Source organism: Hemitrygon akajei, chromosome 24 (genome assembly GCF_048418815.1).
Source record: "Hemitrygon akajei chromosome 24, sHemAka1.3, whole genome shotgun sequence".
NCBI lineage: Eukaryota > Metazoa > Chordata > Chondrichthyes > Myliobatiformes > Dasyatidae > Hemitrygon > Hemitrygon akajei.
The window spans coordinates 42,326-184,891 of record NC_133147.1 but is presented as its reverse complement, the minus strand read 5'-3'; the positions used below and the strand labels follow the sequence as shown (position 1 = coordinate 184,891).

At 42.9% G+C, this 142,566-nt stretch overlaps 2 protein-coding genes across 2 annotated transcripts; one reads left to right on the top strand and one right to left on the bottom strand.

Annotated features, from left to right (window-relative positions):
• Positions 1–30,463: 30,463 nt before the first annotated feature.
• On the bottom strand, positions 30,464–136,420 carry LOC140715535 (uncharacterized). Its single transcript, XM_073027888.1, has 5 exons — positions 135,955–136,420; positions 132,626–134,042; positions 51,076–51,167; positions 49,742–50,999; positions 30,464–34,953 (listed from the first exon to the last, which is right to left on the bottom strand). Exons 2-5 carry the CDS (start codon positions 133,634–133,636, stop codon positions 33,643–33,645), a joined length of 3,672 nt encoding a protein of 1,223 aa, XP_072883989.1. The 5' UTR covers positions 133,637–134,042; positions 135,955–136,420; the 3' UTR covers positions 30,464–33,642.
• Positions 83,344–100,848, top strand: LOC140715776 (uncharacterized). Its single transcript, XM_073028149.1, has 2 exons — positions 83,344–83,747; positions 98,347–100,848. Exon 2 carries the CDS (start codon positions 99,061–99,063, stop codon positions 99,964–99,966), a length of 906 nt encoding a protein of 301 aa, XP_072884250.1. The 5' UTR covers positions 83,344–83,747; positions 98,347–99,060; the 3' UTR covers positions 99,967–100,848.
• Positions 136,421–142,566: the final 6,146 nt, after the last annotated feature.

The window sequence follows — 142,566 nt, the reverse complement described above, 5'->3', positions numbered from 1 at the left end:
GATACATCTTTGTTTCACTCCCAGACGCTTCGACTCTTTCTCTGGTTTATTAATTAAATCCTGGAGAAATGAAGGTGCAAAAACTGCAGGTACTGGACTATGAGCCAAACCACAAATTGCTGGATGAAATCGGCAATCAGTCAGCATCAGTGGAGGGACATAGGCTATCAAAGCTTTGGTCTCAGAGAAACGAAAGCGGGAAAGCGGAGGATAGGGGTTGAGGAAGGCGATGAGCTACTTAGAACCAACAATGATAAGTGCACATTGTGAGTAACTTAGAAAAGCGTACGGAGATAGGAATGTGGGGAAATAATCATAAGGGAACAAAGTGACATTTTTTCCTTGCACCCAAAAGAAGTGGGTAAACTCTTATCAGATTATTTTTCATCTGTATTCACCAAGGAGAAAGATATTGAGGGTGGTAATTTCATGTAATTTGCTAAAGTTCTGGAGATGGACAAAGTCATAAGAAATAGGATAATTTAGTTCTTTCCATCTGTACTCATGAAGAAGCAAAACATTGTAGTTGAAGATTTCCAGGTGGCGTTTCAGAACATGGGAAGATGAAGAAGATGTTAAGTGTTTTGGTGGAGACAAAAGTAGATTAAAAACTCATGATATAAATTCCAGGCAGCAATGATAAAGATTAAAGGTTAGCTCTATTTGTCGCATTTACATCAAGACAGCAAAACAGAAGGCAAAATGCATCACTTGCATCAATGACCAATATAGTCTGAGGATGTGCTGGTGGCAGCCTGCAAGCGTCACCACGCACACAACCTTTCTTTGATAAGGGGCCCAAAACTGCTCACAATACTCCAAGTGAGGCTTCACTAATGTTTTGAAAGCTTTAGCATTACATCCTTTTATATTCCAGCCCTCTCAAAATGAATGTTAGCATCACATTTGCCTTCCTCACCACTGACTCAAGCTGCAATTTAACCTTCAGGGAATCCTGCATGAGAAATCCCTTTGCACCTCAGATTTTTGAATTTTTCCTCTCCATTTAGAAAATAGTCTATCCTTTTAGTTCTTCTACAAAGTGCATGACTATACACTTCCCAACATTGTATTCTATCTGGTACTTCCTTGCCCATTTTCCTAAACTGTCAAAGTAATTTTGTAGACTCTGATTCCTCAAAACTACCTGTCCCTCCACCCATCTTCGTATCATGCATAAACTTGACCAGAAGCCATCAATTATATTCAAGTATTGATCTATAATGTAAAATTAAGTGGTCCAAACACAGACCTCCGTGGAACACTAATCACCAGCAGCCAGCCTGAAAAGGTTTCCTTTATTCTCACTCTCTCTCCTGCCAATTGGCCACTGCTTTATCCATGCCAGTATCATTCCTTTCATACTATGGACTCATAAGTGTTGAGCAGCCTCATATGTAGTACCTTGTCAAAGGCCTTCTGAAAATCCAACTACACATCATCCACTGTCTCCTTTGTCTATCCTGCTTGTTATTTCTTTAAATAATTCCAACATATTTATCAGGCAAGATCTTCCCTTCAGGAAACTGTGCTGACTATGGCCTATTTAGCATGTTCCTCCAAGTACCCTGAAGCCATATCCTTAACAATTGGCTCCAACATCTCCCCAATGTTGAGCATCTCTCCACTAAGTCACACAAAACACAATACGAACACTAAGTGCATCTCTGTCAAACACCTTTATTATTTGCAAGTGGTAGTTCACCTCCACTCCTACCAGGGATGGTTGTATCTCATGGGAGTCAGCTGTAACGCTTGCCAATTTCACAAGGCAGAAGCCAAGTTAATCAACTCCTTTCAGTTAGTCCTGACGAAAGGTCTCGGCCCGAAACGTCGACAGAGCTTCTCCCTTTAGATGCTGTCTGGCCTGCTGTGTTCCATCAGCACTTTGTGTGTGTTGCTCGAATTTCCAGCATCTGCAGATTTCCTTGTGTTTCCTTTTTAAATTCACTAGTGTGAAGCCTCTGCCAGTGATGCCTACACTGAAGTTTAAATCTTCTCTTCGACGGCAGTTCAGTGAAACCCTCTCTCGCTGATCCCCATCTATAACTTCTTTGGCCCTTCAACTTTTCAATCATATTTTGACCCAGACCCACTATTACAGTCATATATCCTTCCTTGGAAGGTGTCTCCACCGCCAACTGACTCCAGTTGTCTTCAGGATCCATTTTCAAGCTTCTCAATTTGGACCTTCTGAGGATCCCAGGTACTCACATTTAATTGACTCTGCCTCCTGTTGTTTCTCCTGTCGAGCTCTGAGGTCGACACTCTCTGCCATGAGAAGGTACCTGGCGTCACTATCACAATCCCTTCCACGCCTCCGGGACACCTTTTTCTCAGTTTGAAACATAGAAACTTGGAAAATAGGTGCAGGAGTAAGCCATTCAGCCCTTCGAGCCTGCACCGCCATTCAGTGTGATCATGGCTGATCAAGAACCCTGTACCTGCTTTCTCTCCATACCCCCTGATCCCTTTAGCCACAAGGGCCATATCTAACTCCCTCTTAAATATAGCCAATGAACCAGCCTCAACTGTTTCCTGTGGCAGAGAATTCCACAGATTCCTCAGACAGGATGAAGAGGTCAATACTCCCCAATGCCATTAGGCTTTACAATTCAACTGCCAGGACTTAAGAACTTTTTTTTTTTAATGCTATTATTAATGCTTTTTGAGTTAGTGATTTAGATGCATATCATATTATTACTGAGTTAAGTATTGTATGTACAACAAATGTATGGGACATTGGAAAAAATGTTGAATTTCCCCATGGGGATGAATAAAGTATCTATCTATCATCTATCTATCTATCTAGATTCACCACTCCCTGTGTGAAGAAGTTTTTCCTCATCTAAAAGGCTTCCCTTTTATCCTTAAACTGTGACCCCTCATTCTGGACTTCCCCAACATCGGGAACAATCTTCCTGCATCTAGCCTGTCCAATCCCTTTAGAATTTTATATGTTTCAATAAGATCCCCCCTCAATCTTCTAAATTCCAGCGAGTATAAGCCTAGTCAATCCAGTCTTTCTTCATATGAAGTCCTGCCATCCCAGGAATCAATCTGGTGAACCTTCTTTGTACTCCCTCTATGGCAAGAATGTCTTTCCTCAGATTAGGGGATCAAAACTGCACACAATACTCCAGGTGTGGTTTCACCAAGGCCTTGTACAACTGCAGTAGAACCTCCCTGCTCCTGTACTCGAATCCTCTTGCTATGATTGCCAACATATCATTCGCCTTTTTCACCGCCTGCTGTACCTGCATGCCCACTTTCAATGACACCCAGGTCTCATTGCATCTGCCCTTTTCCTAATCGGCCACCATTCAGATAATAATCTGTTTTCCTGTTCTTGCCACCAAAGTGGATAACCTCACATTTATCCACATTAAATTGCATCCGCCATGAATTTGCCCACTCACCTAACCTATCCACATCACCCTGCATCCTCTTAGCATCCTCCTCACAGCTAACACAGCTGCCCAGTTTCGTGTCATCCGCAAACTTGGAGATGCTGCATTTAATTCCCTTGTCTAAATCATTAATATATATTGTAAACAACTGGGATCCCAGCACTGTGCCTTGCGGTACCCCACTAGTCACTGCCTGCCATTCTGAAAAGGTCCCATTTATTCCCACTGTTTGCTTCCTGTCTGCCAACCAATTCTCTATCCACATCAATACCATACCCCCAATACCATGTGCTTTAAGTTTGCACACTAATCTCCTGTGTGGGACCTCGTCAAAAACCTTTTGAAAATCCAAATATACCACATCCACTGGTTCTCCCCTATCCACTCTACAAGTTACATCCTCAAAAATTCTCTAAGATTCGTCAGACATGATTTTCCTTTCACAAATCCATGCTGACTTTGATGATTTCACCGCTTTCCAAATGTGCTGTTATCACATCTTTGATAACTGACTAGCATTTTCCCCACCACCGATGTCAGGCTAACCGGTCTATAATTCCCCAGTTTCTCTCTCCCTCCTTTTTTAAAAAGTGGGATTACATTAGCCACCTTCCAATCCTCAGGAACTAATCCAGAATCTAAAGGGTTTTGAAAAATTATCACTAATGCATCCACTATTTCTTGGGCTGCTTCCTAATGGACCTGTCTGTTATTTCATCCTCCATTGGATCCATGCATGCAATCGCTGTTTCTTTGACTTTATCTTGTCCTGCAAGGATCGCAAGATTTTCCATCTGCAGACCCCAGAGCCTGCTGGCTCCACCACTAGCAGGTATGGACTTCGTATTGTGGCCCCGGCCATCGATCTCAGCTGCCCCAGCAACCCAGGGCATATTCAAAACCTGGACTCCAGCACCATCATTGCATGTTCCAACGACCATGGACAGCTTCAAAGCGATTGTGCAACCACCGACTACAACTCCAGCCTTGAACTCCAGGCTGGGTCTTCACATACTGCAATTGTGACTCCCACCACTTCCCCCACCACCAGTCTGCAATCCCCTCTCCCTCAGATCCCATCGTCAGCTCCTGGGCCCTCAGATGCTCCATCTTCCTCTCACCCCAACCCTCCCCTCTCCATCGACACCACCAGTCTCCCTCCCCCCCACTGATCCCATCTCTCATCCGTGCCAGGTCTTTACCATTCCCTCCGACCTTCAACTCTGAGGCAGAGCGCTCCGTCCTCAGTAAGGGCCTCACCTTTATCCCCCTTTGCCCACACCTCAGCGAGTTCCACGTACGCCATGACGCTGAACTCCTCTTCCACCAGCTCCATCTCCAAGCTTACTTCTTTGGTAAGTACTCTCCTACCCCCACCGATGACCCCTTCTCCCATCTTCAACCATCCTCCTCTTCATGGACACCCCACTCTGGTCATCTGCCTGCTCTGGAACTCTTTATTGCTAATAGGACATTGTTACGAACCCCATAACTGGGTTACTTACCAGCAAAGATAGAGACATCTGTTGGAGTCTGATGATACTATTTTTAAATGGTATTTATTAATAAAAATACACAAAAATAATATCAATGCAAATATACAGATAATATACGTCATCAATACTAAACCTAAAAGTGCGGGTATAATAATAATAATCAATAAGAAATAAGCTCTATCGTTGTCTAGGGGATAATGAATTGTCCGATGGAAATCTAAAGCGTCGTTTGTTTGTCGCTGTGTTGCAATTGTTGGAGAGAGAGATAGAAGAATGGGAACAGTTACCGCTAAGTGTTTTGCCAACCTTCCTTTATGATTTTGATCCGTCGGTGTCTCATTGTTGTGGCCATTCAAGTATGACCTCTCCTTTAACTAAACCGTACTTCTGTGATGAGCCCACCACCCAGGCAAGGGAGGACGCACATGAGCTCCCACCGGCTTTCGCTATAAAACGCTGTCACTGGATTTCTAGCGTTTCTCCTGGTGCGTCTAAGGGGTGTTCCCCAGACCCGTCTTTTATCCTCACTCACAGGGTCTCAGATGTCAATTAGGTTGGGATGATGCAATCCCTCAACCAGACCACTCTGGTTGCCCCCCGAGGGGTTTCAATGAATAGTACAGTACTCAATACACAATTCCTTCTCCAAGAGACAATAGCAGTAATCAGTGGTTCCGTTCTGCTTATGTCAGGAGACATTCCACCTGGTTGTGTATTCTGCGTCTCTCTCTCTCTCTCATTTCCTGACATGCTGTGTATCTCTCTCATCTCCTGGGTCTCATACCCGAAATACTAGCGATCTTGCGATTCTCAAAAAGGAGGGGGGGGGCGACTTTGCGCCCTTCGGCCCCTCAGAGTTACTCCACATTCGTAACATCAACGATCTCGACTTCACCAGACCGTGTTCCAATTCCAACCTCACTCTGTCACAAAGGGGACATGGAGACTGGACCCAAATGCAGGACACAGACACTGAAGTACTAGGGGCAGGACAGGAACAACTAAAGGATAGAACAAGATGGGGAGACCATGGCATGCAACAGTGATCCTGGGGTTCAGAGAGTTCATGGCAAAGGCAAGACCCTGACTAGGCTAAAGGATGGGTCTATGGGACAAGGAATGCTGGGAGGATAGCCCCCTGGGCAGGCCACATTACTTCTGAGCAGGACCCAGCCTCCCAGGCAGGAACACAGGGGCCTGGGCAAGTCACAGGGCACCACCCATCAGGAGCAAGGGGTAGATAAGGGTCAGCATCCTCAGGGCAGGCCACATAGCTCCTGGGCAGGGCCACCTCCCAGGCAGGAACACAAGGGCATGGGCAAGACACAGAGCACCTAGGTAGGTTGTAGGGCACCACCCATCAGAAGAGAGGGGTAGGAAAGGGTCAGAGACCCCCACTGGGCAACAGCAGTCCAGCCTGCTTGCCCAACAGAGGCAAGGGATCAGAAGGAAGCTCAGTCCAGGGTGACTGCAAGTACAGACTTACAGAACTAAATGATTAACAGTAGGTACTCCAAGATGGAGTCAAAACAGGATAGCCAGGCAAACAGCACAAACAAGGCAAACCAGACAGAACAGCAGGTACAAGACAAACATAGAAACAAAACAGGTTCAGAGCAGGACACCAACTTGACTCAGTCCCAGAGCCCCTTATATCCACCTGCAAGCCAGTAAGTCTCAGGTGCACCTCCTTATGTCAAGATTATCCTATTTGGGCTTAAGGGTGAAAGGAGAGATGGCTACAAGACCTGGAGTCCAGAGTCCGCAGACCGGATCAAGACCCAGAATGCAGGCTCCGGACCGGACCATAACACACTCCTTCCAAACGTTCTGCTCTCTGCTCCCTCCACACCAATTCCAACCTCAATATAAAACCCGCTGATAAGGGGGGAGCTGTTGTAGTCTGGCGTACTGACCTCTACCTGGCCGAGGCACAACGACAACTCTCTGATACCTCCTCTTATTTACCCCTTGATCATGACCCCACTAAGGAGCACTAGGCCACTGTCTCCTATACCGTGGCCAACCTTATCAGCTCTGGGGATCTCCCATCCACTGCCACCAACCTCATAGTTCCCACACCCTGCACTTCCCATTTCTACCTCCTACTCAAGATCCACAAACCTGCCTGTCCAGGTAGACCCATTGTCTCAGCTTGCTCCTGCCCCACTGAACTCATTTCTGCATACCTTGACACTGTTTTATCCCCTCTTGTTCAATCCCTTCCCACCTATGTTCATGACACTTCTCACAGTTTGATTTTTTTCCAATGATTTTAAGTACCCTGGCCCTCATCACCTTATTTTCACCATGGACGTCCAGTCCCTATATACCTCCATCCCCCACCAGGAAGGTCTCGAAGCTCTTCGCTTCTTTTTGGATTCCAGACCTAACCAATTCCATTCTACCACCACTCTCCTTGGTCTAGTGGAATTAGTTCTTACTCTCAATAATTTCTCCTTTGGCTCCTCCCACTTCCTCCAAACCAAAGGTGTAGCTATGGGCACCCGCATGGGTCCCAGTCATGCCTGCCTTTTTGTTGGCTTTGTGGAACAGTCCATGTTCCAAGCCTATACGGGTATCTGTCCCCCTCTTTTCCTTCACTACATTGACGACTGCATTGGCGCTGCCTCCTGCACACATGCTGAGCTCGTTGACTTCATTAAACTTTGCCTCCAACTTTCACCCTGCCCTCAAATTTACCTGATCCATTTCCGACACCTCCCTCCCCTTTCTTGATCTTTCTGTCTCCATCTCTGGAGACGGCTTATGTACTGATATCTACTATAAGCCTACAGACTCTCACAGCTACCTGGACTATTCCTCTTCCCAACCTGTCTCTTGCAAAAATGCTACCCCCTTCTCGCAATTCCTCCGTCTCCACCGCATATGCTCTCAGGATGAGGCTCTTTATTCCAGGACGAAGGAGATGTCTTCCTTTTTAAAACAATGGGGCTTCCCTTCTTCTACCTCAACTCTGCTCTCAAATGCATCTCTCCTATTTCACGCACATCTGCCCTCATCCCACCCGCCCGCCACCCCACTCTGGATAGGGTTCCCCTTGTCCTCACCTACCACCTCACCAGCCTCCAGGCCCAACGTATAATTCTCCGTAACTTCCGTCACCTCCAAAGGGATCCCACTACCAAGCACACCTTTCCCTCCCCCACTTTCTGCTTTCCGCAGGGATCACTTCCTACACCACTCCCTTGTCCATTCATCTCCCCCATCCCTTCCCACCAATCTCCCTCCTGGCACTTATCTTTGTAAGCGGAACAAGTGCTACACCTGCCCTTACACTTCCTCCCTCACCACCATTCAGGGCCCCAGACAGTCCTTCCAGGTGAGGCAACACTTCACCTGTGAGTCGGCTAGTATATACTGCCTCTGGTGCTCCCGGTGAGGCCTTTTATATATTGGTGAGACCCGACGCAGACTGGGAGACTGTTTCACTGAACACCTACGCTCTGTCCGCCAGAGAAAGCAGGATCTCCCAGTGGCCATACATTTTAATTCCACGTCCTATTCCCATTCTGATATGTCTATCCATGGCCTCCTCTACTGTCAAGATGAAGCCACACTCAGATTGGAGGAACAACACCTTATATACCGGCTGGGTAGCCTCCAACCTGATGGCATGAACATTGACTTCTCTAACTTCCGTTAATGCCCCTCCTCCCCTTCTTACCCCATCCCTGATATATTTAGTTTTCTTCCCCCCTCTTTTTTCTCTCTCTCTGCCTGTTCTCCATCTCCCTCTGGTGCTCCCCTCCCCCTTTCTTTCTCCCTAGGCCTCCCGTCCCATGATCCTTTCCCTTCTCCAGCTCTGTATCACTTTTGCCAATCACCTTTCCAGCTTACAGCTTCACCCCACCCCCTCCGGTCTTCTCCTATCATTTTGCATTTCCCCCCTTCTACTTTCAAATCTCTTACTATCTTTCCTTTCAGTTAGTCCTGACAAAGGGTCTTGGCCCGAAACGTTGACAGTGCTTCTCCCTATAGATGCTGCCTGGCCTGCTGTGTTCCACCAGCATTTTGTGTGTGTTGCCTTAATCAACTCCTGACAGCTTTTCCCATCCTATATTGAGGGAACGTTATCATCCAGAACCTTCTTGCTTCAGTAATGTGCCATTTCCTCCTTTGTATATGATGCTATTTGTATCCTAAACCATACATATGATGCAAGAAGGGTACCACATACCCTGAATAACAGCAGCCCCTCCAACTCTAAGGGAGCCACAGATACGCTCGGTCATCACATATCCAGTATGTGTCATTTAATGCCCAAGGCACCCCTTGTCAAGTACTTTTACCAGCCATCCATTCAGTACTTTGGTTATCATGCACTGTTTCCCATTTTCCCTCTTACTGACTCCCATTTTCCCTCTTACACTAGCATTGATAAACTGGCTGCAGGATAATATGCAATTCAGGGGTCTTACTTTAGTCAGATTATATTTGGGGACCACCAACACTTGAAACATTTATTCCACGTAGAAATAGGCCCCTCAATATCATTCAGCAATCTGTTCACTTGGTTTAATTTCCCTCATTACCTCTTAAATAGTCTTTACAGCTCTCTGGTTATGGGAAGTTTTCAGATTATTAATGTATAGTTTGAAGTCTGACGTAAAAAATATAAATGAAGGTTTCTTATTGCTGTATTTGCATTTATGGATATAAAATCTGCTGTAAATTAAAAGATTTATGATAAAGAAATGATTCCTATGAGATTTGGTATTTTTAGTAAACCCAAATAAGACATTTTCAAAACAAAAAGTAAAATAATATATTGATCTATAAATTGACAAACACCAATCTAAAATGTTTTAACATATTCACTATCCCAAAACAGATGAAATAAATCCTCTGGATATAAACCACAAAAAGTACAGTTGGTTTCAATATCAGTCAACGTTAACAAATCTGTCAATGTTTCAGGTTATCTCTGTAAATGTTTCTGTTTTGTGACTCCTTTTAGAAATAGTAAGTTTATCTAAGTAAGTAGATATAGTATATAAGATTTGTATGGCCAGATTTGGGAACAGCTTCTTTCCAACTGTGATAAGACTGCTGAATGAATCCTGACCTGGATCTGGGCTGTACCTTCCAAATATCCAGACCTGACTTGCACTACCTTACTTTCCCTTTTCTATTTTCTAATTATGATTTATAATTTAAATTTTTATTATATTTACTTCGATATGTACTTCAGGGAACGCGAAGCGCAGAATCAAATATCGCTGTGATGATTGTATGCTCTAGTATCAATTGTTTGGTGACAATAAAGTAAAGTAGTTCCTTCTGTCCAACAGTATTTAGAGTGATTTTCTTGCTTATTTGTATATTTAAAGTTAATAGTTACATAGTTGTTGATGCTTCTGTGTGATTCCCTGGCTTTGTTAGTATATGCTTAGTGTTTCTGTTTTTGTTTGTGTTCAATAAAAATTTTTAAAAAGTTTTTAAAAAACACTTCACCTGCGGGAAAAATATCTCTTTAATAGTCTGTTGATATTTGGGGTCATCTGAACAATTCCACTGTTTTCCAAAGAATGAGGGGCCAAATGATGACAGCATTAGGGAATTATAAACTTCTGCTCTTCCTTATTAAGTGGTACCAGTAGAAGGGGTACACCTATCTCTGCATGTACTGGGACTGCCAGCAGCTTCATACATTAATTCTGATTGTATTGTCATGATCCAGTCCATGAAGTCCTCATTCCAGTTCATGGACCGGTCCATTGCTCCTTATTCCAGGTTTTCCAGTTTTTCCTTGTTTTGTTGGGTGAGGCACCTGATTCTCATTTTAGGCTGGCTACATAAATAGCCCATGGGTTCAGCTTCTTTTGCTGGAGTGTGGTTGGCTAAACAGCTAGATTGTGAATGGATGGAGGATGTGATGATTTGGTAAGTGAGATGGAGGTAGGTGGGAAAGAGGAATGGAGTGGGAAAGAGGAATGGAGTGGAAAAAGCAAGAAAAGAAGAGGTATGAGATGTCAAACTCTGAGGAGTTAGGATATGACTGAAGTAGGATAGCAAAACAATGGAAAGAAGATGAGATTAAAGCAATTATAAAACTGAGCAAAGATGGGGTGTCTTTTGATGATTGGAACCTGATTCATTTGATGTAGGTAATCAACAAACTTATAGGTGTAGTCAAAAAAGCAAAGGTATTATGAAATTGATTGCTATTAGTGATTTGTTGGGATAGTGCTTGGTGAAGTGATAAGATTAAATAAAATAGATGGAAGAAAAGTACAATGTTCAATACCCAACAATAGAAAGTGGACTAACTAGTGGGGGGGAGGATTCTAGAGAGCAAATAATTAAAAAGACAATGGAGAAGGTAATGGATGTAGGTAAAAGTGGAGGAATAAAAAGACAGTGTGTCAGGAGGGGAAAGAATGTATGGAGATAAGTGTAAAGTTGTACAAAAGGAAAAGGTAGGAAATAAGTGTCAAACATATTTGAAAGTCCTTTATTTGAATGCATGTAGTATTAGGAATAAAATTGATGAGTTGATGGTACAAATAATCACTTATGGTTATGATATTGTGGCAATTATGGAAACATGGCTGCAGGGTGACCAGGACTGGGAATTAAACATACAAGGGTATTTGACAATTAGGAGAGACAGGCAAGAAGGAAAAGGAGGTGGGGTGGCTATATTAATAAAGCAAGAAATCACTGCAATAAAGTGAAATGATATTGGCTCAAAGGATCAGGATAATGAAACAATTTGGGTAGAAATAAGAAATAGTAAAGGGAAAAAAGCAGTGGTGGGAGTAGTCTATAGGCCTCCAAACAGCTGTAACTCAGTTGGTTGGAGCATAAATCAGGAAATAGTTGGGGCTTGTAATAAGGGAACAGCTATAATTATGGGGGATTTTAACTTTCATATTGACTGGACTAATCAAGTCGGACACGGCAGCCTTGAAGAAGAGTTTATTGAGTGTATTCGGGATGGGTTCCTTGAACAATACATTACTGAGCTGACAAGGGGGCAAGCAGTCTTAGATCTGGTCCTGTGTAATGAGACAGGACTAATAAAAAATGTCCTAGTAAAGGATCCCCTTGGAATGAGTGACCATAACATGGTCGAATTCCATATTCAATTAGAGGATGAGAGGGTTGGATCTCAAACAAGTGTACTGAGCTTAAATAAAGGAGACTATGATGGTATGAGAGTGGAGTTGCTTAAGATGGATTGGGGAAAATAGATTAAAGGGTAGATCGGTACTTGATCAGTGGTGTATATTTAAGGAGTTATTTTACAACTATCAAGAAAAATATATTCCACTGAAGAAAAAAGGGTGTAAAAGAAAAAAGTTATCTGTGGCTAAGTAAAGAAATAAAGCAAAGTATACGACTAAAAAGAAAGTTATAAGGTAGCTAAATCTAGTGGGAAGATTGAAGATTGAGAAGCTTTTAAAGATCAGCAGCAAATAACAAAAAGATTGATTAAGAAGGGGAAGATAGATTATGAAAGTAAATTGGTGAAAAACATAAAAGCAGATAGTAAGAGTTTTTATAGTTACATAAAAAGAAAAAGGGTGGCTAAAGTAAATGTTGGTCCCCTAGAAGATGAGACTGGGAAATTAATGGTAGGGGACATGGAGATGGTGGAAATGCTGAACAAATATTTTGTATCAGTTTTTACAGTAGAGGACACAATATCCCAACACTGGATAAACAGGGGGCTCTAGGGGAGAGAAGCTAACTACGATTCAAATCACCAAGGAAATGGTACTTGATAAATTAATGGGACTGAAGGTGGATAAATCCCTTGGACCGGATGGCTTGCATCCTAGGGTCTTGAGGGAAGTGGTGGTCGGGATTGTGGCTGCATTAGTGATAATTTTTCAAAACTCGCTGGACTTGGCAATGGTCCTGGCAGATTGGAAAATTGCTAATGTAATTCCTTTATTTAAAAAGGGCAATAGACAGAAGGCTGGGAATTATAGGCCAGTTAGCCTAACATCTGTGGTTGGCAAAATGTTGGAATCAATAATTAAGGAAACAGTAACAGGGCATTTGGATAAACATAGCTTAATAGGACAAAGTCAGCATGGCTTTACAAAAGGAAAGTCATGTTTGACAAATTTGTTGGAGTTCTTTGAGGACATAACATATAGGGTAGATAAAGGGGAACCAGTGGATGTGGTGTATTTGGACTTGCAAAAGGCATTTGACAAGGTGCCACACCGAAGATTATTACTTAAAGTAAAAAATCATGGGATTGGGGATAATATTCTGGCATGGGTGGAGGATTGGCTTTCTAACAGAAAACAGAGTTGGGATAAATGGTTTATTCTCAGACTGGCAGTTGGTGACTAGTGGTGTTCCGCAGGGGTCGGTGTTGGGACCCCAACTCTATACAATCTATATTAATGATTTGGAGAAAGGGATTAAGTGCAACGTATCGAAGTTTGCTGATGACACAAAGATGGGAGGGAGTATAACGAGTGCGGAGGACATTGAAACCCTGCAGGGGGACATAGATAGGCTGAGTGATTGGGCAGACATTTGGCAGATGAAATATAATACTGACAAGTGTGAGGTCTTGCACTTTGGCAGGAAAAATAGAGCAAGTTATCTAAATGGAGAGAAACTGGAAAGTGCTTCTGTGCAAAGGGATCTGGGGGTCCTGGTGCAGGAAACACAAAGTTAGTATGCAAGTGTAGCAGGTGGTCAAGAAGGCCAATGGAATGCTGGCTTTTATTGCTAGGGGGATGGAGTATAAGAACAGGGAGGTCTTACTGCAGTTGTACCGGGTATTGGTGAGACCACACCTGGAGTACTGAGTGCAATTCTGGTGTCCATATTTAAGAAAGGACATACTGGCTCTCAAGGCAGTGCAGAGAAGGTTCACTAGGTTAATTCCGGGTACGGGTGGGTTGATGTATGATGAGAGGTTGAGTAGATTGGGACTCTACTCATTGGAGTTCCAAAGAATGAGAGGCGATCTTATTGAAACATATAAGATTGTGAAGGGGCTTGATCGGGTGGATGCGGGGAGAATGTTCTCAATGATGGGTGAAACTAGGACTAGGGGGCATAATCTTAAAATAAGGGGATGCCGTTCCAGGACTGAGATGCGGAGAAATTTCTTCACTCAGAGGGTAGTGGGGCCGTGGAATTTACTGCCCCAGAGAGCTGTGGAAGCTACTACACTCAATAAATTCAAAACGGAGAAAGACATTTTCCTGGATAAAAATGGCATTGGGGGATACGGTGAGCGAGCAGGTAAGTGGACATGAGGCTAGGTTTAGATCAGCCATGTGATCTCCTGGACCAGTTTTCAATAGCCTGGATGGGTCGGAGAGGAATTTTCCAGATTTTTTTCTCCTCAATTGGCAACTCAGTTTTTTTTCCCCCGGGTGATCACATGGGTTTGGGCGGGATGAATAATAAAATAAAATGGATGGCATGGTGCCCTGTTGGTTGGCACTGTTGCCTTGTGGGATTCAGTGAAAACTAGAGTTAAGATTGGATCAGCCATGATCTTGTTGAATGGCAGAGCAGGCTTGAGGGGCCGATTGGCCTACGCCTGCTCCTATCTCTTATGTTCTTGTGTTATGTTCTTATGACTAGTTATTTTGGGAATACTAATGAAAGTTACTATGGATGAGATTAAACAGAACATAAAAGGAGCAAAAATTGAGGCCAAATGTTTGAAAGTTACAAGAAATGGAAAAAGATGTGATAGTTTATTGGTTATGATTAACTTTGATGAAGAAAGATTGCTGACTAAAGTTTATTTAGGGTATATGTGTTATGAGGTCAGTGTGTATATATACACCACTGCCTTTAAGATGCTTTAAATGTCAGAAATTTGGGCATATTGTGGTGGTCTGCAGAGGGAAACAAAGATGTGGGAGATGTGCTGGGGAGTATGAATATGGGAAATGTGAGGTGGGTGCTAGGCTGAAATGCTGCAATTGTGGTGGGGAACACAGTGCAGCTTATTGATGGTGCATTAATAGCAAGAAGGCAGCTGAGATACAATATTTTACAGTAACTCAAGGGATTAGCTATGCAGAGGCAGTGAAAGGAATTGCTGAAAAGGAGAAGGCTATCAAGTGAACAAATATAGGGAATAATAAACCAGTGAACTGAGGGCTGTAATATGATAAATAAGGATACACCAATAATGAGTAGAAAGGACTTTATACTGTTTATGGTAGATGGAATTGTTCAGCAGAAACAGATGAGAGAAGTGAGAAAATTAAAATTATAGTCGAGTCTGCAGAAAAATATCTTGGTATTACAGAGCTTAGGTGGGAAGTAGTTAAAGAAATGTTGAATGGAGGATCAAACAGTTCACAGGCAGGGGAGGTGGGATCTTAATAGCAGTATACATTTTACAATGGAATACAAGGAGTCTTATTGCAAATGGTCACGAATTTAAGAAATATGTATCAGAACTTAAGGAAAAACATCAGATTTTATGTATACAGGAAACGTGGTTGAAACCACAATTAGACTTTGTTTTACAAGGATATACAGCTATTAGGAAGGATAGAAATGATGGCAATGGTGGAGTAGCAATATTTATAATCAGTGGGATGAGGTATAATATATCAACATAGGGCAGAAATATGAATCAATAACAATCAAAATTTGGATAGGCAGAGAAAGCTTGGTAATAATAAATTGTTATCTTCCATGTACTTGTAGAAGATTAAGCAGAGATACATTAAACACAGTGGGTGGTGGGATGAAAGGAAAAATAATATGGTGTGGGGATTTCAATGGACACAGTACACTATAGGGATGTAAAAATACTGATAAAAATGGATTAGTGATAGAAGAATTTATAGATGATGAAAAACTGGTATGTATAAATAATGGATAAGGTACAAGATATAACATTTCCCAGAACACAGAATCCGCAATGGACTTAACATTTGTAAGTAGAGAATTGGCAGGCATCAGTACTTGTAACATATTAAAACAAACTAGTGGGAAGTGATCACTATCCCATACTCACAAGGATTCAGATTAAACTGGAACAAAATAAAGGACCTAGAGTGTCAAGGTGGAAACTAAATAAGGCAGATTGGGAGATTTCAAAGAAGTGAAGCAAGATGCATAAAGATTTTAGATGAAAATATATTGGATATAGAAGAAATGAATGATAAACTAGTCACAGCAATTATAAATTTGGCAGAAGAAACAATTCTGAAAAGTAAGAGGAAAGAGGAAGTGTTCCATGGTGGAATTGTGAATGTAGTAGAAGTATAAAAGTAAGAAGTAAAGCATTTAAAGTGTTAAAGACAACATTCGGTAGAAACATTAATACAATATAAAAGAGCACAAGCAGTAGGTACTGGAGACAATATTGTAACAAAATTGGAAAAGAAACTCAACTGACTGAACTATGGGGCATGATTAGGAAAATGAATGGTACAAGAAGTAGCAAAGAGATTCTTGTGCTTAAAGTAAGGACAAAATGGCAATTAACAATGTAGAAAAAGCAGAAATATTGGCAAAAATGTTTGTTAACATACATAGCTCAGAAAATTTGACAGTTGAGGCTAGATGGCAAAGGGAGGAGAGCTTAAGCAAAATCTGGGAATTACGGACAAAAGAGCAAAATCAGAAGTGCTGGATACACCTATTAGTATAATAGAAATAGAAAGAGCCGTTATGAATGCGTGGCCAACTTCTCCTGGGAAGGACCAAGTATGGAGTATAATGCTGAAGCACTTATTGGGAAGTGTGCTTCTAGTTCTACAGAGACTGTTTAATGATATCTGGGCAATAGGTAAAATACCATCTGCATGGAAACATTCTGTTATTGTTCCAATACTAAAACCTGGTAAAGACACATCAGACCCAACAAACTGTAGACCAATTGCATTAACTTCACAGCTAGATAAACTTATGGAATAAATAATAACTGATAGGCTTACATACTTTCTAGAAAAAAAGCCTTGTTTCTCCCTACCCAAGTGGTTTTTGTAAAGGAAGAACTACAGTAGATTCAATACTTGGCTTGGAATCTGAAATTAGGAAGGCTCAGACAAATAAAGAAATGGTCCTGGCGGTATTCTTTGACATAGAAAAGGCGTATGATATGCTCTGGAAAGAGGGAGTGTTAATTAAATTGAAAGAATTGGGGGTGGAAGGAAAATTATATAACTGGGTTCTAGACTTTCTTTTTGATCAAACAATTCAAGTCAAGGTGGAAGAAGAGTACTCCAGAGCATATTTGGTTGAAAACGGAACACCACAAGGTAGTGTCTGCAGTCCATTACTGTTTACCATAATGATAAATGACATATTTGAGCAAGTCGAACATAGTGTGGGGAAATCCTTATATGCAGATAATGGGGCTTTATGGGTGAGGGGGAGAAATCTAATTTATATACAAAGGAAAATGCAAAATGCAATTAATAGTGGAGGAGTGGGCAAATAAATAGGGTTTCAAATTGTCTGTAAGTAAGTTGCAAGTGATATGTTTCTCAAGAAATCATAAACCAGTTTCCATAAAATTACATGAACAAAAATTAGAGCAGGTAAAGGTAATTCGGTTCCTCGGTTTGTTATTTGATGAGAAACTTACATGAGAAAATCACAAACAAATGTAAAAAAAACAACTTATTGAGGTGTCTTACTGGACAGGATTGGGGTGCGAGTAGGTTATCGCTATTAAGTATTTATCAGGCTCTAATGAAGGATTATAGATGTGTAGCATACATGTCAGCTGCAGAAAGTAATTTTAAAATGCTGGATGTTTAGCAAGCTCAGGCCCTCAGGATATGTAGTAGTGCATTCAGAACATCACCTGTATCAGCTCTTCAAGTCAAAACGGGAAATGCCATTAAGACTTAGAAGAATAAAGCTAATGCTACATTACTGGGTTAACATCACGGGGTATAACTATTCACATCCAGTTAAAGCTATACTAAGACTGCTGGGAACATAATAATTCAAATTATAATAGCTTTGGATGGATCGGGGATGCAGTAGCACAAAAATATGGTCTATATGAGATGGAATATCACCCAACAGTTCCATTATCTGATGTTTCTCTGTGGCTCTTTACAATAGTTAGTGGATATAAACCTGCAAAAACTTTTTTTAAAAGTCTAACTGTGCAATCAAATTGATAGTACAAGAATATATAGACCTGCATTTTAGAAACAATAGTAATATTTACAGATGGATCAAAAGACCCTAGCTTTGGCCACACAGGTATTGCAGACTACATTCCTCAGTGCAAAACTAGCATTAGGAAAAGAACATCAAACCATTTATCTGTGTATGCAACAGAATTAATGGCAATATTGAGTGCATTATCTTGGATAGAAGAAAATAATGTCAAAAAGGCTGTAATTTGTTCAGACAGTTTGTCTGCATTAATCTCCATCAAATCAAGAAAATCAAAGTAGACAGTATATTTTGGAGATTCTATGCAAGTTGTATATACTGACTGAAAATGGGGTAGAAGTAAGCTTCCTTTGGGTTCCTGCTCATTGTGGTGTGGAGGGTAATGAAAAAGTGGACATTATAGCTAAACAGTCACTCAAATCGTCTATAATAGAGGTCCAGATCCCTCTAAGCAAAGCAGAAGTCAAAAGTATTATAAAAACACGTATTGAGGAGACATGGCAGAAGCACTGGGATGAGTGAAATGGGAAGATGACTGTACAAAATACAAAGGCAAGTCAGATACCAAAGAATATCAGGTGGGCATAGAAAGATAAAAGTGATCATCAATCCTTTCAGAATTGGTCACACAAGTCTTAATTACACATTACATAAAATAGGGAAACGTCCAACTGGGTTTTGAGTACTGTAATCAACCAGAAACAGTTTAACATGTATTGATAAAATGTAAGAAATATGAAAGTGAAGATGATAGGAGCACTTAAGATAAACAAACTGCTGAGGGTATAGAAGACATTTTAAGTGGGAGTTCAAGTGAAATATGGACATATATCATGAAGTATCTGAAAGACTCTGGTTTATTATATAGAATTTAGGGAATGCAATTATTTTCATTCCTCCTGTTTATCAAACGATCCACACTCCAGTTTAGTAGGTGGCGGTAATGCACCTTAAAGCTGGTTTGCCAACTGCCATAAAACAACACAAGAAGATGAAGAAGCTTCTTTTGCTGGAACAATAAATCCTGAAGATGGCAGTAATGCAACAGTGGATGCCAATTACCGTAAACAAAGAAGCTGCTTTTGCTGGCCAGAGTTAAAGGTGAGAAACATCTTCAAGGAAGAAGTAGGGTTGTTGTGGAACAGAACGGAACTGCTGAGTGGTTGAGCAAGATGTCGGCTTCATTGGAGCGCCGGTTGGAAGAACTGCTGAGTCGGTCGTGGGTCGGAGATGAACTAGATGGTGGAAGTGAGTTAGAGATGGAGGGCAGCGGTAAAGAGGAATAGTGGAAAGAGTAAGAAAAGAAAACGGGTATCAGATGTCGAACTGAGGAATCAGGATGATCAAAAAAGGACAGCAAAACAATGGAAAAATGAGATTAAAGCGATTATAAAATTAAGGAAGAATTAAGTCTTTTGGTGATTGGAACCAGATTCGTTTGAAGAAGATAATCAACAAACTTATCAGCGAGGTTAAAAGAGCGAAGATTTTGCGAAATGGATCTATATTAGTGATTTGTCGGGATAGTGCTCGGCAAGGCAAAGTGATAAGATTGAATAAAACAGACGGCAAAAAAGTACAATGCTCAATACCCAACAATAGAAAATGGACTAAAGGAGTTATTTCGGGGATACCAACGAAAGTTACTATGGATGAGATTAAACAGAACATAAAAGGAGCAAATATTATTGAGACCAAACGTTTGAAAGTTAAAAGAAACAGGAAAAAGTGTGATAGTTTATCGGTTATGATTAACTTTGATGAAGAAAAATTGCCGACTAAAGTTTATCTAAGGTTATGAGGTCAGAATATATATTCCACGCCTTTAAGATGCTTTAAATGTCAGAGATTCGGGCATATTGCAGGAGATGCGCTGGAGAACATGAATACGGAAAATGTGAGGCGGGTGCTTGGCTGAAGTGCTGCAATTGTGGCGAGGGAACATAGCGCGGCTTATCGAGGGTGCATTAATAGCAAGAAGGCAGCTGAGATACAATATGTAAAAGTAACTCAAGGGATCAGTTACGCGGAGGCAGTGAAAGGATTTGCCGAAAAAGAGAAGGCTATCAAGCAAACAAGTACAGGGAATAATAAACCGGTGAATTGTGAGGGCTGTAAGATATAAATAAGGATACACTTGTAATGAGTAGAAAGGATTTCGAACTGTTTTTGGTAGATGCAATTAATTGTTCAGCGCAAACAAAAGAACCGAAAAAATTAAAATTATAGCCAAGTCTGCCGAAAAAAATATCATGACATTACAGGACTTGGGTGGGAAGTAGTCGAAGAAACGGCAGAGGAGTCGGGATATTAATGGCAGTATATATTATACAATGGAATGCAAGGTATTATCGCAAATGGTCAAGAATTTAAGAAATGTGTATCAGAACTTAAGGAAAACCTCAGTTTTATGTATACAAGAAACGTGGTTGAAACTCAGGGCAACTGTGCAAAACTCCAACAACAAATAGAAGTACTCAATAAGAACAGCTGTGAGTTGGAAAAGAGATTGGAAAATGGAGGAACTTATTACAAAGTTACAAAACGAAAAGGAATTGTTGCAAAGTGAATTATCTACACAGATTATAAAATGAAAATGTGGAAACAATTGAACTTCGCGCTCTCAGTAAACAACTACAGGCTATGATTCAAGAAAAGGAAAACTTAGAAAAGGCATACTAGAAAAACGGCAATTATTAAAAGTTAAGCATGCGGTAATTTGTATTAAACAAGATTTCAGTCTTACACATGATGCAGATGTAATCAATGTAATTAAGAATGCAATTACTTGGAAACCATGTGACAAAATTAGAGAAGAAAAGCAGTGTGTGACACTGTTAGCTAATGAGATTAATTAATACGCCTAGATACATATAAACTGCCGGAAATAGGAGAAGCAGCTTCTTTTGCTAGCCCTACAGGTAGAAATGGGAGTAATGCCATTGGAACTAAGAAGGATACAATTGATGGCAAACTACTGGGCTAATTTGCAGGGGCACAATGATTCTGAGCCTGCTAAAGGAGAGTTGCAGGAGTCCTGGGAAAATGGGATAACTTTAGTTGGATAGGGAATGATATTGCTAAAGAACGTGGAGTGTTTGATCTACTGAAGTCCTTCAGTAGTTTATCCGGTTGTAGCTCCATGGAAGCTTGTATGGCCTGACATAGACTGGCATTTGTTAGAGGTAAAAAAGAAACAAAAATATAAAACTGATTTGGTAAGTGCATTTAACTGTCATGTGATGGAAAAGTATAGTGATTATACGGATGGTACTAACGAACCTGAAACAGGAGTGACTGGGTTTGGGGTGGCTATACCAGCAAAAGAAATTGGAATCAGCAGAACATTTAATAAGTTAGGGGTGTATACAGTGGAGATGCTGGCAGTGTTGGTTGTGTTGCGACGGGTGGAAAAAAACTAGACTAGTCAAAATGTTGATGTGCTCAGATTCATCCTCAGTTCTAGCAAGTTTAAGGTCTTTTCACTCAAACAGCCGGCAAGATTTACTTTATGACGTCCTTCAGTCAGTCACAAAAATTGCAAATCAGGGAGGTCAGGCAAAATTTCTATGGGTTCCAGCACATGTAGGGGTGAAGGTGAATGAGAGGGTGGATGAGTTGGCAAAGAGGGTGTTAAAGAAAGAAAATATAGATATGCACATTAGTATCAGTAAAGCAGAGATTAAATATGTAATCTGGGGGGGGGGGGGGATCAACAAAATGTGACAAAGATGGGACAGGGAGGAGAAAGGCAGGCGTTTATATCAAATACAAAAAAAGTGTTGCAGATACTAGGGTAGGTAGTGGACACAGAATAGAGGAAACTGTGGACTAGGTTAAGACTGGGGCACTGTGCACAAAACAAAACACCAAAAGTGATAGGGAAACACCAGACAGGATTGTGTGAGGAATGTCAGGAAGAGGAGTCAGTAGAACATGTTGTTCTGAGTTGCAGGAAGTATGGGATACAGAGACAATGAGAATTAATCTAAGGGAATTGGGGGTGCAAAAATTCACATTAAAAGGGTTGCTGGGCATGGGTGATAGAACACAGGTGTTAGGGTATTTTTAGCTTGAGGAGTACAGGGTTTTTTATAGGATATGACAGATAAACAGGAATAGGGTACTAGGATGACCAAAGATGTGAGGTGTGTTTGTGTGCGCGTGTACGCACACTGGAGCAAAAGGTGGTGGTAATGCACCATTAATTTGGGTGCCAACTGCTGTAAAATGAGAGAGAGCTTATTTTGCTGGACTGTTCCCTTCACATTCCTCCTGAAGCCTTTGCCTGCAACCTTGCCTGTATCGCTGTCAAGTTCTACTGCCGGAGCAAGACCGGAGTCTTGCTGTGTCTAGATAAGGAACTGTCTATCATTGTTTGGAACTGTCTGTGTCCACGCCTTCGCTAGGTAGGTCTGGCCATTTGCCACTACCTTGTGTTGGGAACTGTCTCTGTGTTCTGTGTATGAGTTCCGGCCCTATGTCCTACTCCCTAGGAGGGCTCCTGACTCTGTAGAGCTCCCCCCAAGTTCTTGTTCCTAAGGAGGGGTCCTGGCTATGTGTTCCATGTCCCTGTGTTCCTGTCTCTCTCAAGACCAAGGCTCCATGTTCAGGTGTCCCAAGATCGAGTCAAGGCTTTGGGTTTTTGTCCTGTCCATGTGCCTCTTCCTGTGCAGGAGTTCCACGTCTAGTCCGGCAGCCAAGCCTCGAAGAACCCAAGCCAAGCTATGTCCAGTCCTGTAGCCACGTCGTGTCCTCACCTAGTTCTGGGGTCCAAGCCCGAGTCAAGACCCAGGTTCTGGGTCCTTGTCCAGTCTCTGGCTTGGAGTCCAAGCCCAGGCTCCTAGTTCCTTGTCCTGGTCCCGCTTTCCTAGCAAAAGGCCTAGCCCAAGTCTGTGTTCCTGTCCCAGCTCCTAGTCTGTGTCCTGTCCCGTCTTAACTCCAGTCCAGTTCCTAGTACTTCAGTGTATGTGTCTTGCATTTGGGTCTGCTCCCAGCACCCCTGTTATGACAGGTATATTCCTATGCCATGCACAATGGTATTCTGGGTGTATCCCTCTGTCAGGTAGCGGTAACTACCTTCGCCAATAATGTAGTTAACTACCTCATTGTGATGTTACATCATCAGGCACCTCACAATGAGAGGCATAGATCCAGTTCAGTCAGTCAGACAGGATGTCCTCCACATAAAGTATTAGAGTCGGGCCCTAGGGAAATTCCTTCCCATATGCAGTGTGTGTGTGCATGCCCTGAACTCCTGGTGGAGTCATTGGGCCACTGTTATGACAAGCTTTTTGCACTGATCTTTTTGGTGATTGCTCATCATACGGTGTGTGTCTTGGGCATCTGAAACCTGGCAGAACCCATCCCTCTGCAAATCACGCAATTTGCATGATAAAACACTGATTGCATCAAAACTATTTTCCAAGGAATCTCGAACTCAAAATCAATATGTCAAAGGTCTTGGGCAACAAATTTTGTTCTATAAAATAAATCAGTCTTGTTAGTAAAACAACTTTTAAAATTGTTCTCAAAAATATTTGAACCTTTCAAATTCCCAATGTAATTATCTACAAATGAGCAATTTCCCCCAATTGCCCATTTCCCTCAGAAATGTGGGCATATCATATCTGGAATATGATAGGATGCAAAACTGGGCTGAGAAGTAGCAGATGTTCAACCCAGATAAGTGTGAAGTGGTTCATTTTGGTAGGTCAAATATGATGGCAAAATATAGTATTAATGGTAAGACCCTTGGAAATGTGGAGGATCAGAGGGATCTTGGGGTTCAAGTCCATAGGGGACACAAAGCAGCTATGCAAGTTGACTCTGGTTAAGAAGGTGTATGGTGTATTGGCATTCATCAATCATGGAATTGAAATTAGGAGCCAAGAGGTAATGTTGCAGCTATATAGGACCCTGGTCAGACCCAACTTGGAATACTGTGCTCAGTTCTGACTGCCTCACCACAGGAAGGATGTGGAAGCCATAGAAAAGGTGTAGAGGAGATTTACAAGGATGTTGTCTGGATTGGGGAGCATGCCTTATGAGAATAGGTTGAGTGAACTCGGCCTTTTCGCCTTGGAGCGACGGAGGATGACAGGTGACCCGATAGAGGTGAATAAGGTGATGAGAGGCATTAGTCGTTGGATAGTCAGAGGCTTTTTCCCAGGGCTGAAATGGTTGCCACAAGAGGACACAGGTTTAAGGTGCTGGGGAGTAGATACAGAGGAGATGTCAGGGGTAAGTGTTTTTTTAAACTCAGAGTAGTGAGTGCGTGGAATGGGCTGCTGACAACGGTGGTGGAGGCGGATATGATGGGGTTTTCTAAGAGACTTTTGGATAGATACATGGAGCTTAGGAAAATAGAGGGCTATAGGTAAGCCTAGTCATTTCCAAGGTAGGGACATGTTTGGCACAACTTTGTAGGCTGAAGGGTCTGAACTGTGCTATATGAATATATTTTTTTTCATTAGTGGTATTGTTTTGCTTATTTTACTAAAACACTTTTGAATATAGTACCACCAGACTCCAACGGATTCTTCTTTCTCTGTTGGTCAAACACCCAGTTACAGGGTACGTAACAGTGTTGTGCAATGAACTGGATTTGATCAGGGACCTCGATGTAAAGGAACCATTAGGAGGTAGTGACCATAATATGATATGTTTTAACCTACAATTTGAGAAGGGAAAATCGGATGTGTCAGTATTACAGTTGAACAAAGGGAACTATGGAGCTATGAGGGAGGAGCTGGCCAAAGTTCAATGGAACAATACCCTAGCAGGGAAGGCAGTGGAACAACAATGGCAGGTATTTCTAGGAATAATGCAGAAGGTGCAGGATCGGTTCATTCCAAAGAGGAAGAAAGATCCTAAGGGGAGTAAGGGGTGGCTGTGGCTGACGAGGGAAGTAAAGGGCAGTACAAAAATAAAAGAGAAGTATAACATAGCAAAGATGAGTGGGAAACTAGAGGACTGGGAAGCTTTTAAAGAGCAACAGAAGATAACAAAAAAGGCAATATACCAAGTAAGAGGTACAAAGGTAAACTAGCCAAGAATATAAAGCTTCTTTAGGTATGTGAATAGCAAAAAAAAGTTAAGACCAAAATTGGGCCACTGAAGACAGAAACGGCTGAATTTATTATGGGGAACAAGGAAATGGCAGATGAGTTGAACAGGTACTTTGGATCTGTCTTCACTAGGGAAGACACAAACAATCTCCCAGATGTAATAGTGGCCAAAGGAACTAGGGTAAAGGATGAACTGAGGGAAATTTATATTAGGCAAGAAACGATGTTGGATAGACTGTTGAGTCTGAATAGATAATGGACGCAGAAGTAGACCATTCGTCCCTTTGAGCCTGCACCACCATTCTGAGATCATGGCTGATCATCTACTATCAATACCTGGTTCCTGCCTTGTCCCCATATCCCTTGATTCCCCTATCCATAAGATACCTATCTAGCTCCTCCTTGAAAGCATCCAGAGAATTGGTCTCCACTGCCTTCTGAGGCAGTGCATTCCACACCCCCACAGCTCTCTGGGAGAAGAAGTTTTTCCTTAACTCTGTCCTAAATGACCTACCCCTTATTCTCAAACCATGCCCTGTGGTACTGGGCTCTCCCAGCATCTGGAACATATTTCCTGCCTCTATCTTGTCCAATCCCTTAATAATCTTGTATGTTTCAATCAGATCTCCACTCAGTCTCCTTAATTCCAGCGTGTACAAGCCCAATCTCTCTAACCTCTGCGTAAGACAGTCCGGACATCCCAGGAATTAACCTCGTGAATCTACGCTGCACTTCCTCTACAGCCAGGATGTCCTTCCTTAACCCTGGAGACCAAAACTGCACACAATACTCCAGGTGTGGTCTCACCAGGGCCCTGTACAAATGCAAAAGGATTTCCTTGCTCTTGTACTCAATTCCCTTTGTAATAAAGGCCAACGTTCCATTAGCCTTCTTCACTGCCTGCTGCACTTGCTCATTCACCTTCAGTGACTGATGAACAAGGACTCCTAGATCTTTGTATTTCTCCCTTCAGATAATAATCTGCCTTCCTGTTCTTACTCCCAAAGTGGATAACCTCTCACTTATTCACATTAAACGCCATCTGCCAAGTATCTGCCCACTCACCCAGCCTATCCAAGTCACCCTGAATTCTCCTAACATCCTCATCACATGTCACACTGCCACCCAGCTTAGTATCATCAGCAAGCTTGCTGATGTTATTCTCAATGCCTTCATCTAAATCGTTGATATAAATCATAAACAGTTGTGGTCCCAATACCGAGCCCTGTGGCACCACACTCGTCTCCACCTGCCATTCTGAGAAACACCCATTCACCGCTACCCTTTGCTTTCTATCTGCCAACCAGTTTTCTATCCATGTCAATATCTTCTCCCCCAATGCCATGAGCTCTGATTTTACCCACCAATCTCCTGTGTGGGACCTTATCAAATGCCTTCTGAAAATCAAGGTACACTACATCCACTGGATCTCCCTTGTCTAACTTCCTGGTTACATCCTCGAAAAACTCCAATAGATTAGTCAAGCATGATTTGCCCTTGGTAAATCCATGCTGGCTCGGCCCAATCCTATCACTGCTATCTAGATATGCCACTATTTCATCTTTAATAATGGACTCTAGCATCTTCCCCACTACTGATGTTAGGATGACAGGATGATAGTTCTGTTTTCTCCCTCCCTCCTTTCTTAAAGTGGGATAACATTAGCCATTCTTCAATCCTTAGGAACTGATCCTGAATCTAAGGAACATCGGAAAATGATTACCAATGCATCCGCAATTTCCAGGGCCACCTCCTTTAGTACCCTAGGATGCAGACCATCTGGACCTGGGGATTTGTTAGCCTTCAGTCCCATCAGTCTACTCATCACCGTTTCCTTCCGAATGTCAATCTGTTTCATTTCCTCTGTTACCCTATGTCCTTGGCCCATCCATACATCTGGGAGATTGCTTGTTTTCCCTAGTGAAGACAGATCTAAAGTACTTATTAAATTCTTCTGCCATTTTCTGTTTCCCATAACAATTTCACCCAAATCATTCTTCAAGGGCCCAACATTGTTCTTAACTATCTTCTTTCTCTTCACATACCAAAAAAAACCTTTTGCTATTTTCCTTTATATTCCTGGCTAGTTTGCATTCGTACCTCATTTTTTCTCCCCGTATTGCCTTTTTAGTTAAGTTCTGTTGTTCCTTAAATTTCCCAATCATTTGTCTTCCCACTCACCTTAGCTCTGTCATACTACTTTTTTTTTTAATGCTATGCAATCTGACTTCCTTTGTCAACCACTGTGGCCCCTTCTCTTCCCCCCCCCCCCCTTTGAATCCTTCTCTGGGAGATGAACTGATTTTGCACCTTGTGCATTATTCCCAAGAATACCTGCCATTGCTGTTCCACTGTCTTTTCTGCTAGGATATCCATCCATTTAACTTTGGCCAGTTCCTCCCTCATGGCTCCATAGTCTCCTTTATTCAACTGCAACACTGACACCTCTGATCTGCCCTTATCCTTCTCAAATTGCAGATAAAAACTTATCATATTATGGTCACTACCTCCTAATGGCTCCTTTACTTCAAGATCGCTTATCAAATCCCGAAGGCTGATAAGTCCCCGGGACCTGATGGTCTGCATCCCAAGGTACTTAAAGAGGTGGCTCTAGAAATCGTGGACGCATTGGTAATCATTTTCCAATGTTCTATAGATTCAGGAACAGTTCCTGCTGATTGGAGGGTGGCTAATGTTGTCCCACTTTTCAAGAAAGGAGGGAGAAAAAACAGGAATTATAGACCAGTTAGCCTGATGTCAGTGGTGGGAAAGATGCTGGAGTCAATTATAAAAGAGGAAATTACAACACATTTGGATAGCAGTAGAAGGATCAGTCCGAGTCAGCATGGATTTATGAAGGGAAAATCATGCTTGACTAATCTTCTGGAGTTTTTTGAGGATGTAACTGTGAAAATGGACAAGGGAGAGCCAGTGGATGTAGTGTACCTGGACTTCCAGAAAGCTTTTGATAAAGTCCCACATAGGAGATTAGTGGGCAAAATTAGGGCACATGGTGTTGGGGGCAGAATACTGACATGGATTGAAAATTGGCTGGCTGACAGGAAACAGTAGTGATTAACGGGTCCCTTTCAGAATGGCAGGCTGTGACCAGTGGGGTACCGCAAGGTTCAGTGGTGGGACCACAGCTGTTTACAATATACATTAATGATTTAGATGAAGGGATTAAAAGTAACATTAGCAAATTTGCTGATGACACAAAGCTGGGTGCCAGTGTGAAATGTCAGGAGGATGTTATGAGAATGCAGGGTGACTTGGACAGGTTGGGTGAGTGGGCAGATGCATGGCAGATGCAGTCTAATGTGGATAAATGTGAGGTTATCCACTTTGGTGGCAAGAACAGGAAGGCAGATTATTATCTAAATGGAGTCAAGTTAGGAAAAGGGGAAGTACAATGAGATCTAGGTGTTCTTGTACATCAGTCAATGAAAGCAAGCATGCAGGTACAGCAGGCAGTGAAGAAAGCTAATGGTATGCTGGCCTTTATAACAAGAGGAATTGAGTAAAGGTCCTTCTGCAGCTGTACAGGGCCCTGGTGAGACCCCACCTGAGTATTGTGTACAGTTTTGGTCTCCAAATTTGAGGAAGGACATTCTTGCTATCGAGGGAGTGCAGTATAGGTTCACAAGGTTAATTCCCGGAATGGCGGGACTGTCATATGTTGAAAGATTGGAGCGACTGGGCTTGTATACATTGGAATTTAGAAGGATGAGAGGGGATCTGATTGAAACATATAAGATTATTAAGGGATTGGACACACTGGAGGCAGGAAGCATGTTCCCACTGATGGGTGAGTCCAGAACTAGAGGCCACAGTTTAAGAATAAGGGGTAGGCCATTTAGAACAGATGCGGAAAAACTTTTTCACCCAGAGAGTGGTGGATATGTGGAATGCTCTGCCCCAGAAGGCAGTGGACGCCAAGTCTCTGGATGCATTCGAGAGTTAGATAGAGCTCTTACAGATAGCGGGGTCAAGGGATATGGGGAGAGGGTAGGAACGGGGTACTGATTGTGTATGATCAGCCATGATCACAGTGAATGGCAGTGCTGGCTAGAAGGCCCGAATGGCCTACTCCTGCACCTACTGTCTATTGTCTATTAACAACCTGCTGCATTTGTGTTCTGTCTGTGGATGGTGTTTCAAGGGGTGTATGGATTAACATTAGATTGCAATCATTTAGAGCCAGAACTCTCAAATAGATGGTTAAGAACATTAGTGTCTCATAGCAGCGACAAATCTGGAAAGATGTTAGAACTGTTTGATCTTCGTGACCCTACACATACTGAGGCATGGATACTTGGGGAAAATGATTAGACCATAAAATATAGGAGCAAAAGCAGGCCATTCAGCCCATCAAGTCTGTTCTGCCATTCAATCATGGGCTGATCCAATTCTTCCAGTCATCCCCACTCCTCTGTCTTCACCCCATACCCTTTGATGCCATGTCCAATCAAGAACTTGTCAATCTCTGCCTTAAATACACCTAGTGAACTGGCCTCCACAGCTGCATGTGGCAACAAATTCCACAAATTCACCACTATTTGGCTCAAGAAATGTCTCCGCATCGCTGTTTTGAAAGGGCACCTCACTATCCTGAGGCTCATTTCAATCCATGTTCATTCTCTTTGCCTCTTTCAGATCCAAAAGCACATTATTCTCTCTGTGCAGCAAGTTGTCTCTGCAGCTTTTCTATATGATTTCAACACATTGTATGATTTCCAGTGTTACTTTTCTTTACATGTGGTGATTTCTCTTTCTGGATCAGGGAAAGACGCATCCTGCTCTGTCTTTATTTTTATTCTTGTTTTGTTCTATTTACATTTACTAACGTTCTATCAACCTACCAGTTTTCACTCCAGCATCCTGTAGGTTTAATTGGCCACGCTATTACCTTACCTGTTTCTTTAGTCTAATTTCCCGTTTTAACTATCAGAATTTTATGCGCCCAGATGTAGGGCCGACCTATAAGTGTCACTTACTTCATTAGTACATACATGGTTCCCTGAACCCTAGCTTCCTAGACGCTGGTCCGATCCTTTTCAGGTGTTCTGGCTCTTGCACCTTATCAGTCTGTTCCAGTCGGCACTCTGAAAGCGTCAGAACGCCAAGGAAACAATCTGACTCAATATCAATTGCAGTGCATAGGACGGCAGCAAAACAGAAACCTCAAGTCTGACTCCAGGAGGGAATGTCCAAAGGAGCAAGAAACTTACTTTATGCCAATTGCTACTCCCAGGGAATTTCCATATAGCAGTTCAGTCACGTGGAATTCCAAACCTCGCTACCGCACCTCGGCAAAACCTCAGAAATCTATTCTCTCTCTATTAAGTTTCACAAAACACAATACCAATTCAGTGAATCTTTATCAAGCGCCTTTATTCCTTGCAAGAGGAAGTTTACATTCACTCTCGTCAGAGATGGTAGGAGACATCCAATACAGTACACTGTTTACAAAGACAGCATCTGTCTGGCCTGCTGAGTTCTGCCAGCATTTTGTGTTCTTTATTTCCAGCATCTGCAGATTCACTCGTGTTTACTGTTTACAAAGCGTTCTTTTTGTACATAAAGAACAGGGCGAGTTCACCATTTCCGGCGAACTCAGTCCTTCCAATCATCAACCGACACATTCGTTGCAGTCTGTGATCGACTCATCTCCGCTACTTCGTTATTCTTGTACTGTACAATGTTCATTACAACGGTTGCTGAGTCACATTCCTTTGGTAAGCACATTCTTGTAGCTTCTTGATAGTTTAGTCAGATATATATTTTGCAACATCGAGGAAATCTGCAGATGCTGGAAATTCAAACAAAACACATTTTGTGTGTGATATTTTGCAACTTATTAGTTTAGCACTCTGGGACTATACAACCACAATTTGTCACTTCTGGGGTGCCAAATTAAGGATGAACTCAAAGTGGCAGCTGGATGGATACGATTAAATATTCCTGTTTCAGCTGCAGTTGAGAACCACAACTGCATCTAATGTCTGTACAGTCAGTAACAATGTTTTAATGTGATTACACTATCACTGCTTAAAACCGATTGTTGCCCATAGGCTATCCCCTTAAGTGGTAATGAGGTTGTCATGCTAGGCTAATAGTGCATTTAAAAAAAAAACTAGGTTTTCGACTCCCGGTACCAACTACCTTACTGGTAAATGTACATTCTCTGGTAAATAAAACTTAAGATCTCAGAGCTGGAGTGTTGTGCCAGAGGGGCATTAAAAGCGGTTGCATCCTTTATATCACGGAATCTTGGTTAACCCCTTCAAGTCCCGACTGCAGTGATTCAGATTAACGGGTTCACAATACACCACCAAGATAGGACCACTGAGACTTTTAAAGCCAAAGGTGGGGGGGGGGGGGGGGGGTTGCTTCATGATCAACTCCTCGTGGTGTACACATGAGTCGATGATGTCTCAAACCTATTCACCTGATCTGGCACACTTCGCTAAAAAGTTTTGTCCATTTTATCTGCCACGGGAGATTTCAGCGATCATTTTGGTAATGTGTACAATCCACCTCAGGCCAATGTCAAACAGGATTTAGACAAACTGAGCGATGTGATCAACAGGCATGAAACAACACATCCTGATGTCTCCCCCTTCATTTTGGGAAATTTTAACCAGGCCAGATTGAAAAAGAAATCATTATCTCCAACGAATCACTTGTAGTACCAGAGGAAACAACATACTGAACCACTTACAACACCAACAAGAATGCTTACGTGCTGTTCCACACCCTCACTATGGAAAGTCTGATCACCTGGCTGTACTTTCACTCCCTGATTAAAGGCAGAGAATGAAAGCTGCAGCACCATTAGTGACGACCAAGAAGGCATGGACAAAGGAAGCACAGGGGTGCTTTCTGGACTGCTTCAAATTGGTAGACTGTATTCAAGGTCTGAGTACGTTGCAGTTGTCACCATCTTCATTAAAACCTGTGTGGATGAGTGTTTCCAACAAAAACTTACTGTATATTACAAAACCAAAAGTCATGGATGAACGAGGAGGTTCGTTGTCTGCTGAGAGCTAGATCTGTGGCATTTAAGTCTGGTGACCCAAATCTGTACAAGAAAACCAAGTTTGACTTGCGGAGGGCTACTTCAAGAGCTAAGAAACAATTCAGAGCAAGGTTTGAGGCAACATCAGATGCAGAACAACTCTGGCAGGGTATGTAGGCCATTAGTTCCTACAATGCAAAGCCCAACATCATGAATGGCAGTAATACTTCATTACCAGATGAGCTCAACACCTTCTATGTCTGCTTTGAGAGAGAGAATACAACTATGGCTGTGAGGATCCCTGCTGGATACAGAGACCCTGTGATCTTTGTCTCAGAGGCATTCTTTCAGGAGGGTGAACCCTTACAGGCCCAGATGGAGCACCCGGCAAGGCTCTGAAACTTGTATCAACCAACTGGAGACTATTCAAAGATATTTTCAACCCCTCACTTCTACAGTCAGAAGGGGCAACAATTATACCAGTGCTCAAGAATAGTGTGAGCTGCCTTAATAACTATCATCCAGTAGCACTTACATATATGGTGATGAAATGCTTTGACAGGTTGGTCATGGCTAGAATCACCGGTCATGCCCTCTGCACCAGTTCCTCAGCCACTTATTCAACTACCAAATCATCTTATTATTCTTAATAATGCAACAGAAGCTCTCACAAGCAATATGTTAGCAGTCAAGATCAAACTTTTTTTCTGTCTATCAGCTTTTTTCTGTCAATTGCTACTCTGAGACTCGTTACCCCATCCCCTGTTGTTTCCCTGCTCATCATTGTCTGTTCTTACTCCTACCTCCGTGCAGTGAGCCAAACTCTGCCCTGTGCTGACCTGTCTCTGGTTTCTGACTCTGCTCCATTGAACATCCAAATTGTTTTTCATTCTGCTTTCATACTTTAGATGACAGTGGTGTATTCTATCAATCCAGCTAGAGGGCTATGTTGACTCTACTGTACACTGTGTATTATAGATTCACTAAACATCTAAGACAGAGTTTAAAATATAACCGATTTATTAGTCACAGATCCAGAATATTAAACTCGCATTAAAGGTGAACATCAGAAGAAACTCCTTCCATGCCCAGTGACCAGGGTGCAGAACTGGGTCTGATGAAAAGCAGCAATAATTGCAGAGTTCGATACCAACAGTCACTTTTGAACTTAACTCTGGATTCAGCAACTGTGATGGTTAAATATCCAACATGCATCTTATTTAAACTTTTTGCTAGTGTGAACTCGGTAGTTTCACAAAGTGGGATGAGTGAATGAATCCCTTCCTACATTCTGAACAGGTGAATGGTCTCTCCCCAGTGTAAACTCACTGGTGTAGCTTCAGTTCAAATGACTGAGTGAATCCTTTTTGACAAACAGGGCAGGTGAACAGCCTTTCCCCAGTATTAACTTACTAGTGTCTCTGTAGGTTGAATCCCTTCCCACAGTTTGAGCAGGTGAACAGACATTCCCCAGTGTGAATTCATTGATGTGTCTGTAGTTGAGATGACTGAGTAAATCCTTTCCCTCAGTCAAAGCTGGTAAATGGCCTCTCCCCAGAGTGCACTGACTGGTGTCTTTGTAGACTGGATGACTGAGTGAATCCCTTCCCACACATGGAACAGGTGAATGGCCGCTCCCCAGTGTGAACTCGCTTGTGTCTTTGTATGGTGGATAATTGTGTGAATCCCTTTCCACAGTCTGAGCAGGTGAAAGGCTTCTCCCCAGTGTGAATTCGCTGATGTACCTTCAGTTGAGATGACTGAGTGAATCCCTTCCCACAGTCTGAACACGTGAATGGCCTCTCCCCAGTGTGAACTGACTGGTGTGCCAGTAGTTGAGATGACTGAATAAATCCCTTCCCACAGTCTGGGCAGGTGAATGGCCTCTCCCCAGTGTGAACTCGTTGGTGTCTGTGTAGGTTGGATAACTGAGTGAATCCCTTCCCACATTGTGAACAGATAAATGGTCTCTCCCCAGTGTGAACTCGCTGGTGTGCCAACAGGTCAGATGAATGAATGAATCCTTTCCCACAGTCTGAGCAGATGAACGGCTTCTCACCAGTGTGAATTCGCTGATGTGCTTTCAGTAGAGATGACCAAGTGAATCCCTTTCCACAGTCTGAACAGGTAAAAGGCCTTTCCCCAGTGTGAACTCGCTGGTGTGTCTGTAGGCTGGACGAATGAGTGAATCCCTTCCCACAATCTGAGCAGGTGAATGGCCTCTCTCCAGTGTGAACTCTCTGGTGTCTCTGTAGGCTGGATGAGTGAGTAAATCCCTTCCCACATTCAGAGCAAGTGAATGGCCTCTCTCCAGTGTGAACCCGCTGGTGTGCCAGGAGGTCAGATGTCTGAGTGAATCCCTTCCTACAGTCTGAGCAGGTGAATGGTCTCTTCCCAGTGTGAGCTGACCGGTGTCTCTGTAGTTGGGATGACTGAGTGAATCCCTTCCCACATTCTGAGCAGGTGAATGGCTTCTCCCCAGTGTGAATTCGCTGATGTACCTTCAGTAGAAATGACCGAGTGAATCCCTTCCCACAGTCTGAACAGGTGAACAGAGTCTCGCCATTGTGAACTGACTGGTGAGCTAGTAGTTGAGATGACTGAGTGAATCCCTTCCCACAGTCTGAGCAGGTGAATGGCCTCTCCCCAGTGTGCACTCGTTGATGTACCTTCAGTTGGGACAACCGAGTGAATCCCTTCCCACAGTCTGAACAGGTGAATGGCCTCTCCCCAGTGTGAACTGACTGGTGCGCCAGTAGCTGGGATGAGTGAGTGAATCCCTTCCCACACACAGAACAGGTGAATGGCCTCTCCCCAGTGTGAACTTGTTGGTGTCTCTGTACTTTGGATGACTGAGTGAATCCCATCCCACAATCAGAACAGATGAAAGGCCTCTCCTCAGTGTGATCTTGCTGGTGTGTTTGCAGGTGGAATGAGTGAGTGAATCCTTTCTCACAGTTCTCTATCAATTCATCGTCAGACGTCAGATATAGTGAATCCCTCACACAATCAATGCAGTTGAAGAACTGATCTCCGGTGAACAAATGCTGGTGTGTTCTCAGCACCTCAGTTCCAGTGGATTTCTCTGAATTACAACAGAAAACTTCATTTCAGGGACACAGCCCGTTTCCGGCTGGGATGAGATACTTCCTCATCTCCAAGGATCAACAACTGATATATTGGTGTCACAAAGGAAATATCTGGTCACTCCTCAAGTATCTGGACAGAGGTAGCAAAACTGATGAGTGACCTCTGACATCACACTGTTACAGCAAGGTTCAATTCAAGTTGGGGGAAGAAGTCATCTTCTGAGCACAAATCAGGCATCTGGACTGACCATCAAATGCTCTGACAGTCTTCCTGTCTGTATCACAACAGACAACTTCAGCCTATCTTCAATCTGTGACTTGGCCCAATTTGACTCTCTCCATTAGTATTATACACTGTTTCCTCTTAGCTGCATGGGTGTGAGGCCACACAGTAACTGAAATGTTCCCGTGCACATAGGTTTTGTTGCCGTGAGCTGGATTTAAAAAAATATAATGTTAATTTAAATTGCTGCACAGTTTTCAGGCTGTGTAAAAAAAATTTCCTGCTCAGCCCAATAGTTGGTCCGTGCCACTCTGAAAAATATAGAGAAAACAGTGGTATTATTTTAAATTCTGGTCGTGTTCCACAGCGCTACAAAGAGCTCTTGATATTGCATGGCTGATCCTAGACACTAATTCCTCTGACCACTCCCCTACCCCCAGTGATTGATGGTGGGGAACTCACTAATGGCAATGTCAATGAATGTGAAGGGGAGGACAGAAGTCTTTCTCATTGGAATGTGGCACTTTTGTGCTTGAAATCTACAGGTTACTTGTTACCCAGGACAACTGTTTGATATGTTTATGTAACCATATAACTATATTACAATTACAGCACAGAAACAGGCCATCTCAGCCCTTCTAGTCCGTGCTGAACACTTACTCCCACCTAGTCCCACCGACCTGCACTCAGCCCATAACCCTCCATTCCTTTCCTGTCCACATACCTATCCAATTTTTTTTAAATGACAATATCGAACTTGCCTCTGCCACTTCTACTGGAAGGTCGTTCCACACGGCTACCACTCTCTGAGTAAAGAAGTTCCCCCTTGTGTTACCCCTAAACTTTTGCCCCTTAACTCTGTCCTCTTGTTTGAATGGAAAAAGCCTATCCACGTCAACTCTATCTATCCCCCTCATAATTTTAAATACCTCTAACAAGTTCCCCCTCAACCTTCTATGCTCCAAAGAATAAAGAACTAACTTGTTCAACCTTTCTCTGTAACTTAGGTGCTGAAACCCAGGTAACATTCTAGTAAATCTTCTCTGTACTCTCTCTATTTTGTTGACATCTTTCCTATAATTCAGTGACCAGAACTGTACACAATACTCCAAATTTGGCCTCACCAATGCCTTGTACAATTTTAACATTACATCCCAACTCCTATACTCAATGCTCTGATTTATAAAGGCCAGCATACCAAAAGCTTTCTTCACCACCCTATCCACATGAGATTCCACCTTCAGGGAACTATGCACCATTATTCCTAGATCACTCTGTTCTACTGCATTCCTCAATGTCCTACCATTTACCATGTATGTCCTATTTTGATTAGTCCTACCAAAATGTAGCACCTCACACTTATCAGCATGAAACTCCATCTGCCATCTTTCAGCCCACTCTTCTAACTGGCCTAAGCTTTGAAAACCTAATTCATTATCCACAACGCCACCTATTTTAGTATCATCTGCATACTTACTAATCCAATTTACCACCCCATCATCCAGATCATTAATGTATATGCCAAACAACATTGGACCCAGTACAGATCCCTGAGGCACACCGCTAGTCACCGGCCTCCAACCTGACAAACAGTTATCCACCACCACTACTCTCTGGCATCTCCCATCCAGCCACTGTTGAATCCATTTTACTACTTCAATATTAATACCTAACGATTGAACCTTCCTAATCAACCTTCTGTGTGGAACCTTGTCAATGGCCTTACTGAAGTCCATATAGACAACATCCACTGCTTTACCCTCGTCAACTTTCCTAGTAACCTCTTCAAAAAATTCAATAAGATTTGTCAAACATGACCTTCCACGCACCAGAGAGAATGGTACAAAATAATAACGGGGAACAAGGAGGTGGCAGATGAACTAAATGAGTACTTTGCATCAGTCTTCAATGTGGAAGACACTAGTAATGCACCAGATGTTGTAGTGTGGAAGGAAGAGAAATGAGTTCAGTTACTATTACAAGGGAGAAGGTGCTCAAAAAGCTATAAGACCCAAGGATGCATAAGTCACCCAGATCAGATGAACTTCACCCCAGTTTCTGAAAAAGGTAGCGTTAGAGATTGTGCATGCATTAGCAATTATATTTCAAAAATCATTGAACTCTGGCATGGTGCCAGAGGACTACAAAATTGCAAATGTCACTCCACTCTTTAAGAAAGGAGGAAGGCAGCAGAAGCGAAACTATAGACCAGTTAGCCTGACCTCAGTAGTTGGGAAGATGTTGAAGTCAATTGTTAAGGATGAGGTTATGGAATTCTTGGTGACACAGGACAAAATAGGAGAAAGTCAGCAGAGTTTCCTTAAAGGAAAATCTTGCCTGACAAACCAGTTGGAATTCTTTGAGATTACAAGTAAGAAAGATAAAGGGGATGCAGTGGATGTTGTATATTCTGACTTTCAGAAGGCCTTTGACAAGGTGCCAAACAAGAGGCTGCTTACCAAGAGCCCAAGGTATTACAGGAAATTTACTAACAAGGTTAGAGCACTGGCTGATTGGTAGGAGGCAGCGAGTGGGAATAAAAGGATCATTGTCTGGTTGGCTGCCAGTGAATAGTGGTGTTCCACAGGGGTAGGTGTTGAGACTGCTTTTTATGATGTATATCAATGATTTAGATGATGGAATAGATGGCTTTGTTGCCAAGTTTGCAGATGATATGAAAATTGGTGGGGGGGGAGGGGAGCTAGTGTTGAGGAAACAGGAAGGCTGCAGAAAGACTTAAGTCAGATTAAAAGAATGGGCAAGAATATGGCAAATAAAATACAATGCTGGAAAGTGCTTGGTCATGTACTTTGGTAGTAGAAATAAATGTGCAAACTATTTTCTAAACGGGGAGAAAATCCAAAAATCTGAGATACAAAGGGACTTGGAATTTCTTGTGCAGAACACCCTAAAGGTTAACTTGCAGGTTGAGTCAGTGGTGGGGAAAGCAAATCCAATGTAGCATTCATTTCAAGAGGTCTAGAATATAAGAGCAGGGATGTGACGCTGAGGCTTTATAAGGCACTGGTGAGACCTCACATTGAGTATTGTGAACAGTTTGGGCTCCTTATCTAAGAAAAGACATGCTGGCATTGGAGAAGGTCCAGAGGCAATTCATAAGGATGATTCCAGAAATGAAAGGGTTATCATAAGAGAAATGTTTGATGGCTCTGGGTCTGTACTCACTGGAATTTAGAAAAGAAGATTGAGGGTGGGATCTCAATGAAACCTTTTGAATGTTGAAAGCCCTAGACAGAGTAGATGTGAAAAGGATGTTTTCCCATGGTGGGAGCGTCTAGGACAAGAGGCCACAGTCTTGGGACAGAGGTGCATCTATTTAAAACTGAGATGCAGAGAAATTTATTTAGCCAGAGGGTGATGAATTTGTGGAATTTGTTACCACAGGCAGCTGTGAAGGCCAGGTTGTTGGGTGTCTTTAAGGCAGAGATTGAAATGTTCTTGATTGGACATGGCATCAAAGGTTATGGGGAAAAGGCCGGGGAATGGGGTTGATGAAGGTAAAAAGGGATTAGCCATGATTGAATGGCAGAACAGACCCGATGAGCCAATTGGCTTAATTCTGCTCTTGTGTCTTATGGTCTAAGACACTTTCTCATGAGTAGAAAGGTCCCAAACAAGAGGAGATAGAACAGAGTGATTTTCTTAAGAATTAAAGCTGATGGAAGGATTTTGTTCTTCTTTTCCATCCAGCACTAAGCGACATTTTCATCAACTGGAAGGTACTCTTCATCCGAGATGAACTCGGAACTATATTTTTGGATTAAGATAGTTGGAGCACGACAGCATCTGGGAGATTCATACGATCTGATTCCCTCCGTCTGCGATTCCAAAACATGCCCTGTGGACCAGTGGGGCAAATGATGAAAATGTCACCCATGGCTGCCTCTTTACCCAGAAACCCCATGCGATTCAGAGACCTGTGCACCACGGTCCCAACGAAGCGCATGCGCCACAGAAATGGCGGCAGTACATTCGCTCATCAGCAGAAAGCTCCCCGGGGCCCAGATACAAATCATGGGGCTGACGGAGGGAATAGATCAGTACTATCCGGTTTTGCGAGCCCACGGTGTGTCCGGGCTCACAGTAATTGTCCCTCTGTCGAGTTGCGAACGCGGGTACTGATGAAACGCCCACCTAGAGACCTACCTGTTACCGGTTCTCCCCAGCCTTTCGCCCATGGAACGCATGCGCGATGTTAGGAACGATCTGCGACCCTTACGCCTGCGCATTTGATCTAAGAAATATTTAACTTGGTTAGGACTTTATTCCTTGGAACGTAGAATATTGAGGGGAGATTTGATTGAGGTGTACATAATTATGAGGGATATAGATAGGGTAAATTGGGTGAGGCTACAGAGGTCATGGGTTAACGGTGAAAGGTGAAATGTTAACCCCCCACACACTTTCAGTTTCGATGAGTCTTAAAATTGGTCATTCTAGTAGTTGGTCAGATTGGCTGTTAGAACTCATCATATTTGTAGTATTGGTTTGTATAACTGCTTCGTATGGGTCCCTGCACAAAAAGGTGTTGATGGGAATGAGCAGAAGCTAAGAGGTTTACAGGGTTTAGAATTGGGGACTTATGGCAAGGTTTGTGGGATAATGGGCATAAGGGGAGACAGCTTTATAAAATACATAAAGCTGCTGAGGTTATGAGAGAAGGGTAAAACAAGAAGGGAAGGAATTATATTGACACGACCTAGAATTGGGCATACTATGCTTAATTATTCCTTATGTATTGTTGGAAAACATTATTCTGGATTGAGTAGGTTTGTCATCATTATGAAACAGTTGAGCATATACTGTTACAGTGTGAAGCATACTAGTTGGAAAAAATCAAATGCAGGCTTCATTACAATCGTTGGGGTTGATAGTTTTCTTTTTAAAACTTAATTAAGTGACAGGAGTGACGTTAATTTAATTTACAGTGTTGTCTTAAATTACTTTAGGACTTTGGGGTACAGTAATTTAACTTTAATTTGGAAAAAAGTAGTCATACAGGTTTTAGTTCCCAAATCTCTACGCCACACTCTAATCCAGTTGGTGGCGGTAATACACCTTTAAGTTGGACTGCCAACCACTATTAAAAGTCAATAAGAAGAACTTATTCAATCAGAGGGTGGGGAGAATGTGGAACAGTCAGCAGGAGTGGTGGATGCAAGCTCAATCACAATGTTTTAAGAGAAGTTTGGATAGGTGCATAGTTGGTAGGGATATGAATGGCTACGGTCCATGTGCAGATTGATGGGTCTATTCATTTTAAATGGCTTGGCACAGACTAGATATTCCTCTTTCTGTGCTGTACTTTTCTATGACTCTAGCAACCACTTTGTGTGTCAAATGTCAAAGTCCAACCCATTTAAAAATAGAGATATAAAACACAAGTGATACGGCAGATGCTGGAAATATAGAGCAACAGACACAAAGTGCTGGAGGAACTCAGGAGGTCAGGCAGCATCTAACCAGAGGAATAAACAGACTGGAAAAGGTATGTGAACCCTTATATTTAATAACTGGTAGAACCTCCTTTAGCAGCAATATTCTCCATCAAACATTTCCTGTAGCTGCTGATCAGATGACCTGTAAAGTTGAAGTTGTATAAGACTTTGGAGTATTGTATGCAGTTTTAGTCACCTACCTACTGGAAAGATGTAAACAAGTTTTGAAGAGTGCAGAGAAAATTTACAAGGGTGTTGCTGGGTCTGGTGGATCTGAGTTAAAAGGAAAGATTGAATAGGTTGGGATTGTATTCTTTAGAATGTGGAAGATTGTGAGAAGATTCGATAGAAGCATACAAAATTATGAGTATAGATAGAGTAAATGCAAGCATTCCACTCCCTCATATTCATAGGACATAGGGGAAGAATTAGGCTATTCAGCTCATTGAGTCTGCTCTACCATTCCATCATGGCTGATCCCAGATCCCACTCAACCCCATACACCTGTTTTCTAGCCATATCCTTCGATGCCCTGATCAACTTCCGCTTTCCGGGAATGCTAACATTGCATTTCTCTTCCTCAACACAGACTCAACATGCAAAATTAACCTTTAGGAAATTCTGCACAAGGACTACCAAGTACCTTTGCATCTCACTTTTTTGTATTTTCTTTCTATTTAGAAAACAGTCAACCCCTTCATTTCTTCTACCACATGGCCATACACACTTCCCAACACTGTATTCCATCTGCCATTTATTTGTCCATTCTCTAAATCTATCTAAGTCCTTCTGTAGCCTCTACTTCAAAACTACCTGCCCATCCACCTATCTTCATATTGTCAGCAAACCTTTCAACAAGACCATCAATTCCATCATCCAAATAAATTGACATATAACATAAAAAGAATAGAGCCCAACGCAGACCCCTGTGGAACACCACTATCATCAGCAGCCAACCAGAAAAGGTTCCCTTTATTCACACTCTGCCTCCTGTCAATCAGCCACTGCTTTATCTATGCTAGAATCTTTACTGTAATACCATGGGCTTGTAGCACCTTATTAAAGGCCTTCCAAATATCTAAGTACACAACATCAACTGATTCTCCTTTGTCTATCCTGCCTGTTATTTCCTCAAAGAATTCCAACAGATTTGTCAGGCAAGATTTTCCCTTGAGGAAATCATGCTGACTACATCCTATTTTATCATGCACCTCCAAGTACCCTGAGACCTCATCCTTAATAATCAACTTCAACATCTTCCCAACCATTGAGGTCAGATTTACTGGCCTATAGTTTCCTTTCTGCCTCTCTCTCTCTTCTTGAACAGTGAAGAGATATTTGCAATTCCCAGTCTTCCAGAACCTAGTGATTGTGAAAGATCATTACTAGTGCCTCCATGATCTCTTCGGCCACCTCTTTCAGAACTCTTGGGTGTACATCATCTAGTCTACCTTCAGACCATTCAGTTTCCCAAGAACCTCCTTTCTAGTTATGGTAACTTCACACAGTTCATTCCCTCTGACGTCACACTGCTAGTGTTTTCCACAGAGAAGACTGATGCAAAATGCTTATTTAGTTCATCCACTATTTTGTTGCTCCCCCATTGCTACCTCTGCAGCATTGGTTTCCAGCGGTCTTGTCCACTCTTGCCTCTCTTTTACACTTTATGAATCTGAAGAAATTTTTGATATCTTCTAATATTATTGACAGGCTTACTCTCGTATTCCATCTTTACCTTCTAAATTGCTTTTTCAAATAGCCTTATGTTGGTTTTTAAAAGCTTCCCAACCCTCAAACTTCCCACTAATTCTTGCGATATTAAATGCCCTCTCTTTGTCTTTTACATTGGCTTTGACTTCTTTTGTTAGCCACAGTTGTGTCATCTTTCCTTTAGAACACTTCCTCCACTTTTGGATGTATATATCCTGTGCCTTCCAAATTGCTTCCAGAAATTCCAATCATTGCTGCTCTGCCATCATCCCTGCCAGTGTTCTTTTCCAATCAATAATGGCTAACTACTCTCACATGCATCTGTAATTCCTTTTACCAGACTGTAATACTGATACATCTGACTTAGCTTCTCCTTTTCAAATTTCAGGATGAATTTGATCATATTATGGTAACTTTCCCCTAAGGGTTCTTTTACCTTAATTTCTAATCAGTTCTGGTTCATTGCACGGCATGTAACCCAGAATAGCTGGTCCTCTAGTGGGCTCATCCACAAGCTGCTCTAAAAAGCCATTGCATAGGCATTCTAGAAATTCCCCTTCCTGTAATCCAGCAGTAACCTGATTTTCCCAATCTACTTGCATTATGAAGGCCCCCATGACTATAGTAACATTGCATTGCATTTTCTATCTCGCGTTGTAATTTGTAGTCCACATCCTTATTACTGTTTTTGGGGGGGGGGGGTCTTTTTACCCTTGCAGTTCCTTCACACCATCCATAATGATTCAACACCTTCTAACCCCATGTCACCTCCTTCTAATTATTTAATTTGTTTTTAACCAACAGAGCAATTCCACCCCTCTTACTTTTTGTCTGTCTATTCAATATGTGACTTTGGACATTAAACCCAACTATAATCTTTCATCCATGATTCAGTGATGCCTACAGCATTATATCTGCCAGTTTGCAACTGTGCTGCAAGTTCATCTACCTTATTCTGTATTCTGCACACATTCAGTCCTGTATTCACCCTTTTCGATTTTGTCTGCCTTTTACATTGCAACTCGTCCTGTTGTCTGCACTTTTGTCCTACCATCAGCCTCTCCTGACTACACATTGCCTCTGTTTGTAAACCAGCTACCTCATCTTCAGCACTATTATCCACCTTTCCTCTGATGCTTCTTGCATTGAAATAGAGGCAGTTCCAGACTTTAGTCACACCATGTTCAACCTTTTGATTCATAACTTTGTCTGAAGTCTTAGCAACATCTGCCTCCATAACCTCTTCACTAACAGTTTTGGCACTCTGGTTCCCATTCCCCTGCATCTCAAGTTTAACACCCACCGTGCAGAATTGTCAAGTCTTCCTGCTAGGATATTGGTCTCTCCCTAGTTCAGGTGTAAACCATCCCTTCTGTACAGGTCTCACCTTCCATGGAAGAGAGCCCCATGATCCAAAAATCTTATGCCCTCCCTCCCATACCAACTCTTTGGCCACATACCAAACTGTATAATCTTCCTAGTTCTAGCTTCACTAGCATGTGGCACAGGTAGCAATCCTGAGATAACAACCCTGGAGGTCCTGCCCTTTAATTTAGCACCTAATTCCCTAAACTTCCTTAACAGAACATGGTAACTCATCACACCCATGTCACTGGTACCTAGATGGACTGCGACTTCTGGCTGTTCACCCTCCCAGTGCTGAGGACTTGATACAAGATATCCTGGACCCTGGCACCTGGGAATCTCGTTCTCACCCACAGAACCACCTGTCCATTCCCCGAACTAATGAATCCCCTCTCAACACAGCGTGCCTCTTTTTTCCCCTCCCCTTCCCTTCGCAGAGTCAGCCTCAGTGCCAGAGACTTGCCCACTGCATCTTTCCTCTGTAAGGTCATCCTCCCCAACAGTGATGTGCCTGTTGTTGAGGAGGAAGGCCACAGAGGGTGCTCTGCACTAGCTCCTTAATCCCTTTCCCCTTCCTGTCACCCATTTTCTTGTGTTCTGCACCTTGGGTGTAACTACCTCTCTATACATATGTCCTATTTATCACCTCTCTTAGCCTCCCAAATGATCCGGAGTTCATTCAAACTTGTTCTTCTTCCTCTCCTCCCTCCATCTTCCACCCTGACTTCTAATCTCTTCCCGAAATGTTGGCTGTTTACTCTTTTCCATAGCTACTGCCTGACCTGCTGAGTTCTTCCAGCATTTGCATTACTTGATTTCCAGAATCTGCAGATTTTCTCTTATCCTGTATTCATCGCCCTTTTTTGAGGGGGGGGGGGGGCTGGGACCCTCTGACCCAACATTACAGCACATTTTATATGTTAGAGAACAAAGGTAACAGGGTAACTTCTATAGTTACAACGTCCTCATAATGCTTCTTTTGAGGTACATGTAATTTCAAATGCCTGGATCTTCTCACCAACACACCCAAAATAAGTGTTAATTGCATGAAAACGGCAGTAATGGGGTGTCAATTGCACTCATGCATACGCAAACGTATATCAATGAAGTAAACACAAAGTACACTGCCGATGCTGTGGTCAAAGCAACACGTTCAACTGGCTGGAGGAACTCAGCAGGTCGGGCAGCATCCGTGGAAATGAACAGTCAACGTCTCGGCACTCTTCATCAGGACTGAAGAGGGGTCCTATAAAGAAGGTGGAGGGAGGGTAGGAAGGAGAAGGCTGGTAGATGCCAGGTGAAAAACTAATAAGAGGGAAGATCAAGGGGTGGGGGAGGGGAAAGGCAGGAAAGTTGAAGAAGGGATGTAAGGGAAAAGCACTATGTGTAGTAGAAGGCAGAATCATGAGAGAGGTGATGTATCAATGAAGTGGCTGTTTCTGGGTCTGCAATTTACTCTGAGTGCTGTTATCTATGTCCTATTCATGCAATTTACTGGTCCGAGATGTATTTTAAATTCAGTCTACAATCCCATATTCAGATCTGAAGGTTGGTTGCTTAAGTTATTGTTGGCTATATACACTAATTCCAGAATATGCCCTAACAGTCCCTCCTCTTGGCAATCCTGAACATAAAAATACTGTTTTTTCCTGGAAAGGCCAAACATAAAGGAGGATCTAATCAAATAGGTAGGCAGAGGGTGTGGTGTGGCTCTGCTGGTTAAAAAAAAGGTATCAAATCATTAGAAAGATGTGACATAAGATCAGAAGATGGGTGAATCCTTGTGGGTTGAGTTGAGAAACCGCAAGGATAAAAGGACCCTGACTGCAGTTATATACAGGCCTCCAAACAGAAACTGGGATGTGGACTGCAGTTTACAACGGGAAATATAAAAGATAGAACCATAGTACACTACAGCACAGAAAACAGGCTATTCAGCCCTTCTAGTCTTCACTGAAAATTATTCCACTAGTCCCATTGACCTGCATCCAGTCCGTAACCCTCCAGACCTCTTCCATCCATATTTATTCTTAAAACTTAAGAGTGAGCCTGCATTTATCAAGTCAGATGGCAGCTCGTTCCACACTCCCACCACTCTTTGAGTGAAGAAGTTCCCCCTAAACCTTCCCCTTTTCACCATAAAGCCATGTCCTCTTGTATTTATCTCTCCTAATGTGGAAAGAGCCTACTCGCATTTACTCTGTCTATACCCCTCATAATTTTGTAAACCTCTATCAAATCCCCCCTCATTCTACTATGTTCCAAGTAATAACCTATATAACCATATAACAATCACAGCACGGAAACAGGCCATTCCGGCCCTCCTAGTCCGTGCCAAACTCTTAATCTCACCTAGTCCCACCTACCCGCACTCAGCCCATAACCCTCCACTCCTTTCCTATCCATATACCTATCCAATTTTACCTTAAATGACACAACTGATCTGGCCTCTACTACTTCTACAGGAAGCTCATTCCACACAGCTATCACTCTCTGAGTAAAGAAATACCCCCTCGTGTTTCCCTTAAACTTTTGCCCCCTAACTCTTAAATCATGTCCTCTCGTTTGAATCTCCCCTACTCTCAATGGAAACAGCCTATTCACGTCAACTCTATCTATCCCTCTCAACATTTTAAATACCTCGATCAAATCCCCCCTCAACCTTCTACGCTCCAATGAATAGAGACCTAACTTGTTCAACCTTTCTCTGTAACTTAAGTGCTGAAACCCTGGTAACATCCTAGTAAATCGTCTCTGCACTCTCTCTAATTTATTGATATCTTTCCTATAATTCGGTGACCAGAACTGTACACAATATTCCAAATTTGGCCTTACCAATGCCTTGTACAATTTTAACATTACAACATTTAAACATAACATTTTAACATAACATTACGTTACTGTTGAATCTTTCCCTGTAACTCAATTACTGAAGACCCAGCTACATCCCAGTAAATCTTCTTTGCACTCTTTCAATCTTACTGATATCCTTCCTATAGTTCGGTGACCAGAACTGCACACAATTCTCCAAATTTGGCCTCACCAATGTCTTAAACAACCTCACCATAACATCCCAACTCCTATACTCAATACTTTGATTTATGAATGCCAGGATGCCAAGGGCCTTCTTTACAACCCTGTCTACCTTGGTGCACTTTCAGGGAATTATGTATCTGAACTCCCAGATCCTTTTGTTCCTCCGCACTCCTCAGTGCCCTACCATTTACTGTGTATGTCCTACCTTGATTTGTCCTTCCAAAATGCAACACTTCACACTTGTCTGCATTAAAATCCATCTGCCATTTTCTGGCCCATTTTTCCGGTTGGTTCAGATCCTTCTGCAAGCTTTGAAAGCCTTCCTCGTTGTCCACAATGCCTCCAATCTTAGTGTCATCAGCAAACTTGCTGATCCAATTTACCACATTATCAGGGGTGTCAAACTCATTTTAGGTCACGGGCCGGATTGAGCAAAATGCAGCTTCATGCGGGCCGGATCAGTCGGAAGCGTGCGAACGCAGCTTTCGTTGCCTCCGTTTTTTCAGCCTGCTCTCATGTGTCTCAGTCTCTGCTATAACTACAAAGTGTTTCACTTTACAAATTCCGTTTCTTATGAAGAAGACTGCCGAATAAACACTAAAAACCCTGAAAACCTGGTACCTGAATAAACTCAGCATTAGCCATATCATACGCCATAGGCGCTTCGATTACTGGGGCCAGCTTTAACAGTAATTAGATATTATCTCGCAGGCCAAAGATAATTCCACCGTGGGCCGGATTTGGCCCGCGGGCCTTGAGTTTGACATATATGATCTAGATCATTGATATAGACAACAAACAACAATGGTCCTAGCACAGATCCCTGAGGCACACTACTAGTCACAGGCCTCCAGTCTGAGAAGCAATCATCCACTACCACTCTCTGTCTTCTCTCACTCAGCCAATTTTGAATCCAGTTTACAATCTCTCCATGGATACCTAGTGCCTGAACCTTCTGAACTAACCTCCCATGTGGGACCTTGTCAAAGGCCTTACTAAAATCCATGTAGACAACATCCACAGCCTTTCCTTCATCTACTTTCTTGGTAACCTCCTTGAAAAACTCTACAAGATTTGTTAAACAGGATCTACCATACACACAGCCATGCTGACTATCCTTAATCAGCCCTTGGCTGTCCAAATACTTGTATAGCCGATCTTGCAGAACACCTTGCAGTAATTTACCTACTACTGATGTTAAGCTCACCGGCCTGTAATTACCTGGTTTACTTTAGGAGCCTTTTTTAAACAACGGAACAACATGAGCTACCCTCCAATCCTCGAGCACCGCACCCGTGGCTAAGGGCATTTTAAATATTTCTGCCAGGGCCCCTGCAATTTCTACACTAGTCTCCCTCAAGATCCGAGGAACTCATCATGTCAGACCCAGGGGATTTATCTACCTTTATTTGCTGTAAGGCAGCAAGCACCTCCTCCTCTTTAATCTCTATATGTTCCATGACACTACTGCTTGTTTCCCTTCCTTCCATATATGCTATGCCAGTTTCCTGAGTAAATACTGATGCAAAAAAACTGCTTAAGATCTCCCCCATCTCCTGAGGCTCCACACATAAGACAACCACTGATCTTCTAGGGGACAAATTTTGTCCCTTACTCTTAATATACTTGTAGAAACCCTTCGGGTTTACTTTCACGTTATCTGCCAAAGCAACCTCATGTCTTTTTGCCTTCCTGATTTCCTTCCTTAGTATTTTCTTACATTTTCTATACTCTTCAAGTACTTCATTTGTTCCTTGTTGCCTATACCTGCTATACACCTCTCTCTTTCTCTTAACTACATCGCCAATATGCCTTGAAAACCAAGGTTCCCTATGCCTGTTAACTTTGCCTTAAATCCTGGCAGGAACATGCAAACTCTGCACTCTCAAAATTTTGCCTTTGAAGGCCTTCCACTTACTGAAAACATCCTTGCCAGAAAACAACTTATCCCAATCCACTCTTACTAGATCCTTTCTCATTTCCACAAAATTGGCAAAGATGTGTCAAAAGGGCAATGTTATGATAGTCATGGGAGATTTTTACATGCAATTGGATTGGAAAAATCAGGTTGGCAATGGATCTCAAGAGAGTGAATTAGTTCTATGCCTATGAGATGACTTTCTAGAGCAGTTTGTCATTGAGCCTACGAGGGGATCAGCTATACTGGATCGGGTGTTATGTAATGAACTGGAGGCGATTAGGAAGCTTAAAGTAAAGATCACTTAGGAGGCAGTGATCGCAATATGGTTGCATCACTTCAGTCCACAGAAAGACATGCAGTAAATTCAAAGGGAAACTCTTCACCCACATTGTAGTGAATGTTTGTAATCTATCACTGCAGAGAGTGTGATCGATCAACAGCAAGGATGGATTTAAAAGGATAGTTGTGGAATAGAAAAACTGGCAGGAACCAGGGGGACTGAGAGGACTTTTTCCTGTACACTGGGTGTGTGTTGTAAATTCACCAAGTACCCAAAACAGTTTAAAATAGAACTGATTTATTAGTCACAGATCCAGAATATTAAACTCCGGTCCCATTAAAGGTGAACAGCAGCAGAAGAAACTCCTCCCATGCCCAGTGACCAGGGTGCAGAACTGGGTTTGAAGAACAGCAGCAATAATTGCAGTTTTCAACACCAACAGTTACTTTGGAGCTTAATTCTGGATTCAGCAAATGTGATGGTTAAATATCCATCATGCAGCTTATTTAAATTTTCTTCCTAGTGTGAAACCGGAAGTGCGCCAAAAGGTTGGATGCCTGACTGAATCTTTTCCCACAGTCTGAGCAAATGAACGGCCTCTCCCCAGTGTGAACTTGCTGGTGTCGCTGTAGGGTAGATGACTGAGTGAATCTCTTCCCACATTCAGAGCAGGAAAATGGCCTCTCCCCAGTGTGAACCTGCTGGTGAGTCTGTAGGCTGGATGTGTGAATGAATCCCTTCCCACAGTCTGAGCATGTGAATGGCCTCTCCCCAGTGTGAATTCGCTGATGAGCCTTCAGTTCAAATGACCGAGTAAACCCCTTCTCACAGTATGAGCAGGTAAATGGCCTCTCCCCAGTGTGAACTCGCTGATGTATCTTCAGTTCAGATGACCGAGTAAACCCCTTCCCACAGTCTGAGCAGGTGAATGGCCATTCCCCAGTGTGAACTGGCTGGTGTGTCAGTAGGTCAGATGACTGACTGAACCCTTTCCCACAGTCTGAACAGGTGAACGGCCACTCCCTAGTGTGAATTCGCTGATGTAAATTCAGTTCAAATGACAAAGTGAATCCCTTTCCACAGTGTGAGCAGGTGAATGGCCTCTCCCCAGCATGAACTCGTTGGTGTTTCCGTAGGTTGGATGACTGACTGAATCCTTTCCCACAGTCTGAGCAGGTGAATGGTCTCTCCCCAGTGTGAACTCGTTGGTGTGCCATTAGTTCAGATGACCGAGTAAATCCCTTCCCACAGTATGAGCAGGTAAACGGCCTCTCCCCAGTGTGAATTCGCTTATGTACCTTCAGTTCAGCTGACCGAGTAAACCCCTTCCCACAATCTGAGCAGGTGAATAGTCTCTCCCCAGTGTGAATTCGCTGATGTACCTTCAGTTCAGATGACCAAGTAAACCCCTTCCCACAGTCTGAGCAGGTGAACGGCCACTCCCCAGTGTGAACATATTGGTGGCTCCGTAAGTATGATGACCGAGTGAATCCCTTCCCACAATCAGAGCATGAAAATGGCCTCACCCCAGTGTGAACTGACTGGTGTGTCAGTAGGCTGGATGACTGAGTGAATCCTTTCCCACAGTCTGAACAGATGAATGGCCTCTCCCCAGTGTGAACTCGTTGGTGTCTCCGTAGGTGGCATGAGTGGGTGAATCCCTTCCCACAATCAGAGCAGGTAAATGGCATCTCCCCAGTGTGAACTCGCTGGTGTACCTTCAATTCGGATGACCAAACAAACCTCAGAGTAGTCTGAGCAAGTAAGTGGCCTCTCCCCAGTGTGAATTTGCTGATATACCTTCAGTTCACATGACCGAGTGAATTTCTTCCTACAATCTCAGCAGGTGAGCAGCATTTCTCTGGTGTGAACTGACTGATATGTCTGTTGGCTGAATGAACGAGTGAATACCTTCCCATAGTCTGAGCAGGTGAATAGCATCTCCACAGGGTTGGCTTGCTGTTGTGACTACAGAGGAGATGAGTAAGTGAATCCCTTCCCACAGTTCTCTATCAATTCTCTGTCAATTCATCAAGTCAGATGGCAGACGTAGTGAATCCCTCACATAATCAATGCAGTTGAAGAACTGATCTCCAGTGAACAAACGCTGGTGTGTTCTCAGCACCCCGGTTCCAGTGAATTTCACAGAGTTACTACAGAAAACTTCATTTCAGAGACAAAGCGTGTTTCCAGCTGGGATGAGATACTTCTTCATTGCCAAGGATCAACAACTGACATTGGTGTTATAAAGGAAATACCTGGTCACTCCTTAAATGTCTGGACAGAGGCAGCAAAACTGATGTGCTATTGTATTTGAGATTCCCATACACAAATGCTTTGCTGTTTCTAACCTGTAAAAAGATTTACAAAAGACATCAATGACAGCATTTCAGGAAATGTATGATCATGAACTTTGGTAGAAGAAGTAAAAGCATAGACTATTTTCTATATGGAGAGAAAATTCAAAGATCTGAGGTGCAAAGAGACTTGGGAGTCTTCGTAGGATTTTCTAAAGGTTAATTTGAAGCTTGAGGCAGTGATGAGGAAGCTAAAGGCAATATTAGTATTCAATCTGAGAGGACTAAAATAAAAAATAAAGTGATGTATTGTTGAGGTCTGACTGGGAGTATTGTGAGCAGTTTTGGGCCCTTATCTTAAGAAAGGAGGTGCTGACACCGAAGAAGGTTCAAAGGAGGTTCACAAAAATGATTCCGGGATGCAAAGGCTTGTCATATGTGGAGTGTTTGATGGCTCTGGGTCTCTACTCACTTGAATTCAGAAGAATGAGAGGGAACCTTATTGAAACCTGTCAAATGTTGCAAGGTCTCAGTACAGTGGATGTTTCCTGTGGTGGGGCAGTCTAAGATCAGGGGACACAGCCTCAAAATAGAGGGATGTCCTTTTAGAATGGAGATGAGGAGGAATTTCCTTAGCCAGAGAGTGGTGAATCTGCGTAATTTATTGCCACAGGTGGTTGTGGAGGCCAAGTATTGGGATATTTAAGTCAGAGGTTAATGGATACTTTATCAATCAGGGTATGAGGGGACATGGGGAGAAGGCAGGAGATAAACCATGAAATTATAGGCTGGTGAGTCTGACATCCATTGTGGGAAGGCTATTGGAAGATATTTTTAGGGACTGGACATATAACTGTCTGCATAGACATGGCTTTGTGTGTGGTAGGTCATGTTTAACCAATCTTATAGCGTTCTTTGAAGAAGTTGCCAGGAAAGTTGATGAAGCTTTCAATGAAAGTCAATGTTGTCTACATGAACATTAGTAAGACATTCGACAATGTCCTGCATAGGAGGCTGGCCAAGAAGCTTTAGTTGCTCGGCATTCAGGATAAGATTGGATGTTGGGTTTGTGGGAAAAGCCAGAGAAGGCAGTAGAGGTTTGCCTATTTGAATGGAGGCCTTTCACTAGTGATGTGCCGCAGGGATCGGTGCTGGGCCCTTTGTCATCTATGTCAATAATCTGGATGATAACGTGGTTCACTGGATCAGCAAATTTGCCGATCACCAAGATGAGGTTGTAGTGGATAGTGAGGAAGGCTATCATGGCTCTGCATCGGCTGAAAAATGGCAGATTGAATTTAATGCAGACAAGTGCAAATTTTTTGCACCGGTAGGACCAATTAAAGTAGGTCTTACACAAGGAGATAAGGTCATTAAGAAAGCTTTTGGCAGATTGCCCTTCATAAGTCAATGTATTGAGTGCAGGAGATGGGTTGTTATATTGAAGTTCTAAACATTGGTGAGGCCTAATTTGGTGTATAGTGTGCAGTTTTGATCACCGACCTACAGGAAAGATGTAAACAAAGTTGAAAAAGTACAGAGAAAATTTACAAGGATGTTGCCAGGTCAGGAGGACCTGAGTTATAAGGAAAGATTGAATAGGTTATGACTGTATTTTTTAGAATATAGAAGACTGAGAGGAGATTTGAAAGAGGTGTGTAACACCCTGGTTAAGATTTTTACTGCTATACTGTAGGTATTTCATTTTAGCAGTTCTCTGAGAGCAGTCTGTTCTGCTTTCAGCCTGTTTGGGTTTGATCTGAAATAAGCGGCTGTTTTTCAACTTGGGAATGTGGTGTCAGCCAATCGCTATGGTGGAATTGGAAGAAGGTGCTGGAGTGCACTGAGTAGAGAAGTTTTTGTGAGGGAGACTGATCTAGGTCAAGGTCTCTTTTAGAAGAAGCTGTAGGAAGACAGGAGAGAAGATGGTTGAGGATGCCATCACTGATGCACAAGGTGCTTGGTACAGGTGAATGTCTTCAAGGAGGAAGGACCAATACTCCTGTGGGAGACCTGTTTGTTCAAAATGGATTTCGATCAACATTTGGAAGATGGTGTGGGCTTTCATGCAGACTTACGGTCCAGCATGTGAGTGACAGACAGGTTCAAGACGAGGTCCAACTTAAGTGCACATTTGACTGTTTAAGAATAATAGGCCCTTTTTTTTCCTTCCTTTCCTTTAATGACTGTTTGCTTAAGTTAACATTCTTAAGCATACTTCTTTATAATTGTGTGCAGTGTACAATCTGTTATGTATGCAGTGCAGATGTGTGATTGCTGGGGGGTAGTAAATTACACCGCATTCACACAAACCAGGTCTGGGTGTGTGAGACATCCCAATCTCAGGGGTTTGGCAGGACCAAAGTTGTATATATCCTAGATGTATGAAGCCTGTGAAGGGTGGTTTCTTGCCTCAGAGTTCAGTGGCTGTTAGTGAGGGACTAACAAGCTGCATTTCCATAGATGCCCAATAAAAATGGGGTTTCAGGTGTACAAAATTATGAGGGCTTTTCCCACTCAAGGTGGCTGGGACTAAAACCAGAGGTCATATGTTAAGGGAGAAAGTTGAGAAGTTTAAGAGGAGCGTGAAAGGAAACTTCTTGCCTCAGAGGGTCACCAGTGTGTGGAAAGAACTACCAACTCAAATGGTGCATATGAGCTCAATTTCAAGGTTTAAAAGAAGTTTGGATAGGTACATGGATAGTAAGGGTATGGAGGGCTACGGTCCTGGGACAGGTTCATTGGAATAGGCAGTTTAAATTGCTTTGGCATGGACTAGATGGGCTGAAGGGCATGTTTCTGTGCTGTATTAGAAGGTACTTATAGTGCTGAGAGGGAAAATGGATCCGCTATGGTGAAATGACAGAACTGACTCGATGGGCCAAATGGCCTCGTTTTTCTCCTCTACCTGATGACCTTATGAGATAATTTTCTCATTCTATATGAGGTAATTTTCTTTGCTGAACTGTGACATCACTTACAGAAAGGTTCAACACAAGTTGGGGATGAGAAATATAGAAACGTAGAAAACCTACAGCACAATACAGGCCCTTTGGCCCACAAAGCTGTGCTGAACATGTCCTTACCTTAGAACTACCTAGGCTTACCCACAGCCCACTATTTTTCTAAGCTCCATGTATCCATCCAGGAGTCTCTTAAAAGACCCTGTCATTTCTGCCTCCACCATTGCCGCCAGCAGCCCATTTCACGCACAAACCACTCTGCGTAAAAAAAACTTACCCCTGTCATCTCCTCTGTACCTACTTCCAAGCATCTTAAAACTATGTCCTCTCGTGCTAGCCATTTCAGCCCTGGGAAAAAGCCTCTGACTATCCACATGATCAATGCCTCATTATCTTGTACACCTCTATCAGGTCACCTCTCATCCTCCATTGCTCCAAGGATGAAAGGCCGAGTTCACTCAACCTGTCCTCATAAGGCATGCTCCCCAATCCAGGTAATGTTCTTGTAAATCTCCTCTGCACCCTTTCTATGGTTTCCATGTCCTTCCTGTAGTGAGGCCAGAATTGAGCACAGTACTCCAAGTGGGGTCTGACCAGGGTCCTATATAGCTGCAACATTACCTCTTGGCTCTTAAACTCAATCCCACGATTGATAAAGGCCAATGCACCATTTGTTGTCTTAACCACAGAGTCAACCTGCATAACAGCTTTGAATGTCCTATGGACTCGGACCTCAAGATCCCTCTGATCTTCCACACTATCAAGAGATTTGCCATTAATGCTATATTCTGCTATCATATTTGACCTACCAAAATGAACCACCTCACACTTACCTGGGTTGAACTCTATCTGCCACTTCTCAGCCCTGTTTTGCATCCTATCAATGTCCCACTGTAACCTCTGACAGCCCTCCACACTATCCACAACACCCCCAATCTTTGTGTCATCAGCAAATTTACTAACCCATCCGTCCACTTCCTCATCCAGGTCATTTATAAAAATCACGAAGAGTAGAGGTCCCAGAACAGATCCCTGAGGCACACCACTGGTCATCGGCCTTCTAACTGGTCACTGGGCCGGCTCCTGGTCTAACCATTAAATTCTCTGACAGAATTCCTGTCTGTATCAACTGGGACATTTCTGTCCGTCTTCAATTTGTGACTTAGCTCAGTTTGATTCCTTCTGTTAGTATTAGTACATTAGTATGGATAACCTTAGGTAATTTTTAAGGTAAGGACATGTTTGGCACAACTTTATGGACCAAAGGGCCTGTATTGTGCTGTAGGCTTTCTATGTTTCTATTATTCACTGTTCCCTCTATGCTGTGCAGCTGCACAGTAACTGAGGCTTTGTTGGTGCGCGGCTGGAATTCTCTTTTATCTCATGCTAATTTAAAGTGCTGTGCAGTTTTCAGGCTGTGTAAAAAGTTACTGCTCAGACCAATGATTGATCCATGCAGCTTTTTTTTTAAAAAAAGGAGGGAACATCGGTATTATTTCAAGTTCTGGTCATGTCCCACAGTGCTACAAAGAGCATGTGATATTACAGAGTTCATCCTGGAAATTGTCCAATTACTCTGACCCTTCAACACAGGTGACTGACAGTGGTGAACTCACTAATGACAATGCCATGAATATGAAGGGCAGGGCAGTAGTCTTTCTCATCGGAGTGTGACATCTTTGTGATGTGAAAGCTACAGGTCAGTTGTTACCCAGGACAAAGATGTTTGATATTATTATGTACCCAAAGAGAATGGTACTAAACATATTCTCATGGGTAAAAAGGTCCAAAACAGCTGGAGATAGAATAAAGGAGATTTTCTCTAAGAACTAAAACCAATGGAAGGATTTTGTTCTTTTTTTTCCTTGCAGAACTAATTCACATTTTCAGTGACTGGAAGGATAAAGCAGTGGCTGATTGGCAGGAGGCAAAGAGTGGGAATAAAGGGAGCCTTTTCTGGTTGGCTGCCAGTCACTTCTGGTTTTCCACAAGAGTCTGTGTTGAGACCAATTCTTTTTACATTACATCTCAATGATTTAGATAATGGAATTGATAGCTTTGTTGCAAAGTTTGCAGATATACAAAGATAGATGAAGGGGCAGGTAGTTTTAAGGAAATGGGGAGGCTACAGAAGGACTGACTCAACAGACTAGAAGAATGGCCAAAGAAGTAGCATATGGAATACAGTGTTGGGAAGTGTACAGTCATGCACTTTGCTTGTAGAAATGAAACGATTGACTATTTTCTAACTGGGAAGAAAATACAAAAAGCTGATGGGCAAAGAGATCAAGACACGGCCTCAGAATAGAGGGGTGTCCTTTTGGAACAGATGAAAAGGAATGAATGGATACGGGGGGGGGGGGGGGGGGGGGAGAGGGGAGAGAAGACAGGAGATTGGAGCTGAGAGGAAAAATTCATCAGCCATGATGAAATGGTGGCGCAGACTCGACGGGCCAGATTCTGCTCTTACATTGTTATGGTCTTATGGAATGTCTTATCTTCATCAGAGATTCAGTTAGAACTATATATTTGTTCCGAGTTCTCAATCCATGGATTTAGATATCTGGAGCTCGGCAGTGTCTGAGAGATCCAACTGCTCCCATTCCCTCCCCTGGACTGCCGGAAAAAAATAACGCTGGTAATGACACCCATAGGTGCCCCTTTACGCAGAAATCCTGCGAATGAGACACCCATCTACCCGCCACGGTCCCAGCGATGCGCATACACTACGGAAATGGGGCTTGGGGACAGATCGTGGGGCAGACAGAGAGGGAAAGGACCTGGTCTGTCCCCGGGTTCGGAGCCACGGTGTGGCCGGAGCTCACAGTAACTGTTCCTCAGTCGCGGCTCTGACACCGGTACCGATGAACCCCCGCCCAAAGACTCGCTCCTACCCACTGCCGATTCTCCAATCACAAACAAGAGAAGATCTGCAGATGCCAGTTCCGATGAAGTGTCTCGGCCTGAAACGTCGACTCACTACTCTGTTCCACAGATGCCGCCTAACCTGCTAAGTTCCTCCAGCATTTTGTGTGCGTTGCCGATTCGCCGAGCCCTTTGTTCGCTGAATGTATATGCGCGATTTTCCGGAACACTCTGCGACCCTCACGTACGCGCATGGGCACAAGCTCTGACATTCGGAATGAATGAGAAGAAATCTGCAGGTGCTGGAAATCACACAGGAACTCGGCAGCTCAGGCAGCATCTATGGAAAAGAAAAAACAGTCTACATTTCGGACCGAGACCCTTCATCAGGACTAAGAAAGAAGGGGGGAAATGCAAGAATTTTTTTTTAAAAAGGGGGGGGGGGGAAGGGAAGAGAAAGAAGCTAGGTGGAGCCAGGTGGGTGGGAAAGTAAGACCAGAGGGAAGGAGGAGAGGACCCGGGGGAAGTAATAGGCAGGCGAGAAGTCAAAGCTCAGAGTGGGGGATAGAGGAAGGAGTGTGGGATTTGTTTTGCGGAAGGAGAAATCAATATTCATGCCATCAGGTTGGAGGCTACCCAGACAGAATATAACGTGTTGTGGTCTCGTCTTGGCACAAGAAGAGGCTGTGTGTTGATTTGTCGGAACATGAATGGGTATCGGAATTAAAATGCTTGGCCGCCGGGAAGTCCCGCTTATGGAGTATGGTACAGAGGTGCTCAATGCAGCGATCTCCTAATTCAGAATCAGAATCAGGTTTATTATCACCGGCATTTGACGTGAAATTTGTTAAGTTAGCAGCAGCAGTTCAATGCAATGCATAATCTAGCAGAAAGAAAAAAATAACAATAAATAAAAAGACAAGTAAATCAATTATGTATATTGAATAGATTTTTTAAAACACGCAAAAACAGAAATACTGTATATTTAAAAAAAACTGAGGTAGTGTCCAAAGATTCAATGTCTATTTACGAATCGGATGCCAGAGGCGAAGAAGCTGTTCCTGAATCACTGAGTGCGTGCCTTTAGGCTTCTGTACCTCCTGCCTGACAGTAACAGTGAGAAAAGGGCATGCCCTGGGTGCTAGAGGTCCTTAATAATGGACGCTATCTTTTTGAGCCACCGCTCCCTAATGATAGAAGCATAGAAAACCTACGGCACTATAGAGGCTCTTTGGCCCACTAAGCCGAGCCAAACATGTCCTTACCTTAGAAATTACCTCGGGTTACCCATAGCCCTCTATTTTTCTAAGCTCCATGTACCTATCTAGGAGTCTCTTAAAAGACCCTCAAGTATCTGTCTCCACCACTGTTGCTGGCAGCCCATTCCAAGCACTCACCACTCTCTGTGTAAAAAAAAACACTTACCCAACACCTCCTCTGTAGCTACTTCCTAGCACCTTAAAACTGTGGTCTCTCGTGCTAGCCATTTCAGCCCTGGAAAAAGCTTCTGACTATCCACATGATGACCTGGGTGCTTTGTAGGCAAGTACCCAAGATGGAGCTGACTAGATTTACAACCTTCTGCAGCTTCTTTTGGTCCTGTGCAGTACCTCTTCCATAGCAGACAGTAATGCAACCTGTCAGAATGCTCTCCATGGTACAACTATAGAAATTTTCGAGTGTATTTGTTGACATGCCAAATCTCTTCAAGTTCCCAATAAAGTATAACCACTGCCTTGCCTTCTTTATAACTACATTGGTATGTTGGGACCAGGTTAGATCCTCAGAGATCTTGATACAGGAAGCTGCTCACTAACTCCACTTCTTATCCCTCTGAGGATTGGTATGTGTTCCATCATCCTAATGAAGAACAGGACCTCAAGGGTGGCGTTCTCAGGATTGCTGCCAGTACTACGTGATGGTAAGAATTGGAGGAGGTGGCAGTTGAATGCGTGGCTGAGGAGTTGGTGCAGGGGGCAGGGTTTTAGATTTTTGGATCATTGGAATCTCTTCTGGGGAAGGTGGGACCTGTACAGATTGGATGGGTTGCACCTGAACTCAAGGGGGAGCAATATCCTTGCTGGTAGGTTTGCTAGCATGGTTTGGGAGAGTTTAAACTAATTTGCAAGGGGGATGGGACCCGGAGCGATAGAACAGTGAAAGAAGTGCATGGAGTAAAGCCCGATCTAACATATAGAGAGGCATTGAGGAAAGAGCAGCAGAATAAAGGATATTAAGGTAGAAGGGCTAAAGTGTGTGTACTTCAATGCAAGAAGCATCAGGAACAAAGGTGATGAACTGAGAGCTTGGATACATACATGGAATTATGAAGTAGTGGCCATTACGGAGACTTGGCTGGCACCAGGGCAGGAATGGATTCTCAATATTCCTGGATTTCAGTGCTTTAAAAGAGATAAAGGAGGGGTGGCATTACTGGTCAGGAATACGATTACAGCTGCAGAAAGGGTGGGTAATGTAGCAGGATCCTCTTTTGAGTCAGTATGGGTAGAAGTCAGGAACAGGAAGGGAGCAGTTACTCTACTGGGGGTATTCTATAGCAGCAGAGATACCGAGGAGCAGATTGGGAGGCAGAATTTGGAAAGGTGCAAAAATAACAGGGTTATTATCATGAGTGACTTTAACTTCCCTAATATTGATTGGCACTTGATTAGTTCCAAGGACTTAGATGGGGCAGAGTTTGTTAAGTGTGTCCAGGATGGATTCCTGTCACAGTATGTTGACAGGCTGACTAGGGGGAATGCCATACTAGATCTAGGATTAGGTGATGAACCGGGTCAAGTCACAGATCTGTCAGTGGTTGAGCATCTGGGGGACAGTGATCACCGCTCCCTGACCTTTAGCATTATCATGGAAAAGGATAGAATCAGAGAGGACAGGAAAATTTTTAATTGGGAAAGGGCAAATTATGAGACTGTAAGGCTAGAGCTTGCGGTTGTGAATTGGGATGATGCTTTTGCAGGGAAATGTACTATGGACATGTGGTCGATGTTTAAGGATCTCTTGCAGGATGTTAGGGATAAATTTGTCCCGGTAAGGAAGATAAAGAATGATAGGGTGAAGGAACCATGGGTGACAAGTGAAGTGGAAAATCTAGTCAGGTGGAAGAAGGCAGCATACATGAGGTTTAGGAAGCAAGGATCAGATGGGTCTATTGAGGAATATAGGGTAGCAAAAAAGGAGCTTAAGAATGAGAAGAGCAAGAAGGGGGCATGACAAGGCCTTAGCGAGTAGGGTAAAGGAAAACCCCAAGGCATTCTTCAATTATGTGAAGAACAAAAGGATGACAGGAGTGAAGGTAGGACCGATTAGAGATAAAAGTGGGAAGATATGCCTGGAGGCTGTGGAAGTGAGCAAGGTCCTCAATGAATACTTCTCTTCAGCATTCACCACTGAGAGGGAACTTGATGACGGTGAGGACAATATGAGTGAGGTTGATGTTCTGGAGCATGTTGATATTAAGGGAGAGGAGGTGTTGGAGTTGTTAAAATACATTAGGACGGTTAAGTCCCCGGGGCCTGACGGAATATTCCCCAGGCTGCTCCATGAGGCATGGGAAGAGATTGCTGAACCTCTGGCTAGGATCTTTATGTCCTCGTTGTCCATGGGAATGGTACCAGAGGATTGGAGGGAGGTGAATGTTGTCCCCTTGTTCAAAAAAGGTAGTAGGGATAGTCCAGGTAATTATAGACCAGTGAGCCTTGAGTCTGTGGTGGGAAAGCTGTTGGAAAAGATTCTTAGAGATAGGATCTATGGGCATTTAGAGAATCATGGTTTGATCAGGGACAGTTAGCATGGCTTTGTGAAGGGCAGATCGTGCCTAACAAGCCTGATAGAGTTCTTTGAGGAGGTGACCAGGCATATAGATGAGGGTAGTGCAGTGGATGTGATCTACATGGATTTTAGTAAGGCATTTGATAAGGTTCCACATGGTAGGCTTATTCAGAAAGTCAGAAGGCATGGGATCCAGGGAAGTTTGGCCAGATAGATTCAGAATTGGCTGGCCTGCAGAAGGCAGAGGGTCGTGGGGAGGGAGTACATTCAGATTGGAGGGTTGTGACTAGTGGTGTCCCACAAGGATCTGTTCTGGGACCTCTACTTTTTGTGATTTTTATTAACGACCTGGATGTGGGGGTAGAAGGGTGGGTTGGCAAGTTTGCAGACAACACAAAGGTTGGTGGTGTTGTAGATAGTGTAGGGGATTGTCGAAGATTGCAGAGAGACATTGATAGGATGCAAAAGTGGGCTGAGAAGTGGCAGATGGAGTTCAACCCGGAGAAATGTGAGGTGGTACACTTTGGAAGGCCAAACTCCAAGGCAGAGTACAAAGTAAATGGGAGGATACTTGGTAGTGTGGAGGACCAGAGGGATCTGGGGGTACATGTCCACAGATCCCTGAAAGTTGCCTCACAGGTAGACAGGGTTGTTAAGAAAGCTTATGGGGTGTTAGCTTTCATAAGTCAAGGGATAGAGTTTAAGAGACACGATGTAATGATGCAGCTCTATAAAACTCTAGTTAGGCCACACTTGGAGTACTGTGTCCAGTTCCAGTCGCCTCAGTATAGGAAGGATGTGGAAGCATTAAAAAGGGTACAGAGGAGATTAACCAGGATGCTGCCTGGTTTAGAGAGTATGGATTATGATCAGAGATTAAGGGAGCTAGGGCTTTACTCTTTGGAGAGAAGGAGGATGAGAGGAGACATGATAGAGGTGTACAAGATATTAAGAGGAATAGACAGAGTGGACAGCCAGTGCCTCTTCCCCAGGGCACCACTGCTCAGTACAAGAGGACATGGCTTTAAGGTAAGGGGAGGGAAGTTCAAGGGGGATATTAGAGGAAGGTTTTTCACTCAGAGAGTGGTTGGTGCATGGAATGCACTGCCTGAGTCAGTGGTGGAGGCAGATACACTAGAGAAGTTTAAGAGACTACTAGACAGGAATATGGAGGAATTTAAGGTGGGGGGTTATATGGGAGGCAGGGTTTAAGGGTCGGCACAACATTGTGGGCTGAAGAGCCTGTAATGTGCTGTACTATTCTATGTTCTAATCTATAGCCCCAAGGAAAGCTCTCCCTTCATCTGAATCATGGTCTTCTTTGGCCTCCTGAAGAACTGTTTCTTGAGTGACACTAGCTTTTTAATGGCCAACTCTATTGCATTTGTAGCTTTTCACTTCTTTTGCTGGACAGAGCTCTTTGACAGGGAATGGAGACTTGCCACATCTCCTGCGTTTGGACATTTTACCTGCTCTTTGTTTCGCGTGTCCGTTTTATATGAACTGAGCTCTACTGTCATCTCTTTCCATGGTCTTTCTGACTGCACCTTGTTTTCCTCAACATCATTGTTGTGCTTCAGATCTGCCTGTGGCTAACAAACATTCTCACTCTGCCTGACCATAGTAATTAATTAATTTCTCTATGTAAGATTTGCCTTCAACAGAAGTCTCTCTGAGAGTTTGGTGTGTAGTATCCCAAGAACAATCTGGTTTCTAATGAGTTTATCTCTTATTCCTGAGAGCAGGTTCCATTCCTGAAAAGAACCGGTCAACGTGTAACTCCAGGTCAGGGTCTTCAAAAGAACCCTGAAAAGGGAAAAAAAGATATTAAAGATAGAAATAGAGCTGTTTCCAAAGATGCAAGCAAAGGAGTTGTCATTAGGTGCCATCATCCTAAGCTCCGCCCTCTGGAGTAGATACCTATGCCATTGGTGCCAATATGTACCAAGACTTCTGGCTGCTCATCCTCTTTCTTTAGAACGCTGTGAACCCCATCTGAAATGTCCCTGACACTGGCACCGGGGAGGCAACATACCATTTGGGTGTCTCTTTCATGCCACAGAATCTGCTTTCTGCTCCTCTAATCATGGAATCCCCTATCACTACTGCACCCTCTTCTCCCTAATTCCCTGAGCCACAGAGCCAGATGGTGCCAGAGACCTGGTTGCTATAGCTTCCCCTGGAGCGTCATTCCCCACAACAGTATCCATTATACTTAATACTGAGGGGTACAGCCACGGGGTATTCTGCACTGACAGAGTTGGGGCAGATCCTGGGCCTGAGAGCAAGTAAAGATCCCCAATTTGATTGATTTAAGCGCTGGGCCAAACGGAAAAGTTTATGTACAGGCTGAATCGAGCAAGGAACAGTTGATGCTTGGATGATTTAAGCACCAGGCCTGATTGAAAAGGTCAGGGTGTCAGGGCTGGAGGCGATGGACAGGTCAGTGTTTGGCTCACTGTTCCATGAGGTTTACTTGTCTCTGTGCTGAACGGAGGCTGTGGCCTGCAAATGAGCTTTCATTGTGTGTTGCGACTGCGAGGCTGAGTTGTGCAGTGCTGTGGAAGTCCATAGCGGGGGTATTCCCTTCTGCCGCCGATGTGGGATGGCGAGTCTGTCAGGACCCTGGGGACTTGTGGAAACTGTGTGGTGATTTCTTTTGAACTTAGTCGTTTAACATCTTTGGACTATTTTTACTGTGCCCATGGTCTGTTTTTTAATCAATTACGCTATTGTTTGCACTGTTGTAACTATATGTTGTAACTATGTGGTTTTGTGCAGGTCTTGTAGCTTAGGTTTTCGTCTTGTTTGTCTGGTGGATTTGGAACTCCTTTCCGGGGAATGCGCTAAGACGGTAGCGCGATATTAATACGCAGCAGCCTCTCCGGACTCTGGATTGGGGATTGCCAAACGTTATGTGGATTTTCTGGTGTAGTCTGTTTTGTCGTATGCTTTTGTGATATCATTCTGGAGGAACGTTGTCTCATTTTTTAACTGCACTGCATTTGTGATTTCTAAATGACAATAAACTGAATCTGAATCTGAAATAGGGTAGTTAACTAATAGTGTCATTTGTTCCTGATGCAGGGTTTAAAATTTATTAGTCACAGATCCAGAATATTAAACTCCAGTCCCATTACAAGTGAACATCAGCAGTAGAAACTCCTCCCATGCCCAATGATCAGGGTGCAGAACTGGGTTTGATGAACAGCAACGTTACTTGCAGAGTCCAACACCAACAGTAGTGATTTGTTACTGAAAGCAGTGGGAATCGAACCCTGATCTTAGCTGCCATGTTGTTAAGCATGGTGCTCTACATTACCAGATCTATCACCCCCTCAACCTCCCAAATGATCCAGAGTTCATCTAGTTCCATCTTCAACTTCTTAACACAGATTGTTAGAAGCTGCAGCTGTAGGCTAGAGGTCTCCCTGCCTTTCCACATCTCACAAGTTGAACATTCCACTCTCCTGCCTAGCGTCACTAATAAGCAAATATAAAGGATAAACTGTGGCAGGAAAAAAAAAACTCTACCCATGCTTTTTTTTGGCTTCTCTGACTGAAGCCTCTCCTCATTGAAGCCTTAAAGAGCTAAAGTCTCTAACTCTGACAATTCACAAACACGAGAAAATCTGCAGATGCTGGAAATTCAAGCAACACACACAAAATGCTGGTGGAACGCAGCAGACCAGGCAGCATCTGTAGGAAGAAGTACAGTCGATGTTTCAGGTCGAGACCATTCATCAGGACTAACGGAAAAAAGAGATAGTAAGAGATTTGAAAGTGAGAGGGGGAGAGGGAGACCTGAAATGACAAGAGAAGACAGAAGGGGGAGGGATGAAACTAAGAGCTGGGAAGTTGATTGGCAAAAGGGATACAAGGCTGGAGAAGGGGGAGTATCATAGAATGGAAGGCCTTGGAAGAAAGAAAGGGGGAGAGGAGCACCAGAGGAAGATGGAGAATAGGCAAGGAGTTATTGTGAGAGGGAAAGAGAGAAATAAATAAATAAATAGCTAAGGGATGAGGTAAGAAGGGGACAAGGGGCATTAATGGAAGTTAGAGAAATCAATGTTCATGCCATCATATTGGAGGCTACCCAGATGGAATATGATGTGTTGTTCCTCCAACCTGAGTGTGGCTTCATCTCGACAGTAGAGGAGGCCATGGATTAACATATCGGAATGGGAATGGAACTTGGAATTAAAATGTATGGGCACTGGGAGATCCTGCTTCCTCTGGCGGACAGAGCGTAGGTGTTCAGCGAAATGGTCTCCCAGTCTGCGTTGGGTCTCACCAATATATAGAAGGCCACACCGGGAGCACTGGGCACAGTATATCACCGCAGCTGATTCACAGGTGAAGTGTCTCCTCACCTGGAAGGACTGTCTGGGGCCCTGAATGGTGGTGAGGGAAGAAGTGTAAGGGCAGGGCAGTGTTCCGCTTACAAGGATAAGTGCTAGTAGGGAGATCGGTGGGAAGGGATGGGGGGGGGGGGGGGAGATGAATGGACAAGGGAGTCGTGTAGGGAGCGATTCCTGCGTAAGGCAGAAAGTGGGGGTGAGGGAAAGATGTGCTTGTGGTGGGATCCCGTTGGAGATGGTGGAAGTTTCGGAGAGTTATACTGTATGTTGGATATAGAGGTTGGTGGAGTGGTAGGTGAGGACAAGAGAAACCCTATCCCTAGTGGGGTGGCAGGAGGATGGGGTGAGAGCAGATGTGCGTGAAATGGGAGAGATGTGTTTGAGGGCAGAGTTGATGGTGGAGGAAGGGAAGCCACTTTCTTTAAAAAAGGAAGACATCGCCTTTGTCCTGCAATGAAAAGCCTCATTCTGAGAGATGTGACGGAGACGGAGGAATTGAGAGAAGGTGATAGCATTTTTACAAGTAGTGGGGTGGGAAGTAGAATAGTCCAGGTAGCTGTGATAGTCCATGGGCTTATAGTAGACATCAGTCGATAAGCTGTCTCCAGAGATATCAAGGAAGGGTAGGGAGGTGTCGGAATTGGACCAGGTAAATTTGAGGGCAGGGTGGAAGTTGGATCCTACCACCAAACACATCTTTCCCTCCCCCCTCCACTTTCTGCTTTCCGCAGGGATCGCTCCCTACACAACTCCCTCATCCATTCGTCCCCCCCATCCCTTCCCACCGATCTCCCTCCTGACACTTATCCTTGTAAGCAGAACAAGTGCTACACCTGCCCTTACACTTCCTCCCTCACCACTATTCAGGGCCCCAGACAGTTCTTCCAGGTGAGGTGACACTTCACCTGTGAGCCTGCTGGGGTGATATACTGTGTCTGGTGCTCCCGGTGTGGCCTTCTATATATTGGTGTGTTATGATCCCAGCCCCCTCCTTCCTGAGAATCGCAAGATCACTATTAATTCGGGTCTGGGACCCAGGAGATGAGAGAGAATCCTCAGAAAGACAACGCAACGGATGTTGACCATTGTTTCTTGGAGACACCTTTGTGGATTGCGACCCTATGCTACGTGCCAGCTATCAGGGCTACATGGACACCCTCGGGCAATGTGGGGTGGGGATTGTATCACCCCACCTTGATTGACATCTACAACTCTGCAAGTCAAGATAAAAAGGGGCTGCAGGAGGCAGACCCTAGCGACGCACCAGAAGGAGACACCATCGCTCATCGCTCCCGTGATAACGGGAAGCTATTCAGAAGCCACGTGTGGTTCGTTTCCCCTTGCCTGGGGAACGGGTGGCTGATAACACCGAAAAGGACTTTGAACTAACAACAGGGAACCCACGTTCCCGATTCAACGGTTTGCGTCCAAAAGACTGGCAAGTTTCTTTTCTCACCAAAAATCTCTCTCTCTCCAACAAGTGAAACCCAGCGGTCCCCAAACGGCTAAAAGCCTGCATGAACTTGAAAAACTTTTATATTTCCATCGGACAATATTTTTACCCCTAGACAAAACGATAGAGCTACTTCTTATTGATGATTATTACTATACCCGCGCTTTAGATTGCATATTGACGACGTATATTATCTGAATGTTTGTATTAACCTTACTTTTGTGCCCCTTTATAAATAAAAACATTTAAAAATAGTACCAACAGACTTCAACGGACCTCTCTATCTTTGCTGGTAAGTGACCCAGTTACGGGGTTCGTAACAATGTGGGGCCTCGTCTCGAGGTTTGATACCAAATTGGAGGGCCAGTGAATCGGGCTTAAGTCCAAACGTGGGTCTGGTTGCGCGGGTAGCCAGACGGGAAACCAGCAAAGATGGACGTGGAGGAATTTATGAGAAAACAGACTCTGGGGGCGCTAGAGGCGGCCACCAAATTAGACTTGGTAAATTTGGCGAAGGGGTTAAGCCTCACAGAGGTGAGGTCCTCAATGAAAAAGCGGGAGGTGCGAAGGGCCATAACTCAGTATTACATTGAGGAGAAGGTATTTACAGCTGAGGATTTGGAAAATATCCCTGAAAAGGTACTAGCGAGTGGGATGGATCAGTTAGAGTTGGAGAAATTAAGGTTGGAACATGAAATTAAAGTAAAGCAGCTGGAGGCAGCTGAGAAGGAGAAAGAAAGGGCCAACAAACAAAGGGAGCAGGCGTTCCAACTAAAGGAATTAGAGGTGAAATGGGAGCATGAGCTCCAACTAAAGGGGTTAGAGGTGAAAAAAGAGCAGGACTGAGCCGAGAGGCAAAGAGAGCATGAAATTCAGTTAAAACAGCTGGAGGCAGCTGAAAAAGAGAGGGAGAGAGAGTATGAGGAGGCAGAGAAACAGAGGAAACATGACTTGGAGATGGAGAAGTTAAGGCAAGAGCGAAGAGATCAAGGGTCAGACCGAGAGGAGCGGTTTAATGTTAGTCGGGAGTTGAGGTTAGTACCTCCGTTCGAGAAGATGGATGTTGATAGTTATTTCTTGCTTTTTGAAAAGGTGGCAGTGAATCAGAAGTGGCCCAAAGAGCAGTGGGTGGCGCTGTTACAAAGTGTGTTAAAAGGGAAGGCACAACAAGCATATGCGGCATTGTCCATGGAGGAGGGAGAAGCGGAGAATTATGCCGAAGTAAAGGAGGCCATTCTCCGGATTTACGAATTGGTACCTGAGGCGTATAGACAAAAGTTCAGAAATTTAAGGAAAGGGTGGAATCAAACGTATACCGAACTAGCCCATGAGAAGGGTGTGCTCTTGGACCGTTGGTGCACCGCGGAACAGGTGGACGAGGATTATGGGCGTCTCAGGGAGTTATTTTTGATTGAGGAATTTAAAGGTTGTGTTCCGGAAGAGACCCGGATGTATTTGAATGAGAGGCCGAATAAGTCCCTCTCAGAATTTGCTAGGTTCGCAGATGAATATGCCCTAACCCACAAGACAAAGTTTCCCTCGAATAAAAGTACCCCGAGAGACCGTGGGAACGATCGAGAAAGTCCGCCGGCTGAGGCAGAGGTCCCACCGGGAGCTAGTGGTAAGGTTGAGGGGGAAAGGCCAGGCGGCCAGAGATTTCCGGGCTTGACCTGTTTTAATTGTGGGAAGGTGGGTCATATTGCATCTAAGTGCTTTGCTCTGAGGAAGGAACTATCGGGTGTGCAGTGGTAATCAGAAAATTGACAAGAGGGTTCCGGGTAGGCAGAGTGCGAGAGGGGTCTGAGATTTGTCTGTCACACGGAACCGTGTCTTTGAGGGAGGGGGACCCACCAATTCCCGTACGGATTTGGAGAGACACGGGGGCGGAGCTATCATTGATTAGCAGTAAGGTGTTAGAGTTCGGACCTCAGACGGGAGAGGTAGCCCTGAGAGGCATAGGAAAATGGACCAAAGTGGTGCCTTTGCATAGGGTCCTTCTAGATTGTGAGTTGGTGTCGGGACCAGTGGAACTGGGGGTCCTGCTGGAGTTGCCGGGGGAAGGCGTGGACATCCTTCTGGGTAACGACCTAGCGGGTGGGAAGATGGGTGCAGCCGTGAAGCTGACAACCCAGCCTGCGAGGGTTGAGGCCCCTCCCTCAGATCCTAAGATCTATCCCGCATGCGTGGTCACTCGCAGCCTGTCGAGAGCGGCAGCTGAAACCGAGAGCAGTTTAAATTTGCCCAGTTTTGATTTGGCCGAGACGTCTTTACCGACCTTGTGCCACGAGGGTTTAGAGGGTGGAAAAACGAAGAGTAGTAAAGTAAAAGGGGGTAAGGGAGAGGAGATAGATCTTCCCTTAGCGAAGAGGAAGGTCCTAGAGGTAGGAAATAAAGATGAGAAACAGAGAAAGCTGTTAAAAGGTCCATGGTTGGACATGGATGATCTGTCTGGGTTGGCAGACCTGTTTGAAGAAGTTGAGAGTTCTAAAAGTGTTCCCGATAATGAGATGAGGGCAGTCCTAGATGAAAAGGATGCCATTACCTTGGAGAGGTCTGCTGGGTTGGCAGATGAGGTTGTTTCAGCCCGCGGGGTTGAGTTTACTCCGGAAGGGAGTTGCCCAGAGAGTAGCTGGGAGGAGCAAGAGAATTTGGAATTTGAAAAAGGTACGGATATTGAAAGCCTGGAAGAGGTCAATGTCCCGTTTGAGTGTGTCCAAGATGGGGATGCACGTGGTCCTGAACCTAGTCACGGAGCTCAGAAAAGGTCTGAGGTATCTGATTCAGCTGAACGAGACGGCCGTCCTTTTGGGTCAGATAGACTGGATTCAGTGAAGACAGGGTTAACCCTGGTAATTGTGGGAAGTGAGGGTTCCCAGGCGTTTGTACTCGAAGGGGTGTTGAAACTTAAAGCGGAACTCGAACATGGGGAGATAAATATTATTATTGAAAGGAACGGAAAGTTTGTAGTTCCCAAATCGAATGAAGAAATTTTAAACCCTGCAGATCACTTACAGAGTAAGCCGGGAGCTGCTGGGGCCCCACACACTATTGTTATTCAAGGGTGTGGTGTGAAACAGCAGAATTTGAAATGCTGTTTGAACAAAGAGGGGTCGCTTGCAGATCTTAAATTGAAAACTAATAGCATGACGGTTCCTGAAGAGAAAACTAGCAACTTGCTTAAAACTAAAGAATTAGGTGGAAATGACCTAAGTCTGGGACACGGTGTTGATAAAATAACTCCTATGAACGAGGCGGGCGGGAGTTTACCTCGCCAAACTACTCGAGTTCCTCCCGTAGGAACTCACCAGAAAAAAGATGACGGTTAATGGGGGCGCCATTTTTAAATAGAAAAACCGGCTGTACGGGATTTTGACAAAGCATGTGAATAACAAAGACAACCCCCTTGGAACCTGCCTGTTAAGTTGAAATCTGATGCTACCAGCCTTTAGTCAGGTACAAGAGGGAAAAATATTAAAGGAAGTGCCACTGTAATCATTAACTATTTAGATGCTGAATTAAATGTATAACTGTATAGCTCTGTAGTGAAAAGAAAAGCTTGTGTATTGTGTTAGATTCTAAAATCCTGTAAGACTCTGTACGAATCCGTTTTTAACCGCTGGTAAAATCGTTTTTAAGAGGGGAGGTGTTATGATCCCAGCCCCCTCCTTCCTGAGAATCGTAAGATCGCTATTAATTCGGGTCTGGGACCCAGGAAATGAGAGAGAATCCTCAGAAACACAACGCAACGGATGTTGACCATTGTTTCTTGGAGACACCTTTGTGGATTGCGACCCTATGCTACGTGCCAGCTATCAGGGCTACGTGGACACCCTCGGGCAATGTGGGGTGGGGATTGTATCACCCCACCTTGATTGACATCTACAACTCTGCAAGTCAAGATAAAAAGGGGCTGCAGGAGGCAGTCCCCTAGCGACGCACCAGAAGGAGACACCATCGCTCATCGCTCCCGTGATAACGGGAAGCTATTCAGAAGCCACGTGTGGTTCGTTTCCCCTTGCCTGGGGAACGGGTGGCTGATAACACCGAAAAGGACTTTGAACTAACAACGGGGAACCCACGCTCCCGATTCAATGGTTTGCGTCCAAAAGATTGGCAAGTTTCTTTTCTCACCAAAAATCTCTCTCTCTCCAACAAGTGAAACCTAGCGGTCCCCAAACGGCTAAAAGCCTGCGTGAACTCGAAAGACTTTTATATTTCCATCGGACAATATCTTTACCCCTAGACAAAACGATAGAGCTACTTCTTATTGATGATTATTACTATACCCGCGCTTTAGATTGAGTATTGACGACGTATGTTATCTGAATGTTTGTATTAACCTTACTTTTGTGCCCTTTATAAATAAAAACGTTTAAAAATTGTACCATCAGACTTCAACGGACCTCTCTATCTTTGCTGGTAAATGACCCAGTTACGGGGTTCGTAACAGGTGAAACCCAATGCAGACTGGGAGACTGTTTCGCTGAACACCTACACTCTGTCCGCCAGTGGAAGCAGGATCTCCACGTTCCATTCCTATTCTGATATGTCAATCCATGGCCTCCTCTACTGTTGAGATGAAGCCACACTAATGTTGGAGGAACAACACCTTGTATTCCGTCTGGGTAGCCTCCAACCTGATGGCATGAACATTGATTTCTCTAACTTCTGTTAATGCCCCTCCTCCCCTTCTTACCTCATCCCTTATCTATCTATCTATTTATTTTTTCTCTTTCCCTCTCACAATAACCCCTTGCCTGTTCTCCATCTTCCTCTGGTGCTCCCCTCCCCCTTTCTTTCTTCCAAGGCATTCCGTCCTAAGATACTTGGATTCCAGCCTTGTAACCCACTTGCCAATCAACTTCCCAGCTCTTAGCTTCATCCCTGCCCCTCCCGTCTTCTATCATTTTGGGTCTGCTCCTCCCCCTCCCACTTTCAAATCTCTTTTTTCCATTAGTCCTGATGAACGTCAACTGTACTTCTTCCTATAGATGCTGCCTGGCCTGCTGCTTTCCACCAGCATTTTGTATGTGTTAACTCTGACAATTGCTATTTCACTTGCCCCTGTCTTACTTTAATTTGTTCTTGCCAATCAGTATGCATGCTGATTGTCCACTGCTCAAAACATCAAACAGACGTGAGTTCATGCCTTTTCTACTCAATCGGCAACTCTGAGTTAGCCGTGTCTTCTCACACTTCCAATCTCCAATTGGCCGCTACACTACAACTCATTACAAAGAGCGCATGATATCACACAGCTGCTCCCTGAGATGTTCTAATTACTCTGACACCCCCCAAGTGATTGACAGTGTTGAACTATCGATGGCAATTCCAATGAATATGAAGGGGAGGGCAGCAGTCTTTATCATTAGAGTGAGGCATTTTGGTGATGTCAGAGCTACAGGTAACTTGCTGCCCAGGACAAAGGTACTTGATATCATCATGTACCAGAGAGAATGAGGAATAACATGGATAGACAATCCAGAGCAAGAGGAGATGGAACAAAGGTGATTTTCCCAAGAACTGAAGCTGAACTGACAAGCAAGGCTTTGGGTCTATTCCAGGGTTCAGATCTTGAAGACTCAATTTGGTTTGGAATACTTTTGTTTGCATCAATTGTGTGCATGATCTGTGCTCCCCCGTCCCCCCCCCCCCCACCACTTTCCCTTGTGCATCAAATGTTGGACTTTTATTTTAAATTGGTTCTTTCGGTTTTCTTGTTTTGCGACTGCCTGTAAGCAAACAAATCTCAAGGTTGTATAATTTATACATTCTTTGACAATAAGTGTACCTTGAATTTTGAAGGAAGGATTTGTTATCCTTTTTCCATGCAGCACTAATTAACACGGAACTATATTTTTGTTCCAAGTTACCAATCCTTGGATTTAGATAGCTAGAGTTTGGCAGTGTCTGGGAGGTCCTTCTGTTCCTATTCCCTTTGCCTACGGACCAGTAGACAATGTAATGGAAGTGTCACACCCATGGCTGCCTCTATACCCAGAAACCCCCATGAACAACAGAGCCGTCTATCTGTTATGGTTTCAGGGATGCACGTGCACCGCAGAAATGGCGTCATCAACTTCGCTCATCAGCAGAAAGCTTCTCGGGACCTGAGATAGATGGGAAGGATTGGGATTAACCTTGGTTTGCAGGGCCACGGTGGGTCTGGGTTGAGCTCACAGCAGTTGTCCCTTAGTTGGGGTGAGGACTTCGGTACTGATGAAATCCCCATTTTTGCTCACTACCGTTCCTCCACTGAGCACTTCTGCAATATTCGGGCCCATCACTGACCCTGATGCCTCCACATTTATCATCACCCTGACACAGTGGTGTCAAGAAAACCTCTCCCTCAATGTCGCAAAAGCAAAGGAGTTGGTTGCGGATTGCAGGAGGAATGGAGACGGGCTAATCCCTATTGACATCAATGGATCTGAGGTTGAGAGGGTGAACAGCTTTAAGTTCCTTGGCGTAAACATCACAGAGGACCTCACATGATCTGTACACAATAGTGTGTGGTGAAAAAGGCACAACAGCACCTCTTTCATTTCAGATGGTTGAAGGAGTTTAGCATGAGTCACCAAATCCTAAGGACTTGTAAAGCCCATTCTGTAAAAGGGCAGAATGGTTTGGAGTTTGTAAAATGTGTGCAGAATAGATTTTTGCAGCAATACATAGAGGTACCAACTAGAGAAGGGGCAGTGTTGGATCTCCTGTTAGGGAATGAGATAGGTCAGGTGATGGAGGTATGTGTTGGGGAGCACTTCGGATCCAGTGATCACAATGCCATTAGTTTCAATATAATTATGGAGAAGGATAGGACTGGACCCAGGGTTGAGATTTTTGATTGGAGAAAGGCTAACTTTGAGGAGATGCGAAAGGATTTAGAAGGAGTGGATTGGGACAATTTGTTTTATGGGAACAATGTAATAGAGAAATGGAGGTCATTTAAAGGTGAAATTTTGAGGGTACAGACTCTTTATGTTCCTGTTAGATTGAAAGGAAAGATTAAAAGTTTGAGAGAGCCATAGTTTTCAAGGGATATTGGAAACTAGGTTCGGAAAAAAGAGAGAGATCTACAATAAATATAGGCAGCATGGAGTAAATGAGGTGCTCGAGGAATATAAAGAATGTAAAAAGAATCTTAAGCAAGAAATTAGAAAAGCTAAAATATGAGGTTGCTTTGGCAAGTAAGGTGAGAATAAATCCAAAGGGTTTCTACAGTTATACTAATAGCAAAAGGACAGTGAGCAATTAAAATTGGTCCCTTAGAGAATCAGAGTGGACAGCTATGTGAGCAGCCAAAAGAGATGGGGGAGATTTTGAACAATTTCTTCGGTATTCACTAAGAAGAAGGATATTGAATTGTGTAAGGTAAGGGAAACAAGTAGGGTAGTTATGGAAAATATGATGATTAGAGAAGAAGTAGTACTGGTGCTTTTAAAGAATATAAAAGTGGATAAGTCTCCAGGTCCTGACAGGGTATTCGCTAGGACCTTGAGGGAAGTTAGTGTAGAAATAGCAGGGGCTCTGACAGAAATATTTCAAATGTCATTAGAAACGGGGATGGTGCCGGAGGATTGGCGTATTGCTCATGTGGTTCCATTGTTTAAAAAGGGCTCTAAGAGTAAACCTAGCAATTATCGGCCTGTAAGTTTGACATCAGTAGTGGGTAAATTAATGGAAAGTATTCTTAGAGATGGCATATATAATTATCTGGATAGACAGGGTCTGATTAGGAGCAGTCAACATGGATTTGTGTGTGGAAGGTCATGTTTGACAAATCTTATTGAATTTTTTGAAGAGGTTACTAGGAAAGTTGACGAGGGTAAAGCAGTGGATGTTCCTATATGGACTTCAGTAAGGCCTTTGACAAGGTTCCACATGGAAGGTTAGTTAGGAGGGTTCAATTGTTAGGTATTAATATTGAAGTAGTAAAATGGATTCAACAAATGGGAGATGCCAGAGAGTAGTGGTGGATAACCGTTTGTCAGGTTGGAGGCCGGTGACTAGTGGTGTGCCTCAGGGATCTGTACTGGGTCCAATGTTGTTTGTCATATACATTATCTGGATGATGGGGTGGTAAATTGGATTTGTAGGTATGCAGATGATATGAAGATAGGTGGCATTGTGGATAATGAAGTAGGTTTTCAAAGCTTGCAGAGAGATTTAGGCCAGTTAGAAGACTGGGCTGAAAGATGGCAGATGGAGTTTGATGCTGATAAGTGTGAGGTGCTACATTTTGGTAGGACTAATCAAAGTAGGACATACAAGGTAAATGGTAGGACATTGAGGAATGCAGTAGAACAGAGTGATCTAGGAATAATGGTGCATAGTTCCCTGAAGGTGGAATCTCATGTGGAGAGGGTGGTGAAGAAAGCTTTTGGTATGCTGGCCTTTATAAATCAGAGCATTGAGTATAGGAGTTGGGATGTAATGTTAAAATTGTACAAGGCATTGGTGAGGCCAAATTTGGAGTATTGTGTACAGTTCTGGTCACCGAATTATAGGAAAGATGTCAACAAAATAGAGAGAGTATAGAGGAGATTTACTAGAATGTTACCTGGGTTTCAGCACCTAAGTTACAGAGAAAGGTTGAACAAGTTAGGTCTTTATTCTTTGGAGCGTAGAAGGTTGAGGAGGAACTTGATAGAGGTATTTAAAATTATGAGGGGGATAGATAGAGTTGACATGGATAGGCTTTTTCCATTGAAAGTAGGGGAGATTCAAACAAGAGGACCTGAGTTGAGAGTTAAGGGGCAAAAGTTTAGGGGTAACACAAGGGGGAACTTCTTTAATCAGAGAGTGGTAACTGCGTGGAATGAGCTTCCAGTAGAAGTGGTAGAGGCAGGTTCGATTTTGTCATTTAAATAAGAATTGAATAGGCATATGGACAGGAAAGGAATGGAGGGTTATGGGCTGAGTGCAGGTAGGTAGGACTAGGTGAGAGTAAGCGTTTGGCACGGACTAGAAAGGCCAAGATGGGCTGTTTCCGTGCTGTAATTGTTATATGGTTATATGACTTTCTTCAAGGAAAGAGCATCCTGACTGGCTGCATCACTACCTGGTATGGGAACTGTACTTCCCTCAATCGCAGGACTCTACAGAGAGTGTACAGCCCAGCACATCTGTAGATGTGAACTATTCAGGAAATTTACAAAGAGCGGTGTGTAAAAATGGCCCAAGTCACCCCAGCCTCAAACTGTTCCATCTGCTACTATCCGGGAAACGGTACCACAGCATTAAAGCCAGGACCAGCAGGCTCCAGGACAGCTTCTCTCACCAGGCCATCAGACTGATCAATTCATGTTGATACTATTTAGTACAAATTACTATAAATTGCACACTTAGACGGAGACGTAACGTAAAGATTTTCACTCATTTATGTGAAGGATGTAAGTAATAAAGTCAATTCAATTCATTTGATCACTGGGTCACCAATGGTGATTTCTGAGGCTCCCAATCCTTTTGAACCTAAATAAGGAGAACATGAGATAATAAGAGTCATTGATATCCTCACCTGGAACTGGAAGCTACGTTTGGGACCGGGTTCTTCTTCTTCTTGTGTTGTTTTATGGTGGTTGGCAAACCAGTTTTAAAGTGCATTACTGCCACCTACTAGACTGGAGTGTGGATTGTTTGATAAACAGGGGGAAGGAAAAGAATTGCATTCCCTAAATTCTATATAATAAACCAGAGTCTTTCAGATACTTCATGATATAGGTCTGTATTTCTCTTGAAATCCCACTTAAAATGTCTTCTATACCCACAGCAGTTTTTTTGTTTATCTTAAGCACTCCTATCATCGTCCCTCTTTCTCTTTGGTAGTACTTATATTTTATCAATACATGTTCAACTGTTTCTGGTTGATTACAGTATTCTCACAACCCAGTTGGATGTTCCCCTATTTTATGTAATGTGTAATTAAGACTTGTGTGACCAATTCTTAAATGACTGATAATCACTTCTATCTTTCTATGTCCACTTGATATTCTTTTGTATCTGACTTGCCTTTGTATTTTGTACAGTTGTCTCCCTGTTTCTCTCATCCCAGTGCTTCTGCCATATCTCCTCAATACATGTTTTTATAATGCTTTTGACTTCCGCTTTGCTTATAGGGATATGGACCTCTATTATAGACTATTTGAGTGATTGTTTAGCTATAATGTCCACTTTTTAATTACCCTCCACACTACAATGAGCAGGAACCCAAAGAAAGCTTACTTCTACAGTGTATGTAACTTGCATGGAATCTGATTTGATAGAGGTTAATGCAGACAAACTGTCTGAACATATTACCGCCTTTTTGACATTATTTTCTTCTATCCAAGATAATGCACTCAATATTGCCATTAATTCTGTTGTATACACTGATAAGTGGTCTGATGTTCTTTTCCTGATACTAGTTTTGCACCGAGGAATGTAGACTGCAATACCTGTGTGGCCAGAGTTAGGGTCTTTTGATCCATCTGTAAATATTACAAGTTCATTTCTAAAATGCAGGTCTATAAATTCTTGTACTATCAGTTTGATTCCACAGTTAGACTTTTTTAAATGTTGTTGCAGATTTATATCCACTGTATGTATTTTAAAGAGCCATGGAGGAAAATTAAATAATGGAACTGTAGGGCTATATTCCATTTCGTGTAGAAACTGTAGGGCTATATTCCATTTCGTGTAGACCATATTTTTGTGCTGCTGAATCCCCGATCCATCCAAAGCTATTATAATTTGAATTGTTATGTTCCCAGCAGTCTTTTAATATGGCTTTAGCTGGAGGTGAGTAGTTATGCCCCACAATGTTAACCCAGTAATGTAGCATTAGCTTTATTCTTCTAAGTCTTAATGGCATTTCCCTCGTTTCAACTTGAAGAGTTGATACAGGTGATGTTCTGAATGCACAACTACATATCCTGAGGGCCTGAGCTTGCTAAACATCCAGCATTTTAAAATTACTTTCTGCAGCTGACATGTATTGTATATTGTGTGCAGTTTTAGTCCCCTAATCTGAGGAAAGACATTCTTGCCATAGGGGGAGTACAAAGAAGGTTCACCAGATTGATTCCTGGGATGGCAGGACTTTCATATGAAGAAAGACTGGATCGACTGGGCTTATACTCGCTGGAATTTAGAAGATTGAGGGGGGATCTTATTGAAATGTATAAAATTTTAAAGGGATTGGACAGGCTAGATGCAGGAAGATTGTTCCCGATGTTGGGAAAGTCCAGAACGAGGGGGTCACAGTTTAAGGATAAAGAGGAAGCCTTTTAGGACTGAGATTAGGAGAAACTTCTTCACACAGAGAGTGGTGAATCTATGGAATTCTCTGCTACAGGAAACAGTTGAGGCCAGTTCATTGGCTATATTTAAGAGGGAGTTAGATATGGCCCTTATGGCTAAAGGGATCAAGGGTATGGAGAGAAGGCAGGTACAGGGTTCTGAGTTGGATGATCAGCCATGATCATACTGAATGGCGGTGCAGGCTCGAAGGGCCGAATGGCCTACTCCTGCACCTATTTTCTATGTTTCTATATATGCTGCACATCCGTAATCCAATGTAGCCCTCATTAGAGCTTGATAAATATTTAATAGTGATATCCTAACGTACTCCAATCCTATGCAGCAAGATAACTCAATAAGTTGTTTACTTTTTTTTTACATTTGTTTGTGATTTTCTCGATTTGCTTTTTCCATGTAAGTTTCTCATCAAATAACAAACCGAGGAACCAAATTACCTTACCTGCTCTAGTGACTAGTGGGGTGCCACAGGGCTCGGTATTGGGACCACAGCTGTTTACCATTTACGTCAACGATTTGGATGAAGGCATTGAAAATAACATCAGCAAATTTGCTGATGATACTAAGCTGGGTGGCAGTGTGACATGTGATGAGGATGTTAGGAGAATTCAGGGTGACTTGGATAGGCTGGGTGAGTGGGCAGATACTTGGCAAATGGCATTTAATGTAAATAAGTGTGAGGTTATCCACTTTGGGAGTAAGAACAGTAAGGCAGATTATTATCTGAACGGTGTAGAGTTAGGTAAGGGAGAAATACAAAGAGATCTAGGAGTCCTTGTTCATCAGTCACTGAAGGTGAATGAGCAAGTGCAGCAGGCAGTGAAGAAGGCTAATGGAATGTTGGCCTTTATTACAAAGGGAATTGAGTACAAGAGCAAGGAAATCCTCTTGCATTTGTACAGAGCCCTGGTGAGACCACACCTGGAGTATTGTGTACAGTTTTGGTCTCCAGGGTTAAGGAAGGACATCCTGGCTGTAGAGGAAGTGCAGCATAGATTCACGAGGTTAATTCCTGGGATGTCTGGACTGTCTTACGCAGAGAGGTTAGAGAGACTGGGCTTGTACACACTGGAATTACGGAGATTGAGAGGGGATCTGATTGAAACATATAAGATTATTAAGGGATTGGACAAGATAGAGGCAGGAAATATGTTCCAGATGCTGGAGAGTCCAGTACCAGAGGGCATGGTTTGAGAATAAGGGGTAGGTCATTTAGGACAGAGTTAAGGAAAAACTTCTTCTCCCAGAGAGTTGTGGGGGTCTGGAATGCACTGCCTCGGAAGGTAGTGGAGGCCAATTCTCTGGATGCTTTCAAGAAGGAGCTAGATAGGTATCTTATGGATAGGGGAATCAAGGGATTGGGGAAAAGGCAGGAACCGGGTATTGATAGGAATTGATCAGCCATGATCTCAAAATGGCGTGCAGGCTCGAAGGGCCGAATGGTCTACTTCTGCACCTATTGTCTATTGGTCTAATTTTTGTTCATATAATTTCACGGAAACTGGTTTGTGATTACTTGAGAAACCTATCACTTGCGACTTACTTATAGATAATTTGAAACCCCATTTATTTGCCCACTCCTCCACTTTATTTATTGCATCTTGCATTTTCCTTTGTATATAAATTAAACTTCTTCCCATCACCCACAAAGCCCCGTCATCTGCATATAAGGATTTCCCCACACTATGTTCAACTTATGCAAATATGTCATTTATCATTATGGTAAATAGTAATGGACTGCAGACACTACCTTGTGGCATTCCGTTTTCAACCAAATATGTCCTGGAGTACTCTTCTTCCACCTTGACTTGAATTGTTCGACCAAAAAGAAAGTCTAGAACCCAGTTACATAATTTTCCTTCTACCCCTAATTCTTTCAATTTAATTAACACTCCCTCTTTCCAGAGCATATCATACGCCTTTTCTATGTCGAAGAATACCGCCAGGACCATTTCTTTATTTGTTTGAGCCTTCCTAATTTCAGATTCCAAGCTGAGTATTGAATCTACTGTAGTTCTTCCTTTACGAAAACCACTTGGGTAGGGAGAAATAAGGCTTCTTTTTTCGAGAAAGTATGTAAGCCTATCAGTTATTATTCGTTCCATAAGTTTACCTAGCTGTGAAGTTAATGCAATTGGTCTACAGTTTGTTGGGTCTGATGAATCTTTAGCAGGTTTTAATATTGGAACAATAACAGAATGTTTCCATGCAGATGGTATTTTACCTATTTCCCATATCTTATTAAACAGTCTGTGTAGAACTAGAAGTGCACTTATTGATAAGTGCTTCAGCATTCTACTCCATACTTGATCCTTCCCAGGAGAAGTTGGCTGCGCATTCATAATGGCTTTCTATTTCTGATATGCTAACAGGTGTATCTAGCACTTCTTCTGATGTTGCTCTTTTGTCCATAAATCCTGAATTTTGCTTAAGCCTCTCCTCCCTCTGCCGTCTAGCCTCAACCGTCAAATTCTCCGAGCTATGTATGTTAACAAAAGTTTTTGCCAATATTTCTGCTTTTTCTACATTGTTAATTGCCATTTTGTCCTTGATTTTTAGCACAGGAATCTCTTTGCTACTTCTTGTACCATTCATTTTCCTTATCATGCCCCATATTTCAGATACTTGAGTTTCTCTTCCAATTTTGTTACAATATTGTCTCCAGTATGCTTGCTTTGCTTGTCTGATTATTTTTTTGAACTTCTGCTTGTGCTCTTTTATAATGTTTCTACCGAATGTTGTCTTTTTAACACTTTAAATGCTTTACTTACTTTTATACTTCTACTACATTCACATTTCCACCATGGAACACTTTTCCTCTTTCCTCTACCGTTACTTTTCGGAATAGTTTCTTCTGCCAAATTTATAATCGCTGTGACTAATCTATCATTCATTTCTTCTATATCCAATATATTTTCGTTTAAAATCTTTATAGATTTTACTTCACTTTTTTTTTGAAATATCTCCCAATCTGCCTTTTTTAGTTTCCATCTTGACATTTTTGGTCCTTTATGTTGTTCTATTTTAATCTGAATCCTTGTGAGTATGGGATAGTGATCACTTCCCACTGTAGTTTGTTTTAATATGTTCCAAGTACTGATCCGTGCTAATTCTCTACTTACTAATGTTAAGTCTATTACGGTTTCTGTGTTTTGGGATATATTATATCTCGTACCTTCTCCATTATTTATATATACCAATTTTTTGTCATCTATAAATTCTTCTATCACTAATCTGTTTCATCAGTAATTTTAAATCCCCATAGTGTACTGTGTCCATTGAAATCCCCGCACCATATTATTTTTCCTTTCATCCCATCACCCACTGTGCTTAATTTCCTACATGGATTATAATAATTTATTACCAAATTTTCTCTGCCTATCCAAATTTTGATTATTGATTCATATTAATGGCAGTATATAATGGCCCTATGTCGACTATATTATACCTCATCCCACTGATTATAAATATTGCTACTGCTCCACCATTGCCATTACTTCCATCCTTTCTAATAGCTGTATATGCTTGTAAAACAAAACCTAATTGTGGTTTCAACCATGTTTCTTGTAGACATAAAATCTGAGGTTTTCCTTATGTTCTGATACATATTTCTTAAATTCTTGACCATTTGCGATAAGACTCCTTGCATTCCATTGTAAAATATATACTGCCATTAAGATCCCGCCTCCCCTGCCTGTAAACTGTTTGATGATCCTCCTCCTTTTCAGCGAATCCTTTCACTGCCTCTGCGTAACTGATCCCTTGAGTTACTTTTACATATTTTATCACAGCTGCCTTCTTGCTATCAATGCACCTTCAACAAGCTGCACTGTGTTCCTCGCCACAATTGCAGCATTTCAGCCTAGCTCCCGCCTCACATTTCCCGTACAGTATTCATGTTCTCCAGCGCATCTCCTACATCTGTTTCCCTCTGCAGACCGCTGCAATATGTCCGAATTTCTAACATGTAAAGCATCTTAAAGGCGGTGGTTTATATATTCTGACCTTATAACACATATACCCTAAATAAATAAAAACACAAAATGCTGGCAGAACTCAGCAGGCCAGACAGCATCTATGGGAGGAGGTAGTGACAATGTTTCGGGCCGAAACCCTTCATCAGGAGTGAAGTAACATGGGATGGTCGAGGGAGGATAAGAAGTGGGGGGAGGGATAAAGTAGGGAGCTAGGAAGTGATAGGCTGGAGGGAAATGGGCTAGTAAATTTTGATGGTATCCCCGGAATAACTCTGTATCCAGAGATACTGGCCACGTGACAGACGCACTGCCACCTGGCTGGTCGGAGGACACACCACACGCCAATCAACATTTGGTCCCTCCCAACTAATCAATGCACACCTAAATTATTGGTCACCTTAATTGGATTATCTCGCCCAGCTCCATGCTATAAAAGGTGAAACGTGGTTGGCTTGCTCTCTCTTACAGATCACCTCATTGAAGGTAAGTGCATTGATTTATGTTTGGGAAGGTTTATCGTTTGTCCTGGTAAGGGAGCCGCAGCTATCCAAGGTCAAGGGGGATAGCTGTCGTGGTGCTTTTCCCTTGTTCTTTGTATGTGTAACTTGTTGCTTGTGTTGACCCGACTTCCCCTTGTAAATAAAATCCTTATTATTAAAACTGTGTGTTCAGGCCTCTACTGTTGAGACTCAAAGAACCAGTTACTTTCCATCACAACAAACTCCTCTAGTCCACTTTCAAGTATTGGGTATTGAGCATTGTACTTTTTTGCCGTCTATTTTATTTAATCTTATCACTTTGCCTTGCTGAGCACTATCCCGACAAATCATTAATATCGATCTATTTCGTAATACCTTTGCTCTTTTGACCTCGCCTATAAGTTTGTTTATTACCTTCGTCGCATGAATCGGGTTCCAATCACCGAAAGACTTCGCCCAGTTTTATAATTGCTTTAATCACAACTTCTTTACATTTTTGCTATCCTATTTTGATCATCCCGACTCCCCAGAGTTTGACATCTCCCACAGTACCTGTTTTCTTCCACTCTATTCCTCTTTCCCGCCAACCTCCATCTCTAACTCACTTCCCGAAGCGTCACTTCCTCCTGACAGCTTCCGTCCATTCACAATCTAGTTGTTTATCCAACCGCCCGGCGTCATTTCCTTTTAATGTTTTCGAAGCTCCCAAAACGTTAGTGACCAGACGACTTATTATCTCTTTTTTGGACACTCGCTGTTTCAGCAAGCAGTCGCCGCCATTTTACTGTCGATCTGCACCGCTCCACTCTTGAAACCTGGCTGTACGCCTAGTTTATCTTTAATGGGACGAACATCACATGGTGTCAGAGGGAGAAGACAATGTCAGGTCTAAACGGAGCGTGAGTGAATACCGTGCACGTCTGAGAAAGAGACTGTGTGAGTACGAAAGGTATGAGCGGCAAATGAGGTTCGGATACTGGCCACGACGGAGAGAAGCTGGCCAGGGAGACGAGAGAGTACGTTGTTGCCCAAGTTCAGCAGTCGCTGGATTCACCAGGAGATTCAGGTGAGTTTCCCTCATCGAGAAACTGCAAGGATAAAAACATCCTGTTGGGAATTGTCTATAGGCCTCCAAGCGGTACCCCAGATGATAACTGCAATTTAAAACAGGAGGTCGAAAAAATCATGTTAAAAGGAAAGTACGGTGTAGATACATTACAGAAGGAGAAATAGGCAACCGTGACTGACAAGAGAAGTCAATGACAACATTAAAGCAGAAGAAAGGGCATGTGCTATGGATACTATAAGAAGAGAGCAGAGCAGATTTATAGGGATGTTGCCTGGATTGGAGAGCATGCTGTATGAAAATAGGTTGTGAACTTGGCCTTTTCTCCTTGAAGCGATGGAGGATGAGGTGATCTTGATAGAGGTGTATAAGATGACGAGAGGCTTTGATCGTGTGGATAGCCAGAAGGGTTTTCCCAGGGCTAAAATGGCTAACACGAGGGAGTATAGTTTTAAGGTGCTTGGAAGTAGATACAAGGGGAATGTCAGAGGTAATTTTTTTTATATAACACAGTGCGGGGTGTGTGGAATGCATTCCCAGCGGCCGGAGTAGAGGCAGATACAGTGGGGTATTCTAAGAGATTCTTAAATAGGTACATTGAGCTATGAAGTAGGGTAATTCTAGGCAGTTTTTAGAACTGTTACTTAAGGTTACATGGTCAGCACAACATTGTGGGCTGAAGTGCTTGTAAAGTGCTGTAGATTTCTATGATTCTGTGATATAACAGCTGAAATTAGGAAGTTAAAGGATTGGAAAGCTTTCAAAAACTAATAGGAAGCAGCAAAATGCTATAATGGGAGAAAAGAGGAAATGTTAAGATAAGGGTACTGGTGAGGTAGTGTTTATGGGTTCAATGTGCATTTAGAAATCAGATGGCAGAGGGGAGGAAGCTGTACCTAAATTGTTGAGTGTTCCTTCAGGCTTCTGTACCTCCTTCCTGATGGTAAGTGGGAAGAGGGTATGTAGTGGGAGGTGGGGATCTTTAATGATGGATGCAGCCTTCCTATGGCTTCACTCCTAGAAGCTGTCTTGGATACCATGGAGGCTGATACCCATAATGGAGCTGATGGGCTTTTATGTTTCTGCAACTTATTTTGATCTTGTGCAGTAGCGCCCCCCCCCCCCCCCCCATACAGGACAGTGGCACAGTCAGAATGCTCTGCATGGTACATTTGTAGAAGTTTTTGAGTGTTTTAGTTGACAAAGCAGATTGTCTCAAACTCCTCATGAAATGTAGCTGCTGTCTTGCCTCCTTTATAGCAACATATCCCATAGCTCCTCAGAAATATTGACACCCAGGGACTTGAAATTGCTCACTTCTGATCCCTCTGAGGATTAGTTTGTATTCTCTTGTTTTACCCTTTCTGAAGTCCAAAAACAGCTCTTTGGTCTTCCTGATGCTGAGTGCAAGATTATTGCTGTGACACCACTCAACCAGCTGGTATCTCTTGCTCCTGTATGCCCTTTCCTCACCATCTGAAATTCTGCCAATGATAGTTGTATCTTCAGCAAATTTATAATGGCATTTAAACTATGCCTAGCCACACAGTCATGGGTGTAGGGAGAGTAGAGCAGAGAAGGGAGAGGGAGGGAGTTACTGGAAGTTAGAGAATTCAGTGTTCATGCTCGGGCTGAAGACTACCCAGGCAGTATATGAGGTGTTGCTCCACCATCATGGCAGTAGAGGAGGCCACATATGGACATATCTGAATGGGAATGTAAAGCAGAGTTGAAGTAGGTGGCAACCAGGAGATCCTGTCTGTTGTGGCGGACGGAGCGGAGGTGCTCGACGAAGTGGTCCCCCGATCTGTGTCAGGTCTTGCCGATGTAGAGGTAATCTATTGCATCTGGTGCTCCTGGTGTGGCCTCCTCCTTCCCCCTCCCCCCCCACTTCCCCCATCCTAGTTCTACTCTGCTTCCTCCTCCAGCTGCCTATCACCTCTCTCATGATTCTGCCTTCTATTACTCATTGTGCTTTCCCCTTGCATTCCTTCTGCACCTTTCCTGCCTATCCCCTCCCTGCTTCCCCTCCCCCACCCCTTGATCTTTCCTCTTATTGGTTTTTCACCTGGCACCTACCAGCCTTCTTCCCACCTTCCCCCCCCTTTCCCCCCCACCTTCTTTATAGGGCCCCTGCCCCCTCCCTCTTCAGTCCTGATGAAGGGTCTTGGCCTGAAACGTTGACTGCTCACTTCCACGGATGCTGCCAGACCTGCTAAGATCTGTTATGTGCACCATACCCCGATCAAAACAACTTTTTAAGAAGACCTTGGAAGAATTGTAGAGGTGCATGCAGCTGGAAAAGGCTACAAAAGCATTTCTAAAGAACTCCGCAGTAAGAGAATTTTCTGCAAATGGTGGAAACTCAGTACTGTTGCTACTCTCCCTAGATCTTTGGGTATCCTCCAAAGATCACACCAAGAGCACAACGTGCAATGCTGAAGGAAGTGAAAAAGAACTGCAAAAGATAACAGCAAAAGATCTGCAGAGATTTCTAGAAATTGCTGAAGTCTCTGTTCAATTGTTAAAGTATAAGAAAAACAGTAAACAAGAATGGTGTTCATGGAAGGACACCACAGAGGAAACCACTGCTCTTCCCCCCCCCCCCCCAAAAAAAAAAAATTGCTGAACGCTTCAAGATTGCAAAAGGCCACCTGGATGTTCTACAATGCTTTTGGGACAATGTTCTGTGAACACATGAGACAGAGGTTGAACTTTTGGGCAGAAATACACAGTGCTTTGTTTGGAGGAATTGGGGCACTGCACACCAACACCAGAACCTCATCCAAGCTGTGAATAGTGGAAGGAGCATTATGGTTTGGGGCAACTTAGCTGCCTCAGTGCCTAGACAGCTTGCAATTATTGAGGGAACAATGAACTTTAAATTAAAAATTCATTTATTACTAATGTTTACATTATACAGCCTTGATTTGCTTGCTGACAGGTAGTCACATAGCAAGAAACCTGAAAAAAAAATGCCAAGACTCAGTGCAAGAGAAGGATAAAAAATACAAATCATGCAAACGATGCAAACCACAGCATTACAGACCAAAATTCAGTCCTCATATCTGAACCCTGGAGCAGGCCAAGGCCTTGCTTATCAGTTCATTATATTAGTGGGCACTGAGCATAGCAGCTGGAGCTGTCTTCATAGCCTCAGCGCCATGAAGATTTCCATAGCAAAGAATGAGTGAAATCTGCTCTCGTCCTGACTGACATCCTGCCTTTTCAGTCTATCTAGGCCAGTGTTTAAATTGACCCAACAGCAAAAGGCTCTGCCTCCTAGAGAGAGGAGTGAACATTGTGGAGAGTGAGTGTAATCGGTTCACTTCCAATCTGGGCTGGTGCTTAAATTGTCTAAACAGGGGATCACACCTCGCACTGGGCTCAGATAACGCTGCCAAGAGATTTGCTCCAGGCCCAGCCTGAAGCTACTCTTAAACTCTTCAAATCAGTTCGGCACCCAGAGCAATCCAACCTTGCACCTGAAAATTAATAGAAGTTGGATAATGCAACAAGACAATGATCCAAAATACGAGAGTAAATCATGAACAGAATGGCTTAAAAAGATAATTCATGTTCTTGAATGGCTAAGTCAGAGTCCAGACCTTAATCCAATTGAGATGCTGTGGTATGACCTGAAGAGGGTTCTTCATGAAAGGTATCCCAGAAACATTGATGAATTGAAACCGTTTTGTATGGAGGAATGGACTAAAATTCCTCTAATTTGTTGTGCAAGTCTGATCAGCAGCTATAGCAAGTGTTTGGTGGAGGTTATTGTTGCTAAAGGAGGTTCTACCAGTTATTAAATACAAGGGTTCACATATTGTTTCCACCGTGGACTCATAAATGAATAAACAACCTCATCCTTAATAGTTGGCTCCAACTACTGAGGTCAGACTAACTGGCCTATAGTCTCATTTCTTCCACCTCTCTCCCTTCTTGAAGAGTGGAGTGACATTTGCAATTTTCCAGTCTTCTGGAACCATTCCAGAATCTAATGATACTTGAAAAGTCATTACTAAACCCTCTGCAATCTTTTCAGACAACTTTCAGAACTCTGGGTCATATACCATCTGGTCCAGGTGACTTATCTACCTTCTGACCTTTCAATTTCCCAAGAACCTTCTCTTTAGTAATGGTAACGTCACACAGTTCATGACCCCTGACACCTGGAACTTCCACTGTACTGCTAGTCTTCCAGTGAAGACTGATGCAAAATACTTATTCAGTTCGTCTGCCAATTCCTTGTTCTCCATTTCTACCTCTACAGCATTGTTTTCCAGTGGTCCGATATCTACTTTCACCTCTCTTTTACATTTTGTGTATTTGAAGAGACTTTTGGTATCCTTTATTGATATGCTTACTTTCATATTCCACCTTTACCTTAATGACTTTTTTAGTTGTCTTCATTTGGTTCTTAAGTTTCCCAATTCTCTAACTTTCTGCTAATGTTTGCTCTATTATATGCTCCCATTGGCTTTGACTTCTCTTGTTAGCCATGGTTGTGTCATCTTTAGAATGATATTAAACACCTTTGTCCTGGTCAACAAGTGACCTGTCGCTTTCATGACACAAGTCCCACACTCCAATGAGAAAGCCTACTAGCCTCCACTTCATTTTCATTGGAATTGTCATCAATGAATTAACAGTCAATCACCTGGTGGAAGTGGGGTCAAAGTAATTAGAAAGGCTCCAGGAGCAGCCATGTGATAACATGTGCTCTTTGTAGAACAATGGCCAGTTGGAGATTGAAAGTGTGAGGTGTAGCTCACTTGGGCTCACTGATGAGAGTAGAAAAGGCATCAACTCGCATCAGTTAGGTGTTTTGAGCAGTGGACAATCAGCATTCGGGACGGATAGGCAAGAACAAATTAAAATGAGGCAGGATCAAGTGGAACAGCAATTGTTGCAGTAGTTAGTGAGGATTTTGAGACTGCACCTAACCTTAACCCTTGTATATGCTCAGTTAGAACTGTAGAGACACCAGGCAGGATAGTGAATACCCCTCTTGTAGAGTGTGGGAAGGCAGGGAGACCTCCAGTTTTCCTGACAACCACACCTGTTAGAAGTGCTTCCGGCTGCACCTTGTAACACTGTTAAGGAGTTGGAGCTGGAACTAGATGAATTCTGGATCATTTAAGAGGCTGAGTGTGTGATACATAGGACATATAGAGGTAGTTGCAACCACGCAGACATGTAACACTGTTAAGGAGTTGGAGCTGGAACTAGATGAATTCTGGATCATTCAAGAGGCTGAGTGTGTGATACATAGGACATATAGAGGTAGTTGCAACCACGCAGACACAGGAAACTTGGTGACAGTCAGGAAGGAAAAAAGGGGTTAAAGAGCCAGTGCAGAGTACCCCCTGTGGCCATCCCTCTCAACAGGTATATCACTTTGGATACTGCTGCGGGGGTGGTAGGTGGAGGGGAGAGCTGACCTAGCAAAGGAAAGTCACAGTGGTCAGGAGTCTGGCTCTGACTGTGAGGGGATGGTGTGAGAAGATACAAGCTGTGGTGATAGGGGCTTCATTACTTGGGGGAACAGAAAAAAAGTTCTATGGGCAAGAGTGAGATTCCCAGATGGTATGTTGCGTCCTGGGTGCTAGGGTCCAGGACATATCTGATTGAGTCCTCGACATTCTTGAGTGGGGGAGGGAACACCTAGAAGTCATGGTACATGCATGTACCAATGACACAGGTAGGTATAGTGCCAAGGTTTTGCAAAGTGAGTTCAGGAGGTTAGGTGCTAAGTTAAAAGGCAGGGCCTCCAGGGTTGTGATTTCAGGATTGCTAACTGTGCCACTTGCTAATGAGGTCAGAAATAGGAAGGTTATACAATTTACTCATGGCTAAGGGGTTGGTGTAGGAGGGAGGATGTAATGATTCAAAAATCTTAGGCTGTCTTCCAGGGAAGATGGGACCTGTACAGAAGGGACAGTTTGTACCTGAACTGTAAGGGGTCTAACATCCTAGAGGGAAAGTTGCTCATGCTGCATAGTGGGGTTTGAACTAGAGTTGCAAGGCTATCGTGGCTTGGAGAAGGATCTGCGTTGCCTGCAAAATAGATGGAATTTTAAGCAGACAAGTACAAGGTTTTGCACTTTGGTAAGACCAACCAGGGTAGGGCACTGAGGAGTGTGGTAGAACAAAGGGATCTGGGAATACAGGTCCACAATTCATTGAAAATGGCTTCACTGATAAATGGGGTCATAAAGAAAGCTTTTTAGCACTTTGGCCTTAATAAATTAAAGTATTGAATACAGGAGATGAGATGTTGTTTTGAACTTGTAGACATTGGTAAGGTCTGGTTTGGAGTTTTGTGTGTAGATTTGGTTATCTACCTACAAGAAAGATGTAAATAAGGTTGAAATGGTATAGATGAGATTTACAAGGATATTGCCAGGTCTGGAGGACCTGAGTTGCAAGGAAAGGGTGAATAGTTTAGGACTTCATTCCTTGGAAAGTAGAAGATTGAGAGGAGATTTGATAGAGGTGTACAAAATTATGACGGGTATAGATAGGGTAAGTGCAAGTAGGTATTTCCCACTGTAGTTGGGTGGGACTACAACCAGAGGTCATGGTTAAGGGTGAAAGGTGAAAAGTTTGAGGGGAAACATCTTCACTCAGGGTCTTGAGTGTGGAATGAACTGCCAGTGCAAGTGTTACATGCAAACCCGATTTCAAAGCTTTAAGTGAAGTTTGGATAGGTATGTGGATGGTAGGGATATGGAGGGCTATGGTCCTGATGCAAGTCAATGGGAGTAGGCAGTTTAATGGAGTAGGTGGGCCAGAGGGACTTTCTGTGCTGTACTTTTCTATGACTATTCTTTACCTAGAGATTCTGTTTTTCAGCTTTCTAGCTCTTCAGGATTTCCTCACCTTGAAAATATGTCATTGGTGCTAATATGTACCAAGACTTCTGGCTAATCACTCTCTCCCATAGACCCAATTCAAGACATCCTTCACCTTGGCACTTGGGAAGCAACATACCATCTGGGTGCCTCTATCATGCCTACAGAATTTTGTTTCTGTTCTGACTGAGGAATCTCCTGTCACCTCTGCAGTCATCTTCATCTCTCTGCTCTAAATAGCCACGGCACCAGATTCAGTACCAGAGACCCGGTCACTGTGGCTCCCTCCCGGAAGGTCATTCCCTTCAATAAAATCTAAAATTGTAGTTATTATTGAGGGGAACAGCTATAGGTGTACTCAGCACTGGCTGTGCATTTCCCTTCCTCCTTTAACCTAGGGTGACTACCCCCCCCACACCCCATTGCTCAAACTGTCACCTCATTCTCCCATAGGAGTAGAAGGTCATCAAGTTGCAGCTCAGTGCACCTGGTGCATGCAGATGTGTTTATCCGGGAGACTAGAGGTCTCCCAGGATTCCCACATCCCACACACACAGTACAAAACAGCTCCTGGAACCATTCTCATTGTACTATTGTGCCCTATCAGTCAAGGAATGAAGAAGTAAGAACAAAAATTGCATTTTCTTCGGCAGTTTAACTTGCGACTGCGCAAGCGCGTGTAAGTCGGACAGTGAGGCAGCGGGAGAATTTAAAAGAGCAGTTTGACGGAGTGGGATACGGAGTAGAGGGAGACAGAGTAGGAAGGCTTTGTCTCCAGAGGCTGAGGATGAGCTTCATTCCAAGTGAGGTGAGCCCGGGTAAGTTCCTTTAAAAGGAGAACGTTTCAAAAGTTGAGGCAACATATTGGGTAGGTCATGATAGCTGAGATTGGTCCCGTGGTTTGTTCATCCTGCAGCATGTGGGAAATCAGGGATACTTCCAGTGTCCCTGACGACTGTGTGTGCAGGAAATGTGTCCAGCTGCAGCTTCTGGCAGACCGCACTAGGCGGCTGGAGCTGCGATTGGATTCATACTGGAGCATCTGCGATGCTGAGAAAGTCGTGAATAGCACATTCAGTGAGTTGGCCACACCGCAGGTAAAGGCTACACAGGTAGAAAGGGAAGGGGTGGCCACTAGACAGCGTAGCAGTAGGCAGGTAGAGCAGGAGTCCCCTGAGGTCATCTCCCTCCTAAACAGATATACTGTTTTGGATACTGTTGGGGGAGATGTCTCATCAGGGAAAGGCAGCAGCAGCTGAGCTCATGGCACCAAGGGTGGCTCTGCAGCACAGGAGGCAAGAAAAAGGAGTGGGAGAGCTATAGTGATAGGGGATTTGATTGTAAGGGGAATAGATAGGCATTTCTGCGGCCACAATTAAGACTCCAGGAGGGTATGTTGCCTCCCTGGTGCAAGGGCCAAGGATGTCTCTGAGCAGCTGCAGGACATTTTGGAGTGGGAGGGTGAACAGCCAGTGATTGTGGTGTACATAGGTACCAATGATATAGGTAAAAAAATGGGATGAGGTCCTACAAGGTGAATTTAGGGAGTTGGGAGATAAACTAAAAAGTAAGACCACAAAGGTAATAATCTCTGGATTACTACCAGTGCCACATGCTAGTCAGAGTAGAAATAGGAGGATATTTCAGATGAATACATGGCTTGAAAAATGGTGCATGGGGGAGGGATTCAAATTTCTGGGGCACTGGAACCAGTTCTGGGGGAGGTGGGACTAGTACAAACAGGATGGTCTGCACCTGGGCTGGACTGGAACCAATGTCCTAGGGGGAGCGTTTGCTACTGTTGTTCAGGAGGATTTAAACTAATGTGGCAGAGGGATGGGAACAAGTGCATAGAGACAGGGGTGTAAAATGAGGGTAGAAGCAAAAAGCAGTAAGGTGAAAAGTAAAAGTGGCAGGCAGGCAAATCCAGGGCAAAAATCAAAAAGGGCCACTTTCAACATAATTGTATAAGGGCTAAGAGTGTTGTAAAAACAAGCCTGAAGGCTTTGTGTGTCAATGCAAGGAACATTCGTAACAAGGTGGATGAATTGAATGTGCAGATAGTTATTAATGAATATGATATAGTTGGGATCACAGAGACATGGCTCCAGGGTGACCAAGGATGGGAGCTCAACATCCAGGGATATTCAGTATTCCGGAGGGATAGGCAGGAAAGAAAAGGAGGTGGGGTAGCATTGCTGGTTAGAGAGGAGATTAACGCAATAGAAAGGAAGGACATTAGCCTGGAGGATGTGGAATCTACGGGTAGAGCTGCATAACACTAAAGGGCAGAAAACGCTGGTGGGAGTTGTGTACAGGCCACCTAACAGTAGTAGTGAGGTTGGAGATGGCATTAAACAGGAAATTAGAAATGCGTGCAATAAAGGAACAGCAGTTATAATGGGTGACTTCAATCTACATATTGTTACAAAAGTGCCACAACTCTGAGGGGCTGAAGGATACAGAGTAGCCCCGTCCTTTTTGAGAATCGCAAGATCGCTATTAATTCAGGTCAGGAGACCCAGGAAATGAGAAAGAGACGTTTGGAATGTGTCCTGGCCTCCGCGATACAAAGCCACGGATAACGGCCATTGTCTCTTGGAGACGGAATTGTGTATTGAGTACTGTACTATTCATGGAAGCCCTCGGAATGATCAGAGGGGGCTGGTTGGGGGATGGCATCATCCCAACCTCATTGACATCTGAGACCCCGTGAGTAAGGATAAAAGAGGGTCTGGGGAACAACCCCTTTAGACGCACCAGGAGAAACGCTAGAAATCCCGTGACGGCTCTGCACTCCCTAGTAGTCTGCCCAGATCAATAGCTAATCCTCTTGTTAGACACACTTTGCGTATATGGGCTCAGTTCAGGAAATGCTATGGTTTCCAGGGGTTTTCCGTTTCTAGCCCTGTCGCACATAATCACCTTTTTTTACCTACTACGTACAATTCAGCATTCCATGTTTGGTATAGGAAGGGCATTAGACATTTTGAAGATCTCTTCATTGACAATCGCTTCGCTTCTTTTCAGCAGCTCTCTGTTAAGTTCAACCTGCCTAACGCTCACTTTTTCAGATATCTCCAAATCCGACACACTATTGCTCCTTTAATTCCTAACTTTCCTGAAATGCCTGCGAAAAATGCTATGGACCTATTTCTTTCCATTAATCCACTAGGTAAAGGTTTAATATCAATTATCCGAGATAAACTAGCAGCCTTACGACGGGCCCCTGTGGATGAAATTAAATTGGCCTGGGAGCAGGATTTAAATATCTCCATATCCGAGGAGAGCTGGGACTCAGTTCTCAAATCGGTTAACTCAACCTCTCTTTGTGCTCGCCATTGCCTTTTACAGTTTAAGATTGTTCATAGAGCCCATATGTCTAAATCTAAACTATCTCGATTCTACCATAAATGCAAGAGGGGCGTGGCCTCTCTCATCCATATGTACTGGCTCTGTCCTAGCTTGGAGAAATTCTGGAAAGATGCCTTCACTACATTATCGGGTATTCTGAATCAGCACCTAGAACCAAACCCCTTAATTGCTCTGTTCGGTTTTTGGGGCGAGACAGATTTATGACTGGGTCCGACCAAATGCCGAATACTATCCTTTGCCTCTCTCCTGGCTAGACGCTTGATCCTCCTTAGATGGAGAGATGTTGCCCCACCCACTCATGCGCAATGGCTTAACGACATTATGGCCTGCTTGGACCTCGAAAAAATTCATTATTCAGTTCTTAATTCGGATCTAAAGTTCCATAAGGTCTGGGGACCTTTTATCGAGTACTTTCATAACCTTCCTCTTGACTAGGGTTTTTTTCCCTCTTTTTTTTCTTCTTTTCGGTCCCTTGCTTTCAGCTCCCTTTTTCTTTTTCTGGTAGTAGGCATTATTATCCTCTGTTGCTAAGTGTATTCACAGTCTGAGAGTTTGACTGTCCTGACCTATACTCTTTATATTGTGTTGTGGTCGGTCTGGAGTTGTTGTTTTTTTTTCTTGTGTTGTGGGGCTTGGTGAGGACACTAAGCTTACTTGTCTTTAATTTAGGTGCTTTTTTGTTAAATTCTCTTCCTTTGTAGCATATTGTTATTGTATGCTTAATTTTGCACTATTAATGCTCCTCATTGGGATTTGGGGTTTTTAATTTGTAAAATGTTTTGAAAAACTAAAAAAAAATTTAAAAAAAGAAATCCCATGACGGCGTTTAATAGCGACAGCCGGTGGGGGGGCCCGCGTGTGTCCTTTTCCATTTGCCTCGGAATTGGTGGGCCTTACCACGGAAGAACGGCTTTAGCTAAAAGGAGAAACCACCACCAACGACATTTCGAAGGATCGACATCATAAAAAGGAAAAACTGGCAGGTTCTTAAAAATTCGTCTCTCTCTCCAACCAAAAGCTGCAGCCTGAATGAACTTGAGTGACTGTTATATTTCCATCGAACAATACATTATCCCCTAGACAACAATAGAGCTATTTCTTATTGATTATTATTATACCCGCACTTTTAGATCTAGTATTGATGATGTATAGTATCTGTATGTTTGCATTGATATTATTTTTGTGTATTTTTACCAATAAATATTGTTAAAATAGTACCATCAGACTTCAACGGACCTCTCTATCTTTGCTGGTAAGTGACCCAGTTACGGGGTACGTAACAATATAGATTGGGTGAACCAAATTGGGAAGGGTGCTGAGGAAGAAGATTTCTTGGAATGTATGCGGGATGGTTTTCTGAACCAACATGTCGAGGAACCAACTAGAGAGCAGGCCATTCTAGATTGGGTATTGAGCAATGAGGAAGGGTTAGTTAGCAATCATGTGCGAAGCCCCTTGGGTAAGAGTGACCATAATATGGTGGAATTCTTCATTAAGATGGAGAGTTACATAGTTAATTCAGAAACAAAGGTTCTGAACTTAAAGAAGGGTAACTTTGAAGGTATGAGATGTGAATTAGCTAAGACTGGCAAATGATACTTAAAGGGTTGATGGTGGATATGCAATGGCAAGCATTTAAAGATCACATGGATGAACTACAACAATTGTTCATCCCAGTTTGGCAAAAGAATAGACCAGGAAAGGTAGTGCACCCGTGGCTGACAAGGGAAATTAGGGATAGTATCAATTCCAAAGAAGAAACATACAAATTAGCCAGAAAAAGCAGCACACCTGAGGACTTGGGAGAAATTCAGAGTCCAGCAGAGGAGGACAAAGGGCTTAATTAGGAAAGAGAAAAAAGATTGACAGAAAGCTGGCAGGGAACATAAAAGCTGACTGTAAAAGCTTTTATAGATATGTGAAAAGAAAAAGATTGGTTAAGACAAATGTAGGTCCCTTACAGTCAGAAACGGGTGAATTGATCATGGGGAACAAGGACATAGCAGACCAATTGAATAACTACTTTGGTTCTGTCTTCACTAAGGAGGACATAAATAATCTTCCGGAAATAGTAGGGGACCGAGGGTCTAGTGAGATGGAGGAACTGAGGGAAATACATATTAGTAGGTAAGTGGTATTAGGTAAATTGAAGGGATTAACAGCTTCCTGTAGAAGTAGTAGAGACCAGTTCAGTTGTGTCATTTAAGGTAAAATTGGATAGGTATATGGACAGGAAAGGAGTGGAGGGTTATGGGCTGAGTGCGGGTCGGTGAGATTAAGAGTTCGGCATTGACTAGGAGGGCCGGAATGGCCTGTTTCCGTACTGTGATTGTTATATGGTAAAGGCAGATAAATCCCCAGGGCTAGATGGTCTGCATCCCAGAGTGCTTAAGGAAGTAGCCCAAGAAATAGTGGATGCATTAGTGATAATTTTTCAAAACTCTTTTAGATTCTGGATTAGTTCCTGAGGATTGGAGGGTGGCTAATGTAACCCCACTTTTTTTTAAAAAAGGAGGGAGAGAGAAACCAGGGAATTATAGACTGGTTAGCCTGACATCGGTGGTGGGGAAAATGCTAGAGTCGGTTATCAAAGATGTGATAACAGCGCATTTGGAAAGCGGTGAAATCATCGAACAAAGTCAGCATGGATTTGTGAAAGGAAAATCATGTCTGATGAATCTTATAGAATTTTTTGAGGGTGTAACTAGTAGAGTGGATAGGGGAGAACCAGTGGATGTGGTATATTTGGATTTTCAAAAGGCTTTTGACAAGGTCCCACACAGGAGATTAGTGTGCAAACTTAAAGCACATGGTATTGGGATATCGTATTGATGTGGATAGAGAATTGGTTGACAGACAGGAAGCAAAGAGTGGGAATAAACGGGACCTTTTCAGAATGGCAGGCAGTGGGGTACCGCAAGGCTCAGTGCTGGGATCCCAGTTGTTTACAATATATATTAATGATTTAGACGAGGGAATTAAATGCAGCATCTCCAAGTTTGCAGATGACACGAAGCTGGGCGGTAGTGTTAGCTGTGAGGAGGATGCTAAGAGGATGCAGGGTGACTTTGATAGGTTAGGTGAGTGGGCAAATTCATGGCAGATGCAATTTAATGTGGATAAATGTGAGGTTATCCATTTGGTGGCAAGAACAGGAAAACAGATCATTATCTGAATGGTGGCTGATTAGGAAAAGGGGAGGTGCAACGAGACCTGGGTGTCATTGTACACCAGTCATTGAAAGTGGGCATGTAGGTACAGCAGGCGGTGAAAAAGGCAAATGGTATGTTGGCATTCATAGCAAGAGGATTCGAGTACAGGAGCAGGGAGGTTCTACTGCAGTTGTACAAGGCCTTGGTGAGACCACACCTGGAGTATTGTATGCAGTTTTGGTCCCCTAATCTGAGGAAAGACATTCTTGCCATAGAAGGAGTACAGAGAAGGTTCACCAAATTGATTCCTGGGATGGCAGGAGTTTCATATGAAGAAAGACTGGATCGACTAGGCTTATACTCACTGGAATTTAGAAGATTGAGGGGGTATCTTATTGAAACGTATAAAATCCTAAAGGGATTGGACAGGCTAGATGCAGGAAGATTGTTCCCGATGTTGGGAAGTCCAGAATGAGGGGTCACAGTTTAAGGATAAAGGGGAAGCCTTTTAGGACCAAGATGAGGAAAAACTACTTCACACAGTGGTGAATCTGTGGAATTCTGTGCCACAGGAAACAGTTGAGGCCAGTTCATTGGCTATATTTAAGAGGGGAGTTGGATATGGCCCTTGTGGCTAAAGGGATCGGGGTATGGAGAGAAAGCAGGTACAGGGTTCTTGATCGGCCTTGATCATACTGAATGGCAGTGCAGGCTCAAAGGGCTGAATGGCCTACTGCACCTATTTTCTATGTTTGTAAAAAGATACACTTATCAGATACTTTACCTCACACTCAAAAGAATAGCTGCTCTGCTTGCATTTGTTATTTTTATTTGCCTTTTCTAATGAATCCTGCTCGGTGATTGGCTGCAGTCCAACTCCAAGAAACTGCCACAAAGCTCTGTCTGTTAAATCTTGATTGTGGGCCTGATCAAAAAGTTAGTATCGTGCTCTTTGTCGTGCTGTGGGAAATGAGCAGAACTTAAAATAATACAAATGGACAGAGATAAACTGAGTTAAATCACAGATTGAATACGGGCAGAAATGGCCCATCCTGATACAGACTAAAACAGTGAACAGTTTAGTCAGTCCCGATGCCCAGGTAGATGATGAAGGGTCGTTCCTCCAACTTGGGTTGAACCTCACTGTAACATTGTGATGTCAGCTCACCTGAAATGTCCTTCACCCATTCATGCCTTTTGTAAATCTTTTTACAGGTTAGAAACGGCAAAGAATTTGTGTACTGGAATCTCAAAAACTACAAAGCATCTAATATTTAAGGAGTGACCAGATATTTTCTTTGTAACACCAATATATCTGTTGTTGCTTCTTGGAGAAGAAGAAATATCTTATCCCAGCTGAGAATGTTCTTTGTCTTTGAAATGTTTTTTGTTGTAACTCAGTGAAATCTACTGGAACCAGGGTGCTGAGAAGACACCATTTGTTCACCAGAGATAAGTTCTTGAACTGTATTGACTGTGCAAGGGATTCACTATATTTGACATTTGGTTTAATGAACTGCTAACAGGGAGACTTAATTCACCAGCTCTATTTGTGTGAGGGCGGGCACTCACTCACTCAGCCAACCTACAGACACACAGTGAGTTTACTGGGGAGAGATGCCATACACCTGCTTTGTGTCGAACAGTTATCTGTCCTGAAGATACAACAGCAGGTTCACGCCTTAGTGAGAGGCCTGTTGCACACTGAAAACACCCAGTGAGTTCACAAGGGAGAAAGACCATTCAACTTTTCTTGGTGTGGGAGGAGATTCACTCAGTTAAGCAACGTAGACACACCAATCACTTCATATTGGGGAGAGGCCATTCATCTGCTCAGACTGTGGGAAGGAATTTGCTCGGTCATCTCAACTGAAGGGATTACAGTGAGTTCACACTGGGGAGAGACTGCTGATCTGCTCAGACTCTGGGATGGGATTCACTCGGTCATCTCAACTGAAGGTACGTAAGCAAGTTCACACTGGGGAGAAACTATTCACCTGTCCAGACTGTGGGAAGGGTTTCTCTCGGTCATGTCAACTGAAGGTCCATCAGCAAATTCGCACTGGGGAGAGGCCATTCACCTGTTCAGACTGTGGGAAGGGATTCATTCGGTCATCTGAACTGAAGCTACACAAGCGAATTCACACCGGGGAGAGGCCATTCACCTGCTCAGACTGTGGGATGGGTTTCACTTGGTCAAGTCAACTGAAGGTACACAAGCGAGTTCACACTGGGGAGAGGCCGTTCACCTGCTCAGACTGTGGGAAGGGTTTCTCTCGGTCATGTCAACTGAAGGTCCATCAGCAAATTCACACTGGGGAGAAGCCTTTCACCTGTTCAGACTGTGGGAAAGGATTCATTCGGTCATCTGAACTGAAGCTACATCAGCGAATTCACACTGGTGAAAGGCCATTCACTTGCTCAGACTGTGGGAAGGGATTCACTCGGTCATATCACCTACTGGCACACCAATTAGTTCACACTGAAGGGAAACCATTCCCCTGCTCAGAATGTGGGAAGAGATTCACTCGGTCTTTTCAACTGAAGGTACATTACCGGGTTCACACTGGGGAAAGGCCATTTGCATGCTCAGACTGTGGGAAGGAATTCACTCGGTCATCTGACCTACAGAGACATCAGCGAATTCACACTGGGGAGAAACCATTCATGTGCTCAGATTGTGGGAAGGGATTTACTCGGCCATATCTACTGAAGTTACATCAGCGATTTCACACTGGAGAGAGACCGTTCACCTGTTCTCAGTGTGGTAAGGGATTCACTCAGTATTCCATCCTTCTGGCACACTATCGAGTTCACACTGGTAAAAATGATTAAATAGACTTTATGCTGTATATTTAACCATCGGTGTTGAATACAGAGGCAAGTTCAAACGTGACTGTAGGTGTCCAACTCTGCAGTTATTCCAAACAGTCACCACTTTGGTGAAGTTGTTTCCCTTGAATTTTTTGCATGACTTTCTGCAGACTGAAGACAACAAGGAGCTGAATGCAGTTGTGTCTGATGTGTTTTTCATTCTTCAAATCTCTGGGTTGATGAAGACTGACATTGGTAATTAACCACCCTCATTCCAACATTATGGGTCATCTCAAAGCTTCTAAAGACATGCGACTCAGAGCTTGGAGCTACAATACACCATTGTCTTCAAGTCTAAAAGAATAGAGAAACATTAGTTGGATATTCAATGGAGTGGGTTGAGAAATCATAGATGGGTCAGCATAGGGCACAGTTTGGTGCTCTGCACAGAGGCAGGTAATGGACAAGGAAACAGCAGTGGTGTGGCAATGAATGATAGTAGCAACATTTGGTAGCTGTTTTCTGCCTGTTGACATTGAGTATATTGCTTGTGGGAGCTTGCTATGTTAAACTGGCTGAGTTCTAAAAATATTGACTGGATTGTGGCACTCTTACCCAGAAATGATCTTCAGAATATACCATCACTGCAAATTGAACGTGTAAGTACTGAGAGACTTGGATCTAATTGTAATTGTCATTTTCACTACAGTTGAACAATAGTATTTTAATTGCCTTTGTATACATTACAGTTTAATATGCTTCTGGCAATACAAAATATAATTCTGGACATATCTTTGTACTTTAAGTGTTTTCTCATTGGTTAACTTTTACTGCAATATTGACTAAGTACAATTGGATTATTGTCATCTATAGATTTGAATGGAATAAAAATTGCCTCATTCATGTATGCCTCATTCATGACTTCCAAAAGAACCTTGGATTTAAATATTAAAATCTGTCAAATAGCATAGTCAGCAGGATTTGGAGCTCAGAACAATCCAAGACAAAGAAAATTTTAAGGTTATAAACAAGAGGTAGAAACTTCCTTTGATGTACCAAAGTGTTTGAGGAAATATCTAGTTCTAGCAATTACATCATTGGATGGAAATCAGGTTTGAGGACAGCTGGGTTGCTATTTCAGAAACATCTGAGGGTGGGGGAAGAAACTAAAACCAGTAGGACGCTATTTAAGTATGCAAGCCAGCAGAGCATCAAAAATAAATTCGTGCAAACTAGCAGACCATATTGTGGTTGGGGGGGGGGGGGGGGTACAAATTCTTGTTGCAGGACAACCTGTTAAAATTTCAAGATCGTGGTTAAAGTAAAATACATGTATGTATTTAAAATTGGATCAAAACCATGGCTGAAGTTGTGAACTTATACTAAGAGCTCTTACTTAAATGAGACATTTAGTTTTGATATGATTATTGAAATGTGGTTTCTGATGTGAAAGTATGGGATCAGACTCAGAAAATGACTGCTACTGATTTAGAAATAAGACCATGTGGTGGGTTTAGCAGAAATGAGTGATTAGAGTTAATAAGATGAGTAAAACCTTTTTACTAAAAGAATCACAAAATTTGTGATTAAACTACAAAAACAGCATGACAGACACAGTAAAAAAGTCTAAAAAGCAAATCTTTGCCTCTGGGTAGCAAACACCTCCTCTGCCACTGCCTCACTCTATAGATTTTGTGTCCATCTCCTGCATAAATAGATACAAATTAATGAATCCTTTGTTTATAATATCCACTTTATGCACTTACTTTGATCTTAAACATTGGAAAGTCTGCATATGTGGGAAATCCAGAGCAACATATATAAAATGCTGGAGGAACTCAGCAGGTCAAGGTTAGTCTTGTTTCAGGATGAGACCCTTCAGTACTGGAAAGGAAGGGGGGAGATTCAAGATTCAAAAACTTTATTGTCATTCTAACCGTACATCAGCTCTGCAGGGCAGAATGAGACAGCGTTTCCCAGGCGGAGTGCAATCATAACATAACAAACTCAACACTAAATAAACATAACAATAAATAGTAAAACACAACAGCCACATGTCAGTTAAAAACAAGTTATGAACCCCATTTCCAGAAAAATTGGGATATTTTCCAAAATGCAATAAAAACAAAAATCTGTGATATGTTAATTCATGTGAACCTTTATTTAACTGACAAAAGTACAAAGAAAAGATTTTCAATAGTTTACTGACCAACTTAATTGTATTAATTAGGCCTTTGACAAAGTTCCACATGGAAGGTTAGTTAAGAAGGTTCAGTCGTTAGGTATTAGTGCTGGAGTAATAAAATGGATTCAACAGTGGCTAGATGGGAGATGCCAGAGAGTAGTGGTGGATAATTGTTTATCGGGATGGAGGCCGGTGACTAGCGGGGTGCCTCAGGGATCTGTTTTGGGCCCAATGTTGTTTGTAATATACATAAATGATCTGGATGATGGGGTGGTAAATTGGATTAGTAAGTATGCTGATGATACTAAGGTAGGAGGTGTTGTGGATAATGAGGTGGGTTTTCAAAGCTTGCAGGGAGATTTATGCCGGTTAGAAGAATGGGCTGAACGTTGGCAGATGGAGTTTAATGCTGAGAAGTGTGAGGTTCTACATTTTGGCAGGAATAATCCAAATAGAACATACAGGGTAAATGGTAGGGCATTGAGGAATGCAGTGGAACAGAGAGATCTAGGAATAACAGTGCATAGTTCCCTGAAGGTGGAGTCTCATGTAGATAGGGTGGTGAAGAAGGCTTTTGGAACGCTGGCCTTTATAAATCAGAGCATTGAGTACAGAAGTTGGGATGTAATGTTAAAATTGTACAAGGCATTGGTAAGGCCAAATTTGGAATATTGTGTACAGTTCTGGTCACCGAATTATAGGAAAGATATCAATAAATTAGAGAGAGTGCAGAGACGATTTACTAGGATGTTACCAGGGTTTCAGCACTTAAGTTACAGAGAAAGGTTGAACAAGTTAGGTCTCTATTCATTGGAGCGTAGAAGGTTGAGGGGGGATTTGATCGAGGTATTTAAAATGTTGAGAGGGATAGATAGAGTTGACGTAAATAGGCTGTTTCCATTGAGAGTAGGGGAGATTCAAACGAGAGGACATGATTTGAGAGTTAGGGGGCAAAAGTTTAAGGGAAACACGAGGGGGTATTTCTTTACTCAGAGAGTGATAGCTGTGTGGAATGAGCTTCCTGTAGAAGTAGTAGAGGCCAGATCAGTTGTGTCATTTAAGGTAAAATTGGATAGGTATATGGATAGGAAAGGAGTGGAGGGTTATGGGCTGAGTGCGGGTAGGTGGGACTAGGTGAGATTAAGAGTTCGGCACGGACTAGGAGGGCCGGAATGGCCTGTTTCCGTGCTGTGATTGTTATATGGTTATATGGTTATTTTGTAAATATACACAAATTTAGAATTTGATGGCTACAACACACTCAACAAAAGTTGGGACAGAGGCATGTTTACCATTGTGTTACATCACCTTTCCTTTTAATTGTTTTGGAACTGAGGATACTAATTGCAGTAGATTTGTAATTGGGAAATTTTGTCCATTCTTGCCTGATATAAGACTTCAGCTGCTCAACAGTCCGTGGTCTCCGTTGTCTGATTCTCCTCTTCATGACGCGCCATACATTTTCAATAGGAGATAGATCTGGACTGGCAGCAGGCCAGTCAAGCACACGCACTCTGTGTCTACAAAGCCACGCTGTTGTAGCCCGTGCAGAATGTGGTCTGGCATTGTCCTGCTGAAATAAGCATGGATGTCCTGGGAAGAGACACTGCCTTGATGGCAACATATGTCTCTCTAAAATCCTAATAAAATGCCTCAGAGTCAATGGTACCTTCACATACATGCAACTCACCCATGCTGTGGGCACTGATGCACCCCCATACCATCACAGATGCTGGCTTTTGCACCTTTCGCTGATAACAATCAGGATGGTCGTTTTCATCTTTGGCATGGAGAACTCGACGCCCGTTTTTTCTGAAAACTAGCTGAAATGAGGACTCACCTAACAGCACACGGTTCCACAGTCTTTCGGTCCATCTGAGATGAGCTCGGGCCCAGAGAACTTGCCAGCGTTTCTGCATAGAGTTGATATATGGCTTCCTCCTTGCGTAATACAGTTTCAAGTTGCATTTCTGGATGCAGCGACGGACTGTGTTAAGTGACAATGGTTTTCCGAAGTACTCCTGAGCCCAGGTGGCTATAATTGTCACAGTAGCATGACGGTTTCTTAGGCAGTGCCACCTGAGGGCTCGAAGATCACGCGCAACAGTGGTTTCCGGCCTTGCCCTTTACGCACTGAGATGTCTCTGAATTCTCTGAATCTTTTCACAATATTATGTACTGTAGATGTTGAAAGACCTAAATTCTCTGCAATCTTGCGTTGGGAAATGTTCCTTTTGAACTGACTAACAATTCTCTCATGGATTTTGGCACAAAGGGGTGAGCCACGACCCATCCTTGCTTGCAAAGACTGAGCCTTTGATGGATGCTACTTTTATACCCAGTCATGATACCTCACCTGCTACCAATTAGCCTGCTTAATGTGGAGTCTTCCAAACTGGTGTTACTTGAATATTCTGTGCACTTTTTAATCTTATTTTAACTCTGTCCCAACTTTTGTTGAGTGTGTTGCAGCCATCAAATTCTAAATTTGTATATTTACAAAATACAATTAAGTTGGTCAGTAAAACTATTGAAAATCTTTTCTTTGTACTTTTGTCAGTTAAATAAGGGTTCACGTGAATTAACATATCACAGATTTTTGTTTTTATTGCATTTTGGAAAATATCCCAACTTTTCTGGAAATGGGGTTTGTATAAGTGTCCAAAGCAGAGTCAGGTAGAGCAGCTATTTAGCAGTCTGACTGCCTGTGAGAGGAAGCTGTTTAGTAGCCTTGTGGTTTTAGTTTTGATGCTCCTGTAACATTTACCTGATGGCAGAAGAACAAACAGTTCATGGAGAGGGTGTGAGGGGTCTTTAATGATGTACCGTGTCTTCTGGAGGCATCGACTCTGAAAGAGGTCTTGGACAGAAGGTAGGGAGACCCCAATAACCTTCTTTGCTCCCCTAACCACCCTCTGCAAGGCTTTTTTGTCGGCAGCACAGCAGTTGGAGTACCAGGTTGTGATGCAAATGTCAGCACACTCTCAACCACACCTCTGTAGAATGTAGTTAAGATGTTAGTGGGGAGTGATGCTTGTTTAAGCTTCCTCAGAAAGTGCAATCTCTGCTGGGCTCGTTTCACAATCCCAGTGGTGTTCCTGGACCAGGTGAGATTGTCCGAGATCTGCACCCCAAGGAACTTGATGTTTTCCACTCTTTCCACTGTGGAGCTGCTGATGCTGAGGGGTGTGTGCTCAGGCTGAGACCGTCTGAAATTGACGATCACGGCACTTCTACAACTTTCTTATATACAAGACTCCATGCATAAGCAAATCTATGTTACCCTCCACAATTACTACATTTTGGCCTAAAGCCTTCTCCACACGTTTTACTCCTCCACACAGATGCCAGAATAAAAAGGTGGAGGGGTGAGGGGAAGGTGATAGGTGAAACCAAGTGGGTGGGAAAGGTCAAGAGCTGGAGAAAAAGGAATCTGATAGAGGAGAGTGGATCATAGGAGAGGGGACTGATGAAATTTTAAGGGAATTGGCGGACATAAGAAATGATTCTCTGATTCTGGTAAATAGTGGGTTAAAATTAAGTGCCAGCTTGTGTGTGCTCTGTTCCATGAACAGTTGCAGAGATGGTCCTTGACCGAAAGAACTGCCTTCAGTTTAGATTAACGACTCAAAGCAATGATTGTGGGCTGTATTCTCACAGGCTGCATACATTATGCCTTATGATTTCACATCACTGATCTAAGTTCCCTCGTTTGTTTAGAGAAGACACACTGATAAGGCAAAAATCTATCTGTAATTAAAACCTTAATTTAGTAGACTCTCTTATCTAAGTAATTAAGTTTTGCTCTAACTGACTTGGCTGGAATATCTGTTCAACTAAATTATTCTTTGTTTCACCAGTTCTATAAATTGCCATGTTTCTGAGTGTTAGACAGAAAGCTCGTTGCAAGCTGCTGAGCAGAGAGGGAGATACACTGTCTTCCTGATGATTGGCTCCGAGTCTTCGCACCGGCTGAGTTCAACAAATAAACTGGTGAAAGGTTAAAGTAAAGACTTATGTGTGGTGTGGTTATTTGGTCCAGTAAATTTAAATTTACAGGGACTCAGATGGGAGGTGATAAGCAGGTGAGAAGAGGTAAGAGGCTGGAGGGGGGAATAGAAGAACTGGATAGGGGAGGGAGAAATTAATATTCATACTATCAATTTGGAGGTTATCCAGGCAGATATTCTAAAGTGTTGCTCTATTCTGGATAGGTCCCATTGGCATTGTCTTCTGCACTTTCTGTAGAGCCTCTGTATATGATTTGCCCATTTCCACCTGAACACACTGCACTTCTACAACTTTCTTAAGTACAGGACCCCATGCATAAGCAAATCTATGTTACCCTCCACAATTACTACATTTTGGCCTAAAGCCTTCTCCACACGTCGTTTTACTCCTCCACACAGCTGCTACATGACTGAACTTCTGGCACTGAAAACATCTGAATGAGCAGCACATAGATTTGAACCATATAACTCATATCACTTAAATTAACCCTATCCAGCAACTTTTTCCCATCAAATGCAATCAACACTGATAAGCTATCTGTTCTTACATGGCCATGAAACCATTTTAAACGTTTAGCATCCATAATTTTGCCCCCCAACTAATTTATTTTTAACTTGGTCAATGGATAGGTCTAGAGCTACTCACGTGATTATTCCTCAAAGCCACTGCCACTCAATGATTACTTGGTGTTACCTTGCTTCCTCCCACAGCTTTTAACCCCTAAGCTTTCTCACATTGTTCACTATCTTTACAAAATGCTAATACTGTCTTGTTTCTTAAAGTTTTTGCATCCACAATATCTCTTTCTGTTTCTCTCTTCATCGCTTCATTCCCCACTCACCTATCTATCACCTTCTAGCTTCTGTTCCTCCCCCACCTTTTTATTCTGGCATCTTTCCCCTTCCTTTCCAGTCCTGAAGAAGGGTCTCAGCTTGAAAAGTTGACTGTTTATTCCTGTCCTTACATGCTGCCTGACCTGCTGAGTTCCTCTAGTATTTTGTGCATGTTGCTCTGGATTTCCAGCATCTGTAGAATTTATTGCGTTTAGGATCTGCAGAATTTCTTGTGTTTTAAATGTCTCCCTTCCTTCTTTGGCATTCATTTCAAAAGGACTAGAATACAAAAAGCAAGGATGTAATATTGAGGCTTTATAAAACATTAGTGAGGTCTCACTTGGAGTATTGTGAAAAGTTTTGGGCCCCTTATCTCAGAAAGGATGTGCTGATATTGGAGAGTATTCAAAGGGGGTTCAAGAAAACGATTCTGGGATTGAAAAGCTTGTAATATGAGGAGCGTTTGATGGCTCTAGGCCTCTACTCAAATTCAGAAGAATGAGGGGTGTCCTCAAAATATATTCAATGTTGAAAGGTGTCAATAATGTAGATGTAAAGAGGGTGTTTCCTATTGTGGGAGAGTCTAAGACCAGAGGAGACAGCCTCAGAATAGAGAGGTATCCTTTTAGAATGGAGAAGAGGAGAGATTTCTTTCACCAGAGAGTGATGAATCTGTGGAATTTATTGCCACAGGTGGCCATGAAGACCAAGTCATTTGGTATAGTTAAGACAGAGATTGATAAATTCTTGATTAGTCATGGCATGAAGGGATATGGGGAGAAGGCAAGAGATTGGGTTTGAGAGGGAAAATGGATCAGCCATGATGAAAAGGCAGAGCAGGCTCGATGAGCCAAATGGCTTAATTCTGCTCATATGTCTTACATTCTTATATTTAAATCCTGTCTGTTGCCTTCAACTCTAATATTTTTAAAAGATTATAGTTGTCACATGTGCAACGAAACGTGTAGTGGAATGACTTGTTTCCCTTTTTAATTTAAATCCTGTCTATCATTGCAATTGTCAATTCGCCGCTGCTATCTCCGTTTCTCAGAAACCTGCCATTTGCCTTCCTCCAAACAACTATCACTCATCCCACCTCCATCTTACTTGGTCACTTGCTGCCATCTCTACCCCGCCCGATCCTCAGCAGTTCTTCCAGTATCAGGAACCCCTCCCCCTCCAGCTCCGGCGCGTTGCCAAGGAACGATGATAAGGGTCTCGGCCCGAAACGTTGACATTGCTTCTCCCTATAGATGCTGCCTAGCCTGCTGTGTTCCACCAGCATTCTGTGTGTGTTATTTGAATTTCCAGCATCTGCAGATTTCCTCGTGTTGACGCAATCACAATGCGTCAGGTGTTTGGGAGGCCGTAGTCCAAGAGGAGGGGCAAGGTGAGCTGTCAATCAGGAGCTGCTGGGAATCCTATGAATATTGTAAATAAATTACTGGCGTTCTTTAAATAGGTTCCTCTTAGGGAGATGTTTCCATGCAAAATCCTTAACTCGGGAAGGAAATCGAAATTGTAACCATGCAAGGATTATTTCTTTTTTTTCTCTAATTTTGTTTCCTTGTATAATGTTAAGTTTGTTTGATCCATCTAAGTGCGTGCTGATTTGGAAAGGTCGAGTAGCGACCCAGAGCGTATTGCTACAGCGGGGCTCGAGTTCGGAGAACGACCCGGTGCTTGGACAATTTACACGCTGGGCCTCACTGGAGACCAGAGGTCGAACTGGTTCTGCTCGGCGACGTTTAACTCGCTGAGGCTGCATCGTGCTCTGGCTGCTCTGGGTCGAGTGTCTGCGAGCTTCGCGGCATGTAATGGAATGAGACAGACTATGGATCCACTCCGGCTGTTTCCAGCTTCAATTTTATTCTGAATGCTGTTGCTTGCTTTTCTGTTTGCGTGATCTGATCCGATTTTTTTTCTGTCAGCGCATTGGGTGTTGGTCTTTTTTAAAAAATTGGGTTCTTCCAGGTTTCTTCTTTTGTGGCTGCCTGTAAGCAGACAAATCTCAAGGTTGTAAAATTAATACATACCTTGGTAATAAAATGTACTTTGAACTTTTGAAATTGATGTTATTTATATTTATACTGCTGCAAGTAAGTTTTTTTTAGCATTAGCAACAGACCAATCAATTTGAAGAGAGCAAGCTTCGCAGGTCAGGGGAGGAGTGCGCAGATGCAGTAGCTCATCATTGCGCAAGGACACTGAGAAAGCTCTGAAATAAAATTTCTAGCAGGGCGGTCATCGGAGTAGTGTAAGTCAGAGTAGTAGGGCTTTGGCTCATCGGAGCTTCAGCAGAGACGGGCCTAGGCGAGGTAGGTTACCTCCCCCCCCCCCCCCCCAACAAGAATAATAGGTATGACTGTGAGGCAAGTGTTCTGTTCTGAGTGTCAGATGTGGGATGTTTGGGAGATTTCTGGTCACATCTGTGCCAAGTGCGTTGAGCTACTGCTCCTTAGAGACCAAGTTAGGGAACTGGAGCTGCAGCTCAATGACCTTTGGCTTGTTAGGGAGAGTGAGGAGGTGATAGACAGGAGCTACAGAGAGGTAGTCACCCCGGGGCCACAGGAAACAGATAAGTGGGTGACCATCAGGAGAAGTCAAGTCAAGTCACTTTTTATTGTCATTTCGACCATAACTGCTGGTACAATACACAGTAAAAATGAGACAACGTTTTTCAGGACCATGGTGCTACATGAAACTACAGAAACTACACTGAACTACATAAAACACCACAAAAAAAAACTACACTGGACTACAGACCTACCCAGGACTGCATAAAGTGCATAAAACAGTGCAGGCATTGCAATAAATAATAAACAAGACAACAGGCACAGCAGAGGGCAGTAATTTGGTGTCAGTCCAGGCTCTGGGTATTGAGGAGTCTAATAGCTTGGAGGAAGAAAACTGTTATATAGTCTGGTCATGAGAGCCCAAATGCTTCAGTGCCTTTTCCCAGATGGCAGGAAGAAGAAGAGTCTGTATGAGGGGTGTGTGGGGTCCTTCATAATGCTGTTTGCTTTGTGGATGCAGTGTATAGTGTAAATGTCCATAATGCGGGAAGAGAGACCCCAATGATCTCAGCTGACCTCACTATCCACTGCAGGGTCTTGCAATCTGAGATGGTGCAATTTCTGAAACAGGCAGTGATGCAGCTACTCAGGATACTCTCAATACAACCCCTGTAGAATGTGATGAGGATTGGGGGTGGGGGGGGGGGGTGGGAGATGGACTTTCCTCAGCCTTCACAGAAAGTAGAGATGCTGCTGGGCTTTCTTTGCTATGGAGCTGGTGTTGAGGGACCAGGTGAGATTCTCTGCCAGGCGAACACCAAGAAATTTGGTACTCTTAATGATCTCTACCCAGGAGCTGTCAATGTTCAGTGGAGAGTGGTCGCTTCGTGCCCTCCTGAAGGAAGGGAAGGTAGTGGAGAGCACCCCTGTGGCTATTCCAGTTAACAGTAAGTACTCCATTTTGAGTGCTGTTGGGGAGGGAGGGGTGGTGACCTACCTGGGAGAAACAACAGTGACCGTGCCTCTGGTACTGAGTCTGGCCCTGTGGCTCAGAAGGGTAGGGAAGAAGATGGCAGCGGTAATAGGAAACTCTATAGTTAGGGGGACAGATAGGTGATTCTGTGGGTTCGAAAAAGAAACAACGATGTTAGTTTGTGATGTTTCTGAGTGTGTCCACAATATGCTGAAATGGGAGGATGAGCAGCCAAGGGTCGTGGTACATATTAGTACCAACGACATAGGTAGAAAAAGGGTGGAGGTCTTGAAAGCAGAATACAGGGTTAGGGTTAGGGTTCAGGGAAGGAAGCTGAGAAGCAGGACCTCAAAGGTAGTAATCTCGGGATTACTGCTTGGGCCATGCAACAGTGAGTATAGGAATAGAATGAGTTGGAGGATAAATGCATGGCTGAAGGATTAGAGCAGGGGGCAGGGATTCAGACTTCTGGATCATTGGGACCTCTTCTGGGGCAGGTGTGACCTGTATAAAAAGGACAGGCTGTACTTGAATCAGAGGGGGACCAATATCCTGGTGGGGAGGTTTGCTAATGCTATTGGGGAGGGTTTAAAGTAAATTTTCAAAGGGGTGTGAACTGAAGTGAAGAGGCAGAGGTCAGGGAGGTTGGAGCGCAAGAAGAGACAGCTTGTAGGGAGTTTGTGAGCAAGGATTAGCAGACGTTAGAGCAAAGATGCACTCAGCCTGATGGTTTGAGATCTGTCTATTTTAATGCAAGGAGTATCATAACAAGGTGGATGAACTTAAGAGTGTGGATCAATACGTGGAACTATGACGTTGTGGTCATTATAGAGACTTGGATGTCTCAGGAGCAGGAATGGCTGCTGTGTGCCAGGCTTTAGATGTTTGGAAAAGAACAGAGAGGGGGGCCGTGGCATTGTTAATTAGGGATAGTGTCACGGCTGCAGAAAAGGAGGAAGTCATGGAGGGATGGTCTAATGAGTCAGTTTGGGTAGAAGTCAGAAACAGGAAAGCGGCAATAACTACTGGGTGTTTTTTATAGCCTCCCAATGATAACAGAGATATCGAGGAGCAGATAGAGAGGTAGATTCTGGAAGGATACGATAAAAATAGGGTTGTTGTGATGGGAGATTTTAACTTTCCTAATATTGATTGGCATCTCCTTAGCACAAGGGGTTTAAATGGGGTGGAGTTTGTTAGGTGTGTTCAGGAAGGTTTCCTGACATAATATGTAGATAAGCCAACTAGAGGAGAGACTGTACTTGATCTGGTACTGCTCAGGTGTCGGATCTCTTGGTGGGAGAGCATTTTGGAGGTAGTGACCACAATTCTATCTCCTTCACCATAGCACTGGAGAGGGATAGGAGCAGACAATTTGGGAAAACATTTAATTGGGGTAGGGGGAAATATAATATTTTTAAGCAGGAACTTGGGAACAGATGTTCTCAGGGAAATGCACAGCAGAAATGTGGCAAATGTTCAGGGACATCTGCATGGAGTTCTGCATAGGAATGTTCCATTGAGGCAGGGATAGGATGGTAGGGTTAAAGAACCATGGTGTATGAAGGATATAGAAAATCTAGTTAAGAAGAAAAGAAAAGCTTATGAGAGGTTCAAGAAACTAGGTACTGTTAGAGTTCTAGAAAATTACAAGGTTGCTAGGAAGGAGCTTAAGAATGGAATTAGGAGAGCCAGAAGGGGCCATGAGAAGGCCTTGGTGAGCAGGATTAAGGAAACCCCCAAGGCATTCTACAATATGTGAAGAGCAAGAAGATGACCCTGATGAGAATAGGACCAATCAGGTGTGATAGTGGAAACATGTGCATGGAATCGGAGGAGGTAGTGGAGGTACTTAATGAATACTTTGCTTCAGTATTCACTGGGGAGAAAGACCTTGGCAATTGTGGGGATGACTTACAGTGGACTGAAACACTTGAGCATGTAGACATTAAGAAAGAGGATGTGCTGGAGCTTTTGAAAAGTATTAAGTTAGATAAGTCACCAGGACCAGATGAGATGTACCCCAGGCTACTGTGGGAAGTGAGGGAGGAGATTGCTGAGGCTTTTGTGATGATCTTTGTGTTATCAATAAGGATGGGAGAAGTACCAGAGGATTGGAGGATTGCAAATGTTGTTCCCTTGTTCAAGAAAGGAAGTAGAGATAATCCAGGAAATTATAGACCAGTGAGTCTGACTTCAGTGGTGGGAAAATTGTTGGAGAAGATCCTGAGAGGCAGGGTTTATGAGCATTTGAAGAGTCATAATCTGATTAGTCAGCATGGCTTTGTCAAGGGCAGGTCATGGCTTATGAACCTGATTGAATTCTTTGAGGATGTAACAAAACACATTGATGAAAGTAGAGCAGTGGATATAGTGTATATAGATTTCAGTAAGGCATTTGATAAGGTTCCTCATGCAAGGCTCCTTCAGAAAGTAAGAAGGCATGGGATCCAAGGAGACCTTGCTTTGTGGATCTAGAATTGGCTTGCCCACAGAAGGCAAAGGGAGGTTGTAGATGATTTGTATTCTGCATGGTGGTTGGTGACCAGTGGTATTCCGCAGGGATCTGTTCTGGCACCCCTCCTCTTTGTAATTATTTTTTATAAATGACCTGGATGAAGAAGTAGAAGGGTGGGTTAGTGAGTTTGCTGATGACACAAAGGTTGGGGGTTTGCCAGAGGTTACAGCAGGATATTGATAGGATGCAGAACTGGGTTGAGAAATGGCATATGGACTTCAACCCAGATAAGCGTGGTGGTTCATTTTGGTAGGTCATATTTGAAGACAGAATATAATATTAATGGTATGACTCCTGGCAGTGTGGAGGATCTGAGAGATCTTGGTGTCCATGTCCATAGGACACTCAAAGTTGCTGTGCAGGGTGACAGTGTTGTAAAGAAGGTGTATGGTGTATTGACATTCATCAACCATGGGACTGAGTTCAAGAGCCAAGAGGTAATGTTACAGCTATAAAAGACCTTGGTCAGACCCCAGTTGGAGTACTGTTTTCAGTTCCGGTCACCTCACTACAGGAAGGATGTGGAGAGAGTGCAGAGGAGATTTACAAGGATATTGCCTGGTTTGGAGGGCGTACCTTATGAGAATAGGTTGAGTGAATATGGCCTTTTCTCCTTGAAGCAATGGAGGATGATAGGTGACCTAATTGAAGTGTATAAGATGATGAGAGGCATTGATCGTGTGAATAGCCAGAAAGGCTTTTTCCTAGGCTGAAATGGCTAACACGAGGGAGCATAGTTTTAAGGTGCTTTGAAATAGGTACCGAGGGGATGTCAGGGATAAGTTTTTCACAGAGAGTGGTGGGTGCGTGGAACACACTGCCGGTGGCGGAAGTGGATACAATAGGGCCTTTTAAGAGCCTCTTAGATAGGTACATGGAGCTTAGAAAAGTAGAGGGCTATGCACTAGGGAAATTCTAGGCAGTTTCTAGGGTAGGATACATGGTTGCCACAACATCATGGGCTGAAATGCCTGTAATGTGCTGTAGATTTCTATGTTCTCTGTTGTTATTATACACTCAACTTTGACTTTATAAAAACAATATACAAGAACAGAAATTAGAATGAATGATGCAGCTAGTAATATGGGCCCCATGACAGTAGCCAGGATGTGGGATATAAATTTCAATGGGAAATAGTGAAGGAGAATGGAGGAAAAAGGAGAAAAAATTTAATGATAGGATATATGAACATTTGGAAGCTCATGGCCTAGTTAGGGACAGCAAGCATGGTTTTGTCAGGGCAGGTTGTCTTACCAAATTGATTGAGTTTTTTGACAAGGTAATGAAACTGATTGATAAGGGTAGGGCAGTGGATGGTGTCCACATGGATTGATGAGAAGCCCCGTGAGCCTGATAAACGGTAAGAGTGGACATTAGAGTGCTGGAAAATGACACTGGAGAGGTGGTATGGGTGAAAGAAGGAATGGTGAACAAACCGAATAAGAATTTTGCCAGCAGGGGGCAGAAGTGAGTGAAGTCACTATTACTAAGGAGAATGTGCTTAGGAAGCTGAAATGTGGAAGGTAGATAAGTCACCTGGACCAGATGTGCAGCACCCTAGGTCTGTGAATGAGGCAGCTGAACAGATTGGAGAAGCTTTAGTAGTGATCATTCAAGATCAGTAGATTCTGGAAAGGTTCTGAAGGACTGGAATACTGTCATTCATTATAAGAGAAGGAGGTAAAAGGAGGAAATAGGAGTTATAGAAAAGTGCAGCACAGAAACAGACTCTTTGGTCCAGCTAGTCTGTACTGTACCACTTAAACTGCCTACTTCCATCAACCTGCACCAGTCCACAACTCTCCATACTTTTACCATCCATAAATGTTAAAATTGAGGTCACATACACCATTTGTTCTTGCAGTTTGTTCCACATTCTCATGACCGTCTTTGTTAAGAATTTTACCTTCATTTTCCCTTTAAAGTTTCCATCTTTCACCCTTAACCCATTGTCAAGTATTTCTTCATTCAGTCTTACAAAAACACAATACCAACAGTGAGTGGATCTTTATCAAGCATCTTTATTCTATACTACTTGCAAGGGGCAAGCTCACCTCCATTCCCACCAGGGATGGGAGGGGCTTCTGACACACCATTTACAAAGTGTTCCTTTTATATGGAGTTGAGGTTACTATTTCCAGCAAGCTCAGTCTTTTGCTGTAATCTGTCATCTGCAGTTGACTTTGGCTTTGCTACTTCCTATTTCTTGCAAATATTCAGCACATTGGGTGTTTGCTGTCATATATTCTTTTAGTAAGTACATTTCTTATAGTCTCTTCTTGCTACTTTAGTCAAATACATATATTGCAACATGTTAACTTAGCACTCTGGAAATTGCACAACATTTTTTTCCACATGAAATGGATACAAAAAATACAATGTTCAATACATATTTCCATAGATCTGTAGGATCAAACATTTCACGCTCTTCTACTCTCCTGAGTGCTGTGTGATACCAAGTTTCTCCCCAGTCACTATGTCAATAGGTCATCTTCTGTCTATCCAAATCAGGACCATGAACGCTTGAAAAAACTGGCCACAACCTTGTCACTAGTGCAGAGGAGTGCTTCCCCATCTGCTGTTTGCACTGATGCAAAGCTTCCACCAGGTCATCTCAGTAAGTCCCTGCAGCTTCTAAGGTAGCCTCTCATAATCATCCAGTATTCCCTGGCCCTATGCCTGTTCCTCCAGCAGGGCTAACTGTAACACTGAAGTTAGAAACAGAGTGTTAACTTCTGTTTCTCTGCTGCATCTAAACTTATGAATAATCTTGTGCAGCTGAATGCACTGGAAAAGTTCCCAAGGATGGTCTCCCAGCCCGTACTTCTGGGTACTTGCAGCTATAGTACTCAATTGGGCCACATCAAAAGGGGTAGAATACCATGTCACAATTGGACCCTGGACTCTGGTGTGTCCTGAACACTCTGCTACCAAGAGTACCATTAGGGCAGTGTGTGTTGAAGGTACCACACCTTCTTGGAAAGATTCACAGGGAGACAGGAGGATTCCCCAATCATCTTCACTATTATAGTGTCTCACTTCATCCGCTAAATCACCCCAATCTACATCACCATCATCGTCAGTCCTCATACCAAATGCAAACATCACTCCTCTCTGAGCTGAGAATTGATGTTACAGCTTTTTGATCTGTTTTAAATACTTGGTGTGATCGGCACTGCCTTTTTTCCTCAGCTGCTAATTTCTGCATGATATTCATAAGTGTCTGTAAATCAATAGACAATAGGTGCAGAAGTAGACCATTCGGCCCTTCGAGCCTGCACCGCCATTTTGAGATCATGGCTGATCAATTCCTATCAATACCCGGTTCCTGCCTTTTCCCCATATCCCTTGATTCCCCTATCCATAAGATACCTATCTAGCTCCTTCTTGAAAGCATCCAGAGAATTGGCCTCCACTACCTTCCGAGGCAGTGCATTCCAGACCCCCACAACTCTCTGGGAGAAGAAGTTTTTCCTTAACTCTGTCCTAAATGACCTACCCCTTATTCTCAAACCATGCCCTCTGGTACTGGACTCTCCCAGCATCTGGAACATATTTCCTGCCTCTATCTTGTCCAATCCCTTAATAATCTTATATGTTTCAATCAGATCCCCTCTCAATCTCCTTAATTCCAGTGTGTACAAGCCCAGTCTCTCTAACCTCTCTGCATAAGACAGTCCAGACATCCCAGGAATTAACCTTGTGAATCTACGCTGCACTTCCTCAACAGCCAGGATGTCCTTCCTTAACCCTGGAGACCAAAACTGTACACAATACTCCAGGTATGGTCTCACCAGGGCTCTGTACAAATGCAAGAGGATTTCCTTGCTCTTGTACTCAATTCCCTTTGTAATAAAGGCCAACATTCCATTAGCCTTCTTCGCTGCCTGATGAACAAGGACTCCGAGATCTGATGACACTGATGAACAAGGACTCCGAGATCTCTTTGTATTACTCCCTTACCCGACTCTAATCCTGACCCTGTCTTTTCCATTTCTCTAATTCTGAATTTGCCTCATCAGTTTTCTCCTTTTCTCTTGTTACATGTTCACGCTGACCCTGAAACTGACTTGTGGATCAAATTCGCCTGACCCTGCTTCTTCAGAATGACATTTTCTTTCCACTTTCACTCCAGCTCTTTTCTCTCTCTAATTCTACCCTACACTTGCAGTTTCTATTTTTCTCTCTTCACTTCAATTAGACCTTCCAGCTGGTATCCCATATAACAGCTTTTCTTTTTAAATGTCTTATGATTTCTTTTCACATTTTTTTCCTGACCCTCCACTCTTAACCTTTCCTATCCACTCCTCATAGTTGGACATTTCCTTAATATATAACTATGAAAGTAATCACTCCAAACCTCTGAAACCCCTGGGTTCCTCTAGACCTTTCTTTTCCCCATTTTATTATCCTAACTTAGTGGGTGGTTCAAATTGAAACTAGGGTCCAGACCTTGATTCTTCTCTTCGAGCACACCCTGGGTCGCCAAGTATGTTGTCTATTCATCAAGTGAACTTGGTTTGGAAACTCACTCTGCAACTCTTAATTAAACAAAGCTCGCACTTTATTGTTTCTGCACAAACAATGAAGTAACTATTTTGATTCCAGGCTAACACCTTAAAACATGAATTTTACTGTTCCATCTGACCCAATACTCATTCCACTTCTCCAGGAGATCTCCTGTTGGCCAAATGATCGATACTTTCTTCTCCTAGTCCCTGGGATAGGGCTTTTTCCTTGTGATAATTAGTCTCTGGAATTATTGCCCCTTTGCATTTGCAGCTTCTAACTTTTTAAACTCTTTCTCTCAAGTGATGCAGCTCATTCTTGTTGTCTCAAGGCCAATCGTCTGACCTATAAGAGTTTCCCATTGGATATAGTCCAAGGGCTACACAACTTCATGCTGAAAGTGACTTTTTTTTGTTCTCTTCAACTGCAGTTCAATGCAGACAAACTGGTCACTCAGACACTGGGCTGAGATAACGAGATTACTTCTGCAACCCTGCCATTGTACACAATACACAGCTTATCCGAGAATGATTTCAGGCTTAGAATGTGAATATCAGAAACTTCTTGTGTCCATGTTCAATTGCTCTGATTAGGTTATCCAGAGCAAGAATAAGTTAATCAAACAGTTCACAAAATAGAGGTTACAGAGAAGCTTAACAAAATGGCAGCCTCCATTCTTTTGACCTCATTGGAAGAACAAAGACAATTGGTTTGGCCGCTTCCACTGTCCTTGACCCATTCAAGTTTGATGTTTTCTTCCATATTTAAATTCTTTCAAGGGCAACAGTGGTGTATTCGAACAACCCAGAAGTTTGATACACAGCCCTTTCAAAGCAGGGATAATTACACATAATGTTGCCATGAGGAGGGAGCATAGAAGTTAACTACCAATCTCATTCCTCCTCAGCTTAGTGATTTGATGAACAAAGAATATGTCAGAGATGACAGCAGTCAGCTTGTCTTCTTGTCTGCAGAAAGTCATGGAGAAAATTCAAAGGAAAACCCTTCACCCAGAGTGGTGACTGGATCCCATCACCACAGGGAGCGTGATTGGTCAACAGCAAGGTTGGATTTAAAAGGACTGTCATGGGACAGAAACACTGGTAGGGACCAGCTGGGCTGAGGTGATTCCCAACTCTACACTGGGTGTGTTATAGATTCACTAAGTACCTGAGACAGAATTTAAATTAGAACCAATTTATTAGTCACAGATCCAGAATATTAAACTCCAGTCCCGTTAAAGGTGAACATCAGCAGAAGAAACTCCTCCCACGCCCAGTGACAGGGTGCAGAACTGGGTCTGATGAACAGCAGCAACATTTGCTGAGTTCTGCACACCAACAATCACTTCTGAACTTAACTCTAGATGCAGCAACTGTGAAGGTTAAAAATCCAGCATACATCTTATTTAAACTGTTTACCCAGAGATGACAAGGTTGGATGACCAAGTGAGACTCTTTCCACAATCTGAGCAGGTGAACAGCCTCTCCCCAGTGTGAACTGACTGGTGTGTCTGTAGGTTGGGCGACCAAGTGAACCCTTTCCCACAGTATGAGCAGGTGAATGGCCTCTTTTCAGTGTGAATTCACTGGTGAGTCTGCAGGTGGGATGAGTGAGTGAATCCTTTCCCACAGTTCTCTATCAATTTATCAAGTCAGATCCCAGATGTAGTGAATCCCTCGTACAGTGAATATAGTTGAAGAACTGATCTCCAGTGAACAAATGCTGGTGTGTTCTCAGCACCCCGGTTCCAGTGGATTTCTCTGAATTACAACAGAAAACTTCATTTCAGGGACAAAGCATGCTTCCAGCTGAAGAATACTTCTTCATCACCAAAGATCGACAACTGCAAATGATAAGCACATTATAGGCAGATAAGAACAAACGAGGTTCTTATGGAGAAGGAGAAATGCAAGAGAACGCTACAAAAGGACATCAGGAGGGTTAAAAGAACCCTAACCCTAAAGAAGGCATGATGTTGTCTGAGCAGACAAGGTGAAGGAGAATCCTCAGGAATTCTACAGACATGTTAACAGCAAAAGGATTGCAAGGAACAAAATTGGTCCCCTGGAAGATCAGAATGGTAATCCATGCGTGGAACTGAAATAGATGGGGGAGATATCAAATGGATTTTTTTTTTGCATCTGTATTTATTCAGGAGATGGACACAGAGTCTATAGAAGTAAGGTAAAACAACATAGAGTTCATGGACCGAATACAGATTACAGAGGAGGTAGTATTGGCTGTTGGAGTAAATTAGGCTGGACAAATTCCCTGGGCCTGACAAGGTGTTCCCTCAGACCCTGTTAGAGGTAAGTGCAAAATTTACAGGGCCCTGAGCAGAGATATTTAAATCATCCTTAGCTCCAAGTGAGATACTGGAGGATAGAAGAATAGCTACCATTGTTCCATTGTTTAAGAAAGCCTCTAAAAATAAATCAGGAAATTATAGGCCTGTAAGACCGACATATGTAAGAGGAAAGTTATTGGAAGGTATTCCAATTATGAGTATTTGGACAGACGTGGACTGATTAGGGATAGTCAGCATGGTGTCATGCATGGTAGGCCTGGTCTAACTGGTATAGAGATTTTCAAGGAGGTTACCCGGAAAGTTGATGAAGGCAAAGCAGTGGATGTTGTCTACATGGCCTTTAGCAAGGTATTTGACAAGGTCCCACGTGAGAGGTTCGTCAAGAAAGTGCAGACACTCAGCATTGAAGATGAGGTAGTAAATTGGATTGGATATTGGCTTTGTGGGAGAAGCCAGAAAGTAGTAGTAGATGGCTGCCTCTCTGACTGGAGGCCTGTGACTAGTGGGGTGCCAGAGGGATCTGTTGTTTATCATTCATATCAGTGATCTTGATGGTAGTGTGGTTAACTGGATCAGCAGGTTTGCACATAACACTAATATTGGGGGTGTAGTGGATACCTAGGAAGACTACCATGGCTTTCAGTGGGATTTGGATCAGCTGGAAAAATAGGCTGAAAATGGCAGATGGAATTTCAGACATGTGTGAGGTGTGACACTTGGTCCGACCAACCAGAGTAGGGTTAGGGTTATACAGAGTAAGATAGGGCACTGATAAATTGTGGAGAACAAAGGGATTTGGAAATACAGGTCCATCATTCATTGAAAGTGGCGGCACAGGGTCTTTTGGTAAGCTTCTGGCACACTGGCCTTCATAAATCGAAGTATTGAGTATAGGAGATGTCATGTAATGTTGAAGTTGTATAAGACATTGATGAAGTCTAATTTGGAGTATTGTGTGCAGTTTTGGTCACCTACCTACAGTAAAGGTGTAAATAAGGTAAGAAAAGTACAGAGAAAATTTACAAGGATTTTGCCGGGTCTGGAATACCTGGGTTATAAGATTGAATAGGCTAGGACTTTAATCCTTCGAACGTAGAAGATTCAGAGAAGAGTTGATAACAGTATACAAAATTATGAGGGGTATAGATAGGGTAAAGACAAGCAGGCTTCTTCCACCGAGGGTGGGTGGGACTATAACGAGAGGCTATGAGTTAAGGGTGAGCAGTGAAAAATTTAAGGGGAACATGGGGGGAAACTTCACTCAGATGGCCGTGAAGGTATGGAACAAGCTACCAGTGCAAGTGGTGCATGTGAGCGCAATTTCAAAGTTTTAAAGAAGTTTGGATATGTACAGTACATGGATAGAAGGAGTGTGGAGGCTATGATTCTGGTGCAGGTCAATGGGACCATGCAGTTTGAATAGTTAACCATGGACTAGAAGGGCCAAAGAGCCTGGTTCAGTGCTGTACTTCTCTATGACTCTATGACCCAAGAACAGACTGAACATTATATGTAAGTCTCGCTTCAGCTAGCAGCTTAATATAGGGGGTGATAGCACCGCCCCCCCCCCCCACCCCCGGCCCTGCCAAACTTAAGAAATCTCGTTTGGGTGGATCCTGCGCAACGTGTCCTGTTACAAATCAGTACCCTGAAATAACAAACAGTACACAATATGTGATTAAACGATTGAGCCTTATAATTCTTACTTTGACTATATGGTTAGTAAAGAAAACAAAAAAAAGGGCCCCTTCTCATGAAACAGTCAATTGCGCAATGTTGGAGCTCACTAATAAGCCGGTCGTCCACCATCAACCTCTTCTGATCGTTGCTGACCTTCGGACCCTCACTCCAAGTCCACTCCATCCAGCGGTCTACCAACTCTCTCCATTCGTGTCTTCTCTCCTCATCTCTCCCCGGCAAAAGACCATGAAAATCTCTCTTCCAGACTCACAAGAAAGAACGTTTCTCTCATTGGATAGCCCCGCATTCCAAAACCCCATTGACTCTAGTCGTAATCCAAATATTGCTGCTACAGAGAAACCATTACCTCAGCAATGAAACATTACAGAGAGGCCATTACATTAATAGTGAAACCTTATAGCATGTTACATATATAACTACAACATAATGTCCCTACTCCTAAACCTGATGCCGACTGATGAAAGCCAGCATGCTAAAAGCAACTTTCGCCACACTGTCCACTTGCATAGCTGCTTTCAGTGAACTGTGCACATGTACTCCCATTGTATAGTTGCTAGCCTGGTTTGATTGTCCAAAATGCATTACCTCACACTGATCTAAATTGAAAACCATTTGCCATTCCTCAGCCCATCTGCCTGACTGATCAAGATGTCTTTGTGATTCTTTGTAACCAAATTCACTATTAACACGACCCCTAATTTAGTATCAACAACATATCTGGTCGTTCTGTGCACATTCACATCCAAATCCGTTAAATTAATAGTGATAAACAGGTGTTCAGGCTCTCACTCCTATCAGAATCAGGCTTATCATCACTCACATATGTCATATAATTTGTGGGAGATTGCTGTGTTAAAGTAGCTGCTGTATTTATGACATAAAAATAATTGACTATTGAGTCATGTGGCAGAAGCGGTGCTTGCAAACATATATAATGGCACATTGGCTACCCAGAAACCACCGCGGTTCAGAATTCGACGCCTGTGACCCAAAGTTCGGATGCACTGATGTAACGTCACATCCAGAAAATCATGCATGCGCTGACTGGACGTAAGCTCTGGAGAATCAGCAGCAGGTGGGAGCGGGAAGCGGGGCTTCATACGGCACCAGTGTCCAAACCACAACTGAGGGGGCAATTACTGTGAACTCGGCCATACTGTGGCTCCGCACCCTGGTCCTTTCCCTCTCTCTCAGCTCTACAATCCGTACCTGGTCCCAGGAGCTTTCTGCCATTCCATCATGGCTGATCCATTTTCCCTCTTAACCCAATATCCGGCCTTCTCTCCATATCCCTTCATGTCCTGACCAGTCAAGAATCTATCAAACTCTGGTGTAAATATACCCAATGAATTGGCATTCACAGCCGCTTCTGGCAATGAATTCCACAGATACACATCTTTCTGGCTGAAGAAATTCCACCTCGCCTCCATTCTAAAGGACCACTCTTTCACACAGAGAATGATGGGTGCGTGGAATGCACTGTCAGCAATGTGGTAGAGGTGGGTACAACTTTTAAGAGACTCTTAGGTACATGGAGTTTAGAAAAATAGAGGGCTATGTGGTAGGGAAGTCATTCATATGACAAGCCATTCAATGCTGGAAATTTTCGTGAACCTCCTTTGAACCCTTTCCAACGTCAGCACATCCTTTCTTAAATAAGGGGCCCGGGGGACATCACGTGATGACGTAGGATCGAGACGCAGGGACCCAGCTCTCCCGTAAAAAGTTAATAAATTAATGTTTAAATGAAGAAAAGTTAGTCAATACTCTCTAAAAGTTGCTTATAAACGACTCCGGACTGTCAAGCTATGTCTCAAGGAAAGAAGATGAAGAAAACTAATACCGGGAAGACTACGCAAGTTGGAACAAGAGCGAGGCCCACGTCTACCGAGGAGCCGCGATCTCAGGTACATTGTATCGCCGGTGATACTGAACAGGAGATGTTGGCAACGCTTGCCACTTCCAAAGGAAAAAACCATCGTGAACTGCACAAACGCGAAGGATGGAGCATGCGCAAACAGGAACAAAAAGAACTACAAAGCCCAGCTACCACTGCAACTGAAAGTGATAGCGAATCGGAGGGAGAGTCAAATCTCTCGGAAGGATCAGCTGAAGGAGGTAAAAGTCCTTCTAGAAATATAGAAAAGACTTTGAGGCAAATAATGCGTAAATTAGACACATTAAAAGTAATTAAAAATAACCAAAAAAAACTCGAAAAAAAATGACCAATATGGAGACTATGCTTGATAAAATGACAAAGAGACAGGAAAAAATGGAAAAAAGAATTACGGACTTGGAAACTACAACGGAAGACATGGTTGAAAGAATGGACAAAATGGAAAAGGAAAATACTGCTTGGACATCAGAAAGAAAACAATTTATGGAAAAAATTGATAAGCTTGAAAATCTCAGTAGACGAAATAATATTAAAATTGTTGGACTTAAAGAAGATATAGAAGGAGAAGATCCAATAAATTTTTTTCAAAAATGGATCCCTAAAAAATTGAAAATGGAAAGAGAAACTCCAATTGAGATTGAATGGGCGCATAGATCTTTAAGGTCAAGACCTCGAGCTGACCAAAACCCACGATCAATTTTGATAAAATGCTTACGATACCAAGACAAAGAAAAGATCCTGAAGGCCGCTGCCCAAAGTGCCAAAAATAGAAACGGGCCACTGATGATAGCAGGGAAACCAATTCTTTTTTATCCTGATATAAGTTACAACCTGTTGAAGAGAAGGAAGGAATTTAACCCAGCGAAAAAAGCCTTATGGGAAAAGGGTTATAAATTTACAATGCGTCATCCAGCAACACTGATAATTTTTTTGGAGGACGGAAAATTTTTTTTTTCCGACTATCGAAAAGCGGAGGAGTTTGTACAAGAACTTCCATCTATTCGCTAACTACACATAGAGGTTTCCAAACGTAATGGATTAAAGATGAAGATAGACCCAAGGAACAGAAGTGATGGACATTTATGGATATTACAGAAGAGAAAAGCAAAATTTTAGAAATACTAAATGAGAATAGTATTTTTTTTTTCTCTTCTTATACATATACTTTTTTATGTTGCGGGGGAGCTGGGAGGCTGTGGATCGGTTACTGCGGGATTCACGTGTGTAATCATGGCGGTTGCCATGACCCGTACAGCAGAGGGGGGTAATGTTGTGTCTTTTTTCCACAACATTAGTAGGGGGGTATTTTTTTTTTTTTTTTTTTTCTCCTTTATATTTTAATTTTTTTCTATCTTTTTGCCTGGATGAATGGTGGGGACACACATAGCAACATGGAGACTTTTATAAAGATTTCCCAGGATACCACGAAAGTGGAAAGATTAGGTATTATTATAGATTGAAAAGAAAAAGAACTTTAACATATATTTAAAAAAAAAATGAGAACTCCGTGGAGCATGTGGGGATCTTCCAACATCCAGGCATTCCCTTTTTTTTTCTCTCTTTCTTATTTTCTTAATAGGGATGTTAGGGGGGAGGGGTTAAGGGGAGGGGGCTGGGTAACACTTTTTTTTCATGCACATTTATTCTGTAACAATTTGAAAACAATAAAAAAAGTTAAAAAAAAAAAAAAAATAAGGGGCCCAAAACTGTTCACAATACTCAAATGCTTCATACAGCTTCAACATTATATCCTTGTTTTTATATGCTAATCCTCCTGAAATGAATAATCTCGCATTTGTCTTCCTCACCAGCAACTCAACCTGCAAATGTAACCTTTAGGAAATCCTGCTTGAGAACTCCCATGTTTCTTTGCACCTCAGATCTTTAAATTTTCTCTGCATTTAGGAAGTAGTCTGCGCTTTAATTTCTTCTACCAAAGTGCATGACCATACAATTCATGAAATGCTGCTTCACCCATTTCTAATACTGTACCCATTTCTGAACTTTTCTAATACTCTATTTCCTGCCTTTTATCTCCTTCCCTTCTTAAGAGTGGCGATATTCCAGTCTTTCAGAACCATTCTAGAATTTACTGATCTTGTATATCACTACTAAGCCTCTCATATCTGTTCAGCTGACAGATAGACCTCAGTATGTGCAGTTGGGAGACTGTAGGTCTGACACGGTGGTAAGCAGCACAGGGGCGCCGCAGGGAACCGTACTCTCTCCGGTCCTGTTCACCCTGTACACATCAGACTTCCAATATAACTCGGAGTCCTGCCATGTGCAAAAGTTCGCTGATGACACGGCCATAGTGGGGTGTGTCAGGAATGGACAAGAGGAGGAGTATAGGAAACTGATACAGGACTTTGTGATATGGTGCAACTCAAACTACCTGCGTCTCAGTATCACCAAGACCAAGGAGATGGTGGTGGACTTTAGGAGATCTAGGCCTCATATGGAGCCAGTGATCATTAATGGAGAATGTGTGGAGCAGGTTAAGACCTACAAGTATCTGGGAGTACAGTTAGACGAGAAGCTAGACTGGACTGCCAACACAGATGCCTTGTGCAGGAAGGCACAGAGTCGACTGTACTTCCTAAGAAGGTTGGCGTCATTCAATGTCTGTAGTGAGATGCTGAAGATGTTCTATAGGTTAGTTGTGGAGAGCGCACTCTTCTTTGTGGTGGCGTGTTGGGGAGGAAGCATTAAGAAGAGGGACGCCTCACATCTTAATAAGCTGGTAAGGAAGGCGGGCTCTGTCGTGGGCAAAGTACTGGAGAGTTTAACATCGGTAGCTGAGCGAAGGGCGCTGAGTAGGCTACGGTCAATTATGGATAACTCTGAACATCCTCTACATAGCACCATCCAGAGACAGAGAAGCAGTTTCAGCGACAGGTTACTATCGATGCAATGCTCCTCAGACAGGATGAAGAGGTCAATACTCCCCAATGCCATTAGGCTTTACAATTCTACCGCCAGGACTTAAGAACTTTTTAAAAGCTATTATTAATGCTTTTTGAGATAGTGATTTAGATGCATATCATATTTTTTTACTGAGTTAAGTATTGTATGTAATTAGTTTTGCTACAACAAGTGTATGGGACATTGGAAAAAAGTTGAATTTCCCCATGGGGATGAATAAAGTATCTATCTATCTATCTATCTTCAGAACCCTGGGGTGGTGCCTATCTAGTCTAGGTGAGTTATCTACTTTGACATCTCTGCTTTCCAAGCAATTTCTCTTAGTAATAGTGTCTACACTCACTTCTGACCCTTGCTGGCAAGATTCAATAGACAATAGACAGTAGGCGCAGGAGTAGGCCATTTGGCCCTTCTAGCCAGCACCGCCATTCACTGTGATCATGGCTGATCATACACAATCAGTACCCCGTTCCTGCCCTCTCCCCATATCCCTTGACCCCGCTATCTATAAGAGCTCTATCCAACTCTCTCTTGAATGCATCCAGAGACTTGGCCTCCACTGCCTTCTGGGGCAGAGCATTCCACATATCCACCACTCTCTGGGTGAAAAAGATTTTCCGCATCTCTGTTCTAAATGGCCTACCCCTTATTCTTAAACTGTGGCCTCTAGTTCTGGACTCACCCATCAGTGGGAACATGCTTCCTGCCTCCAGCGTGTCCAATCCCTTAATAATCTTATATGTTTCAATCAGATCCCCTCTCATCCTTCTAAATTCCAGTGTATACAAGCCCAGTCGCTCCAATCTTTCAACATATGACAGTCCCGCTATTCCGGGAATTAACCTTGTGAACCTACGCTGCACTCCCTCAACAGCAAGAATGTCCTTCCTCAAATTTGGAGACCAAAACTGCACACAGTACTCCAGGTGGGGTCTCACCAGGGCCCTGTACAGCTGCAGAAGGACCTCTTTACTCCTATACTCAATTCCTCTTGTTACAAAGGCCAGCATACCATTAGCTTTCTTCACTGCCTGCTGTACCTGCATGCTTGCTTTCATTGACTGATGTACAAGAACACTTAGATCTCGTTGTACTTCCTCTTTTCCTAACTTGACTCCATTTAAATAGTAATCTGCCTTCCTGTTCTTGCCACCAAAGTGGATAACCTCACATTTATCCACATTAAACTGCATCTGCCATACATTTGTTCACTCACCCAACCTGTCCAAGTCACCCTGCATTCTCATAACGTCCTCCTGACATTTCACACTACCACCCAGCTTTGTGTCAACAGCAAATTTGCTAATGTTACTTTTAATCCCTTCATCTAAATCATTAATGTATATTGTAAACAGCTGCGGTCCCAGCACCGAACCTTGCGGTACCCCACTGGTCACAGCCTGCCATTCCAAAAGGGACCCGTTAATCACTACTCTTTGTTTCCTGTCAGCCAGCCAATTTTCAATCCATGTCAGTATTCTGCCCCCAATACCATGTGCCCTAATTTTGCCCACTAATCTCCTATGTGGGACTTTATCAAAAGCTTTCTGGAAGTCCAGGTACACTACATCCACTGGCTCTCCCTTGTCCATTTTCACAGTTACATCCTCAAAAAACTCCAGAAGATTAGTCAAGCATGATTTTCCCTTCATAAATCTATGCTGACTCGGACTGATCCTTCTACTGCTATCCAAATGTGTCGTAATTTCCTCTTTTATAATTGGCTCCAGCATCTTTCCCACCACTGACGTCAGGCTAACCGGTCTATAATTCCCTGTTTTCTCTTTCCCTCCTTTCTTGAAAAGTGGGACATTAGCCACCCTCCAATCAGCAGGAACTGTTCCTGAATCTATAGAACATTGGAAAATGATTACCAATGCGTCCACGATTTCTAGAGCCACCTCTTTAAGTACCCTGGGATGCAGACCATCAGGTCCCGGGGACTTAACAGTCTAACCAACACTGTTTCTTCCCTAATATAAATTTCCTTAGGTTCATCCTTTACCCTGTTCCTTTGGCCACAATTACATCTGGGAGATTGTTTGTGTCTTCCTTAGTGAAGACAGATCCAAAGTACCTGTTTAACTCGTCTGCCATTTCCTTGTTCCCCATAATAAATTCACCCGTTTCTGTCTTCAATGGCCCAATTTTGGTCTTAACTATTTTTTTGCTATTCACATACCTAAAGAAGCTTTTACTATCCTCCTTTATATTCTTGGCTAGTTTACCTTCGTACCTCATTTTTTCTTGGCGTATTGCCTTTTTTGTTATCTTCTGTTGCTCTTTAAAAGCTTCCCAGTCCTCCGGTTTCCCGCTCATCTTTGCTATGTTATACTTCTTTTATTTTTATACTGCCCTTTACTTCCCTCGTTGGCCACGCCCACCCCTTACTCCCCTTAGGATCTTTCTTCCTCTTTGGAATGAACCGATCCTGCACCTTCTGCATTATTCCTAGAAATACCTGCCATTGTTGTTCCACTGCCTTCCCTGCTAGGGTATTGTTCCATTGAACTTTGGCCAGCTCCTCCCTCATAGCTCCATAGTTCCCTTTGTTCAACTGTAATACTGACACATCTGATTTTCCCTTCTCCTTCTCAAATTGTAGGTTAAAACATATCATATTATGGTCACTACCTCCTAATGGTTCCTTTACCTTGAGGTCCCTGATCAAATCAAGTTCATTGCACAACACTAAATCTAGAATTGCCTTCTCCCTGGTAGGCTCCAGAACAAGCTGTTCTAAGAATCCATCTCGGAGGCACTCCACAAACTCCCTTTCTTGGGGTGCAGTACCATTCTGATTCTCCCAGTCTACCTGCATGTTGAAATTCTTAATCAGTTAGCTCATCATTCCTTTTTTTCCCCCCATTTCCACTTCTCCAGTGTTATTTTGCTGTGCTCCGATGTCCACTCTTACCTCTACTTTACTCTTTATCAGGCTCACAGGTCCTCTCATCAATCCACATGGACACCACCCACTGCCCTAGCCCCATCAATCTCTCTCACCACCTTGTCAAAAAAGCTCAATCGTTGGTAAAATCTCACCTGCTCCACACAAAACTATTCTGGCTCTTCCTAATTTCCAAATGCTATTATCCTATCCCTACGATGTTTTTCCTTTATCCTACTTTCTCCTTTTCTATTTCCCGCTGAAATTTATATTACACATCCTGGCTACTGTTAGGGGGCCTGTATATAACTCACTACCCACAAGGTTCTACATGTTCCAATCCTATGTTACTTCTGAGAATTTGAATCATTTTTACCAGCAGAGCCACCCAACCCCCATTGCCTCCCTGTATGTCCTTTCAATACAATGTGTATTCTTGGATGTTAAGTTCCAATTGCGATCTTCTTTCAGGAATGACTCAGTGATGCCCACAATGACATACCTGCCAAATTCTAACTGCACTATAAGATCATCTATCCTATTCCGTATACTTTGTGCATTCAAATATAATACCTTCAGTCCTGTATTCACCACCCTTTTCGATTCTGTCCCTATTTTACACTGGAACTCATCCCACTGACAGCAGTTTTGCCCTATCATCTGCCTGTCCTTCCTCAGTCTCACTGCACACTGCAGCTAGTTGTATACCAACTGCCCCATCCTCAGCACTATCACTCTGGTTCCCATCTCTCTGGAGGAGACCTGAAGTAGAAGGGCAGGTGAATTGGTGACTTTAGGTGGATAGGACGAGAGATCTTGCTCCTTCACTGAGGTTCCCAGTGGGAACTCCCGGAAGTTGGTTTTCACACTGGCAGCAGTTATAGTTTCAATTTACCTGCTAGACCTGATCTGCGGGAGAGCGCAGATCGGGACAGGACATTAACAGGATGAACGGAGGGACTTCCGAACACTCAGTTCCAGACTCAGATCACCCTTGTGTTCAGTACATCAGCCAAATCAACAGGAGGTTGTGAACGACTCAGGCTCCCACTGGGCTTCAAAATGCAAGGGGCACTCAGGAAGTTTCCTTGGTGTGAACCGGTAGGGAAGGTTGAAAGAGAATTCCTAGGAATAAGAATGAGAGCTGAATATTACAGGGGCCGAAGGAATTCAAACTTTGCCATGAGCCCTTGCCACCCGGGGGAGGTGCTGTTGTAATACGAACAAAGTCACTAGAGAGACACAGCCTGCAGATATAAAGAAGTCTTTTATTTGATACACACAAATGTAAACTGACAGCCTTTTGGAATGATGAGAGACAAGAGTCAGAGAGAGAGAGATGCAGTCATATATCAATCAAGTGGCTGTTTCCTGGTCTACAATTGACTCTGAGTGCTGTCTTCTGAGTCATGCAATTTACTGGTCCAGGCTGCATTTTAAATTTAATCTACAATTCATATTCAGATCTGAAGGTTGGTTACTGTAAATGTTAGCTATATACCCTAACTCCAGCATATGCCACTGGGTCCCATATACCCTACCTAGGTGTGTCAGACACAGAAACAAAGATAGCCCCATGGGAATTGTGGAGAGAGGCGGTGAATAGGTCCATATTGAAGAGTGGGGAATCATATAAAGACACAATCAAGATTTGTGACTGCACTCCCTAAAGCTTAAACACCCTACGCCACCAGTGCCCCTGAATAGGGATGAGTCCAAAAGGGTGGTTCCCCCAAATGAGCTTGTGCCAGCCAGAGGCTGGGTTGGTGCATGACGTGTGCACCTAGTGAAGGACATATCAAAAACAGCTGACGGTGCTTGGGGGTATCAGCCTGATTCTAGCATGGGAGGGCAGAGACGTCTCAGAGCCAGCTGGTGCTAGACAAGGATCCTTCTGCTATTCTGGAAGGTCTCAGTGCCAGTGTGTAATGGAATTTACCTGACGGTGTGGCCTGGGAGGTCAATGACTGGGCCCTCTCCAGTGCCAGAACAGTACCTCCGAGCAATGCCAAGCTGAGACTGGAGCTGGGTCGGTTCCTATTGCTGATGTGAACTTGAAGGCCCAACCCAGAGGAGAACCCATTGTCAAATTTCACCAAGAAACAATTAGACTAAACAATTTCAGGCAGAACCTGTCAGGATGATAAACACCCATCGACACACAGAAATGGTAACTTCTAAAATCAGAAAGAATCAAGTTTAGAGGTGGAAGGGTCAACTCTCCGGCTGCAGGATGTTTGAGATGAAAATGGCCCTGAGGCAAAAAAGGTGGTTTCACAACTCTTCCTGGGCCCTTTCATTCACTCTGTTTGTTCTGCTCAGGTTTAACTTCCCAAGATCTATCATATCATACTTGTCCTGTTAAGTTCCACCTGCCATTCCTTCGTCCACCTTCAGCAGTGGTCTCCATCCACTTAGATAACTCTCACTTTCACCACACACCAGTTTTGGTGTCATCCACAACCTCACTAATTGTTCAACCTATATTCTCTTCCAAATCATTAACCACGTGACAAACATCAGATTAGTACAAGATGACAAAACCGTTCATACCACTGAGTATTAAAGGCATCAGGTTTCCTGGTCTGCATTTGGACATTGGACAACATCTTCAAATAGACCCAAGGGGTCAATGAAAAGACTCTGTTGACATCACTCCGTGAGCAGCTCTTTAGCAAAGACCCAGGATCAATAAAGACAGTTGACTCAAGCAGCAATTACATATATTTATCCAGAGTTGTCGCCCCATCAAATCCCAACAACTAATCTATCATTCCTCCTTAAGACAATTCTAAACATTGCCTTCCTGAATAAATGGAAGGAATTGGTACATTGCCTCACAGTTGCTGGAATTCTCTCCATCTTGTGCTGGTTTCCTCCTTCCCCTTCAGACAGAAGATCCAGTTCATGAAAAGAATTTGAGGCCATGAATAAAATGAATAAACAAGGGGAACAATACCCGAGTACGCTATCAGCTCTTTCGGCACAATGAGGTTGTAGATTCAAATTGGCTCGATTGGTGAGCAGGGAGATCCAAGGACCAGATTTGTCACCTTGAGATTGGGAAAATCTCAATATCACCATCCAAGGATCAGCTAAATCTGCAGTTATTAATGAGGCATTCTAACACATCTTGTCTCCACCAACCTCCTGCAAATGCAGAGAATAGTTGTTCTGCCTCTGGTCTACAGGTGCCCAAAGTTTAAATCCTATTGTGATGTTGCATCTCAATGTTATCTGTCCAACATATAGCAGAAGAAACTCCTCCCGTGCCCAGTAACCAGGATGCAGAACTGCATGTGGTGAGCAACAGCAATAATTGCAGAGTTCGACACCAGCAGTCACTTTTGAACTTTAGTCTGGATTCAGCAACTGTGATGATTCAATATTCAGCATGCAGTTTCTTTAAACTTTCTCACCAGCGTGAACTCGGTAGTGCACCACAAGGTTGGTTGACTGAGTGAATCTCTTCCCACAGTCTGAGCAGGTGTAAGGCCTCTCTCCAGTGTGAACTCGCTGGTGTACAAGCAGGTCAGACGATTGAGTAAATCCCTTACCACATACAGAACAGGTGAATGGCCTCTCTCCAGTGTGAACTCGTTGGTGTCTCTGTAGGCTGGATGAGTGACTGAATCCCTTTCCACAGAGTGAACAGGTGAATGGCCTCTCCCCAGTGTGAACTGACTGGTGTGTCTGTAGGTGAGATGACCGAGTGAATCTCTTCCCACATGCTGAACAGGTGAACGGCCTCACCCCAGTGTGAACTCGTTGATGCATCTGTAGGAGGGATGACTGAGTGAATCCTTTCCCACAGTCTGAGCAGACGAATGGCCACACCCCAACGTGATCTCGCTGATGTGTCTGTAAGTGGGATGACTGAGTGAATCCCTTCCCACAGTCTGAGCAGATGAATGGCCTCTCCCCAGTGTGAACTCGCTGGTGCCTCTGTAGGCTGAATAAATGAGTGAATCCCTTCCCACAATCTGAACAGGTGAACGGCCTTTCCCCAGTGTGAACTCGTTGGTGCATCCGCAGGTTGGATGACTGACTGAATCCCTTCCCACAATCTGAGCAAGTGAATGGCCTCTCCCCAGTGTGAATTCGCTGATGTACTTTCAGTTCAGATGACCGATTGAATCTCTTCCCACATTCAGAGCATGTGAATGGCCTCTCCCCAGTATGAATGCGCTGGTGTACCAGTAGGGCAGATGACTGAGTGAATCCCTTTCCACATACTGAACAGGTGAATGGCCTCTCCCCTGTGTGAATTTGTTGGTGTGCCAGTAGGGCAGTTGATTGAGTGAATCCCTTCCCACAGTCTGAACAAGTGAATGGCCTCTTCCCAGTATGAACTCGTTTGTGTCTCTGTAGGTTGGATGATCGAGTAAATCCCTTCCCACAATCAGAGCAGGTGAACGGCATCTCCTCAGTGTGAAATTGTTGGTGTGTCTGTAGGTGGGATGAGTGAGTGAATCCCTTTCATAGTTTACTATCAATTCTCTGCCAATTCGCTAATTCAGTCAGAATTAGCGAATCCCTCACACAATCAATTAATGTAGTTGAAGATCTCTAGTGAACAAATGCTGCTATGTTCTCAGCTCCCTGGTTCCAGTGGATTTCACTGAGTTACAACAGACAATTTCATTTCAGATTCAAAACATATTTCCAGCTGAGATGACACACTTCTTTGTCTCCAAGGATCAACAACTGATATATAAGTGTCACAAAGTAAATATCTGGTCACTCTTTAAATACCTGGACAGAGGCAGTAAAACTGACATGTCACTGAGTTTGAGATTCCCAATCACCAATTTTTGTCATTTCCAACCTGCAAAAAGATTTACAAAAGACATCAATGGGTAAAGGACATTATTTCAGTAAATGTATGGTCATGAACATTGGTAGAAGAAATAAAAGTGCACACTATTTTTCAAATGAAGCAAAATTTCAAAGATCTGAGGCACAAAGAGTTCACACTTGGGAGTCCTCATGTAGGATTCACTAAAGGTTAACTTGCAGGTTACGTCTGTGGTGAGGAAGACAAATGCAATGGTAGCATTCATTTTGCGAGGCTGAGAATATAAAAGCAAGGATATATTGTTGAAGCTTTATAAAGCACTAGTAAGGCCTTATTTGGAGTATTGTGAGCAATTTTGGGCCCCTTATCTAGAAAGGGTGCGCTAACATTAAGTTCAAAGGAGCTCACAAAATGATTCTGGGTCTGAAATGCTTGTCATATGAGGAGTGTTTGATGGCTCTGGGCCTCTACTCACTGAAATTAAGAAGGGGGACTTCATTGAAACTGTTGGAATATTGAAAGATCTTGATAGAATGGATGTGGAGAGGATGTTTTCTATGGGAGGGGGGCAAGCAAGACCAGAGGACACAGCCTCAAAATAAAGTGATGTCCTTTTAGAATGGAGATGAGGAAAAATTTCTTTAGCCAGAGAGTGGGGAATCTATTGAATTCATTGCCACAGGCAGCTGTGGAGGCCAAGTCATTAAGCATATTTAGTAGAGGTTGATAGATTTTTTATTAGCCAGGGCATGAAGGGATACAGGGAGAAGGCAGGAGGGTGGTGCTGAGGGAAAATGAATCATCCATGATGAAATGGCAAAGCAGACTTGACAGGCCAAATGACCTAATTCTGCTCTTATATGTTACAGTCTTATGTGATAATTTTCTCATCCTTTATTATGAGAAAAGTTTAGTTTTTATGCTGAGCTCTAACATCACACTGTTACAGCAAGGTTCAACCCGAGCTGAGGGAGGAAGTCACCTTGTAACTGGGCACAGTGCCGGTATCTGGACTGATTATCAAATTCTCTGACAGTCTTCCTTTCTGTACATCTTCAATCTGTGATTTGGCTCAGTTTGATTCTCTCTATTAGTATTATTAGTTCCCTCTAAGCTGCACAGGAGTACGGCCTCAAAGTAACTGAAACGCTGCTGCATAGATAGCCTTTGTTACCATGCAGTAGACATTTTCCCCATATAATCATCATTTAAACTGATGCAGTTTTCAGGCCAAGTAAAAATTTCCTGCTCAGCCAATTATTGGTACACACAGCTGTAAAAAAAATGGCAGAGTAAACTTGATGAGCTAAATAGCCTAACTCTGCTCCCATATCCTACAGTCTCAAAGGTGCTTGATATCACTATGTACCCAAAGAGAATGGTATAAGACATGTTCTCCTGGGTAGAAAGGTCCAAAACAAAAGAAGTAGAATAAAGGTGATTTTCTCAAAAACTAAGGCTGATAGAACAACTTTGTTCTTTTTTTCCCATACAGCACTGATGAACATTTTCACTAACTGGGAGGTTAACTCGGAACTATAATTTTGTTCCGAGTTCCTATTTCTTGAACTTAGAAATTTGGATCTCGGAAATATTTGTGAGATCTATCCGCTTTCATTTTCTCTCTCCACCCCCCCCCCCCCCCCACGCCCAATGAACTGGCTGGGAAAATGCTGGAAAAGGAACCCAGGGCTGCCTCTTTACCCAGAAACATCGACGAACGAGAAACTCATCTATTGGCAGGCCTAACGCGGCACCTTCGCTTATCAGTCGAAAGCTCCCCGGGGCCCGGGTATCGATCTGGGGTTGAGAGAGAGGGAAAGGATCGGGACTGTTCCGGGATGCGGAACTACGGTGTGTCTGGAACTCACAGCAATGGTCCCCCAGTCGCAGTTAAGACACCGTGACCTAAGAAATCTGCTACTCAGAACTCCGTTCCTACCTGCTGCCAATTCTCCAAGAGCCTTTTGTCACGGAGCGCATGCGTGATTTCCGGAACTCCACGACCCTCACGCATGCGTATCTGTGTGCTTGGTCACCGACGGTGAATGCTCGAAGTTTCGAAGTAGAATTTGTTATCGGAGTTCATACATGTCACCACCAACCCTGAGATTCTTTTACTGCGGGTATACAGATACTTAACAAATATATAGAACAGTTACTGTAAATGGATCAATGGACAACAAACTGCAAATGCAAATAAATAGCAATAAATAACGAACAAGATAAAGAGCCCTTAAAGTGAGACCACAGGTTGTAGGAACACCAGAAGCAGAGTCAGTGTAGTTATTTCCTTTTGTTCAAGACCTGATGGTTGAGGGGTAGTAATTGTTCTTGAACCTGGTGGTTCAAGAGTCCCGAGGCCCTTGTACCTCAGAAAAGATCATAGCCTCGGTGGTGAGGATTTTTTTGGATATTTTTTAATTCAATTTTTAAAATAATTACATAGAATGAATAGAATAATATGATATGATATCAGCCCTCCCCCCCTTAACATCCCTATCTAAAAAAAAGAGAAAAAAGAAAGAAAGAAGAAAGAAAGACTGCCTGGATATCGGAAGATCCCCACGTGCTCCATGGAATTCAAAATAGCTTTAATATATGTATTTGTTTCTTTCCCCAAATGACTAATAAATTTATCTTTGGAGCACCTATATACTTAATCCTATCTTTTGTAAGTAAGGGTGCCAAATTTTCAGAAATATGTCATTTATTTCTTAAATTATAAGTAATTTTTTCAAGTGGAATGCAGCTAAAAATTTCATTATTCCAACGATCCATACTTAAGTATGAATCTGATTTGCAACATCAATATACCTCCTTCAAAACAGTCTCCTGTATATCTAATCCCTTTTTGAAACCAGTTATATAAAAGTTGGTTATCCATTGTAAAAGGAAAGAGTCTATTTTGAATTAGAGGTCTCTTTACTAATAAAGATTTCTTTATCTCATCATCAACATTTGTCTTGTTCCATAAATCAATCAAATGTTTTAATATAAGAGAATAAAAACACAAAATGCTGGCAGAACTCAGCAGGCCAGACAGCATCTATGGGAGGAGGTAGTGATGATGTTTCGGCCCGAAACATTTTTATTTATTTCCAGCATCTGCAGATTCACTTGTGTTGCCTTTTAATATAAGGAATTCTTTCTTTTCCTGTATCCATTTAGATTCCCATTTATATATAAAATCTTCTGGTATATTTTATCCTATCTTATCTAACTCTATACTAATCCATGCCAGTTTATCTTCATCAAAAAAAGATGCAATAAATCTAAGTTGATTTGCTTTATAATAATTCTTAAAGTTTGGGCGTTGTAACCCTCCTAGGTCAAATTTACATGTCAATTTTTCCAATGATATTCTTGACATCTTACCTTTCCAAAGAAACTTCCTCACACATTTATTCAACTCTTGAAAAAACTTCTACGGCAGTTGTATTGGTAGTGTTTGGAATAAATACTGTAATCTAGGAAATATATTCATTTTTATAGATTGACTCTACCTACTAATGTTATTGGTAACATCATCCATTTATCAAGATCTTCTTGAATTTTTTTCAATAATGGCAAATAATTTAATTTATAACAATTTTTAATATCATTATCAACTCATACCTAAATACTTTATGCCATCTATCGGCCATCTAAGTTGAGTTACTAGTCGACATTGACTATAATCTCCTTTAATAAGGGGTAAAATTTCACTTTTATCCCAGTTTATTTTATACCCTGATATTTTCCCATATTCTTCCACTCTAAAAGATAATTTACTCAATGAATGCAATGAGTTTGTTAGATAAATCAGAACATCATCAGCAAATAGATTAATTTTATATTTCTCCCGGTTAACTCTGAAGCCCATAATATCTGAGTTGGTTCTAATTAATTCAGCTAATGGTTCTATTGCCAATAGAAATAAAGCAGGTGATAATGGACAACCTTGTCCAGTTGACCTTGTTAACTGAAATGGTGTTGAAATTTGGCCGTTTGTCACTACTTTAGCTTTGGGACTAGTATTTAAGGTTTTAATCCAGTTTATAAAAGATTCTCCTATCCCGTATTTTTCCAATACCTTAAATAAAAAATCCCATTCCAATCTATCAAATGCTTTTTCTGCATCCAAAGTAACTGCCACGCTCATTTCCTCCCTCTTTTGTGCCAAATGAATTATGCTAAGTAACCCAGTTACATTATCTGCCACTTGTCTATTTTTAATAAATCCTGTTTGATCCATTTGTATTAATTTTGGTAAATATTTAGATGATCTATTAGATAAAATTTTTGCTATTATTTTATAATCCGTGTTCAACAAAGAAATAGGCCTATATGATGTTGGTTTTAAAGGATCTCGATCTTTTTTTGGCAATACTGTTAAAATCGCTGTCGAAAAAGATTCTGGAAGTTTATGTGCTCTTTCCACTTGATATATTAACTCCATAAAAGGAGGGATTAATAAATCTTTAAGCTTTTTATAAAATTTAGGCAGAAAACCATCCTCTCCTGGAGATCTATTACTCTGGAGTGATCCTAGAGCTTCTTTGACCTCTTTTAATGTAAAAGGCATATCTAATCCCTTCTGTTCTTCCAAATTCAATTGTGGAAGAGTTATTTGTGATAAAAAATCTTTCTAGCTCAACAACATCATTTTGTGATTCAGATTGATATAATTCAGAATAAATTTTTTTAAAGGTTTCATTAATTTCTAAAGGTTTATAAGTAATTTTATTTGCACTTGTTCTAATTGCATTTATCGTTTTGGAAGCCTGCTCTGTTTTCAACTGCCAAGTAAGAATCTTGTGTGATCTTTCACCTAATTCGTAATATCTCTGTTTAGTTCTCATAATTGCTTTTTCTGTTCAGTATATCTGGAGTGTATTATATTGTAGCTTCTTATTGACAAGTTGTCTTCATTTTTCTTCTGTCATATATCTTTGAGATTCTTTTTCTAATTTTGTAATCTCTTTTTCCAATTGATCTATTTCTACCATATATTCCTTCTTAATTTTAGAAGTATAACATTATCTGACCCCTCAAGTATGCTTTCATCGCTTCCCATAATACAAATTTATCATCAACTGAATATGAGTTTGTATCCAAAAAAAATTGAATCTGTTTTTCCATAAAATCACAAAAATCTTGACGTTTTAATAATATTGAATTAGATCTCCATCTGTAAATCAGTTCCTCTTTATCCATCATTATCATTGTCATTATCAAAGGGGAATGATCTGACAGTATTCTCGCTTTATATTCCATGCTTTTCACTCTATCCTGAATATTCGTTGATAATAAAAAAAATCTATCCTTGAATAAGTTTTATGTCTACTTGAATAAAATGAATAATCTCTTTCTCTTGGGTTAATTCTTCTCCATATATCAATCAAATTTAAATCTTTCATCAATGATAAAGTTAGTTTTACTACTTTTGATTTTGTAACAGCCTTAGTTGACCTATCTAGAACTGGGTCTAGACAAAAGTTAAAGTCTCCACCTATTAATATTTTATCATGTGCATCGGCCAAATTCAAAAAAGCTTCTTGTATAAATTTTGCATCATTTTCATTTAGTGCATAAATATTCATAAGAGTCCATAATTCCAAAAAGATTTGACAATGTATAATCACATATCTCCCCGCAGAATCAATTAATACATTTTGTATTTTAATTGGTAAGGTTTTATTAACCAAAATTGCAACTCCCCTCGCCTTTGAATTAAATGAAGCTGCAGTAACATTTCCGACCCAATCTCTCTTTAATTTCTGATGTTCTATCTCTGTTAAATGTGTTTCCTGCAAAAAGGCTACATCTATTTACATATATCTTTTTTCCCCATTAGTGGGGAGCTGGGGAAGCTTCTGATCGATTGCTACGGGATTCACGTGTGTAATCATGGCGATTGCCATGACCCGTAAAACTGAGGGGGGTAATGTGTTTTTTTTTCATTCACAACATTAGTAGGGGGGTATTTTGTTAGCTTTTTCTTTACTATCTTTCTTCTATTTTTCTTTCTTTGCCTGGATGATTGGGGGGGGGGGGAGACACATAGCAACATGGAGAATTTTAAAGAGATTCCCCAAGGTACTATGAGAGCTGAGATATTATGTTGGAGTTATGTTAGATTGGAGTAACCTTGTTAAAACAATAACTAATTTACTGAATTTTTAAAGTTTTAATGTTAATGGGCTTAATGGACTGGTGAAAAGAAAAAGAATTTTAACATACATTAAGAAAATGAAAGAGGATCTTTGATGATGTGTGTAGCTTTTCCACAGCAAGGTTGGGAGGGGGTTACTTGTAATGTACTAAGCCAAATTCCATACCTTTTGTAGGATTTTCTGTTCAAAGGCATTGGTGTTCCATAAACCAGGCTGTAATACAGTCACTCGGCACACTTTCCACCACATATCTATAGAAGTTTGCCAAGATTTTTGATGACATGCTGAATCGCTGCAGACTCCTGAGGAAGTACAGTATAGGCACAGTCTGAAGAAAGTCTGCAGATGCTGGAAATCCAAAGCAACTCACACAAAATGCTGGAGGAACTCAGCAGCTCAGGCAGAATCCAGAGCTGCTGGAAAAAAATCAGCCCTCTTGTGCTTTTTGATCTCGTCACTTGAGATTCAGTTTCACGCGGCCATTCCACTTTGATCTGGCCCATGCCTTCATTAACCAGGTCCAGCACTTGCCTTTGTTGAATCTTGCCCCTCCTGACATAGGACATCAGGTTTGTAGGGGTTTACCAAGGGTTAATTGGGGTGTGCTTAGGGTTTCTGGGGCTGAAGCCAGGGTTAATTGGGAAGTGCCAAGGGTTTGTGGGGGAGTGTGCCCCTTTTGGACCTTAGGATTAGGTTTGGATGTTGGGCTGGTGGATATATATGTTTGGCTGGGAGAGGTAAGGCTGAGGAGTTTTGAGTGGTGAGGTATGAGGTGCTGTGGCGGATAAGCTCATATGGTGAAGCCAGGCTAATCTGGCCCATGACTTTCATTATCATGGTCCGACACCACTTGGTTCAACGAACCAGGTGTACACTGGGACACATCATCAGTAATGCACCCTCGGATCGTCACGTGTTTCGGGCCTTTAATAGACAATAGACAATAGGTGCAGAAGTAGACCATTCGGCCCTTCGAGCCTGCACCGCCATTCTGAGATCATGGCTGATCATCTACTATCAATACCTGGTTCCTGCCTTGTCCCCATATCCCTTGATTCCCCTATCCATAAGATACCTATCTAGCTCCTTCTTGAAAGCATCCAGAGAACTGGCCTCCACTGCCTTCCGAGGCAGTGCATTCCAGACCCCCACAACTCTCTGGGAGAAGAAGTTTTTCATTAACTCTGTCCTAAATGACCTACCCCTTATTCTCAAACCACGCCCTCTGGTACTGGACTCTCCCAGCATCTGGAACATATTTCCTGCCTGTATCTTGTCCAATCCCTTAATAATCTTATATGTTGGAATCAGATCCCCTCTCAATCTCCTTAATTCCAGCGTGTACAAGCCCAGTCTCTCTAACCTCTCTGCGTAAGACAATCCGGACATCCCAGGAATTAACCTCGTGAATCTACGCTGCACTTCCTCTACAGCCAGGATGTCCTTCCTTAACCCTGGAGACCAAACCTGTACACAATACTCCAGGTGTGGTCTCACCAGGGCCCTGTACAAATGCAAAAGGATTTCCTTGCTCTTGTACTCAATTCCCTTTGTAATAAAGGCCAACGTTCCATTAGCCTTCTTCACTGCCTGCTGCACTTGCTCATTCACCTTCAGTGACTGATGAACAAGGACTCCTAGATCTCTTTGTATTTCTCCCTTACCTAACTCTACACCGTTCACATAATAATCTGCCTTCCTATTCTTACTCCCGAAGTGGATAACCTCACACTTATTCACATTAAACATCATCTGCCAAGTATCTGCCCACTCACCCAGCCTATCCAAGTCACCCTGAATTCTCCTAACATCCTCATCACATGTCACACTGCCACCCAGTTTAGTATCATCAGCAAACTTGCTGATGTTATTCTCAATGCCTTCATCTAAATCGTAAACAGCTGTGGTCCCAATACCGAGCCCTGTGGCACCCCACTAGTCTCCACCTGCCATTCTGAGAAACACCCATTCACCGCTACCCTTTGCTTTCTATCTGCCAACCAGTTTTCTATCCATGTCAATATCTTCCCCCCCAATGCCATGAGCTCTGATTTTACCCACCAATCTCCTATGTGGGACCTTATCAAATGCCTTCTGAAAATCGAGGTACACTACATCCACTGGATCTCCCTTGTCTAACTTCCTGGTTACATCCTCGAAAAACTCCAATAGATTAGTCAAGCATGACTTGCATTTGGTAAATCCATGCTGGCTCGGCCCAATCCTATCACTGCTATCTAGATATGCCACTATTTCATCTTTAATAATGGACTCTAGCATCTTCCCCACTACTGATGTTAGGCTGACAGGATGATAGTTCTCTGTTTTCTCCCTCCCTCCTTTCTTAAAAAGTGGGATAACATTAGCCATTCTCCAATCCTCAGGAACTGATCCTG

Coding starts and splice junctions, on each gene's coding strand:
- LOC140715776 (XM_073028149.1), top strand. CDS start 99,061: ATGGGATTCACTCGGTCATCTCAACTGAAGGTACGTAAGCAAGTTCAC.
- LOC140715535 (XM_073027888.1), bottom strand. CDS start 133,636: ATGCCGTTCACCTGCTCTGATTGTGGGAAGGGATTTACTCGATCATCC. Junction 51,000..51,075: donor TTCAGCCAACAGACATATCA/GTCAGTTCACAC, acceptor TGTGAACTGAAG/GTATATCAGCAAATTCACAC. Junction 34,954..49,741: donor GTCAGGCATCCAACCTTTTG/GCGCACTTCCGG, acceptor TCCAAAGTACAG/AGACACCAACAAGTTCACAC.